Raw genomic sequence first — 144,179 nt, forward strand, 5'->3', positions numbered from 1 at the left:
GCGAAGCTTTAAGAGGTCGATTGCTCGGTACATAATCATCTTCGCAGAGTGTTTGCGACATAGTGTACCTGGAAGGAAGAGAAGTTCTGAAAGCTACGACTGTCACAGGCAACTTTCAACTCGAAGAATTCTGTATTTCGCTGAGTTTACCGACCACAAACAAGGAACTGCTCTGTCATCTTCCTAATTCGTCTAGTTTTCGCTAAAACCGATACGCCACCTGTCAAACTCCACCAACCGGGCTGGAACGTCATGCGATTATCGCAGTCTGCCTATAGGAGCACTTATTCCCATACAACGCTAGCGTCGGGGGCGAAAGACCCTGTATTTGAACACTGATTTGTGTCTCACTGACAGCTTTAATAGGCGCCCAACATTTCTGAGGATTTTGGGAGGGGCCCTGCGATGATACAGGGTTCACAAGTACGAGGGCTATTCGGAAAGCACCCGGGGACTGGGTGTTTGTGTTGTACTCATCATTCATCATCATTTGGGAAAATACCGAGACTGGATAGTTAAAAGATTGGGGATTAGCACGGGAGCCGATAACCACACCGTTGAGGGTCCCACAAACCAAAAAGCATCAACATCATCATCTTCGGAAAGTAAGGTCCGATACAGTGCAAGATGGAAACGGCAGTTAAAAACTGGTGTAACTTTGCACAGATGTGTTGGGCAATGTCTCTAGTCTACCTGTCGATAGCGTTACTTCCCTGTTTTCAGTTCTGAGCACACAACAACGATAATGTCTCCCGCGAAGTGTGGGTGCCGGCTGAGAGGTTTCGACTGCTGTCATGCAGCCTCACCTCTCGTGTACCTCATTCTTCATGACAATTCTCTGCCGCACACTGCAGGGGCAGTGAGGACGCTCCTGCAGCTTTTCCGATGGGAAATCTGGTACCGACCTCCTCGGGTTTCGAATCCGCGCCAGACGGTATGGACCCTGATTACCACTAGAGGTATCTCTAGCTGTCTACATCTACATCTTCATCTACATCTACATCCATACTACGCAAGCCACCTGACGGTGTGTGGCGAAGGGTACCCTGAATACCTCTATCGGTTCTCCCTTCTATTCCAGTCTCGTATTGTTCGTAGAAAGAAGGATTGTCGGTATGCCTCTGTGTGGGCTCTAATCTCTCTGATTTCATCCTCACGGTCTCTTCGCGAGATATACGTATGAGGGAGAAATATACTGCTTGACTCCTCGGTGAAGGTATGATCTCGAAACTTCAACAAAAGCCCGTACCGAGCTACTGAGCGTCTCTCCTGCAGAGTCTTCCACTGGAGTTTATCTATCATCTCCGTAACGCTTTCGCGATTACTAAATGATCCTGTAACGAAGCGCGCTGCTCTCCGTTGGATCTCCTCTATCTCTTCTGTCAACTCTATCTGGTAAGGATCACACACTGCTGAGCAGTATTCAAGCAGTGGGCGAACAATCGTACTGTAACCTACTTCCTTTGTTTTCGGATTCCATTTTCTTAGGATTCTTCCAGTGAATGTCAGTCTGGCATCTGCTTTACCGACGACCAACTTTATATGATCATTCCATTTTAATTCACTCCTAATGCGTACTCCCAGATAATTTATGGAATTAACTGCTTCCAGCTGCTGACCTGCTATATTGTAGCTAAAAGGTAAGAGATCTATCTTTCTATGTATTCACAGCACATTACACTTGTCTACATTGAGATTCAATTGCCATTCCGTGCACCATGCGTCAATTCGCTGCAGATCCTCCTGCATTTCAGTACAAAATTTCCATTGTTACAACCTCTCGATATACCACAGCATCATCCGCAAAAAGCCTCAGTGAACTTCCGATGGCATCCACAAGGTCATTTATGTATATTGTGTATAGCAACGGTCCTACGACACTCCCCTGCGGCACACCTGAAATCACTTCGGAAGACTTCTCTCCATTGAGAATGACATGCTGCCTTCTGTTATCTCTTCAGTCCAATCACACAATTGGTCTGATAGACCATATCATCTTACTTTGTTCATTAAACGACTGTGGGGAACTGTATCGAACGTCTTGCGGAAGTCAAGAAACACGGCATCTACCTGGGAACCCGTGTCTATGGCCCTCTGAGTCTCGTGGACGAATAGCGCGAGCTGGGTTTCACGCGATCGTCTTTTTCGAAATCTATGCTGATGCCTAAAGAGTAGATTTCTAGTCTCCAGAAAAGTCATTATACTCGAACATAATACGTGTTCCAAAATTCTACAACTGATCGACGTTAGGATATAGGTCTATAGTTCTGCACATCTGTTCGACGTCCCTTCTTGAAAACTGGGATGACCTGTGCCCTTTTCCAATCCTTTGGAATGCTACGCTCTTTTAGAGACCTACGGTACACCGCTGCAAGAAGGGGGGCAAGTTCCTTCGCGTACTCTGTGTAAAATCGAACTGGTATCCCATCAGGTCCAGCGATCTTTCCTCTTTTGAGCGATTTTAATTGTTTCTCTGTCCCTCTGTCGTCTATTTCGATATCTACCATTTTGTCATCTGTGCGACAATCTAGAGAAGGAAATACAGTGCAGTCTTCCTCTGTGAAACAGCTTTGGAAAAAGACATTTAATATTTCGGCCATTAGTCTGTCATCCTCTGTCTCAGTACCATTTTGGTCACAGAGTGTCTGGACATTTTGTTTTGATCCACCTACAGCTTTGACATAAGACCAGAATTTGTTAGGATTTTCTGCCAAGTCAGTACATAGAACTTTACTTTCGAATTCACTGAACGCCTCTCGCATAGCCCTCCTCACACTACATTTCGCTTCCCGTAATTTTTGTTTGTCTGCAAGGCTTTGGCTATGTTTATGTTTGCTGTGAAGTTCCCTTTGCTTCCGCAGCAGTTTTCTAACTCGGTTGTTGTACTACGGTGGCTCTTTTCCATCTCTTACGATCTTGCTTGCCACATACTCATCTAATGCATATTGTACGACGGTTTTGAAGTTTTTCCAAATGGCAGCATAGTCCCTTCAAAAGGGCATGACCGCTTTCCTCCTCCATCCTTCCCCAGTCCGAGCTTGTGCTCCGTCTCTAATGATGTCGTTGTCGACGCGATGTTCAACGTTAATCTCCTCCTTCTTGAACTGCTGAGTACGAAGACAACATTTACGCACAGACAACGAACTGCAGGCCAGCGTAGAGAAGTGGCGTAAAGCATAGGCAGCTGCCTTCTATGACGAGGGTATTGGAAAGTTGATGCAACACTATAACAAATGCCCTGGTCGGGGGGGAGGGGGGAAGGGACTTTGTAGAAGAGCTGCTGGAAGGTGTAACAAAATGTAGCGAATAAAACATTTTTTAATTTCATTACTTTCCGAATATTTCTCTTATCTACATGGTTTTGCAGTATGACTGTGCAAAAACTACAAGACATACAGAAAATAGATTCATATCAGTTGGTAGAGCATCTCTCCAAGTTCGTAACTCACAACACAGGTATGAGAACCTATGTAAGGTGGAAAACCTCAGTAGGTGTGAGGATTTTGTCGAAGTCGCTGACACTGATTTCCTGGCAGGGCGGGACGGAAGCCCTCTTTCGAAATCTGTTCCTTGGGGTTCTCTATCTGCAGGCGAGAACTAATTTAGTTCTGTTTGACATTATGGATCTGATGATTTGCCTACATGTTCTGACACGCCTGTTCCCTGGTGCACTACACCATGGCACGTATTACGAATGTAATCGTGTAGATCTGCTCTATCCACTGTTTTGTGTCACTTTTCTGTATGCCTTTTATTTCACGCAGTCGTCTACTGAAATCCCAAAGATGCACTGCCGAAAAAAAAAAAACAATAGTTCACCTGGAAAGACGACTCCGATTTTTATCCGATGACGAAGTACGCCACCTGGGCATACTAGACGTACTGATTATAGTTTCAACGTCGTCCGCCAACAGATGTGTAGTGGCATAGCTACGGGAGCACCATCTGCGTCAACTCTTTAACTGAGAATGTTCACAGCCAGAATGATCAGAGTGGTGCAAATGAGTGAAGCAAGCAGACAACCATACCACGGAGATGCCCAGATGCTTCCTACAGCCAGCTGAAAGGGGTCAAGTTGTGGCCTTCCGAGTGGAGCGACGGTCCCTTCGGGGAACTGTCACACAAGTTGGACGTGCTCCATCAGTCGTGGTATCAGTGCCCCTGGAGGTCGGCACAGCACAGCAGGATCGTCGTATTGTAATGGCAGCAGTGACAGTTTCTACAGCTACCACAGCACAGCTAAGAGTGCTTGTGAATCCTGAAGTGTCAACACAAATTCTTGCTAACGGGTTATTAGCGGTGGGACTATGGGCACGCACACCTCTGCCCTGTGTCCCACTCACGCTACAGCATCGACACGGACGGTTCGTCTAGTGCCATCAGAGCATCACTTGGAATATGAAATGGTTTGCAACGATGAAATCGGGTTCTGCCTGCACGCCTAGACCTGGTGAACACTGTCTCGTAGGGTGCAGTCGTCCAAGACACACAGGCCTTACGGTTTGGAGAGCGATATGGTAGAACTCTCGTTCACCTTCTGTGTTTCTGGAGGAGACGTGCAGAATGTTGTTAGACCCCTTCTTTCAACGTTATTGCAATAGGATGGTTATGTGTCGTTCCAACAGGATAATGCTCGCCCACACACTGCGCGTGAAACTCAACATGCTATGCAAGATGAGCAGCAATTTCCTTGGACAGCACGGTCGCCAGACGTGTCTCCAATCGAGCATGTGTGGGATATGATGGGACGAGAAGTGACTCGTAAACCGACAACTATGTGAACAAGTCGAGCAGGCGTGGAATAACGCATCTAGGGACAGTGAAATGAAATGATCGTACGGCATTGTTGGCCGGAAGACTCCATGCGGGGTGTTCGGCCGCCGAAATTGGAAGTCCTTTCTAGCTGACGCCACTTCGGCGACTTGCAAGTCAGTGATGAGGAAATGATGATGAAAGACACACAACACCCAGTCATCTCGAGGCAGAGAAAATCCCTGACCCCGCCGGGAATCATTTTTTTTTGTAACCATATATATTTATTTAAATATATTAACAAAGATACATTTAAAAAAGACATTTTATTCTATTAACCTATTATATTCCTAGTGTTGGCTAATATTACTGTCATTTTATATGTCTTCGTTTTTATATTTTCATTTTTCCTTTTTCTCTTATTGTTGTTCCTTAAACCCTTTTACATGGCCATTTGTCGTCTTTCTTTGGGGGTAGACATTGTAGGACAGGCATAACGGTTTATATTTGGCATCGATGCATTGATTTTGAGTTTATGTTTCTGTATGTGATGCACTTGTGATGCCACAGGCACATTGTGTATTCTGGTTTGATCTCTTCCTCTAGTTTACACTGTTAAGTGGGACAGTATGAGGGGAACGTCACCATGATAGATGGAGCAGAAGTGGAAGAAACTTTTTTACATATACTACATAATATACCTAAATTGAAGAAGAGAGAAAATTTTGTCATATCACATAAGAGAAGCAGAAAGGAGAGTGTGAGTAAACAATAGAATTTTATAGGCACAAAGTAAAGGAAATCATTTAAAAAATATAATAATATTAGTGAGTAGTTGGCACTTTCCACTAAGTAATACTTGATTCCTAGTCAGTATAGTACAAATAATGGAAAAAAGTTAATTAAAAAAACTGGTAGTACTACTGGGCATACTTTTGACACTGTCTTGGCTGCGAGCATGACAGATGTTTGGCGAGAAGCACTTTGGATCACTGATTTCACTCATAAGAAACACTTTATACTACTATAATTGACTATTTGATGCGAGAGGAGAAAGCACTTTACCTTTTGTGTTGCACTCGTTCACTATCACTGCACACGTTCTTCTCGTGGTGAGTGGTGCGGCGGCTGGTGGCGGTGCTCAGGGTCACAGGCTGGGGAGGACTCTGGCGATCGCTGTCTGCAGTCGAATCTGCAGGAATTGTTTGAAGTTCCCGTGGTATCGCCTGTGCTGCTGGGCCGTCTTGTTCTCCTCCCAGGAAGGCCAGCTGGTCGGTCTGGAAGGACAAAAAGGTTCAAATGGCTCTGATCACTATGGGACTTAACATCTGCGGTCATCAGTCCCGTAGAACTTAGGACTAATTAAACCTAACTAGCCTAAGGACATCACACACATCCATGCCCGAGGCAGGATTCGAACCTGCGACCGTAGCAGTCGCGCGGTTCGGGAGGTCGGTCTGCCTTCGCGCTACGATGGCGTGTGCCGTCATGGCGAGGATCCAGAGAGTCACCAGTCGCTTGGGTCGTGGAAATGGGTTGCAGTCTGGGGCGGTGATTGCTTCCACTGTGATGCTTCCCGGCGCCGTTCTGTTGATGCGGGCCACCATCTGCTGGCACGCTTCCCAGATGTTGATGGCTTTCCCGCAGGTGAATCGGTGCTCGAGGGTGTCGGTCATGCCATACACGTCACACTTGTCACTTGCGACGTGTTTTATCTCCGCCAGTCTTTGGTTGGTTGGTACCGTTCCGTTAAATATTTTCTACCATGTCTCCTTCGCATGTTTAGGCAACACGTTTTCCGAGACGTTTCCCCATATTTGTTTCTAATTGTATTGCGGGAGTTTGTGTTTAACTTTGTTTTTTGCCGGCCTGCCCCTGAGGGCCCAGTATATTCTCTTGGCTGTTCTGTGGCTGGGGTTCGCCACGGTGTCCAGAACGTAACTTTTGTTGGCGTAGTGCAGCCTGACGTGTCGCATTCTGAAGGGAATGTACCTCGTGTCGACCGGCGCTTCTTGTGATGGGGACTTGTATCTTCCAATTATCTCGGCTGTGGCGCTGTCAGGGTTTTTGTCCTGGTTGGCGAGCGGTAGTTTCAGTAGAAGGTCTGCACATTTGGTCTTTATATCAACTAGACCTAGTCCCCCTTCTTTCGTTGGCAGCGAGCACGTCGCTTGGGCCACTTTGAATATATTTCGACGCCACAACAGGTAGTGCTAATTCTGTCGGGATGCTTAAGATTTGCGCCAGGTACCATGCTTTCGATAGGATCGTCGTGTTTATCAGTTCTGTTTTCTGGTGGATTATTACCTTCCGGTTCGCGTGCTGTCTTAAGAGACTTCTTATGGTGTGTAGCATGTCCCTCCAGTTGTATGCGGCCATTCTAAGTGGACAAGACTGTATATATATTCCAAGAACTTGATGGCTTTCTGCTATTTTGTACCACTGGCTGTCTGGTTTGAGTAGTTGATTCCCTATCAGCAGTAGCACTGTTTTTCTGGGGTTGGTTTGGGCGCCTGACGCTTTTTGGAGTGTGTTCGTGATGGTTTCTATTCTCCCAATATCTTCCTGGTCTTCAATAAAGATGCCTAGGTCGTCAGCGTAGGCAATACATGCTACTGCTTTGTCTCCTACGGGGAATCCTCTGATGTCATTTGTGAGTTTCCGCAGCAGCGGGTCCAGTGCTATTTCGAATAGAGCCATTGACAAAGGACAGCCTTGCCTCACGGAGGCGGCCGGTGTGGCCGAGCGGTTCTAGCGCTTCAGTCTGGAACCGCGCGACCGTTACGGTCGCAGGTTCGAATCCTGCCTCGGGCATGGATGTGTGTTATGTCCTTAGGTTAGTTAGGTTTAAGTAGTTCTAAGTTATAGGGGACAGATGACCTCAGATGTTAAGTCCCATAGTGCTCAGAGCCATTTTCCTCACTGATCTGTCCAGTTTTATCAGTTTTGTTTTCCAACTATTCACTATTACTGTCGATCTCGCAGTACTTAGTATCTTCTGGATGGGCGAACCCGGGACCCCGTGCGTGGGAAGCGAGAACGCTACCGCAAGACCACTAGCTGCGAACTCCAGGGACAGTATTTGCCGTCTTTAGGATGACAGAATTAGTGCCTGAATTGCCGCCCGTGGAAGTTACAACACATACTGATGTGGGTGGTTCAGCATGGGGTGATACCTTGTACCTCAGAACTGCGTGTGTTATTGATCTATAAATTACTTTTTTCGGTAGTGTATTTATGAACAACCCTGTTCTTCGCTACATTATTTATTCATGGCTTCATGGATTGCCTTGTAGTATGATAATGAAATTTAATTAATAGATGGAAGTCTGCAAATTAATGCATTGCTTCTACCTTTGCATAATAGGTGCTGTTTCGCAAAAAATTCTTCATATTGACGAAATATAAGGGGCAGTTAATTGAAAATGAGACAGATGAAAAACCTGAGTAAACTTTATTATTTCAAAAGTAAGCGCCATAACTGTTAATACATTTATCTCACTGTGACACAGGACGGTCAATGCCGTCATGAAAAAATGTTTCCGGGCTGCCTATGGAATTATGATTGTTCCCAGGCTAGCATCTTTTCATCCTCAGTAAATCGATATCTACGAATGTCTTTCTTTAGGCCTCCAAAAATATGGAAATTACGCGGGGAGAAACCGAGACAGTAATGAGGACGTGTAAGGGGTTCCCAGTGAAACTTGTACAGTGTAGTCGCAAGAACAGGCACAGGAAAGTCACGATGATCTTTTTCTTTGTCTTGCCGTTCATTGGCTTTCTGGAACACTGCTCCACAATTAACATACAGCAGTACATGGACACTTTGCAAAAACTGAAGCGCACCAATCGCCCAGGAATGTTGTCGGATGGCAGAATAATGCCCGCCAAAATGCTACACTGCAGAAGTTTAGGTGGTAAGCCCTGACACATCCACCATACAGTCCCGATCTCTTCTCATGCGGTTTCCTTACGTTTGGAACCCTGAAGAAATACACTCGTGGCCGTCGATTTGTCTCGGATGAAGAGGTGCATGCCTGGCTGCAATCATGGTTTCATAGAGTATTGAAAGCCATTTATCCATGAAGGCGTTTACCGTCTTGTCTGACAGTAGGATTTGTTACACGCTGTTATGGAAAACCAAGTACTTTTTATTGAATGCTGCACTACACTTCAAAGTGACATAGGTACATGACACTATTTTTTAACATATTCACTAAGTCTCTATAAAGAACGGTCAGAATGTTCTGCCAGTCGTTCAATTCCTCGACGCAAGAGGTTGGTTGGGTTGTTTGGGGGAAGAGACCAAACAGCGAGATCATCATTCTCATCAGATTAGGAAAGGATGGGCAAGGAAGTCGGCCGTTCAAAGGAACCAATCCAGCATTTGCCTGGAGCGATTTAGGGAAGTCACGGAAAACCTAAATGAGGATGGACGGACGCGGGATTGAACCGTTGTCCTCCCGACGACAGAAATCCACTCATTAGTCAAGGAGCCATTCCAGAACTGCTTTTGTGAACGTTATCATAATTGAAAAATCTCTTCCCCCAGGTGTTCTCTCGTGTTGCCGGAAAGAAAGAAATCGCATGGTGCAAGAGCTGGACTTCCCGATCAGCATTACCCACGTCTGTTCACTTCGTCAGGTTTCTGGTAACATTTCACTATGGCCAGACGCGAAACAATGTTTAGTCCACAGATCGTTAGAACTTTACGATGAATCTTTGTGCAGTTTAGACGTTTTGCCAACAGGCATTGTACCGTCTCGCGTACTTCAGCTCCGGAGCACGTTTCCAGTTGCCGCTCCAGTTCACTCGTATACTGTGATGCATCTGTTACCGTTACTCCAGTAGAACTGTGTATGCAGGATACGCGAACAATGTAATTTTATCGGTACGCATGCGACAGCACGAGCTATCTGTATGTTCCAAAACGACATGCATAAAAGTGGAATTTTTCTGGGGATCACACCTCGCGTTGTATTGGCGGTAGACAGTTAACAGTGTATTCGTTAGGTATTTATGTCGAAGTACAGTCTTCCCGTTTTCTAAAATATGTATCCGTTGTCGAGAAACTCCCCAAAAGAGTTGTTTTTGAGTACGAAGACCGAACTTTGGATTGCAAGACGCCTATGAACAGCAAATGGCTAAAATTCTGCCCATATATTCCTAAGATCCAGATTTCAAACAGTCTTCGAAAATTTCTTGACATCTTTGTTCGTTTGCGAGATACAGGGATTCAAAGTTACCCTACTTGTACGCGTGTAATACATACGTAAAATCCGGCGTGAGGCGAAAGCGTAGTTTATAAAAATGATGTGTTACGAAGAAATAAGCTGTAAAATGTCTCCATTATCATCAGAGCGGTTCTGGGAACCCATGTCATAGTAATGAAGCACATGCAAAATTTTAGTGCACGTGAAATCAGATCTGAGGTGTAAAATTAGTTCCACGTTATTTCACTTTCACGTAAGTAAACTACCAAAATTTTACCGACCTCTAAAGTTGTTTTTTTTTTAATGTGTGAGGTATGTCCTGCTACAACAGGGAAAAGAAGGGAACCAGTGGAAAAATGATCCTCTCAGCGCAAAAAAAGAAAAAAAAGAAAGGCGAATATGCTCCTATTTAAAATACTGTGATTGAAAAATGTTATACCAGCTACCTGATTCTACCTTTCTCAGCACCTTTAAAGATGTTCCTACGATCCTGACATGGAACATACTCGAGCTTTTTTATGCTGAGAGACAGGAGACAGTGGCAATTGGAGGGACACAAAGAGATAATGACAATAAGTAGGGCTGGATGAGTGAGTGAGAAGTGGATGGATATGAGTGACTTACAGCGATGGACTAGTGGGTGTGAGCGAGTTACGTTTAGGAGAGCTTGTGTGAGTGAGTTGCTTTTTCAAAAGAGCGCGACTATGTTCGCATGCCAGAACTTTTGGGGAAACGAAATTTTTAAGGTGCTGAGGAAGGTAGAATGAGCCTTCTAGTACCCCACTTTCATTTAGTGCCTTTTATACAGGAGCATATTCGCCTTTTTCGTGCTTCGATATGAGCACTTTTCCTCTTGTCCTTTGGTCTGACAATGGGTAACTCTTGGTGGGGCAATGGTCTTTTTAATGCAGTAGGACATGTGTAACTTACTTTCGGTAATCCCTATTTCAGAGCGGGTTTTAAATCAGACTTTCTTCAAAGGAAATCCATCGACCCTATTCTCCTTATCTACTCCTATCAATGTTTTAGTTTCTCTTGAAATGCATGAGACAGAACTGTATTAATACACTCCTGGAAATGGAAAAAAAAAACACATTGACACCGGTGTGTCAGACCCACCATATTTGCTCCAGACACTGCGAGAGGGCTGTACAAGCAATGATCACACGCGCGGCACAGCGGACACACCAGGAACCGCGGTGTTGGCCGTCGAATGGCGCTAGCTGCGCAGCGTTTGTGCACCGCCGCCGTCAGTGTCAGCCAGTTTGCCGTGGCATACGGAGCTCCATCGCAGTCTTTAACACTGGTAGCATGCCGCGACAGCGTGGACGTGAACCGTATGTGCAGTTGACGGACTTTGAGCGAGGGCGTATAGTGGGCATGCGGGAGGCCGGGTGGGGCGTGAGGTCTCCACAGTACATCGATGTTGTCGCCAGTGGTCGACGGAAGGTGCACGTGCCCGTCGACCTGGGACCGGACCGCAGCGACGCACGGATGCACGCCAAGACCGTAGGATCCTACGCAGTGCCGTAGGGGACCGCACCGCCACTTCCCAGCAAATTAGGGACACTGTTGCTCCTGGGGTATCGGCGAGGACCATTCGCAACAGTCTCCATGAAGCTGGGCTACGGTCCCGCACACCGTTAGGCCGTCTTCCGCTCACGCCCCAACATCGTGCAGCCCGCCTCCAGTGGTGTCGCGACAGGCGTGAATGGAGGGACGAATGGAGACGTGTCGTCTTCAGCGATGAGAGTCGCTTCTGCCTTGGTGCCAATGATGGTCGTATGCGTGTTTGGCGCCGTGCAGGTGAGCGCCACAATCAGGACCGCATACCACTGAGGCACACAGGGCCAACACCCGGCATCATGGTGTGGGGAGCGATCTCCTACACTGGCCGTACACCTCTGGTGATCGTCGAGGGGACACTGAATAGTGCACGGTACATCCAAACCGTCATCGAACCCATCGTTCTACCATTCCTAGACCGGCAAGGGAACTTGCTGTTCCAACAGGATAATGCACGTCTGCATGTATCCCGTGCCACCCAACGTGCTCTAGAAGGTGTAAGTCAACTACCCTGGCCAGTAAGATCTCCGGATCTGTCCCCCATTGAGCATCTTCTTAATAGCCGATTATGGTCCAAAACACTCTTCAAACAGCTTAACAGGGAGATGATGACAAATGCGCTCGCGCGTTCCCATTTGGCACACACACACATACACACACACACACACACACACACACACACACACACACTCAGTACTCTCAGCTTTCTACTTCTACATTATTTACAACTATACCCCCGCAAATCAGCTTAAGGCGTGTGAAGGATGGTACCTCTTGCACAGCCATCACGTTAGACTTTCTCTATTCCCGTTGGAATGGTGCGGGGGAAGAAAAACTGTTCGAAAGACTCGTTGTGAAGTCAAATGTTTCTTATTTCTCGAGACATACACTTATTAGTCAAAATATTACCACGGCGAGATAGCATGCCGCCTGGTGGCGTTACGAGTTTGCGATGCGGTAAAGAAAGATATGATTTAAGTGAAGCCACTCACGAAGGTCCATTGTGAGCTGCAGTTTGGTGTGGCAATGAAACTTGTTAGATGTGTTAATGCATCAATTTGGGAACCGATTTTCGCTGGAAAAAATTAGTTCCAATTTTGGTCATCGGGTGCACATCTGGCGTTATACATCATCTCGTCGACGTCTCCGGTGTTCATCTTGAACAAATTGTGTAAGTGGTGGTTAAAAATAAGATCAACATTATGCCTTTCTCACTTGTTTGACCTTTATGCCCACGCGCCGTTCCTAATTCATTACATGTGGAAAATATTTCTATACGTCCTTTTTGCATTCACAGCGCCAGATTTGCACCTGGTGACCAATAAGGGAACTAATTTTTGTTCCCAGCATGAACTGGTTGCCCATTAACGCCCTAGGATGTCTACCAACTTTCGCTGCCATATCATGATTACAGCCTACACTGGACCTCTGTGAGTAGCTGCACTTCAATTACAGCCACCCAGTATACAGGCCGAGCAGAGACGAATGGCGAATCATTTTAATGACGACATGCGCAGCAAATGGGAAAAACCGCTAACATAAGTGACTTTGACAAAGAGAATGTCGTGTAGCAAAGATCATCTCAGAAACGGCGAGCTTGGTTGGCGTGCTACTGTCTTGAGCCTCTATGGAAACTTGTTGAAAGACGGTGAAACCACAATTTGGCCGAAAGGTCTTGGATATCCACATGTCATCACACAACGTGGAAACCGGAGCCTACCCGCTTTGCAAAGCATGGTGGGTGGCTATCTGTGGCGGATAGCTGACAAGAGTAGAATTTTTTATCTGGTGTAGGAGTAAATGTTTCGTTGCACAGTGGGCTGCGCAAATTGTTCAACATAGTGCTCCGCCAAAAACAACCCTTACGTGTTCCCATGTTAACCTAACGACATCGCCAATTACGACTACAGTGGGCTCGGAGTCATCGAAATTGGACCGTAGATAATGAGAAATAGGTCTCCTGGTCGGATGGATCACATTTTGCTATACCAGGCGGATAATCGTCTCTGGGTACGCCATCATTCAGGCCAATGGCTGCCGAAATATGCACAGCGCCAATGGCGCAAGCCGGTGGAGGCAGTATTATGCTATTGGAGATTTCACCTGGGTTTCCTTGGGACCTGTGATAGGAAGTCTCAGTTACGGTGATAGCTGTGGACTACCTGCAATCCTTCGTGTTTGTTGTCTTCCCCAACTGCAGAAGGATAACTGGTGGTGTCACAAGGTCACAATCGAGCTGAAATGGTTGGAGGAACCTTGTAATAAAGCACACACTGACGTCCTGTCCACCAGTTTCGCCTTATCTAAATACAATGGAGCATATCTGGGACGCTATAGAGTATTATCTGTGTGCCCAAAACGTACTGTCCCACAGTTTACTAGAGATTCGTGATCTATGTTTAGACATCATATGCTACATACCTCCATAAGCTTACCAAGGACTTGTAGAATCTATGCCACGCAGAATCACTGTTATATTTGTTTTCCAAGGATAGACCAAAACTCTGTTAAGTAAGTGGTTATAATGTTTTGATTCACCACTGTATGTGACAGGAAGTTTAGAGTTGAGCAACGTACGCTCTATAAATTTGAACGGTTAAAAACAATGAAGGCCACTGAAGTTGGATGAGCATCTCCGTGACACATTTTGCCCCCACGCAACCAACTCGTGACGAAACGTGCTGTTCAGCTCTATCGGTTCCATCAATGGTACCTTGTAAGGGAGTCAGACCGAACTGCAATACTCAACGGGCGCACGAAAGTTTCGCAGGCTACAGATGCACTGCACTTCCTGAAATATTTTCCATCGAGTCTTCGTCTGACATATGGCTTTTCAACAATTATTTCTATGTCGTCTTTTCACTTTGTATCCCGCCGTACATGCCTCGCAAGATATTTAATGACTGTGACTGTTTCCAGCTATTTGCCAATTCGTATGCCATAAATTAGATTTGCTTATCTTGAGGGTCAATTGTTAATCTCTGCACGAACCATCGATGCTTTGCAGGTCGTTGTACATTTCAATAGAATTTTCCTGCATTGTGAAGTCTCGATATACAACTGCATCATCCACTAACAACCTCATTGACCTTCCGACGTTATTCTCTAGGTTATGAGGAAGCCCAAAGTTATTTTTACGTCTCCAGAACTCTCTCTTGTACGTATGGATTTCTGCTGTTCCATTTGTTTTGCCTTTCTGACACCATTTACTAGCTGTAGTAAATACATGTTTTAGAAATGTGAACTATACATATTTTCATCACCTGCAGTTCTAAAAGGGCTTCGTTAATGGAAGAGTGGAAGTCTCTAACAGAATAATACAAAAATGAACGAAGTTGGTAACATCCGGTTACCACTCATTTCAGCTCTCCTTATTGTTATTTTGTTTGTCTTCTATGCATGAATTTGAAAGTGTTGTACCATTGTACCATGGAACGATGGCTGAAATCATTAAAATCACGAAGCACCGCAATGACTCATGCAAGGAACCGTCTAGGCCTTGAATAACTAATCTTGATTCCGTAATCCATTAAACGAATCGGCATTATCTGACAGTAAATCCATCCCGTGATCGATGAAGCTATTACAAAAGTCAGTATCGAGAATTTAATGTATAGTTTCACGGACAAGTGGCGGATGTAGCGAGTTCTTGACCATGTCACCTTTGAGAGAGGTTAAAACAAGGACAATTATAATCACATCTAGCACGTAATCTCACCTGAAACGTGTTATGGGAAACATTTCCGTAAGTAAGAGACTAGTTAGGATAATCAACGTAATTTGTTCCACTGCATTTCCTTATAGCTGTTGAGTCTGAGGAGGAATCATGTCGTCAGAAATTGGAAGCGTAGCGCAGCGTACAACTGCGTAGCGAGCTGATTTCGCAAGAATGAAATTGAAAGTTTGAAATTGAATTGTCAAGGAAAGCAAAATAAAATTTTCCCGTGGTTATCTTCGCCTGAAGTCTAATTTGCTCCGTTTTTTGTTTGGTGCACTTCTACAATGAGATATTAAGCTGTGGAACAGATAGCTCAACAGATTTAAATGAAAGAGCCACTCAACATAGCAAAATAATAATAATAATAATAATAATAATAATAATGTCATGCCCAACTAAAATAGAGAGTAGACCGTAATTTGAATATACAGCTGCCATTGATCTGGAAACAAAATACTCTCTGTTAAGAACTGTTTCTGCCAAAGTGGAAGCTGCTCATGTTACAGCACGTATCCAGTGGGGAGTGTCCTAGAGGATGTACGAAAGAGCCAAAAAATTGTTTTCACTACCCACAACTCAACAATCTTTGGTGAAAGGCATTTGTCATCTTTACTATAGTCTACAGAAAAATTTGCATATTGGACTTCACAGACTAATATTTTTTTATTTTGATGAGGGCTTGGAGTTTTTGTTGCTCAACGTAACAGTGATTCACTAGAGAGTTGCAGATATATTCTAAAATTATTTGTCTGACTTAGAAGAACAGTTCATGAATAGACAACATGCTCGGTGATATTAAAGATTAAGCGATCATAGTCTTAGGTTGTTTAGAGGGAGAATTCGACATCAAAAAAACTGGAAAGGAAATCAAGAATAACGAACTACTTATGAAGGAATATGATCAGAATTTTAACTTAAGTTCAACGCATGGTTAACATCATTAATTGGAAATACACTCCTGGAAATGGAAAAAAGAACACATTGACACCGGTGTGTCTGACCCACCATACTTGCTCCGGACACTGCGAGAGGGCTGTACAAGCAATGATCACACGCACGGCACAGCGGACACACCAGGAACCGCGGTGTTGGCCGTCGAATGGCGCTAGCTGCGCAGCATTTGTGCACCGCCGCCGTCAGTGTCAGCCAGTTTGCCGTGGCATACGGAGCTCCATCGCAGTCTTTAACACTGGTAGCATGCCGCGACAGCGTGGACGTGAACCGTATGTGCAGTTGACGGACTTTGAGCGAGGGCGTATAGTGGGCATGCGGGAGGCTGGGTGGAGGTACCGCCGAATTGCTCAACACGTGGGGCGTGAGGTCTCCACAGTACATCGAAGTTGTCGCCAGTGGTCGGCGGAAGGTGCACGTGCCCGTCGACCTGGGACCGGACCGCAGCGACGCATGGATGCACGCCAAGACCGTAGGATCCTACGCAGTGCCGTAGGGGACCGCACCGCCACTTCCCAGCAAATTAGGGACACTGTTGCTCCTGGGATATCGGCGAGGACCATTCGCAACAGTCTCCATGAAGCTGGGCTACGGTCCCGCACACCGTTAGGCCGTCTTCCGCTCACGCCCCAACATCGTGCATCCCGCCTCCAGTGGTGTCGCGACAGGCGTGAATGGAGGGACGAATGGAGACGTGTCGTCTTCAGCGATGAGAGTCGCTTCTGCCTTGGTGCCAATGATGGTCGTATGTGTGTTTGGCGCCTTGCAGGTGAGCGCCACAATCGGGACTACATACGACAAAGGCATACAGGGCTGACACCTGGCATCATAGTGTGGGGAGCGATCTCCTACACTGGCCGTACACCTCTGGTGATCGTCGAGGGGACACTGAATAGTGCACGGTACGTCCAAACCGTCATCGAACCCATCGTTCTACCATTCCTAGACCGGCAAGGGAACTTGCTGTTCCAACAGGACAATGCACGTCCGCATGTATCCCGTGCCACCCAACGTGCTCTAGAAGGTGTAAGTCAACTACCCTGGCCAGCAAGATCTCCGGATCTGTCCCCCATTGAGCATGTTTGGGACTGGATGAAGCGTCGTCTCACGCGGTCTGCACGTCCAGCACGAACGCTGGTCCAACTGAGGCGCCAGGTGGAAATGGCATGGCAAGCAGTTCCACAGGACTATATCCAGCATCTCTACGATCGTCTCCATGGGAGAATAGCAGCCTGCATTGCTGCGAAAGGTGGATATACACTGTACTAGTGCCGACATTGTGCATGCTCTGTTGCCTGTGTCTATGTGCCTGTGTTTCTGTCAGTGTGATCATGTGATGTATCTGACCCCAGGAATGTGTCAATAAAGTTTCCCCTTTCCTGGGACAATGAATTCACGGTGTTCTTATTTCAATTTCCTGGAGTGTAGTTCTGGCATGAAATCACAAAGATGCGTATCTGCTGCTTTTCCTGCTGCAACTTTCAGTGAATAATAAGCGGCCATCCTCCATTAAATCATTAATACATTCTCAAAAGTATGTATGTGTATGTGGAGGCTGTAATAAAAATAAAAATTTAGGTCAGTTCTAATAAACATCGGTCTTTTGGACTCACAGAAGGGCAAATTTCGACTGCAGATTTTTGTGGGAAATCGGATACTTTTGATCAGGAAATATAGATACCAAACATGAAACTAGGGTGTGGTATTCCGAGCCCTTAGAGAAACCAGTCTTAAGCCGTTGGCACACGGACCGAGCTGTCGAACGTTAACGTTGAGCGTGCCAAGTTCAACGTGCTGCTTAACGCTCAGGAATGATGCTACCTGTGCGTACGGCACGTGGGCCCCAACGTGGTATGCGCGATCGCAATGCAATCCAGCGGCAGTTGTCGGATGCTTCTAGTTCATAAATATCAATGTTTACTCAACAGGCGCGCGTAAAATTCCCACGTTACCTCTATTAAAACGCACATTTCCTCCACTGTTCATATCCTAGTCACGTAGTTCTATATGTAACATACACAAATAAAAACGTCAGTATCGATGAACATGTTTCAAGACAAAAAGGAAAGTACCATGTCCATCAATAAGGATACAGTCTTATAAAAGTTCCATTACAAACAGTGCGACACAAATTTTCGATAGTTCTCAACATAAGATAAACAGTATTTTATCTTTCCCATATTTTAGTAAAATCCCAAGGTCATTCTTACTCGATCACTGTTCCTACCCAATTGCCGAATCTTTACAACTCAAAAGAAAAATGAACACAGTAGCTTTATACACGTTGCGCAAGCTGTCCTGTAGATTAAGCCAATCCAACAAACTCACTCCTCAAAAAAAGGTGAACTTATATTTACATAACATCAAATATTGTAGTATATACTTACATTAAACTAATAATAAAGCATCAGAACCTATTATATACGCGAATGCTAGGACAAAAATATTTAGATTTGGCGGAAAGCGAACCATCTTCAGATCACATATCTAGCCGTGAATTATTAATGCTACGCACTACGCTAAAGTGACAAAAATTTTAGTTATTGCCAATTCTAAGATGTCGCCACATGCTAAATGCTTTAATCGTAGCTATGTTACTAACTGAAAATCAATTACAACAAATTGTACCAAGAACAATGTATTTTTGATGGTTCCTTAGTGTGTGGCTACCTTCAAATGACATACTCTCATAATACGCAAATTAACAATAATTCCTTTGCCACGAATATGATGTCCCTCATTATTTTGTTGCAACGAATCACGCAGTAAACAAAGGGTTTTCGAGTGATTCTCAATTTTCTGGTGCTCAGAAACGACATATATCCGTATAGGCTTGAACTCAATGCCAATATGGCGCCTCACAGCTCAATGCTTAACGGAGATGGCGTGCATGTGACATGCGTGGCGTTGTGCCATCTGATTAGTCAACGGTCAGACGCACGCTCAGAATATCTGACATGCTAGATATTGTTCTGCGCGTTCGGAAAGACTCCCAAACGTGCTAATACATGCTATGACGTCAGAAACTCGGCACGCTCGGATGCACGGTCCTTGCGCCGACGGCTTTACGCACTAGCTGATGAAGAGGTTTTTGGTGATGTACACTCCTGGAAATTGAAATAAGAACACCGTGAATTCATTGTCCCAGGAAGGGGAAACTTTATTGACACATTCCTGGGGTCAGATACATCACATTATCACACTGACAGAACCACAGGCACATAGACACAGGCAACAGAGCATGCACAATGTCGGCACTAGTACAGTGTATATCCACCTTTCGCAGCAATGCAGGCTGCTATTCTCCCATGGAGACGATCGTAGAGATGCTGGATATAGTCCTGTGGAACGGCTTGCCATGCCATTTCCACCTGGCGCCTCAGTTGGACCAGCGTTCGTGCTGGACGTGCAGACCGTGTGAGACGACACTTCATCCAGTCCCAAACATGCTCAATGGGGGACAGATCCGGAGATCTTGCTGGCCAGGGTAGTTGACTTACACCTTCTAGAGCACGTTGGGTGGCACGGGATACATGCGGACGTGCATTGTCCTGTTGGAACAGCAAGTTCCCTTGCCGGTCTAGGAATGGTAGAACGATGGGTTCGATGACGGTTTGGATGTACCGTGCACTATTCAGTGTTCCCTCGACAATCACCAGTGGTGTACGGCCAGTGTAGGAGATCGCTCCCCACACCATGATGCCGGGTGTTGGCCCTGTGTGCCTCGGTCGTACGCAGTCCTGATTGTGGCGCTTACCTGCACGGCGCCAAACACACATACGACCATCATTGGCACCAAGGCAGAAGCGACTCTCATCGCTGAAGACGACACGTCTCCATTCGTCCCTCCATTCACGCCTGTCGCGACACCACTGGAGGCAGGCTGCACGATGTTGGGGCGTGAGCGGAAGACGGCCTAACGGTGTGCGGGACCGTAGCCCAGCTTCATGGAGACGGTTGCGAATGGTCCTCGCCGATACCCCAGGAGCAACAGTGTCCCTAATTTGCTGGGAAGTGGCGGTGCGGTCCCCTACGGCACTGCGTGGGATCCTGCGGTCTTGGCGTGCATCCGTGCGTCGCCTTGGCCTGGTCCCCGGTCGACGGGCACGTGCACCTTCCGTCGACCACTGGCGACAACATCGATGTACTGTGGAGACTTCACGCCCCACGTGTTGAGCAATTCGGCGGTACGTCCACCCGGCCTCCCGCATGCCTACTATACGCCCTCGCTCAAAGTCCGTCAACTGCACATACAGTTAACGTCCACGCTGTAGCGGCATGCTACCAGTGTTAAAGACTGCGATGGAGCTCCGTATGCCACGGCAAACTGGCTGACACTGACGGCGGCGGTGCACAAATGCTGCGCAGCTAGCGCCATTCGACGGCCAACACCGCTGTTCCTGGTGTGTCCGCTGTGCCGTGCGTGTGATAATTGCTTTTACAGCCCTCTCGCAGTGTCCGAAGCAAGTATGGTGGGTCTGACACACCGGTGTCAATGTGTTCTTTTTTCCATTTCCAGGAGTGTATATCTTAAGTGGAGGTTAAATACGTTAAATTTCGTTTTAGTAGAAATGTAAAAAGATTTTTCATAAGGGCTTAATGACAGGAGGGAGTTCTATACTAATGACCCAAAACATTATGGCCGGCCGGTTTGACGGGCAGTTCTAGGCGCTTCAGTCTGGAACCGTGCGCCCGCAACGGTCGCGGGTTCGACTCCTGTCTCGAGCAAGGATGTATGTGATGTCCTTAGGTTAGTTAGGTTTAAGTAGTTCTAAGTATAGGGGACTGATGACCTCAGATGTTAAGTCCCATAGTGCTCAGAGCCATTTGAGCCAAAACATTATGACCACTGTCCACCGCGAGGTCAAATGCCTCCTAGTAGGGTTGCGGGCACGTGACGCAGTAAGGAAAGAATGTAAGCGGGAGGGGGCGAATGGGCGAAGATACGGGCCGCAGATACGGAAATGCACTAATGTAAGCAGTTTTGATAAAGGGCACAATATTGTGACGCTGCGGCTGGAAACGAGAATCTCTTAAACGGTCGCACTGTCGTGAGCAGTGGTTGAAGGATGGTGGAATAATGCGTAAGCCGTAGTGGACGTCCACGTCTCATCACCAAACTAGACGTCGGAGCATCCCCCATTGCGTAATCCACGATAGGCAGCGATCTGTGACAGCTCTGACGATACAGTGCAATGCTGCCATAGGCACAAGCGTTTCGGAGCACACCGTTCAAGGCCATTGATCCCTAAATGTTCCTGTGTGGACCCAGCGACATCGTTAGTTACGATTGCAATGGGCACAGCGTTACTGGGGTTTCACCGTGGATCAATGGAAACGTGTCGCCTGTAGAATGAATCCAAGTTCTTGTCACACCACGTCGATTATTGTGTCCTTACAAGCCGTCATCAAGATGAATGGCTGCTGGAAACGTGCACCTCGTCACAGATTAAAGGCCGGTGAGAACAGAATTGTGCTATGGGGTACATTTAGTTATTGCTGACCACTTTCATCCCGTCGTGGTTGAAGTCTACTCTGATGGAAATGGTTCAAATGGCTCTGAGCACTATGGGACTTAACTTCTGAGGTCATTAGTTCCCTAGACTTAGAACTACTTAAACCTAACTAACCTAAGGACATCACACACATCCATGCCCGAGGCAGGATTCAAACCTGCGACTGTAGCGGTCGCGCGGTTTCAGACTAGCGCCTAGAACCGGTCGGCCACCCTGGCTGGCTTACTCTGATGACAATGACATCTTCTAACAGGATAACTCTCCGTGACACAAAGCCAGAAACATGCTGTAGTGGTTTGAGGAACATAATAGTGAACTCAAATTGATATCTTAGCCAGCAAATGCCCCCCGGTCTATACCCACTGGCACACATATCGGGTGCCAACTGCGTGCCCACAAACCACCGTCCAGTTATTTGAGGGAATTTAGTGATCTGTGAGTCCACATTTGGTGCCACATACTTCTGGAATCATATCAATGGCTAATAGAATCCATGCCAAGCAGCATCGCTGCTGTATTGTGAAAAATGGACCAACATGCTATTACACAGGTGGCCATAATGTCTTAGCTCATCGCTGTATAACAATGCTAACAATGGCTGATAACGGATTGTCGGACTTCAGTCGTTCAAATGATTGCTTTAACAATCACTTTCGTGTGACTTTCTTCCGCAGTAAAAATACTTTCGAGCACTGCCTTTAGAAAGGTAGCCGCTTTTTTCGTTTTGGGATGGGAAGCGACAGCATACCGTCCTTAGCCTATAGCTAAGCCAGCGCGTGCTTTGTATGCAAAACAGCGGAAAACTTATATCAGAATATCCGCCCCGGTGATGGACTGCAAGATTAGCCGCATAACGGCCCGGACTCTCGCTTTGGGAAACACACATAGTGAGAGCTGCCGCCTCGTACCAACTTCTGGAGATACTCGGTGAAACACAGACACGGGGCTCAACGCTGACATTAGTATTCCACCAAATGTTAACGATATGTGACAGATACCTGATTTAGGCCTTTCGGTACAAAGAATGAGAAAAAGATTGCTATCAAGTACTGTTACTCTACCAAAATTAATTCGTTATAAAACCACCCAGTACAGATTACATAGCCACAAATATTAAGTGCACGAGAATGAACATTAGTGCAAGAATTGTACGAGGTTTCTACAGGCGTCCAGCGAACTCATAATGACTGCATTTAATTTACAATTTACCCTCCTCTCACATAACGACATTGCGAGGACGTGTGTTGCTGTGGCCTTCAGTCTGAAGACTGATTTGATGAAGCTCTCCACGGAAGCTTCTTCAGCTCCAATAACTACTGAAACCTGCACACGTTTGAACTTCTTTGCTGAAAAAAATGGTTCAAATGGCTCTGAGCACTATGGGACTCAACTTCTGTGGTCATTAGTCCCCTAGAACTTAGAACTACTTAAACCTAACTAACCTAAGGACATCACACACATCCATGCCCGAGGCAGGATACGAACCTGCGACCGTAGCAGTCGCACGGTTCCGGACTGCGCGCCTAGAACCGCGAGACCACCGCGGCCGGCTCTTTGCTGAAGTCAAGCCATATCTCCCCCTACAATTTTTATTCTATACGCTTCCTTGCCGGCCGGAGTGGCCGAGCGGTTCTAGGCGCTTCAGTCTGGAACCGCGCGACCGCTATGTTCGCGGGTTCGAATCCTGCCTCGGGCATGAATGTGTGTGATGTCCTTAGGTTAGTTAGGTTTAAGTAGTTCTAAGTTCTAGGGGACTGATGACCTCAGATGTTAAGTCCCATAGTGCTCAGAAGCATTTGAACCATTTTTACACGCTTCCTTCAATTACTACGTTGACGAGTCTTTGTTGACTAAGGAAATGTCCTATCAAACAATCCCTTCTTTTAATCAACTTACGCAATAAATTTATTTTTCTCCACTTCTGTTTAGTACCTCCTCATAAGTTATGGGCTCTGCCATCTAATCTTCAACATACTTCTTTAACACCACATTCCAAAAAAATCTATTTTCTACTTGTCTGAACTGTTTATCGTCCACATTTCACATCCTCAAATGGTTACATTTCAGACATCTACTTTCAGAAAACACTTCCTAATACTTAAATTTATTTTTGATGTTAACACATAAATGTCTCTTTTGAAGAAATGCTATTGTTTTATACTCTCTGTATTCCTACCGCCATCAGTTACTTTGCTGCTCAAATAACAGAACTCTTCTACTACACTTATTGTCTCATTTCTCAACCTAGTTCTCCCAGCACCACCTGATTTAATTCCACGTCATTACGTTACCCTTGTTCTACTTTTGTTGATATTTATCTTATATCTTCTTTTCCAGTCACTATCCATTCCTCTAAACTGCAATTCCAAGTTCTTTCCCGCCTATGACATAATTATAATGTAGTCTCTAAACCTAAAAATTTCTGTTTCTTTCTTTGAACTTTAGGTCCCTTATCAAATATATCTCCTTGATTTCCTTTATGGGTTGCTCAGCCCTCCCTGCTGAACTACTGCTTCCCTTTCATGTTCGTCGACTAATAAATGCAGTCTGGTCTTGGTAAAAGTTGTGGTAACCAGTCGCAAATTGTACTTTATCCCTACTACCTTTAGAGTTTCGAAGAATGTATTCCAGTCAACGTGTCAAAAGCTTATCTAAATCTACTAATACAATAAACGTAAATTGGCCTTTCTTCAGTCTGTGTCGGAAGATAAATAGGAAGATCAATCAATATACGCTTGTATATCCACAGATGACTTTAAAACAGAAGAGGGAATGTAGTACCCCTTTTCCAGCCCTCTACCGGCATCTGTTAAATGATCGCACTTCCACCTGAAACTTCTGTCTATGCACCGAAGCCGTCAGCTATAAGATGGCCGTTCATTATGGGATACAGACATTTAAGCTCTTACTGAGATTCCTAATATCGTATAGGACCTCCTTTTGCGAGGTGTAGTGCAACAAATGGACGTGGCATTGACTCAACAAGTCGTTGGAAGTTCCCTGCAGGAACATTGAGCCGTGCTGCCGCTGTAGCCAACCACAAGTCCGAAAGTGTTACCACTGCAGGATTTTGAGCACAAACTCACCTCTCGATTATGTCCCATAAATGTTCTATGGGATTCATATTGCGTGATCTGGGTGGGGAAATCATTCGCTAGAACTGTCCAGAATGTCCTTCAATCTAATCGCGAACAGTTGTGATCTGGTGATTCGTTTGGAAACACAAAGTGCGTGAATGGGTGCAGATGGTCTTCAAGTATCTGAACATTAGCATTTTCAAGTCAGTAACCGGTTCAGTTGGGCCAGAAGATCCAGTCCATTCCATGTAAACACAGCGCACATCATGATGGAGGCACCACCAGCTTGCACAATGCCTCGTTGACAACTTGCATCCCTGGCTTCGTGGGGTCTGTGCCACACTACAAGTCTAGCATCAGCTCTTACCAACTGATATCGGAACTCATCTGACCAGGCCACGGTATTCCAGTCGTCGGTGGTCCAGCCGACATGATGGCGAGCCCAGTAGAGGCGCTGCAGGCAATGTCGTGCTGTTAGCAAAGGCACTCGCTTCGCTCGCCTGCTGCCATAGCCTATTAACGGCAAATTCCACCGCACTGTCCTAAGGACACGATCATCGTACGTCCCACATTGGTTTCTGCTGTTGTTTCATGCGGTGTTGGTCTGTTAGCACTGACAACTCTACCAAAACACCGCTGCTCTCTGTCGTTAATGGAAGCCTGTCGGCCACTGCATTGTCCGTGCTGAGAGGTAATGCCTGGAGTGGGGTATTCTCGGCACACTATAGACAATGTGGATCTTGGAATATTGAATTTCCTAACAGTTTCTAGCTCCAACTACCATCCGCGTTAGAAGTCTGTTAATTCCCGTCACGCGACCGTAATCACGTCGGAAACCTTTTCATATGAATCACCTGAGTGTAAATGATAGCTCTGCCAATGCGTTTCGCTTTTATACTTTATGTAAGTGCTACTACCGCCATCTGTATATGTGCATATTGCTATACCATGACTTTTGTCACTTTAGTGTATTTTATATTGACCGTTGTTCCCTATCTGTACTGTAGATGAGTTCTGGAGGAAGCTCCTGAGCGATCTGGTGCTGAAGTTAGCATAGCACACGCAAACTGGGAAGGAGCGGGGGTGAGTGGCGTTCACTAGGTTTCAGCGATATGTCTGTGGCATTAATGATACCATTAGAGGGCACTAAGAAGCTCCGTCTCACATCGGTACACGCAACTCCCCAACCACACTGATCTGTATTGTTGACATACAATTGCCAATATCATACGATATTCCTATGCTCTGGCAATGCGGGAAAGCGGCCGGTAGCTCGAGTGAGACGAATACAGATCACTAGAGCCTTGGGTATCCTTCTAGGCTTCGATGTCTCGTAATTGATGAGGTCCCAGCTGGGACAACTAAGAACCAAGTGGCCGAGAAGTCCATCGCAGCATTGCTCCCCGGGGCACGCGGCTATTGCAGTTTTGACCACGTCTATATTTCTACCTTTACCCCACATTCCACCTTACCGTGAGTAGCAGACGGTACTTCAGGCAACCTCTGTGATGCCCTCTTCCTTGTTCCAGTAGTGAATGGCACAAGGGAAGAATGATTGTCTGCAAACCTCCGCATAAGCTGTAATTCTAGGCATTTGTCGTTGTGGTCATTTCGCGAGACGTACGTGGGAGGAAGTAATACACTGATGGAAAAAAAATCGCAACGCCAAAAACTAAGTAATGTAGAGTAGTGAAATTTCGGGAATACATTTGTCTAGGTAACATAATTAATTGATTAACACTGCAAGATCACAGGTTAATGTAAGCGCGAAATAAGCCATTGCAAAAAATGTGAAATCCCAGCACATCAATAACCGGTGTAACCGCCAAAATATTGAAGGAAAACACGCAGACGTACATGCATTGTGTTGTATAGCTGCCAGATGTCTATTTGTGGGATGGAATTCCATGCCTGTTGCACTTCGTCGGTCAGTCCAGGGACGGTTAATGCAGTTTGTGGATGGCACTGGGATTGTCGTCAGATGATGGGCTTTTGTGTGACGTCACGTGTGCTGGACTGCTGCTGAAATTGTTCGTCCATATTTTATAAAGTTTTAGTCTTCAGTTACTTATTCTAGTATTTATTTGTGTTAATATTTGCTGTAAAAGTAACTTATTAGTGGATTTTCATTAATCTCAGGCTTTCTTCCTGAGTTATTGACTCGAGTGGTCTATTATTCGTGAGTGTGCTTATGTCGTTCGTCTAACCCTCACGCCTCAGTAGTGTGTTATGTTTTGCGGCGTGCACTGCAGCTGTAGCGATTCTAAAGCTAAGTGTCTAGCAGAATATTAAAGTACTATGCTGCACATGTTAGCCCTGTATTTAGCTATATGTGTAATTTTTCCTTTAGGAATGGTGGGTTTCATGAACGATTAAAGTTATCGAAAAGGCTGTGTTTGTAAGGATAATTGATAATTTTAAATCACACGATTTGCTATCACATGTACAGTTAGGCTTTAGAAGCCGTTTAACAACTGAAAATGCTATATTTTGTTTTCACTGTGAGGTACTGGATGGGTTAAACGAAAGGTTTCGAACGCATAGCATATATTTTGATTCAGTTAAGGCATTTGATTGTGTTGATCACAAAATATTGCTCCAGAAGTTGGACCATTACAGAAAATGGGGAGTAGCTCACAATTGGTTCACCTCTTACTTTAGCAACAAACAGCAAAATGTCATTATTCACAATGTTGATAATGGCTGTGATGTGGGGTCTGAGTGGGGTATGGTGAGGTGGGGGGGGGGGGGGGGTTGCCCCAGGGATCAGTGTTTTGGCCATCCCTGTTCCTTATTTATATAAATAATATGCCCTCTAGTATTACAGATAACTCTAAAATATTTTTGTTTGCTGATGACACAAGCTTGGTAGTAAAGGATCTTGTTTGTAATTGTGTGCAACATTGGCTCGGTTTCAAATATAGCAGTATGTGACCTAAGTTCATGGCTTGTAGAAAATAAACTAACGCTAAATCACAGTAAGACTCTGTTTTTACAGTTTCTAACACACAATTCACCAAAAACTGAGCCCGCATCTCGTGGTCGTGCGGTAGCGTTCTCGCTTCCCACGCCCGGGTTCCCGGGTTCGATTCCCGGCGGAGTCATGGATTTTCTCTGCCTCATGATGGCTTGGTGTTGAGTGATGTCCTTAGGTTAGTTAGCTTTAGGTAGTTCTAAGTTCTAGGGGACTGATGACCATAGATGTTAAGTCCCATAGTGCTCAGAGCCATTTGAACCATTTGAACAAAAACTGACGTTTTAATTTCACAGAATGGGCATATGATTAGTGAAACTGAACAGTTCAGATTTCTCAGTGTTTAGATAGATAGTAAGCTGTCGTGGAAAGCCCACGTTCAAGGATCTTGTTCAAAGACTTAATGCTGCAACTTTCACTATTCGAACGGTATCAGAAGTGATTGATCGTTCGACACGAAAATTAGTCTACTTTCCTTGTTTTCATTCGCTTATGTCATGTGGTATTATACACTCATGCTCATAAATTAAGGATAATTGCAGAATGTTGTGCCACACAACATGGCACTACACAGATCTGGAGCTAATAGCAGAGGCACATAGGAAACACACATGACATAGATCTTTAAGTCCATGGTATTGGTGATAAGTTGAGAAAACTGTCCCGAAACACGTGTTACAAGGGGGACACCACAGATGTCAATAATTATCGGCCAGTATCCTTGCTTACTACATTCTCAAAACTCTACGAGAAAGTAATGTATTCAAGAGTGGTCAGCCATCTCAGCAGTAATGGGATACTTAGTAAATCTCAGTTCGGAGTTCAAAAATGCTCTTCCACTGAGACAGCAATATATAATTTCACTGTCCACATAATAGAGCCTTTAAATATTAAAATGTCATCAACAGGAATTTCCGGTGACTTATGTTACAGATATTACAATTCTATGGTATAAATGTAGTAGAATATGAGTGGTTTAAGTCCTACCTAGAGAACAGGAAGCAAAAAGTTTCCTTATATGGGTCAAGTGATTTAAATAAGTTTGCCACTTCATCTAACAGGGGTGAAATTACATTAGGTGTTCCACAGGGTTCAATCATGGGTCCCCTTCTGTTTTTGATATACATGAACGACCTCCCTTTCTATCTGAAACAGGAAGCTGAACTGACACTGTTTGCTGATGATACAAGCATAATTATTAATCCAGTAAAGGAATGTCCATTTGAAAAGATAAAAATAACGTCTTTGGAAAAGTCATTAATTCATTTTCTGCAAATGGGCTTCCTCTAAACTTTGAAAAAACGCAGTACATCCAATTTTCTGCTCGAAAAGGTACAGTTCCTTCAATGAATATAACACATCAACAGAAGTCAGTAGACAGGGTAGAGCATACTAAATTTTTGGGTGTACATATAAATAAGAATCTTAATTGGAAAATTCATATTTTGGATCTCCTAAAGTGACTAGGTTCAGCAACTTTTGCGATAAGAATAAGTGCCAAGTTTGAGGATACAGAAATTAGGAAGCTAACATACTTTGCATACCTTCACTCTCTGATGTCATACGGAATAATATTTTGGGGTAACTCAACATTTACACAAAAAGTATTCACTGCTCAAAAGAAAGTGGTTGGAATACTGTTTGGGGTTCACAGTTGCACATCTTGTAGGCATCTTTTTAAAAGATTGGCCTCACAATACATCTACTCACTAATGAAATTTGTTCTCAACAACATGGACCAATTAAAAAACAACAGTGACATTCATTGATTATAATACCAGAAAAAAGAGAGACTTACACTATTCTTTGCTCAACCTATCTTTGGCACAAAAAGTGGTAAAATATGCTCCTATAAAAATTTTCGACAAATTACCAGATGAAGTAAGTTGTCTGACAGACAGCACTAATAGCTTTAAAAATAAATTGAGATCATATCTCCTTCTATTGCTATAGATGAATTCTTGAATACAAATATATAAATCTATAAATATAGTATATCCATTTTGTGCCATTTAAAGGAATGGGGTAAATAATAGACATATTAATCTTTAATTCTGTATTGTTTATATATATATATATATATATATATATATATATATATATATATTTTCTTGCATATGTGCATTTCTTGTGCACTTGGCACGTTCCACGTCGTAATGGCTACTGTATGGTGGGATTGATCAATGGAAGACGCAACCAACTAACTAACAAACTAACTAAATAAACGCCACTGTTTCCAGTGCATGTACCTCGTCATCAATACGGGATATGATCACCATGCACACTTACACAGGCCGCACAACGGGTTGGCATACTCTGGATTAGGTGGTCGAGCAGCTACTGGGGTATAGCCTCCAATTCTTGCACCAGTGCCTGTTGGAGCCCATGAGGTGTCCTAGCGGTTTGAAGACGTGCAGCGATACGTCGACCGACAGCTTCCCAGACGTGCTCGATGAGGTTTGGGTCTGGAGAACACGGAGGCCACTCCATTCGCCTGATATCTTCTGCTTAAAGGTACTCCTCCACGATAGCAGCTTGGTGGGGCTGTGCGTTATCATCCATCAGGAGGAAGGTGGGACCCACTACACCCCTGAAAAGGCGGACATACTGGTGCAAAATGACGTCCCAATGACACTTCCTCTGTCAAAGACATGCAGGGGTGTACGTGCACCAGTCATAATCCTACCCCACACCATCAGACCACGACCTCCATACATGTCTCTTTCAAGGACATTAAGGGGTTGGTATCTGGTTACTGGTTACTGGTTCACGTCAGCTGAAAACTCGGCGAGAATCACTGTTCAGACTATACCTGGACTTGTCCGTGAATATAACCTGGGGTCACTGTTCCAATGACCATGTACTGTGTTCTAGAGACGAGGACTTACGGGATCTCCTGTGAGCAGGTGTCAGTGGAATGCACCTTGCAGGTCTCCGAGCGAATAAACCATGTCTGTTCAGTCGTCAGCAGACTGTGTGTCTGGAGACAACTGTTCCAGTGGCTGCGGTAAGGTCCGGAGCAAGGCTACCTGCAGTACTCTGTGGCTGTCTGCGGGCACTGATGGTTAGATATCGGTCTTCTTGTGGTGTTGTACACTGTGGACGTCCCGTACTGTAGCGCCTGAACACGTTTCCCGTATGTTGGAATCGTTGCTGTAATCTTGAGATCACACTTTGCAGCACACTGAGGGCCAATGCTACGACCTACTATGCTTGACCAGCCTCCAGTCGCCCTAGTGTTCTACCCCTCATAACGTCATCAATATGTGTTCTTTGAGCCATTTTCAACACAGTCACCATCAGCACGTCTGAAAAGTCTGCACACTTCTCGCTACACCGTACTCTGACGTGCACCAACACACCTCTGCGTATGTCGACTGCTACCAGCGCCACCGTGCGACGACCGCAGGTCAAATGCACCGCATGGTCATACCCCGAGGTGATTTAAGCCCACAAACCGCCCACCAGAGCGTTGTTTCACCATTTATCAGCATTATTCTTAATTTATGAGCATGAGTGTAGTTTGGGCTAACTCTTCCCATTCTAAAAGGATATTTTTGGCTCAGAAATGGGGGGTTCGGGCAATAAGTGGTGTCAGTTCACGAACCTCTTGTCGACCCCTGTTCACGAGTCTGGGTATTTTGACATTGGCCTCTCAATATATATATATTCCTTACTGTCATTTCTTGTTATCAATATTAGCCTATTCCCAAGAGTAAGCAGCTTTCACTCGGTTAATACTTGGCAAAAATCAAACCTGCATTTGGATAGGACTTCCTTAACTCTTGTGCAGAAAGATGTGCACTACTCTGCTGCATCAATTTTCCATAAGCTACCACTCGAATTCAAAAATCAACGCGCTTTCAAATCGAAACTCGAGTTTCCTCATGGGTCACTCCTTCTATTCTGTCGAAGAGTTCCTTGAAAAATTAAGCTGTTTCTTGATGTATTGTTGATTGCGTTTACTTAAAATTATGGACTGATTTTTTCAGGTTCATAAACATTTATTTTTATCTGTTATTACTTTTATGTTGTACTGTTATGTCATGTACTGACATATTCCATGACCTTGGGAGATTTGCTCCTCACTTTAGTCCTACGGAAAAATAAAATGATGTCCCATACGTGCTTGCTCGACTGTAGAAACATCTGGTGATCGAACGAACGACGGCAACATGTCGACATTCTGGAGAGCATGTTGCGTTACAACAGCGGTGTGTGGGCGAGCGTTATATTTTGGTAAAAGGAAGGAAGGAAGATTGGGTTTAAAGTTCCGACGACATCGAGGTCATTAGAGACAAAAGACAAGCTCGGGTTGTGTCACGAATGGGAAAGGAAATCGTGCCCTTTCAGAGGGGCCATCCCAGGAATTTGTCTGGAGTGATTTAGGGAAAGCACAGAAAACCCCAACCTGGATGGCCGGACGTGGGCTCCGCCAGTCGAATCTCAAGACTGACATAATTTTGCAGTCAGAGTGAGTGGGATAACCACGAGAATGCTCCTGCTGTCATACGAAATCGCACCACAGGATATAATTAGAGGTGCAAGTCCAATACGTCCAGCACGCATACGCGTTGCTCTCAACTGCCCTCCTCCTAACTAACGCATGACCATCACTGGCACCGATGCAGAACCAGCTCTCATTAGAAAACACAACGGACTTCCGTCCTGCCCTCTAATGAGCTCTCGCTTGACGCCACTGAAGTCGCAAGTGACGATTGTTTGGGGCCAGTGGAATTCACGGTATAAGGGGTCTGGCTCGGAGCTGTCCTTGAAGCAACCGTTTTGTAACAGTTCTTTTGTCACTGTAGTGTCAACGGCTGCTGCAGATGCGGAATGATGTGACAGAGCCATACGCCGAACAGGATTATCTCCCACCTAGCGCCACATGGCAGTCCAGTGCCACGCCTTCTTGCGACCGTACATTCTCGTCATCTCCGCTGCTAGCAGTCATTTACAGGGAGTACATTCCTGCAATGTCCTTCTGCAGTATCGCAGAAGTAACATCCAGCTTCTTGTAGCCCTATTACACGACCTCGTTAACTCAGTGAGGACTTGATTATGTCATTTTTGTCACATTAAAGGCATTCCTAACATCTGCTCACCTCCGTATGCACAGAATTTATTTACGAACAAAGTCAACTGCTAGTCCGTGCATCATTCATCAGTTCGCTGCAGGTCTTCCTGTAGTTCGCTACGATCTTCTGATGTTACTGCCTCCTTACAGACCACCGCATTATCTGTAAACAGCCTCGTGGAGCTTCTGAAATTATTCACTAGATTATTTGTGTACACGGTGTCCCACAAATATTGCTACAATCTTTGAGAGTTAAAGGTATCTTGAGGAGAGAATCGTGGATAGGAACCTGTGTCCGGAAACGTCAACAGAGCGTCAGTGTTGTAGGCGCCGACGCCTGCCGTTAGGCCACCCCTTCGGCAGCCGCTGATGGCCAGAGGTGGAACGTCTCTCAGTGTTAATTGTTAACTCAATCACTATCGCCAGTGGAGAAGGTGGAGCCAGCTGCTGCGTAGAAAGTTGTCTGGTGTGGTTGCCCTGTTACCGTGGCGGTTGACGGTGTAAGGTGTCAGGCAAATCCAACACCTTCCACGAAAACCCTGACATAGTAAGCAAATTTACTAGTATGTCACATAGCTCCGAATAAATCGTGACATGAAATTAACCAAAGCAATACAAGTAACGAGTTAGCAAATGGAATGCCACAGACTAACACAAGAATGGCTAAATACATGTCGTACCTTCCCACCGTGAGACAGACGCAGTTCCGCGGGGAGAAACGAGGACAGAAGCCGAGAGCAGAACCGTGTTAAGCTAGAAGGCCCTACGATAACGGAGGGAGGGACGGACACCCACGTCTCCAGCTAACCACTAGGGCTCACCACCCGCACGTTTTAGCGTGAGACTTTTTCGCGTCTCAGGTATGTCAAGGACAACCCCCAGCCCATGTTAAAAGCTAGAGCCCTCCAGAAAAGCAGTATAGATCTTACAATAACACAAAAAGGGCCACTACCACCCGCAAGTTTTAGCGTGAGACTTTTTCGCGTGTCTGTTACATTAGGATCACTCCCCAGCCCATGTTAAAAGATAGAGCCCTCCAGAAGAGCAGTATAGATCTTACGATAACGCTAAAAGGACCACACTAGCTGCAGGTCTTAGCGTGAGACTTTTTAGCGTCTCTGTTACGTTGCAAACTTTAAAAACATTGCCCCACCACGAAAAGTATAACGTTTCTCATTGGATAGACAGAATTTTTGTAGGCGGAGCTTAAGGTTAACATTGAGACCCTGATTGGTCAGATTAAAACACAGCCAAATAGTTTTTTAAATTAACTTCAGTAAATTGTAGTAAGGAGAAGTTAAGAGAGAGTTGCTTCCGAGATGGCGATGTGAGCGGAGCTGTGCCGCTGGCCGCTGCCGCCCTGACGCTGCTTAAACACCGACAAGGTAATGAACGCACGCGATGCCGCATTTTTGAGCGCATAAGGCTTCGCTCAGAACTGCAGAAGTCTCATCTGTTACACCCCCTTTTTGCTTAATACTAGTGCCGATCGTTAATTAAAACTCATGGTGTTCACATTTGCCACTTGAGGAAAAGATCTGAAACGCGATGATTTTTCTTTTATATAGTTATTGAGAAGCCACATCAGCCACTGTAATTTACGACAAGTTAAATAAGTAATTAAAGATAATTGAGGGTCACTGTAGACCATTTTTATAGTTTTCTCTTTTGTGAAATTTAAATTAAACCTAGATTATAGATGTGATATGGCATAGGTCATCCTTCGATCGATTGTAGAACTTGGAAACCCATTCAGGGAATATTCGTTCACATTTTTGTTGAACGCAGTTGGTTTTTACCATCCTGTATTAAAACATTTCCTTTTATCAATAGTGCAATTTATAAATGATGTTTTGTGAGTAGAATAAAGTTACCAATGGTAAACTTAACTGCTGTTTCGACGTTATTTTACCAGCTAACTAAAAATAGGAAAGCCTTGAACCCTTTCCACTAAATTTAGTTAGTATTAAGATTTTTTTACAGGGAGTGCAGTGGAGCTGACGCTGAGATCATTTAGTACTTGGTTATATCATCGCTAGTCTCACTGAACTCTTCTGAATTCTACATGTCATGTGTGGTCTGGCGTCTCCTTACCAACAACAGGTCCCAGGTTCAAACTAGTTAATTCCCTAAAAAACAAGCTCAGAGCGTCGTTGCGCGAAAGTGGTAGGGAGACACGATATAGTACAAACAGACACCACCATGAATGTTTAGAACGGTCTCCAAAACGGTTTTCCATCTGCAGTTCGCAAAACGAAAAAACTGGAGATTTGATACGGTTCCAGGAGAAAAATAAACTGCAGACGGAAACCCGCGTCCGAAACGGTTATCCGTGGAGAAAACAGAACATCGCATTCATAAGAGACAAAGCCTTTGTACACAGCAGCTAGTTCAATCTTCTCCACTGCCTATTGTTGCAGTCAGTCGCGATCACTGAATGACAAACATTGCTAGACGTTCCGCCTACGGACCGTCACGTTTGCCGCGGTAGGGTAGGCCTAGTGACACACGCCGGTGCCTATAGTTTCGATGGCTTGTAGCGTCGTTGTAAGACGTTTCCGGACACTTGTTCCTAGTCTAGATTTGTTCCTCAAGACACCCTCAAGGTCCTGTGACACTTTCTCGGTTTTGTCCTGGAATTAGCTCTACATCTGTCGATTTTGTTCCGTTAGAAAGGGTGAGTTGAATTCAATATGCAAAGAAGTCTTGCGCTCAGTCACAAATCTCGTCCCATACTCAGTAAGCTCGTTATTACTTTTCATCAGATTAAGGTGCGGAACGGTATCAAATACCTGCCCGAAGTCGAGGAACGCGGAATGACCCTGAGCACCGATGACTACGGCGCGGCGGCCTGAATATCGTGAACGAACAGAGCAATTTGAATTTGCGTAATCCGTGTTGATTTTATAGAGATCTTCGTTCTGCAAACGTAAATAATACATTATTAAAAAAATTTCCTTAATTCTGTAGACTGACGTGAACAGTATAGCCTTGTAATTATGTGAGTCTTCCTACAACCCTTTTTGAAAACGGGAATGACCTGTGCAGGCGTGGTGCCCTTCGTTGCGAGGACGTAAATACTCGGTTCAGTAACATTGTGATTAACTATGTTCGACGTAAAAGTGCAATAACCACTGACAGACGCAGGCGGCAGCACCAGCAACGGAGGGAATACAAAAAGTTTTCGGGTGACGCGAATAGCAGTACAGTCGTTGCCGTGATGTGGAAAGCCCAAAAGGGCACGATCACCACCCAACGAGGTGGGTCAGTGGTTACCACATTGGAATCGTATTCTGGAGAACGGCGGTTCAAACCCGCATTCTGCCATCCTCATCTAGGTTTTCAGTGATTTTCCAAAATCGCTTCAGGCAAATGGCGGGATGGTTTCTTTGAAAGTGCACGGCCGATTTCCTTCCACATTTTTCCATAATCCGAGCCTCTAATGACCTCGTTGTCGACGGGAAGTTAAGCACTAATTGCCTCCTCCTCCTCCTCCTTCTCTGCACGATCATTTGATTTCTGCAACGTTTTTAAACTCTTCGAGTGCCGCTGTTGTTATAGTGTAGATCGCAACGCAAAATGGCGCTATCCAAAACTGGCGCCGAGGCAACTGTGGTTCACCACGGGCCATAGATGACACGAGTCAACGGCGGTTGCGGAGACGTGGACGGGCGAACAGACGTGCAGTTGTTGAGCTACTGACTGCCTGTATGAAACGAAGGCTGCTGTTTCCTCAGTGACGTTGCGTATGAGCAGGCGCCTCGTCATGCACCCAAGCTAACTTCTGTTCATCGGCGTTGAAGGCTACAATTTGCACGCCAATACGGCAACTGGAAGCCCAGAGAACGGCGAAAGGTGGTGTTTCCAGATGGATGTTTTATATTCCATCGGACAGATGGTCGTTGGCGTGTATGGCAAGAAACATCTGAAAGCAAACACCTTTCAGCAGCCGTCGGAATGGTCCGAACCGGAGGATGGAGTGTTTGGTATGGGGAATGTTTTCGTGATATTCCGTGGGTGATCTCATCATTCTTAAAGGGACAATGCATTAACACAAGTATGTATCAGTCCATATCCACCCCTACGTGCTGTCTGTTTTTCCTCTGAACGATGCGTCTACCAACAGTGTACGTGCGGGTTTCGTAGGGCACCCGGATGAGTTTACTCTACTCCCCTGGCCACCCAACTTTCCCGATTTAAACCCAGCCGAGAATCTGAGACCACTTCTATCGGGTTGTACGCGTCGTGGATCCTCGACCGAGAAACTTATCGGTAATAGCTACTGGAGTAGGCGTGGCTCTACGTCACTGAGTGTCACAGCGGGCCGCGCTGCAGAAGGTGCCTATCCAGGCTTCTTACATTAATGTGGATGGACAGATGCCTGTGAGAGACTCAGTTTTCGTTCCGGTGCGTTTAATCAAATAACAACTCGACCTTCGGCTTCATTTAAAATTATATAAAATATCATTGGAAGTATAAGGCGTTTCTCAATGTTTTGACTATTTCAGAGTTTAATAACAATCTAAACACAAGATACAGTGACGGTGGTGGCATCTATGAGTAGTGCAAAGTTTCATGTTTCATCCCATATACAAGTCAGTAATGATATCATACTGGCCGAAGCAACATCAAATCCATTGGCGCTGAAGTGCTATTTTCGCTACGGCGAATCTGTCGTGCGCCTGGAACGTGCCCTTTTTAAGAATTTCGAGGTTCATTCGCGATATCCTACTCCTGCTTGTGGAACAATATTGAAGTGTGTAAGAAACTTCCGAGCAACTGCTACTGCATCGAATCGGAAAACCATTCGAGCTCCCGAGAACATCGGAAAGAGTGCGTTGCAGTTTACAGGCGAGCCCTCGTCGTTCTGTGCGGAAACTTGGTTCCAAATAGACGGCGCAACATGCCACACATCCAACAATACTTTGCAACTTCTCCCTGAATTGTTTGGTTACCGCATAATTTCCAAGCTCGCTTGTGTCGAATGGTCGCCTCGCTTGCCTGATTTAACCGTGCCGTACTTTTACCTATGGGGTTATTTGAAGGAGGGAGTGTACTCCGCCTGCTCCCCTGAAGGTTGCAACAGTTAAAAGATCAAATTTGCGTTGAAGTTTCATGAACTCCTGCAGCTTTTATGTTAAAAAACTGAGTGAAACACCGCAAGTGTTCGTCATTTGTCCGATGTAGTATTTCATAGGTAAACTTGAGTAAATGTTCTTCCTTCGTGTAAAATTTTCAACTTTCTTCAGTTTATGTATTATTAAAATTTTAAATCGTCAAAACATTGTGAATCACCCTATATTAAACATGTCGTCTTTGTGACGTAGGGCTCTCTAGACGCAATAATTACAGCGTCACAAACCACCATTTCAAAAGAAATTGCCTCAGCTGAAGGTCGACAGTGGGTAGCGTCTCGGGGAAGACGACGCACTATGTGTGGTCGAGCTGGAACCGTATTACTGTTTGAAATAATTGTGTTTTGGCAACACTGACGTAAGCCATCTTAGAAATCGAACCAATGTGTAGGTTTCATTCATATGCAGTACCTCGAGCTGCAAGTCGAAAAATAAACAAATGTAACAAAGTTCCTTCCGTCATTATTTGGTAACGCAACACTAATGGCTCTGAGCACTATGGGACGTAACACCTGAGGTCATCACTCCCCTATAACTTAGAACTACTTAAACCTACTTAACCTAAGGACATCACACACTTCCATGCCCGAGAAAGGATTCGAACCTGCGACCGTAGCAGTCACGCGTTTCCAGACTAAAGACCCTAGAACCGCTCGGCCACCTTGGCCGGCAACAGTAATATAACCTCAGAAATCAAAATAAGATGTCGACAAAAACGATGACTTGAAATAGATAAGCATATCCACGGTAGTTGTGATATTTGGAGTTTGTAAGTATAGGTACGTTCACGGAGGCCCGTAAGATTGCCACAGTTAATCGTTAGGTAGATCTTAGCACTGTCACATGAAAGCAGTACTTCTCTCAACATTCTACAGATACTATTCAGTACATCTGCCGAATTTTCTGAACACAACCACATCTATTGCCTGGTATTTCTATGACCGTTTCACTTCTGTCCCATACAGGTAACTTTTATTAATGACAGGTTCTGATTGGGATGTAATTTATGCTATTGAATTTGGATGTTTAGAGAATATTAGACACATCAGTGAAAGATCTAGCCCTGTCAGTGAGATATATATTTGTTTCCAGCCAGAAAAGTTTTAGCACCTTACAAAAAGAAAATACTCAGCTCGTTTACGAAGAAACTTTTACGCCTTCAGAAAACAATTATATTCCCAGCAAAAGATGTGTTACACATGTCGAAATGTGAAACCTCTGTAATACAGTGTCTACCTTTTGTAGGTAATTGTTAAGCTGTTACCAGAGAAATCTTGCTACACTCGCCCAGATAGCTGCGCGCGTTAGCAAGCCGCTTCCGGGATTCAGGAGAAGCCCTAGACCCAAACAAAATTCGCCCAGTGCATTAACAATAAAGGTTCAGCGGGTCGGCCTGAATGATTGTGATTTTTTGGCGTGAACACCGGAGCAGTGTTCACGTCGAGCCTCAGTTACACGAAATGAGACATTTCGCATACGTTCGAAAAATTTCACATAAGATAACACTACACGCAAACATTTGGGGTACACACATTCCTCCTCGGGGTGGAGAAGAGCGAGGTGGCGAAAGGAAGGACATCAGAACACACTCTACCACTGACATTACCAACTCCGAAAATTAACCTACCGAAAGAGTGCTAATGACCACGAAAAAGAAGATAGCAAAGAAGATCAAATAGGTCGGATTAAGCCTCACTCTCTATTCTACATTGATTAAATCAACGGTATCTAAGATCCCTAACAACCATTCAGGGTTTTCATTAAGGAGATCAATTAGAATAACGCCAAATTCTACCGCACTGTTTATTTCACCAAGGTGACAAACGACATCGAACAGCGATATGTACTTATAAAATGGCGGTAGTACATAAAGAGGGTCTATACAGGGGCATTGTTCTCGAGGACAATATTATGTAGATGGAAGAGGATGTAGATGAAGATGAAATGGGAGATATGATACTGCGTGAAGAGTTTGACAGAGCACTGAAAGACCTAAGTCGAAACAAGGCCCCCGGAGTACACAACATTCCATTAGTACTACGGACAGCCTTGGGAGAGCCACTCCTGACAAAACTCTACCATCTGGTGAGCAAGATGTATGAGACAGGCGAAATACCCTCAGACTTCAAGAAGAATATAATAATTGCAATCCCAAAGCAATCAGGTGTTGACAGATGTGAAAGTTACCGAAATATCAGTTTAATAAGTAACAGCTGCAAAAAAGTAACGCTAATTCTTTACAGACAAATGGAAAAACTAGTAGAAGCCGACCTTGGGGAAGATCAGTTTGGATTCCGTAGAAATACTGGAACACGTGAGGCAATACTGACCTTACGACTTATCTTAGAAGAAAGATTAAGGAAAGGCAAACCTACATTTCTTGCATTTGTAGACTTAGAGAAAGCTTTTGACAATGTTGACTGGAATACTCTCTTTCAAATTCTAAAGGTGGCAGGGGTAAAATACAGGGAGAGAAAGGCTATTTACAATTTGTACAGAAACCAGATGGCAGTTATAAGAGTAGAGGGACATGAAAGGGAAGAAGTTGTTGGGAAGGGAGTGAGAAAGGGTTGTAGCCTCTCCCTGATGCTATTCAATCTGTATATTGAGCAAGCAGTGAAGGAAACAAAAAAAATTCGGAGTAGGTATTAAAATCCATGGAGAAGAAATAATAACTTTGAAGTTCGCCGATCACATTGTAATTCTGTCAGAGACAGCAAAGGACGCGGAAGAACAGTTGAGCGGAATGGACAGTGTCTTGAAACGAGGGTATAAGATGAACATCAACAAAAGCAAAACGAGGATAATAGAATGTAGTCTAATTAAGTCGGATGATGCTGAGGGAATTAGATTCTGAAATGAGACACTCAAAGTAGTAAAGGAGTTTTGCTATTTGGGGAGCAAAATAACTGATGATGGTCGAAGTAGAGAGGATATACAATGTAGGCTGGCAATGCCAAGGAATGCGTTTCTGAAGAAGAAAAATTTGTTAACCTCGAGTATTGATTTAAGTGTTAGGAAGTCGTTTCTGAAAGCAGTTGTATTGAGTGTAGCCATGTATGGAAGTGAAACATGGACGATAAACAGTTTAGACAAGAAGTGAATAGAAGCTTTCGAAATGTGGTGCTACAGAAGAATGCTGAAGATTAGATGGGTAGATCACATAACTAATGAGGAGGTGTTGAACAGGATTGGGGAGAAGAGACGTTTGTGGCACAACTTGACTTGAAGAAGTCCCCTTCCAACCTGCTAGGTCACCAGCACGTGTAGCCAGCACGTGTGTGCTGGGGGCTGTTATGTACCCACATAGCTGAGCCCCTGACAACACAGGGATCACACTACTGTTCCCTCCCTGTGTATGCCAAGGAGTGGGTGCTAGCCTTCTTGGAGCATCGGAGCTCCCGTCAACGGCCCCTCTGCCAGATTGCTCTTGCTGTGGCTGGGTGACGCCATGGGGAGAGCCCCTGGGCAGAGTGGGTGGTATCAGGGCGGGTGCTTAGCGCATAAAGCGTATCAAGCTGCAAAAATCTGGCCGTTCTCACACGGCCATATCTTTGAATGCTGAAGGATCCTAAAATGCAGCCTCGTATGACGTGGGCTCGTTCCCTTCGCCGGCCTCATTATGGGAGGAGGGCCAGGCTCGCCGTCTTGGGCTCAAACCCTTTCCCCGTCACCTCGTCAGTACTAGGACGGATGAGGACACTTTCACTGCCACAAAACCAATGTTTTTGTGGAAAATATCGAGGACAAGTTTGGTGAAGTGGAGTCACTTAATAAGATATGATTAGGTCCCCTGGTGATCAAAGCTTCTTCTGCCACCCAATCCGCAGCTCATCGTGCCATGACGTCTTGGCAACGTCACAGTGTCTGTCACTCCTCACTAATCTCTGAATATGGTCCAGGGAGTCATTTTTCATAGGGACCTCATCCTGGGAACTGATGAGGAACTCCAGGCTAATCTGGAGTGGCATTGCATTCATTTTGTTCAGCATGTACAGAAGGGTGGCAAAGACAACCACACCAATACTGGCGCTTTCATTCTGGCTTTCGACGGGGATAACCTCCCAGAGAAGGTCAAGGATATGTGCTACAGATGTGACGTGAAGCCGTACATCGCTTCACCTATGCAGTGCTTTTGGTGCTTGCGTTTTGGGCATATATCTTCCCGCTGTACGGTGGACCCTTTATGTGGTGGCTGTGACCACCCAATCCATGAGGAACCTTGTGTTCCGCCACTTGCATGTGTCAATTCGGCTGACCGCCACTACCCTGGCTCGTGGGATTGTCCGACTTACAAGAGAGGAAAGAAGATACAAGAATACAAGTCCCTGGATCGCCTGTCTTAAGCTGAGGCTCGCCAAAAGTATGACAGACTCCATCCAGTGTCACTATTTTCAACTTCTGCCACGGTTACTTCCTTTCCTCCTCCTCCTCCTCCTCCTCCTCCTCCTCCCCCCTCATCGTTACCCCAGCCCCACCCCACTCTCCCCTCCACTTCCCCTGCAGTTCCCACGACCTCCTATCATGGAGTCGCTACTCCTCCCCAGCTGAAGAAGTGACCACCTTCTACAGCATCTGCCGGTGATCAGGCTCCCTCCCATGAATGCTCTCCCAGCGTCTCTCAGGCCCAAAGACTCTCACCACCACTCGGCCATGAGGGCACTATCTGTGTACCCCAAGGTCGCCCACTCTCTTTCGGTTCTGGATCTTGCAGACACCTGTGCTCCCCCTGTGTCCTGCCCTCCTCCACCTCAGAAAGAGAAGAAGAAGAAACATAAATCCCAAGACAAGGTGCCCCTAGTGGTGCCAACTCTTCCCTCGCAATCTGAGTCTGACATCTTATTTATGGATGTTACCCCATCCTTGTCGGTGACAATTGCTGCCAAAGTGACCTGATCTTCTCCTCAGCTCCTTCATGCCTACCTTGGACTCACACCACATGATCATCCAGTGAACTTGCAACTGATACTATCGTCACCTACCGGAAATGCAATGTGTTGTCTCCTCTTTTTCTGCATTCTGTTTCATTCTTCCAGCAACACATTTCCATGATGACCACTCTCCAACTTTTCGTGGTTATCACGCATTCTGTCGGAACCATGCTGGCCCTAGGAAAGCATCTGGTGGGGTCTGCAATTTGGTTCACCTCAATGTCGTTATTGACTGGATCCCACTATGTACCACCCCTGAAGTGACAGTGGTTAGAGTGCAAACGACTCTGGCAATCACCATTAGCAAAGTCTACCTCCCTCCACGTAGGCCACTTGCTTATTTAGCACTATCTACCTTAATCCAGCAACTCCCGCCCCCATTCTTCCTCCTTGGGGATTTCAATGTCCACCACCCACTTCGGGGGAGTTTCACTTCAACAGGTCAGGGTATCCTAATAGACCAACTTATCATGGACTTCGATTTGTGTCTCCTCAGCGTTGGTTCCCCTACCCACTTCAGTGTCACTCATGACACCATCTCTGCTCTCGATTTCACAATCTCCTCCCCTGCCCTCGTGGCTTCCCTACATCAGTCATCCCATGATGACCTTTGTGACAGTGACCAGTTTCCAGTGACATTATCGTTCGTCTGCTGCCGCCAGGCAGAGAGACCCCATGTTGGGCATTCCACAGGGCCCTGTCTGCTTTTACACCTCCTTCTCGAATTCCGTTCATGTAGTCGTCCAAGGCATCTCTGCCACTCTTCTTCATGCTGCTGGCACTGCTGTCCCCCTATCCACAGAGCCCCCTCGTCATCGACCAGTTCCTCCTGCAGGTCTGCAGGTTAGGATAGGCCAGAGGTATTCATGCCTGTCGTAAGAGGCGCCTAAAAGGAGTCTCACACGTTTTGGCCTTTATGTGATAATCCTCTGTAAGGTTTGATCTCCATTTTTGAAAATTTTCCTGAAGAACAAGCGAATTGGGGAAGCGCGCCTTACATGGTGCACCTTAATGATGATCCACTCACCGCATTGTAGACATACCGAGTCTCAGGACTGGTTTTCGACGCCTGATTGACTTGGCTTCCTCACCTTCGTCAGCTTAAGCGGAAGCACCTCAATGCCCTCTGTTGCCTGAGGAACACCAACTGGGGTGCAGATCGCTCTACGCTGCTACAGCTCCACGGAGCCCTTGTTCAATCCCACCTTGGCTATGGGAGCGTGGTTTATGAAAGGGCGGCACCCTCAGCATTGCGTTTACTCGACCCAGTGCACTACTGTGGTGTTCGCCTAGCGATTTGAGCTTTTACTATGAGTCCAGTGACCAGCGTCCTGGTGGAGTCCAGAATCCCTCCATTGCAGATTAGGAGTGATCAATTGCTCTCCAGTTACCTTGCACGTGTTTGTAGTTCTCCTGTGCATCTGAATTACTGTCTCCTTTTCCCGCCTATTGCTGTCATCTCCCTCATCGGCGGCCCAGGTCCGGGCTTACAATTGCAATTTGTGTGTGATTCCTTCTCTCTGAACTGGAGTCCTTGCCTCTACCACCTTTACTTGAGCTTCATTCGTGGACACCTCCATGGTGTACACCTAGCGCACGGCTTCCCCTGGACCTTTCACATGGCCCTAAGGATTCAGTTAACCCTGGAACTCTCTGCTGTCACTTCCTCTCGATTCTCAACATGGACCGGGGCCATGAAGTTGTTTACACCGATGGCTCGATGGCTGATGGTCACGTTGGCTTTGCCCATGTTCATAGATGACGTGTAGAACAGCACACCTTACCAGATGGGTGCAGTGTTTTCACTGCAGAGCTGGCAGCCGTATCTCGTTTTCTTGAACACATGCGCTCATGTCCAGGCGAGTCATTTCTCCTGTGTACTGACTACTTGAGCAGCCTACAAGCTACTGAAAAGTGCTACCCTCGTCATCCTTTGCTAGCGACCATCCAGGAGTCCATCTATGCCCTGGAACAGTCCAGTCGTTCAGCGGTGTTTGTCTGGACCGCCAGGTCACTTCGGGATCCCAGGCAACAAACTTGCCAACAGGATGGCCAAGCAGTCTACCCGGAAACCACTTATGGAGATCGGCTTCACTGAAACTGACGTGCGTTCATTATTATGCTGTAAGGTTTTGTGGCTTTGGGAGATGGAATGGCATAACATCAATATGCACAACAAGCTTCATGCCGTTATGGAAGCTACGAATGTGTGGAAGACCGAATGTGCGCCTCCCACAGGGACTCTGCTGTTCTCTGTCGGCTCCAAATTGCCCATACGTGGCTGATGCATGGTTACTTTCTCCATCACAAGGACCCACCTCAGTGTTGCTGAGGCACACGAATGACGGTCGTGCATCTCTTGCTGGACTGCCCACTTGTGGTCGCTTTCTGGCGGACTTTTAACTTTCCCATCACCCTACCTTCGGGGGTATCTCACGATATTAGGCAGGTGTACCAGTTTCTTTCGTTCTTCATCATATTTCAGATGATATTCTTAGAGTATCATAAGCATGTGAAATTCCTCTTCTTTCGAATGGACCACTACTAAACGAGTAATGTAAACAAACTAAAAACCATAACAGCGACTTTTGATAAAATTCTGCAGAAGCCTCTTGTTAGGTGTGAGTAATGGCACAAGCACAGAAGAAAAGCTAGATACACTATGTAGCATCAACAGTAACCAACTGCTTTGGTTTATTTGAATGGCATGGCGTGGCCCCTTGCCAGGTAGAGTTTTTTGATTATATCATGAAACAGCGTTGTATGAAAAAATAACTTTCGATAGCTCTTGTCAACTGCAGTAATTATTGACGTGAACCTATTTTAAATTATGTATCTGAGTCTGTTTCCTTGATTTTACAGCTATTTCGAAGAAGTATGTGGTCCAACACTCTAATCTTCTTTATCGGACTGCCTAAAACGCGTATTACTCGAAAAAGGTCTGAAAAACCATTTTTCAAGAAAGAGTTCAGAAGCCTACCACACTGTTAGTATGTCAATTTTTCACATTTGTTTATTGCATGTCCACATAAATGTGAAGTGAAATATGATGGAAGAAAGTGCTAAAACATACTGTTAAATGTGGGACGAAGTAATAACTGTGTAAGGCGTCCAGATTTTATTCACCTTACATGAGCTTGATCCATAACGACAGCATGATACAGTACGAAATCATCTGCAAACACTAATTATATTATATAAACAATTGCAGTAATCTCATGTACAGAAAACTAACAAAAAATATCTGCCAACATAAGGGCAGGGGCATGCACAAATAAGTTAAAGCGAAACGCATTTTGGAGATGAACCGAGCAGGTGGTTAATTGCATTGGAAAACCCCATTTAACAAGAGAACGGCGAGATCCAGCGCAGAAGGCGATAACGCCAGAACAATACATTATCCCTTTTAACGTAAATACGGGACCGAGGGTAAGTGGCTGGATGGCTTTAACAGGGCTAGGCGGCGACCCGTCAAGAAAAATAAAATTCACCTTTAACTAGACGGCAATTGCCTGAAGCCATACTGGGCGACGCAGAAACGACACAGTGGGGAGATCCCCATTATATAAAAGCATTTTGAGGACTAAAATTTCAAAGAAAATCTCTCTTGTCTCACAGCGGACCACGAAAGTGTGTGGAAAATAGCGAGGGCGTTGAGAGCTCTTACGGGAGTCGTCAACTTAAGTGGACGCAAGTAACGAATAGATAAGCACAGCATCTATTAGGAACATGACATATGTAAATTCTGGACAGTTGGGAATGTGGGTCTCCTAGGAAGCATGCAAGGGATAAGTATCTGTAGTCGCGCTATTCATCTACCTCCTCAGTGGCTCAGGTGGATAGAGTTTCTTCCATGTAAACAGGAGATCCCGGTTTCGAGTCCCGGTCGATGCACACATTTTCAGCTGTCTCCATCAAGGCATGTCAACAATACCTGTCGGCAGCTGAGGGTTTCAATTAATTATCATTTGGAATGAACCTTTCACTTATATTAATTTATGCATTCTAGTTACGTGACAGCAGCATTTCTAATTGCACCTAATATTTGCTGCATTACTGGGCAAATTTCATATTTATCTAGAATGTCTGACACCCTGGGCCTGAGAAGACAGTTCAGATGTTTTGTCGATTCGCGTGCTTCACAAATGGCGACCCTGCCACGATTCGAAATAACAGCAACCTGATAGATTGAGGGTTTGATTTTGGTAGGTACAAAACACACAATACTCCCTTACAATAATCTGATGCAAAGCAGAAAAAAATGTAAATGTGACTCAACTGCGAAGTAAGTGTAGATAGAATTGTATTCATGTATTTCTTACTTTCAGGCGCAACACATTGTTGAATTTGGTTGTGTTGAGTTCTGACCTAACTCCAGTAAGCAAAGACCATATAAAAGACGAGGTTTCAGATATTGAATATAGGACCAATTTCAACGACTGAAATCGGAAATTTTACTTTCAATCGAAAGTCGAGGTGACGCAGAAAGCGTTAGTGAGGAGTCGCAAACGACAGAATCCACTTTAGTGTCGGTATATACTACTGTGAAAACTGCAGAATCAAGAGTTGCCGATAATACGACAGAAAGGCTACACGAAATTACATGTGACGTAAGATGGAGAGGCACATGTGGATGCCATTCCGAAACCACAAACCGCGAACGGGAAGTTAGTCCAAACCAGCGTATGTCAGAACATCACGTTAACCGTAAGGAACAGTGTGGGTTGCGACCCCTTGTTCAAGAATGAATAACAGGTCAATCGGGAAATCTCGATGAGTTTTTGGACCACCTCAAAGGCATCAACATTAACATCCAGTTCACCATGGAGGTGAAAAAAGATAATGCATTGCACTTTCTCGACGTCCTGGTCCACCTTAAACGAAATGGGTGCCTCGGCCACAGCGTCCACACACACAGGCCTGTACCTGCACGCCCCCAGCCATCATCATCCAGCACAGAAGTGCACAGTATTACAAACATTGGTGCATCGTGCAAGAGTAATATCAGACGACGATTACCTGCCCCATGAACTGAGCCACCTACGCAAGGTTTTCAGGAATAACTGCTACAGTGCCCATCAAGTGAAAGAAGTGATTTCTGGGAAATATCAGCAGAAGACTACCGACGAAGAGCAGGAAAAGAACTTGCTTTGCTGCCATTCTGTGGCTCTGTGTCGGGCAAGATAAGTCGCCTGTTGAAAAGACACAAGATAAAATCAATATTCAGTCCTCCAACGAAAATCTGTCAATTACTGAGACCAATTAAAGACGCAGTAGGTCTCAGAACACCTGGAGTCTGCCAAATATCTTGTGAGTGTGGCCAGAAGTACATCGGACAAACAAGCGTACTGTGGAACAACGCAGGAAAGAACATGAGAGGTATTATCGCCTACGCTATCCAGAGAAATCTGCGTTAGATGAGTATGCGTTAGAAAACGGTCACCACATAAAATTTGACGATACCTCTGTCGTGGCTCGAACTAACGGCTTCCGGGACAGTTTAATGAAGGAAACTATAGAAATAAAAATTACCGCAAACACCCTGAATTGAGACGGTGGCTTGCAGTTCAGCGCTGCGTGGGATCAGCGATCGCGCGGTTGAAGAGGGCACATTGAACGCCGACTCAAAACATACCCATACATGGCAACGTCACGGGCATCAGTGACGTCACAGCCGGCAGATAGCGTATATGAGAGCGCACCAACAGCCCACTGGCAGTCATAACACTTGACAATGGCCAAGCAGTGCTTGGCCGAAAGCTCGTGTAGTTTAAACCAACTGACGCGCTTGGAAAGCGGAGAACATTTTATTCAATGTTTTCGCCGCGAGACTGCATTCATACATATGAGGACATAGTACGGCAGTATTAACGAGACTATGTAATCATAACAGTAGAGAAAGGAGACAGCGTCGTAATAAATGACGACATAGCTGAAAATTTGAATCTGCAACTCTCAGTGGCAGATAACAAATATGACAACAAGTTGAATCAGGGTGCGAGTACAGACAATTAATGTAGAATCTGACGAATCCCCAGAAGTTAAGTGTGAAATACTGTCACACTTAAAGGATACTTGCCCGTCTCGCAAATCCAAATTAAACACGATTACCCGGAAGTGTGACGAGGAGACAAACTTGAAGGAAGTAGTAAGGTGTGAAAATGAGGATTTAAAATCTAGATTTGTTACTGTAGAAGCTGATCTAGAAGCAGAGAGAATAGAATTGGACAATTTAGAAAGGGGAAATACTTCTCCCCAAACTCTCGATGAAGGCCACCAGATGTTGATGGAAGATGAAGTAACTATGGATGCCCGTAAACATCCAGTTGTCACAGAACAAACACACATACATCGGTTAAATTACGAAATAATTGAGGACATATTAATGGAGAAAGTCGAAGACGAGAGTACTTCGGAGATAAGTTCGTTACTGCGTGTAACAGTCAAGGGTATTGTCGTTAACGCAATAGTGAATAGTGGGAGTGAGTTAACAGCGATATCAGAGCTGTTATTCAATCGTTGCAATAGTGACAATGATTTATTAGTGTTAAAAGCACGAAAGGTCAAAGTAAACGGAACAATTATGGGACGTTCGTCGAACTTCACAAGGCGGACAAGACTTGCATTTGACTGCCAGGGTCATGTAACAGAAACGAATTTCGTCATACCACCAAAGATGTTCAAAAATGGCTCTGAGCACTATGGAACTTAACGTCTGAGGTAATCAATCCCCTAGAACTTAGAACTACTTAAACCTAACTAACCTAAGGATATCACACACATCCATGCCTGAGGCAGGATTCGAACCTGCAACAGTAGCGGTCGCGCGGTTCCAGACTGTAGCCCCTAGAACCGCGGCCGGCCCACCAAAGATGTCAGTCGATATGATTATCGCAGCTGACTTTCTTAACCAACATAAAGCTGTGTTGGATATGGGCAGAGGAAGTGTCACTTGAGGCGAAATCAACTTAATCAACTTAAAATTTGAGGAAAACCTGAGACATGAAGAAATGTGTGGAATTTGTACACAGTTACAAATGCAATTATATGGAGATATTGCTTGTCAGGATAATCCGCGGTATCTAAGCATGAACGAATTAGTGCCTATGGATTTGGGAATAATAGAAGACATTTACCCAGAGATCGAAAAAATAATGAAGTATAGAGGGGTTAACAGATCAGCAAAGGTTGGAATTAGATAGAATATTACTGAAGCATGCGATTGTATTTGAACCGAAACCTGGAGCAATTAAAGATCTACAATACTGATTCGAGATTAAGGACCATAAGCCTTTTAGAACAGCTCCATATAACATCCCATTGAGTTAGCGACATGCTGTATTCTTGGAGTTAAATCAGATGGAACAAGATGGTGTTATTGAACAGATACCGTCAACTTATTACAGCCCATCACGTGTTGTGGAAAAGGATGATGAAATGACACGTTTGGTGTTAGATTCCAGGCAAATTAACACAATCATAGTTCCAGAAACAAATCGACCCGAGCGACTAGATGATTTGCTACAAAAATTTCATAATGTAAAAGTTTTATCATCAATCGATTTACGAGGTAGCTTTTGGCAAACTGAATTAGCTCCAGTATGCAGGAAATTTACTGCTTTTGGAAGGTGTTATAGGTTTAAAAGACACTCTTCCGAATTGAACATTTTGTGCGCAGCTTTTGTTCGCCGTCTAGGAAGTATTTTAACTAAGGAGTTACATGACTGATTCACATTTTATGTGGATGACATCCTCATAGCAGAGTCATCGTGGGAGAAACATAATGAAATTTTTGATACCTTGCTGAAAACACTTAAAGAACATGGGGTAACGGTAAACTTGGAAAAATGCAAATTTGGAACAGAACACATAGACTTCACATGTCATATCTGCACAAGGAATAAAACCGAACCCAGAAAAACTAGAGGCAATAAGACATTTTATAACACCATATAATAGGAAGACGCTCAGAGGCTTTCTGGGACTGGTAACCTTTTTTAAAAGGTTCATCTGTATAGACACTCTAGCTACACCCCGATTATGCAGTTTAACTGGTAAAAACACTCCATGGATATGGGATGATACTGCAGAACAAGAATTTCAGAAGTTGAAAAAGACGTTAGCGGATGCACCGATACTGTCACATCCAGATCTCATCCCAGATTTTTGTATGACAACAGACAGCGCCAAGACTGGGTTAGGCGTAGTATTATTTCAACACTACGAACAAGACGGAAAGATAACGCATAAAACCATTGTATTTGCGAGTTGTGTCTTATCAAAAAGCGAGAGGAATCATTCCATTACAGAGTTGGAAGCTTCAGCGGTAGTCTGGGGTTTCCAAAAGTTTAGATGTTTTCTATTCTGGAGGAAAATTATTGTATACACAGATCATGAAGCTCGTGAGTTTTTATTCACAGCGGAGTTGACACATGGTAGACTAGCAAGGTGGATTTTAATCTTGCAAGAGTATGATTTCTGTGTAAAACATATCCCAGGACTGGCAAATACCTTAGCAGATTGTCTTTCCAGGTGTCAACATCGTACAATCCCAAGTAACACGAAGTTCGGTGCAGATGAAGACCAAATTGGTATATATTATATAAGTGGAGTTCATTTTGAAAGCTACATAAAAGCCTTCTCAAACATTTCAAACGAATAGATCAAAGATCCAGAGGTGTTAAGGGTCAAACATAAGTGGAAAGACAAGAACTCGGTTGACATTCGTCAGCATTATTTGCTGAAGGATGACGTGCTGTTCTACAGACGAGACCCAAGTACAAATTTATGGACAGTATGTGTTTCTGTTGAACTCGTAAACAAGCATGTATGGTACACTCACTCAAGTAATGGGCACTTTGGAGCGAAAAAGTGTTTTATGAAAATTAGAGACACCGCACAGTTCCCCAACATGGAAAGACGTATTCGGCAAGTACTCAAAAAACATGAGGATTGCCAACGAGCCAAACACGTTACTTTTCAGACTAGACCACCATTATCACCCATAATACTGAAAAAGTTAGCAGCAACAGATTTGATGGGACCGTTACCAAGGACAAGGAGTGGGAACATGTTTAGCTTTGTAGTGTTAGAGTTAACATCAAAGTCTGTCACTCTGATCCCCTTGAAACTTGCAACGGGTGTTACAATCAGTAAGACACTACAACGTGATTTTCTCAAGCAGGTAGGGCATGTAGAAAGGTTGATTTCAGACAATGAGCCCCAATGTAGGTCTACACCTTGGTTGGCAACTTTAAGAAGACATAAAATTAAACCGATCTTCATATCCAGTTACAAACCAAGCGCCAGCTGTGCGGAACGAACGATTAAGGATATTGGGACATGGTGTCATATGTACTGTAGATTACGACATACCACATGGGATGCCAATTTACATCATTTACAGACTATTATTAACGAAATGCCGCACAGTACTACACGTTTATCACCAGTTACAGCGCTCAAAAATAAAAGACCAGTGGATAGGGTAAGAGAAGTTGTATAGTTCCCCCATCCAAAAGTCCATCACACCAGCAGATAATAAAATTAGCACTCGAAAACATTAAACGATCAATTGCCAAAAGGATGCTCAGAGCATAGAGGGTGCGTCCTCAAGGGAATCCACTGTTGGACAGTTGGTTCTTGTTAGAACTCACTTATTATCTAATAAAGGAAAACAGGTTAGTCATAAATGCTATCCTGTTTATAAGGGATCCTTGTTAATTAGTAAAGTGGTTCATGCAAATGCGGCAGAATTGGTGAATCCAAGAACAGGAAAAAATATAGGTCTACATCACGTCAGCCACACTAAGGCTTATAATGATTTATAATTCTTGCTGTGGTCATACAGCAAGTAGCCATGAAAACTAAAATATAAGTGGATCACAGATGATACAGCAAACGAATGTAGATATGTTTAAAAAAAATGGTTCAAATGGCTCTGAGCACTATTGGACTCAACTGCTTTGGTCATCAGTCCCCTAGACCTTAGAACTACTTAAACCTAACTAACGTAAGGACTTCACACACATCCATGCCCGAGGCAGGATTCGAACCTGCGACCGTAGCAGTCGCTCGGTTCTGGACTGCGCGCCTAGAACCGCGAGACCACCGCGGCCGGCATATGTTAATCAGTGAAAGTTATTCAGAAGGATTAACAGTAATGTTATGAGATATGGTCCAGTTTGAATAGATAATTTCGGAAGTGATATTTCCTTTCAGTTATTAGCCTCTCCATTTGATACTGAGAGTAATATTCCGAGTTTATTCTTCCAGGCGATTGTACTATGGAGCTGTTACCGACAGTTTGCTATTGTTAGTCGTATCTATTAGATATAGATACGACTAACAATAGCAAACTGTCGGTAACAGGTCCATAATACAATCGCCTGGAAGAATAAACTCGGAATATTACTCTCAGTATCAAATGGAGAGGCTAATAACTGAAAGGAAATATCACTTCCGAAATTATCTATTCAAACTGGACCATATCTCATAACATTACTGGTAATCCTTCTGAATAATTCACTGATTAACATATGCCGGCCGCGGTGGTCTCGCGGTTCTAGGCGCGTCAGTCCGGGACCGAGCGACAGCTACGGTCGCAGGTTCGAATCCTGCCTCGGGCATGGATGTGTGTGATGTCCTTAGGTTAGTTAGGTTTATGTAGTTCTAAGTTCTAGGGGACAGATGACGTCAGATGTTAAGTCCCATAGTGCTCAAAGCCATTTTTTGAATGCAACAGCATTCGTGATCAAACACTTAGAACTATGTATGTCGATAATCTTTATCAACATCGCGTAGAGTCTACAACTGACTAGCAGCATCAACCACCACTGATCGACAGCAGCATCGGGAAGCAAACCCAGCCCAAAGTTTAAAGTTTAAAGTGCGTGAAGAAAGAAAGTGATACGTGTGACAGTCATTGTAATATTTTAAAAGGCACAAAAGATAGCCACATCAGCAAGGAGCTGAGATGCCTATAAATATTCAGTTGCACATGTACCACTGAGAATTTGTACTTTGTGTTTCATCTGTATTTCATATTTCAGTTTGTAAATTGTTAAAGTATGTTAATAAATGTACCATGATTTATATTTTGTATTTCATGTGTAAATTTGTAAATGTCCATTCAATATAAATATGTTAATAAGAATTTGTATATTGTAGATATATTGGAAACATTTATTTTTAATGAGAAATAATGTAATGAATAAAGTTTGTGTAATGCAAAAATATTGACTATTTTAAATATGACAATTCAATATTGACATAGTTTTTACGTGTGGAAAATACACTCCTGGAAATGGAAAAAAGGACACATTGACACCGGTGTGTCAGACCCACCATACTTGCTCCGGACACTGCGAGAGGGCTGTACAAGCAATGATCACACGCACGGCACAGCGGACACACCAGGAACCGCGGTGTTGGCCGTGAATGGCGCTAGCTGCGCAGCATTTGTGCACCGCCGCCGTCAGTGTCAGCCAGTTTGCCGTGGCATACGGAGCTCCACCGCAGTCTTTAACACTGGTAGCATGCCGCGACAGCGTGGACGTTAACCGTATGTGCAGTTGGCGGACTTTGAGCGAGGGCGTATAGTGGGCATGCGGGAGGCCGGGTGGACGTACCGCCGAATTGGTCAACACGTGGGGCGTGAGGTCTCCACAGTACATCGATGTTGTCGCCAGTGGTCGGCGGAAGGTGCACGTGCCCGTCGACCTTGGACCGGACCGCAGCGACGCACGGATGCACGCCAAGACCGTAGGATACTACGCAGTGCAGTAGGGGACCGCACCGCCACTTCCCAGCAAATTAGGGACACTGTTGCTCCTGGGGTATCGGCGAGGACCATTCGCAACCGTCTCCATGAAGCTGGGCTACGGTCCTGCACACCGTTAGGCCGTCTTCCACTCACGCCCCAACATCGTGCAGCCCGCCTCCAGTGGTGTCGCGACAGGCGTGAATGGAGGGACGAATGGAGACGTGTCGTCTTCAGCGATGAGAGTCGCTTCTGCCTTGGTGCCAAAGATGGTCGTATGCGTGTTTGGCGCCGTGCAGGTGAGCGCCACAATCAGGACCGCATACGACCGAGGCACACAGGGCCAACACCCGGCATCATGGTGTGGGGAGCGATCTCCTACACTGGCCATACACCTCTGGTGATCGTCGAGGGGACACTGAATAGTGCACGGTACATCCAAACCGTCATTGAACCCATCGTTCTACCATTCCTAGACCGGCAAGGGAACTTGCTGTTCCAACAGGACAGTGCACGTCCGCATGTATCCCGTGCCACCCAACGTGCTCTAGAAGTTGTAAGTCAACTACCCTGGCCAGCAAGATCTCCGGATCTGTCCCCCATTGAGCATGTTTGGGACTGGATGAAGCGTCGTCTCACGCGGTCTGCACGTCCAGCACGAACGCTGGTCCAACTGAGGCGCCAGGTGGAAATGGCATGGCAAGCCGTTCCACAGGACTACATCCAGCATCTCTACGATCGTCTCCATGGGAGAATAGCAGCCTGCATTGCAGCGAAAGGTGGATATACACTGTACTAGTGCCGACATTGTGTATGCTCTGTTGCCTGTGTCTATGTGCCTGTGGATCTGTCAGTGTGATCATGTGATGTATCTGACCCTAGAAATGTGTCAATAAAGTTTCCCCTTCCTGGGACAATGAATTCACGGTGTTCTTATTTCAATTTCCAGGAGTGTAGATATAAAAAACAAACGCTTCCTTCACTCATCTTTCATAATCATCAATATCATGAACGATTCAGAATTGCGGAAAGCCTGAAGTGATTGTAAAGAGAGAATTTAAAGGGAGAATGAACCATTTTAGTAGAAGTTAACCACAAGTACTTGAGAGAAAAATGTTGTAAGATTAGTCAAATAACTGCTACAAAGGACGGTAAAGCCATATAATAATCATCTAAAGAAAATGCCATGTAAAGCAATACATTTCAAATCAGAATAGGATAAAAACATCTAGCATAAGTTATACCAGGAGCTGGACAATGATTAAAATTAACTGAATTTAATATTCTGCAGTGCAATGAGCAATGCGTCAACCATTGAATACAGCAACACAAAATTAATTGAGAAGGGACGGCATGTGTAAGGCGTCCAGATTTTACGGACCTTACATCAGTTTGATCCGTAATGACAGTACGATACAGTACATCCTCAGGAAACAATAATTATATTACATAAATAAAAATCAATTACAATAATCTCATGTACAGAAAACTAACAAAACAATATCTGCCAGCATAAGGACAGGGGCATGCATAAGTAAGTTAAAGTGAAATACATTTTGGACACGAACCGAGCAGTTGGTTAATGGCATTGGATAACCCCACTTAACAAGAGAATGGCGAGCTTCAGCACAGAAAGGAATAAGGCCAGAACAGTACACTATTACTTTTAACCTAAATACGACCGCCACCAAGGGTAAGTGGCTGGACGGCTTTAACAGGGCTAGGTGGTGACGGCAAGAAATATAAAGTTCACCTCTAACTAGACGGCGATTGGCCGAAGCCATACCTGGCGACGCAAATGTGGCACGATGAGGAGATCCCACTACATAAAAGCATTTTGTGAACTAAGATTTCAAAAAGAGTTCTCTCTCGTCTTTTGGCGGACCGCGGAAATATGTGGAAAATAGCGAGGGTGTTGAGAGCTTTGCTTCTACGAAGTGTGGACGACATGCTTCATGTATTGTGGCGACCTTTAGGAGCTGTGCGATTGCCATTATTTAGACTAGGGAAGAATTAACGTTCTTCGGAACACAGGAAAGCTGAGACTAAGTAAATTCAGTCGAGCCCAGAGTAGGGAATTAGCATTGCAGATTTAGCACAGAGACAACGCCATTGCGGATCTCGCAGGGTAATGTAACATCACGCATCAGGCCACAGTAAATGTTGAGTAGAGATTTTGCTCACTCCAAATTGCGTATGCTTTGACCATTGAATATCAAAAGCTAGGATACTAACATACCCTCACATTGAGTACATACGTTTTTCATTGGTTTAAAAAGTATAATTATGCGCCACCAACTCAGTGCATTGACCAGCTACACTAGCGTAGATATAAGTTAGCGGATGAAGATTTTTAATCATTATTGCCTGTGATAAAAATGTTCATATGTAGAGATAACGAATTTAATAATCGGCCATTCAATATGTCAAAGAGTTAAATATTTTGTTATTGAGTGTTGGAAGCAATTGAACACGTTTGTTGTATATCACTTGACCTGTGAAAGCACAGTGATAAATTATATGTAGAATGAAAAGGGGTATAGCTGTTTTGTCTTTCTAGAATAGATCCGAACATTTCACTGTTATTACAGGGTGTTTCAAAAATGACCGGTATATTTGAAACGGCAATACAAACTAAACGAGCAGCGATAGAAATACACCGTTTGTTGCAATATGCTTGGGACAACAGCACTTTTTCAGGCAGACAAACATTCGAAATTACAGTAGTTACAATTGTCAACAACAGATGTCGCTGCGGTCTGGGAAACTCTATAGTACGATATTTTCCACATATCCACCATGCGTAGCAATAATATGGCGTAGCCTCTGAATGAAATTACCCGAAACCTTTGACAACGTGTCTGGCGGAATGGCTTCACATGCAGATGAGATGTACTACTTCCTCTGTTCAATTGTTTCTGGATTCTGGCGGTACACCTGGTCTTTCAAGTGTCCCCACAGAAAGAAGTCACAGGGGTTCATGTCTGGCGAATAGGGAGGCCAATCCACGCCGCCTCCTGTATGTTTCGGATAGCCCAAAGCAATCACACGATCATCGAAATATTCATTCAGAAAATTAAAGACGTCGGCCGTGCGATGTGGCCGGGCACCATCTTGCATAAACCACGAGGTGTTCGAGGTGTCGTCTAAGGCAGATTGTACCGCCACAAATTCACGAAGAATGTCCAGATAGAGTGATGCAGTAATCGCTTCGGATCTGAAAAATGGGCCAATGATCCCTTTGGAAGAAATGGCGGCCCAGACCCAGTACTTTTTGAGGATGCAGGGACGATGGGACTGCAACATGGGGCTTTTCGGTTCCCCATGTGCGCCAGTTCTGTTTATTGACGAAGCCGTCCAGGTAAAAATAAGCTTCGTCAGTAAACCATATCGCCGTCATCAATCCTGTGCACTATATCGTTAGCGAATGTCTCTCGTGCAGCAATGGTAGCGGCACTGAGGGGTTGCCGCGTTTGAATTTTGTATGGATAGAGGTGTAAACTCTGGCGCATGAGACGATACGTGGACGTTGGCGTCATTTGGACCGCAGCTGCAACACGGAGAACGGAAATCCGAGGCCGCTGTTGGATCACCTGCTGCACTAGCTGCGCGTTGCCCTCTGTGGTTGCCGTACGCGGTCGTCCTACCTTTCCAGCACGTTCATCCGTCACGTTCCCAGTCCGTTGAAATTTTTCAAACAGATCCTTTATTGTATCGCTTTTCGGTCCTTTGGTTACATTAAACCTCCATTGAAAACTTCGTCTTGTTGCAACAACACTGTGTTCTAGGCGGTGGAATTCCAACACCAGAAAAATCCTCTGTTCTAAGGAATAAACCATGTTGTCCACAGCACACTTGCACGTTGTGAACAGCACACGCTTACAGCAGAAAGACGACGTACAGAATGGCGCACCCACAGACTGCGTTGTCTTCTGTATCTTAAGTGTACGTGTTGAGTGTAGGCGATTGTAATGAATGTGTGTGTAGTGTGAAGTCATGCTTGTGTCTTATGATCGTAAAAGAAGGGTGATTACGGATTCCAATGCTGACACACAGTCTTCTCTACTCAAATAGCACGAATGTGGCTGCCGAACTTAACGTCCCCATGCGACAGACAGATCACCATCAACAGTTTCACGAGCCCTTAGCTTATGAGACACTACGGAGGAATTTGAAAGGTAACCCAGGATATTGTCACAAAGTCTGATGATCAGGAAAATCACGCCAACACCTCTCCTGCCCTCGCCTGTCAATTACTAGCACTGATAATTTCTCCGAATTAGAATCGGCCACCTCCGTACCGAGTGCGATTGCACAGGCATGCGCTTAAGCGACATCCACTCCGTCATCGTGAAACGTACTGAAGTTCATAACAGAATGGACATATAGTTCTCCTATGCTTGTCTGTCCAACAGCATGTCTATGACTGGAATCGATGGTTTGCAGATTTTATAAGGTTCGCGGTCGACGTTTCATGTCCTGAACACGCAAATCGCGCTATGACAGCAGGAAACACTGTAGTAGTTGGAGCCGTCGTAATGGAACACTTTGAGTGACGCTGTATGATACTGCTTCACCACGCCGCGCCATCTGAAAATTTATTGGAAATTTGTGGTGAGGTCTTATGGGACCAAACTGCAGAGGTCACCGCTCCCTAAGCTTACACACTACTTCATCTAACTTAAACTAACTTACTCTACGGACAACATACACTCATGCGCGAGGGAGGACACGAAACTCCGACGGGGCGAGCCGTGCGGACCGTGACGAAGCGCCCTAGGCCGCGATTCTACCCCGCGCGGCGCCGCACCGTCTGTTTCCATTTTAGAAAGTATCTATGCCCTACAGAAGAATATTACTCTTGAGGAGAAACAGCAACGTGTTAATGAGCGTGTCTAACGTCTGCGGTATGGTGAAAATGGAAGTGTTGCTTTCTTATCAGGAATAGTTACCGGGGACAATTGTTAGCAAGAATTAGCCTGCATCCGCTACCACCAACAAGTAATGAACTCGGAGAGTAAGGATTGGCTCTAGTCTTCGTCACCTAAGAAAAGGTGTTTCTCACAGGTTGTGTTAACGCTCTTTTAGGTCGATAAAGGCGTCAACATGGACTACTATACACTCTAACGGACTACAATCGCTAGTGCTTCATACTCAGATCTCTTAACAATTCATCTTCCGAGACTGCTTTCCGATCAAAACGAAGTTGATTGATGACTCCATGTGTTCAGTTTCACGAAAATTCAAGCCTTTATACAACGCGCGAAACAATTAGATAATTTACAGTCCTGGAGATTTAATGTCTTCCATCATATTCACTTAATCTTTTACGGAATGATTTGCATATGTTTGATCCTCTCAAAGAAATATTAGACGGCAAGAAGTTCCTTTCAGAGGAACAGATACATCACACGGCACATGAATGGTTTCTCAGGTAGTCAATCGGATTCAGCAATGTGATGCAATTCGCGCCAGTTGTATACAGTAAGGTATTTAAAAGTATTTACGGTTTTACATACATACTCCGCAAGTGAACATACGATACATGGGTGTGGGTACCATGTACCAGCACTAACCATTGCCCTTCCTGTTCCAATCGCAAATAGAGCGAGGGAAAAGAGACTGTCCAAAAGCTCCCATACGTGCCCTAATTTCTAGGATCTTATCTTCGTGGTCCTTACGCGAAATGTATAACATCGTCTTCCCTCAAGGAAATCCCATTTAAGTTCAGGAAGCATATTTGTAATACCTGCGTGCTGTTGGAACCTACGTCTAACAGCATTACTCGAAATGGGTTTGATGTATTTCTTTAATCCGATGTTGTGGGGCACGTCGTCAACTTTAAGGACGAGCTACACTTTCAAAAATTCTCCTAAGAAAACCAAGTCGAGCATAGACCTTCTCCACTGCCAATCTGACGTGCTCATTCGACTTTATTTCGCTTTGCAGCCTTACGATTACATAATGCCACCCCAAAACAGCAGGAAACGTCCACCTTGCTGCACTCGCTGGACAGTGTGTCTAAGGCGTTCAGCCTGACCGGGTGCCTCCAAACACGACTCCGACGATTGTCTGGTTGAAGGCATATGCGACACTCGTCGGTGAACAGAACGTGATACCAATCCTGAGCGGTACATTCGGCATGTTGTTGGGCCCATCTGTACCGCGCTGCATGGTGTGGTTGCAAAGATGGACCTCGTCACTGACGTCGGGAGTGAAGCTGCGCATCATGCAGCCTATTGCGCACAGTTTGAGTCGTAACACGATGTCTTGTGGCTCCACGAGAAACGTTATTCAACATGGTGGCGTTGTTATCAGGGTTCCTCCGAGCCATAATCCGTAGGCAGCTGTAGTATACTGCAATAGTAGCACTTGGGCGGCCTGAGGGAGGCATGTCATCGACAGTTCCTGTCTCTCTGCATCTCCTCCATGTCCGAACAACATCGCTTTGGTTCACTCCGAGACGCGTGGACACTTCCCTTGTTGAGAGCTCTTCCAGGCACAAAGTAACAATGTGGACGCGATCAGACAGAGGTATAGACCGTATAGGCATGGTTGAACTACAGACAACACGAGCCGTGTACCTCCTTCCTGGTGGAATGACTGGAACTGATCGGCTGTCGGACCCCCTCCGTCTAATAGGCGCTACTCGTGCATGGTTGTTTACATCTTTGGGTAAGTTTAGTGACATATCTGAACAGTCAAAGGGACTGTATATGTGATACAATATCCAAAGTCAACGTCTGTCTTCAGGAGTTCTGGGAACTGGGGTGATACAAAACTTGGTTTGATGAGTATATTATAAGCACTGCCCACCGAAATATTATGAATACTACCCACAGGGAGATTGAACCTTCTCTGGTGGCGTTACGGAAAAGTGACGCTGATAGGAAGCGGATACGAATGAGAAATCGTTTTAGCGACTATATGGGCAGCAAATGGGGAAATCCACGGACATGAGTGACTTTCTAAATGAGTAGATTTTTCTGTTCCAGTACCTGGGAACGAGCATGTTGGAAAAGGTGAAAGTGGTCAGCTATTCGCTTGCAGTTGTTGCAAGCATCTGTGGAAAGTGATTGAAGGTCGATAAAACCACAAAATGGACAACAATGTGATGTACGTCCTCGCCTCATAAGAGAACGTGGAGGTTGGAGACATGCACTCTCTGTAAATCACGAGAGGTGGCGATGTGTGATCGACCTGACGGGAGAGTACAAACCTGGGACATATACAAACGTTTCAGACCACATTATCGAAAATTGTCCTCTGCAGCAGATGACATCTGCTAGTTCCCATACTGGCACATCGTCAGTTAAGAGTTCAATAGGCACGAAGTTATCGAGACTGGGTCACAGATCAGTGGAACATATTTCCTGGTCAGATGAATCATCCTTCTTGTTATAGACTGAGGAGACAAAAGTCGTGGGATACCTCACAATATCGTGTTGGGCTTCCTTTTGCCCGGTGTAGTGCAGCGGCGTGACGTGGCATAGACTGAACAAGTCGCTGGAAGCGTCCTGCAGAATACAGAGCCATGCTATAGCCGCCCATAACTGCGAAAGTGTTTCCCGTGCAGGATTTTGTGCACAAGCTGATCTCTCGTTCACGTCCCACAAATGTTCAATGGGATTCATGTCGGGCGATCTGGGAGACCAAATCATTCGCACGATCCATCCAAAATGTTCTTCAAACCAATCGCGAACAACAGAGGTCCTGTGACATAGCGCATTTTTATCCATAAAAATTCCATAGTTTTTTTGGGAACATGAAGACCACGAATGGCAGCAAATGGTTTCCAAGTAGCCGAACATAACCATTTGCAGTCGTTGATCGGTTCAGTTAGACTAGCAGAAACAGTCTTATTTCATGTGTACACAGCCTACACCACTATGAAGCCACCACCAGCTGGCATAGTGCGTTGTTAAATTAGGTACGCGGCTTCGTGGGGCCTGCGCCACACTGGTACCCACCATCGGCTCGTATCAACTGGAAATAGGACTCATTTGACCAGGCCACAGTATGGTCACCAGTCCAGAAGAGGAGCTGCAGGCGATGTCGTGATGTTAGCAAAGGTGCTCGCGTCGGTCGTCTGCTGCCATAGCCCGTTAAAGCCCAAGTTCCCAGCACTGTCCTAACCGATAAGTTCGTCGTACGTCCCTCACTGATTTCTGCGTTTATTTCGCGCAGTGTGGCTTGTCTGTTGATACTGAAAACACCACGAAAATGCCGCTGGTCTCGGTCGTTAAGAGAAGGCCACTGAGCTGTCCACGGTGAGAGATAATGCCTGGAATTTGGTATTATCGGCACGTTCTCGGCACTGTGAATCTCGGAATATTGAATCCCCAAACGATTTCCGAAACGGAATGTCCTAAGCGTCTAGTTACAACTACCATTTCGCGTTAGAAGTCCGTCAATTTCCGTCGTGTCGCCATAATCAGATTGGAAACTTTTTCACATCAATCACCTAAGTACATTTAAATTATTCGTTTGTGTGGTCATACTGTCTGTATTTCGGTTACAGTTCCTGAGGTTATATTCGTTCCGTCGTTACAACTACAAGGAAATGCGTGTTTTTCTCACCAGACGTATTTCGCTTTATTGAGGTAAGTCATCGTCAGTAGTCTGTAATTAAAGAAATATACAATTTGATTTGTTTTTAACATCGAGAAACAGTTTGTTAACAATTTTTTCGTTTTTACGTACGGTGATTTCTACGTCTTTTCTCGCCTACATCAGGAAATGCCTTCTGCTTCTTTGGTGTCTTTGTTAGTTAGTCACTGATACTTGCAGTATGATTTTTCACTTATCTGCAGAACTACGCATTTCTTACGTTTGACACAACACTTTTTAGTACACCACTGTTTACTATTTATTTTTATACTTCTAAGCGTCTACAGAGTTTTGTTCTGTTGCCAGCTTAACATTGCCACAAGTTTGTCTGTGACGTATATTTCTTTTAGTTAATTTTATGTGTAGTGATCTAAGGAATAGTCACGGAGTGTTTTTTTATAAGTGGACATAAGTTCATAGTAGTGTGAGGGAGAGTGAGCTGGAGGAAAAAGAGAGGAACGGGAAGTGGAATGAAAAAGGGAGGAGGAAGGGGGGTGGCAACAAATGACAGATCCACTTTTTTTCACTTTATTGTGATTTTGATCACCTTATACAAGGCGGGCTGTCAGCAGCAGAGCACGCCACTCTTCAGTCTTGAGTTTGACAATAAGTATTACGTATAGAGAGAATACTATCATAACGGCGGGCAAAAATGTAGACACTAAAAAACAAAAAACATGGAGCCGTTCACGCTGGACGAGAAACATCATGAACACTAGTTGACATGGTGCACATAACATGGATGACGGCGACGGTACACGTGTACAGTGGTGGTGTGACGGCGATAGAACACTAAACATATCGAAGGCACACTCAAGAGACACTTATGGCGATGATCTCCGGCGCGCGAATATTCACTGAGTCCTGGGACCCGCCAAGAGAGGAGGAGGAGGAAGGGGAGTGGGAAAGGGAGAGGGAAGGGCAGATGCCATGGGCAAGGGAGATAGGGGGAGGGGAGGAAAAAGGGGGGTGAGCCCGGGGGAAGAGGGATGGAGGAAGGGGACGGGGGAAAAGGAAAGAGAAGGGAAGGAGGGTGCCTAGAGGAGAGGACACAGGAAGTGGGGGCGGGGAGGATCAACGTTGATAGGAGGGGTAAATGGAGGGGAGGAGGTCATCATCACAGAGGGGGAGCTGGCGGAAGCCACCTTGGGAGAGGGTAAGGAGGGTGGATAGATGGAGACCGGGTGGGATGTGGGAATACAGGCGCGGCAGCGGGCGCGGGGGGAGAGGATGGGCAAGACAAGTGGGTGAGGAGGGTCGAGTTTGCGGGATGTGTACAGGATCTGTAGCCTTTCACGGAAAAGGAGGAGGTGGGGGAACAGCATGAGATCGTACAGGATCCGCATGGGGGAGGAGAGACGGATGAGATAGGCGAGGTGGAGAGCATGGTGTTCAAGGATTTGAAGGGATTTATAAAAGGTAGGGGGGTGGGGTGGAGGTCCAGGCCGGATGGGCGCAACAAAGGATAGGGCGAATGAGGGATTTATAGGTGTGGAGAATGGTGGAGGGAACCAGACCCCACGTACGGGGGCTTGAGGAAACGGAGTCGGGAATGTGCCTTGGCTTGTATTGTCCGGAGATGGGGGGTCCAGGAAAGGCGACGATCGAGGGTGACACCAAGGTACTTGAGGGTGGGGGTGAGGGCGATAGGACGGCCACAGACGGTGAGACAGAAATCAACGAGGAGGAAGGAAGGGGTGGTTTTGCCTTCAGTGATCGCCTGGGTTTTGGAGGGATTGGCCTTGAGCAACCACTGGTTGCACCAAGTGGTGAACCGGTCAAGGTGGGATTAGAGAAGGTGTTGGGAGTGCTGCAGGGTGGGGGCAAGGGCAAGGAAGGCGGTGTCATCGGCAAACTGGAGAAGGTGCACGGGGGGCGACGGCGGCGGCATGTCCGCCGTATACAAACGGTACAGAAGGGGGAAATGATGGAGCCTTGGGGTACACTGGCGGAGGGAAAAAAGGTGTAGGAATCCGAGTTATGGATGGTGACATAGGAAGGTCGGTGGGAGAGAAAGGAGCCGATCAGACAGACGTAGTTAATAGGAAGGGTGAAGGTTTGAAGCTTGAAGAGGAGACCGGAATGCCATACGTGGTCATAAGCTCGTTCGAGGTTCAGGGAGAGGCGGTGCTGGCGGAGATGCTGGTGGATGCGTCGGGTGAGGATAGATTCCAAGACCTTGCTGAAGACCGAGATAAGGCTGATGGGACGGTAGGAAGAGACAGCGGATGGCGGTTTGCCAGGTTTAAGGAACATCAGGATACGGGAGGTTTTACACAGGTCGGGGTAGTAACCGGTGGACAGGACTACCATGTAGAGCCTCGCAAAGGTGGAGAGGAAAGAGACAGGAGCTTCACGAAGGTGACGTTAGGTGACAGGATCGTGACCAGGAGTGGTGTTGCGTTTTGTGTGGAGTGTAGCAATGAGATCCTGTGTAAGGATAGGGGCATTGAGGTCCGTGTGTGCAATGTTGTCCAAGTACTGGAAATCAGGTGCGAGGGGGGGATAGAGGTGTCAGTTCGATCGCAGACATCTGAGAAGAGGGAGTAATCGAACTGGGGATCATCGGGGATGGAAAAGACATCCGACAGGTAGGAGGCAAAGTGATTGGCCTTACTAAGGGTGTCGGGGAAGGGGTGATCATCATGGAGAAGAGGATAGTAGGGGGAGGGTTTAGTTCCAGTAAGGCGACGGAAGGCTGACCCGAGCTTGGACGAGTTGATAGGTAGGGTAGCAGTTAAATGGGTGCATGTCTGTCGCCAGTCCCGGTGTTTCCTGGTCGCGAGCAAATTACTAATGTGTCGCTGGAGTTGCCGGTGGCGTCGTAATGTGTCTGGGTCACGCATGTGGAGGAAGGCATGGTAGAGAAGGATGGATTCACAGAGGAGGAGGATGGCCTGTGGGGGTAAGGTAAGACGGTGGGGGTGGACGGCGACAGTAAGGTGGCGGTAGGTGAAGGGGTGGCTATCTACCTGGGTGGAGAGGGTATCCCGGTAGGCATTCCAGTTAGCACGGGAATTGTCATGGATATACTTAGGGGGAGGGTCATTACGAGGGTCGGGGTGGGGGCGACGACTGTCTGAAACGGTGAGGAGGACAGGGAGATGGTCGCTACCAATAGGCACCAGGACATCCACCGTTATGCGGCCAAGGAGGTTGGGGGAGGAAAGGATAACATCAGGAGTGGAGTTGGATTCGGGACGGGTGTGTTGGGGGATGCGGATGAGGTCACCTTGAAGGGAGGAGAGGAACCGATGCCACCGCCGTAACTGGGCAGTGGAACGACTGTGGATGTTGAGGTCTGCGGCGATCACGTAGGAGGAGAAGGTACGGTCAACATAGGAGAGGAAGTCGAAGGGAATAGGGGCGTTAGGGCGGACATAGATGGTGACGCAGGTAACGGTAAGGCCGGGGAAGAAGAGACTAAGGATCAGGTGTTCGGTGGGGTCGGGAAGGAGAGGTTGGAGCCGAACAGGGATCTTGCAGTGGTGACCAATGGCAACTCCGCCACACGCAATTGGGAGGGGATTATCGGAACGGTGAAGCAGGTAGGGCGAAGTGTGGACGGTGTGGTGGGGTTGAAGGAAGGTTTCATTGAGGAGGAATGCATCCACGTGGTGGGTGGCAAGGGTGTGCAGGAAAAGGTTCTTGTTGGCAGGAAGGAAGCGGATGTTGTTGAAAAGGATACGGTGCTGTCGCGCCATGACCGGGACTTAGAAAAGGGTGTCAAGGTGGGAGAAGATGAAATGGCCTGGTTGTTGGAGTAGGTGGCGTACATTTTTAGGTGGAAAACGGAACGGGCGGCGAAGGATATCTATTGGAGGGTGTGGGGGCACTGAAAAGGATGAACATTCTGAAAGACGATGGTGAGGAATCTGATGATGTCCTCAGAGGTAGGGTGTGGATGAAGGGAATTGCTGGTAGGGGTGGGGGCGTCCAGAGGGCGGACAGGAACGGTGAGCTCAGAATTGGTAGGTGGGGGTCAGGCCTTATATTTCTGGGAGTAGGTAGGATGAGGGATGTTACAGGTATTACAGGAGGGGGGACTGGAGATTGGGGCACTGCCTTAGAATGTGGGCTTGCCTACAGTGCGGGCAGGTGGGAGCCTCGCGGCACTCCGATGTCGGGTGTGTATTATACCACAAGCACCTTTGGCAGCAGAGGGATTGAGGAGGGGAACGGAAAGGGTCAACTTGGTAGTGGCGGTGAAAGAGAAGGGCACCCTCCTTCAGGAGACTGTCGATGGAAGGGGCGTGTTCGGAAAAGACCCGCATAAGGGGGGTGGGGCAGGTGGAGTTATGGATGCGGCGAAACGCACGCACCTCTAGATGGGGATGCGCCTTGAGCTCTGGCAACACCTCCTCCTCTGTGATCGCCAGACTAACCCGAGTGATAACGGCGGTGAGAGTCGCCGGGCGACGCGGGGGTTGGGGTTGGCGGGAGGGAGACGGGGAAGGAGCAGGGGTGAGGGAGGCATTAGGGCCAAAGCAGGTGACAGGGATGCGGGAAAGGAGGTCCGTGTGGAGGGTAGGGCTGGGGGAGGAGATGAGCACCGAATCACGGCGAGGAGTGAGGAGGGAGATGGGGCCACCAGGAAAATTCTGGCGAAGGAAGAGGGTGAGATTCCCCATTACGGAACCAAAAGCTAAGGACACTCGCTGCCAGACTCAGACACGAATGAGAGACGGTGAATACGCGCCCTAGAGAGGAAGCCTACTTACGTCAGGGAGTAGGGCCGCTAGTCACAGTCTGAGACAGCCAACTACGATAGCAGCAGCATCGTAGCTTAGAGCCGACAGCGAGCTAGTGTTGTAAGTCACAACAGAGTGCCAAAGTTATAAATAAACCTACATTGATCTGTGACTGTTATTAAATAGTATTCAAACTGATGAAGAGTTACTGTGTTATATTACAGTACCTTATATGCACTTATCAACAGTCCGACCCTGGTAGCTGAGTGGATTGCCGGCACGGTAGCTCAGCGTGTTCGGTCAGAGGGTTAGCTGCCCTCTGTAATAAAAAAAACTGAGTTAATCGATCAACAACGAACTTAAAAAAACTGATGTCTTACGACGTCCGTCCCGAGCAGATGCAACCGACAAAAGCGAAAAAAATGGTCAGTGTGACAGAATGTCAATCCTAAGAGCCGGGTTCGATTCCCGGCTGGGTCGGAGATTTTCTCCGCTCAAGGACTGGGTGCTGTGTTGTCCTAATCATCATCATTTCATCCCCATCGACAAGAGAATCGCCGAAATGGTGTCAAGTCGAAAGACTTGCACCCGGCGAACTGTCTACCCGACGGCAGGCCCCAGTCACACAACATTTACTATTACATTTACTTATCTACCAGAACATTATGATCACTGCGTAATATACGGTGTGTCCAGCTTTGGCATGGATAACAGCGGCAACGCCTTGTGGAAGCAATGAGGAAGGCAACTGGAGGGTGTTAGCAACACATCTCCACAAAGAAGTCACCTAATTCCTGTAAATTTCAGGGAGGGCGCGATGAGCTCTGACGCCACGTTCATTCGCATCCCAGATATATTCGATCGGGCTCAGATCTCGCAAGTTAGTGGTCCAGCATGTCGTCTGAAACTCACCACTGTGTTCCTCGAACCACATCACAATCTTGGCCTTGTGACATGGGGCGGATGACCTACGACATACAGAAAAATGAAGAGGCTGATGTTTGGCTTTGTAAAGCAGCTCTCATCCATCATCCGCCATGCACAAAATAGTGACGATGATGTTCGCTCCAAAAGGAGGGATCAGGACGAGAGAGGAGGTAGCGGTAGGAGGAGGGGGTGGAGGAGGAGTAGGAGGAGGAGGAGGAGACATCCATGGCATCATGGGTTGGGGAAGGGGGAAGAGGCGGTGCCTTTTTGGGAGTAGAGGAGGCAGGGCAGCCACTGGGGCGCCTGATGGTGGCGGAAGAGGTGTGGGGGATGGGTGCGACTAGAATGTGGCGGGGATTGACAGGTCCCGGTGCTGGAGTCGGCCCCGGAGATGGTGAGAGCGATGGCGAAGGCGACGGTGAAGATGACGACGATGATTGTGAAGAGGAGAGTTGAGCGTGAGCCGTAGCTCTCCGGGCAACAACCCTAAGGGGAGGTGTATATGATGGCAGGGGTGGTGGCTGTAGAAAAGGTGGTGGGGTTTGACATTATGATGAGAGGAAAAACACAGGACAAAACAAGGAAGCAAACAAGAAACAGGCAGGGTGATGAGAGACTCAGAGTAGAAGGTGACGGAAAATGATGAAGGACAAAGGAGACTGGGGTCGAAGCCCCACTCTGCTGTCACTGGTTGTGGAGGCGACCCGGCTGGCTGGCCGGTGGGGACGCCTCCGCTGCTGCTGCTGCTGTAGGCAGCTAGGACCACTGTTGGCTGCTGGCTGCTTGCTGCTGGCAGGGACCGGCGGTATCAGGGACCGTCGCTGCTGTGGGCTGCGGGCACCAGGCGAGGACCGCTGCTGGCTGTAGGCTGCAGGCTGCGGGCGAGGACCGCTGCTGCCTGCGGGCGAGGACTGCTGCTGGCTGTGGGCTGCGGGCGAGGACCACTGCTGGCGGCAGGCTGCAGGCTGCGGGCGAGGACCGCTGCTGGCTCCGGGCGAGGACTGCTGCTGGCTGCAGGCGAGGACCGCTGCAGGCTGCAGGCTGCAGGCTGCAGGCGAGGACCGCTGCTGGCTGTGGGCTGCGGGAGAGGACCACTGCTGGCTGCAGGCTGCAGGCTGCAGCCGAGGACCACTGCTGGCTGTGGGCTGCGGGAGAGGACCACTGCTAGCAGCAGGCTGCAGGCTGCAGGCGAGGTCAGCTGCTGGGTGCAGGCGAGGACTGCTGTTGGCTGCGGGCGAAGACCACTGCTAGCTGCAGGCTGCAGGCTGCAGGCGAGGTCAGCTGCTGGGTGCAGGCGAGGACTGCTATTGGCTGCGGGCGAGAACTGCTGCTGGCTCCAGGTGAGGACCGTTGCTGGCTGCAGGCGAGGACCACTGCTGGCTGCTGGCTGCAGGCTGCAGGCTGCAGGTCGCAGACGAGGATCGCTGCTGGGTGCAGGCGAGGACTGCTACTGGCTGTGGGCGAGGACCGCTGCTGGCTGCGGGCGAGGACTGCTGCTGGCTGCAGGCGAGGACCGCTGCAGGCTGCAGGCTGCAGGCGAGGACCACTGCTGGCTGTGGGCTGCGGGAGAGGACCACTGCTGGCTGCAGGCTGCAGGCTGCAGCCGAGGACCACTGCTGGCTGTGGGCGAGGACTGCTGCTGGCTGTAGGTGAGGACCGCTGCTGGCTGCGAGTGAGGACCGTTGCTGGCTGCAAGCTGTGGGCGAAGACCACTGCTAGCTGCAGGCTGCAGGCTGCAGGCGAGGTCAGCTGCTGGGTGCAGGCGAGGACTGCTGTTGGCTGCGGGCGAAGACCACTGCTAGCTGCAGGCTGCAGGCTGCAGGCGAGGTCAGCTGCTGGGTGCAGACGAGGACTGCTGTTGGCTGCGGGCGAGAACTGCTGCTGGCTCCAGGTGAGGACCGTTGCTGGCTGCAGGCGAGGACCACTGCTGGCTGCTGGCTGCAGGCTGCAGGCTGCAGGCCGCAGACGAGGATCGCTGCTGGGTGCAGGCGAGGGCTGCTACTGGCTGTGGGCGAGGACCGCTGCTGGCTGCGGGCGAGGACCGCTGCTGACTGCGGTCGAGGATGACTGCTGGCTGTGTGTGAGGACCGCTGCTGAGTGCGGGTGAGGACTGCTGCTGAGTGCGGGCGAGGACTGCTGCTGAGTGCCAGCGAGGACAGCTGCTGAGTGCTGGCGAGGACCGCTTTTGGCTGCAGGCTGCAGGCTGCGGGCGAGGACCGCTGCTGGCTGTGGGTGAGGACTGCTGCTGAGTGGGGGCGAGGACCCTTGCAGGCCTCAGGCTGCGGGCGAGGACTGCTGCTGGCTGCGGGCTGCGAGTGAGGACCACTGCTGGCTGCGGGCTGTGAGTGAGGACCACTGCTGGCTGCAGACTGCAGGCTGCAGGCGAGGCCCGCTGCAGGGTGTGGCGAGGACTGCTGCTGGCTCCAGGTGAGGACCGCTGCTGGCTGCGGCGAGGACCGCTGCTGGCTGCGGGCGAGGACCATTGCTGGATGCAGGCTGCAGGCTGCAATCGAGAACAGCTGCTGGCTGCAGGCTGTAGGCTATGGGAGAGGACCACTCCTGGCTGCGGGCGAGGACCAGTGCTGGCTGCGGGCTGTGGGCGAGGACCGCTGCTCGCTGCAGGATGCAGGCTGCAGGCAAGGAGTGCTGCTGGCTGCAGAAGAGGTCCGCTGCAGGCTGCGGGCTGCGGGTGAGGAACGCTGCTGGCTGCGGGCTGTTTGCGATGACCGCTGCTGGCTGCAGGGTGCAGACTGCAGGCGAGGACTAGTGCAGGCAGCAGGCGAGGACCGCTGCTGGTTGCGGGCTGTGGGCGAGGACCGCTGCTGGCTGTAGGCTGCTGGCTACAGGCGAAGACTGCTGCTGCCTGCGGGTGAGGACCGCTGTTGGCTGTGGGAGAGGACCGCTGCTGAGTGCGGGTGACGACCGCTGCTGAGTGTGGGCGAGGACCGCTGCTGAGTGTGGGCGAGGACTGCTGCTGAGTGCCGGCGAGGACAGCTGCTGAGTGTGGGCGAAGACCACTGTTGGCTGCAGGTTACAGGCTGCGGGCGAGGACCACTGCTGGCTGCGGATGAGGTATGCAGCTGAGTGGAGGCGAGGACCGCTGCAGGCTGCGCTCTGCGGGCGAGGACTGCTGCTCGGTCGGGCTGCGGGCAAGGACCACTGCTGGCTGTGGGCGAGGACCACTGCTGAGTGTGGCAATGACCGCTGATGAGTGCGGGTGAGGACCGCTGCTGGATGCAGGCTACAGGCTGCGGGCGGGGACCGCTGCTGGCTGCATGCGAGGACCGCTGCTGAGTGCAGGCGTGGAAGTCTGCTGGCTGCAGGCTGCAGGCTGCAATCGAGGACAGCTGCTGGCTGCAGGTTGCAGGCTATGGGAGAGGACGGCTGCTGGCTGCGGGTGAGGAATGCAGCTGAGTGGGGGCAAGGACCGCTGCAGGCTGCGGGGTGCGGGTGAGAACTGCTGCTCGCTGCAGTCTGCGGGCAAGGACCACTGCTGGCTGTGGGCGAGGACCACTGCTGAGTGTGGGCGAGGACCGCTGATGAGTGCGGGTGAGGACCGCTGCTGGATGCAGGCTACAGGCTGCGGGCGAGGACCGCTGCTGGCTCCATGCGAGGACCGATGCTGAGTGCAGGCGTGGAACTCTGCTGGCTGCAGGCTGCAGGCTGCGATCGAGGACAGCTGCTGGCTGCAGGTTGCAGGCTATGGGAGAGGACAGCTGCTGGCTGCGGGTGAGGAATGCAGCTGAGTGGGGGCGAGGACCAATGCAGGCTGCAGGTGAGGAATGCAGCTGAGTGGGGGTGAGGACCGCTGCAGGCTTCGGGCTGCGGGCGACGACCGCTGCTGGCTGCGGGCTGTGGGCGAGGACCGATGCTGACTGCGGACGAGGAGTGCTGCTAAGTGCGGGTGAGGACTGCTGCTGGCTGCTGGCTGCAGACTGCGGGCGAGGCTGCTAAGTGCTGCCAAGGACTGCTGCTGGCTGCTGGCTGCAGGCTGCGGGCGAGGACTGCTGCTGGCTGCGGGCAAGGACTGCTGCTGCCTGTGGGTGAGGACCGCTGCTGGCTGCATGCTGTTTGTGAATACCGCTGCAGGCTGCAGGCTACGGGCGAGGACCGCTGCTGGTTGCGGGTGAGGACTGCTGCTGCCTGTGGGTGAGGACCGCTGCTGGCTGCGTGCTGTTTGTGAATACCGCTGCAGGCTGCCGGCTATGGGCGATGACTGCTGCTGGTTGCGGGTGAGGACCGCTGCTTTCTTCGGGCGAGGACCACTGCTCGCTGCCGGCTGTTGGCGAGGACAGCTGCTGGCTGCGGCTGCAGGATACTGGCGAGGACTGCTGCGGGCACCGGGCGAGGATCGCTGCTGGCTGTAGGCTGCAGGCTGTGGGCGAGGACCGCTGCTCGCTGCAGGCGAGGACTGCTGCTGGCTGCAGGCGAGAACCGCTGCTGGCTGCGGGCTGCGGGCGAGGACCACCGCTGGCTGCAGGCTGCAGGCTGCGAGCGATTACCGCTGCTGGCTGTGGGCGAGGACTGCTGCTGGCTGCAGGCGAGGACCGCTGCAGGCTGCGGGCTGCAGTCAAGGACTGCTGCTGGCTGCGGGGTACGGGAGAGGACCACTGCTGGCTGCAGGCTGCAGGCTGCAGCCGAGGACCACTACTGGCTGTGGGCGAGGACTGCTGCTGGCTGCAGGCGAGGACCGCTGCTGGCTGCGGGTGAGGACCGTTGCTGGCTGCAAGCTGCGGGCGAAGACCACTGCTAGCTGCAGGCTGCAGGCTGCAGGCGAGGTCAGCTGCTTGGTGCAGGCGAGGACTGCTGTTGGCTGCGGACGAGGACTGCTGCAGGCTGCAGGCTGCGGGCGAGGACCACTGCTGGCTCCAGGGTGCAGGCTGCGGGCGAGGACCGCTGCTCGCTGCGGGCGAGAACTGCTGCTGGCTCCAGGTGAGGACCGTTCCTGGCTGCGGGCGAGGACCGCTGCTGGTAGCAGGCTGCGGGCGAGGACCACTGCTGGCTGCTGGCTGCAGGCTGCAGGCCACAGGCGAGGCCCGCTGCTGGGTGCGAGCGAGGACTGCTGCTGGATGCGGGCGAGGACTGCTGCTGGCTGCGGGCGAGGACCGCTGCTGGCTGCGGGCGAGGGCTTCTGCTGGCTCCAGGTGAGGACCGCTTTTGGCAGCGGGCGAGGACCGCTGCTGGCTGCGGGCGACGACCACTGCTGGCTGCAGTCTGCAGGCTGCAGATGAGGCCCGCTGCTGGCTGCGGGCAAGGACTGCTGCTGGCTGCAGGTGACGACCGATGCAGGCTGTGGGCTGTGGGAGAGGGCTGCTGCTGGCTGCGGGCGAGGACCGCTGCTGGCTGTGGGCGAGGACCGGTGCTGAGTTTGGGCGACGACCGCTGCAGGCAGGGGGCTGCGGGCGAGGACCGCTGCTGGCTGCATACTGCAGGCTGCAGGCGAGGCCCGCTGCTGGGTGCAGGTGAGGACTGCTGCTGGCTCCAGGTGAGGATTGCTGCTGGCTGCGGCGAGGACCGCTTCTGGCTGCGGGCGAGGACCATTGCTGGCTGCAGGCTGCAGGCTGCGATCGAGAACAGCTGCTGGCTGCAGGCTGTAGGCTATGGGAGAGGACCACTCCTGGCTGCGGCGAGGACCGCTGCTGGCTACGAGCTGTGGGCGAGGACCGGTGCTCGCTGCAGGATGCAGGCTGCAGGCAAGGAGTGCTGCTGGCTGCAGAAGAGGACCGCTGCAGGCTGCGGGCTGCGGGTGAGGAACGCTGCTTGCTGTGGGCAGTTTGCGAGAACCGCTGCTGCCTGCATGGTGCAGAATGCGGGCGAGGACTACTGCAGGCTGCAGGCGAGGACCGTTGCTTGTTGCGGGCTGTGGGCGAGGACCGCTGCTGGCTGCAGTCTGCTGGCTACAGGCGAAGACTGCTGCTGCCTGCGGGCGAGGACCGCTGTTGGCTGTGGGAGAGGACTGCTGCTGAGTGCGGGCGACGACCGCTTCTGGCTGCTGGCTGCAGGCTGCGGTCGAGAACCAGTGCTGGCTGCGAGCGAGGACTGCTGCTGCCTGCGGGCGAGGATCGCTGTTGGCTGTGGGAGAGGACCGCTGCTGAGCGCGGGCGACGACCGCTGCTGGCTGCTGGCTGCTGGCTGCAGGCTGCGGTCGAGAACCGGTGCTGGCTACGAGTGAGGACTGCTGCTCGCTGCGGGCTGCGGGCAAGGACCACTGCTGGCTGTGGGCGAGGACCACTGCTGAGTGTGGGCGAGGACCGCTGATGAATGTGGGTGAGGACCGATGCTGGATGCAGGCTGCAGGCTGCGATCGAGGACAGCTGCTGGCTGCAGGTTGCAGGCTATGGGAGAGGACGGCTGCTGGCTGCGGGTGAGGAATGCAGCTGAGTGGGGGCGAGGACTGCTGCAGGCTGCGGGGTGCGGGCGAGGACTGCTGCTGGCTGCTGGCTGCGGGCGAGGACCGCTGCTGAGTGCAGGTGAGGACAGCTGCTGAGTGCGGGTGAGGACTGCTGCTGAGTGACGGGGAGGACAGCTGCTGAGTGTGGGCGAGGACCGCTGTTGGCTGCTGGCTGCAGGCTGCAGTCGAGGACCGCTGCTGACTGCGAGCGAGGACTGTTGCTGGCTTTGGGCAAGGACCGCTGCTCGCTGCGGGCTGTGGGCGAGGACCGCTGCTGGATGCAGGATGCAGGCTCCTGGCGAGAACTGCTGCTGGCTGCGGTCAAGGACCGGTGCAGGGTGCGCTCTGCGGGCGAGGACCACTGCTGGCTGCAGGCTGCGGGCTGCAGGCGAGGACCGCTGCTGCCTGCGGGCGAGGACCGCTGCTGGCTGCGGGCTGCGCGCGAGGACCACTGCTGGCTGCAGGCTGTAGGCTGCGGGCGAGGCCCGCTACTGGCTGCGGGCAAGGACTGCTGCTGGCTGCAGGCAAGGACCGCTGCAGGCTGCGGTCTGCAGGCGAGGACCGTGGCTGGCTGCGGGCTGCGGGAGAGGACCACTGCTGGCTGCAGGCTGCAGGCTGCAGGCGAGGACCACTGCTGGCTGTGGGCGAGGACTGCTGCTGGCTGCAGGCGAGGACCGCTGCTGGCTCCAGGTGAGGACCGTTGCTGGCTGCGGGCGAGGGCCGCTGCTGGCTGCGGGCTGCGGGCGAGGACCACTGCTGGCTGCTGGCTGCAGGCTGCAGGCCGCAGGCGAGACCCGCTGCTGGCTGCAGGCGAGGACTGCTGCTGGCTGCAGGTGACGACCGCTGCAGGCTGCGGGCTGCGGGAGAGGACTGCTGCTGGCTGCGGGCGAGGACCGCTGCCGGCTGCGGGCTGCGGGCGAGGACTGCTGCTGGCTCCAGGTGAGGACCGCTGCTGGCTGCGGCGAGGACCGCTGCTCGCTGCAGGATGCAGGCTGCAGGCAAGGAGTGCTGCTGGCTGCAGAAGAGGTCCGCTGCAGGCTGCGGGCTGCGGGTGAGGAACGCTGCTGGCTGCGGGCTGTTTACAAGGACCTTTGCTGGCTGCAGGCTGCAGGCTGCGAGCGAGGACCGGTGCTGGTTGCGGGCGATGACTGCTGCTGGCTGCCAGCTGTGGGCGAGGACCTCTGCTGGCTGCAGGGTGCACGCTGCGGGCGAGGACTACTGCTGGCCGCAGGCGAGGACCGCTGCTGGTTGCGGGCTGTGGGCGAGGACTGCTGCTGCCTGCGGGCGAGGACCGCTGTTGGCTGTGGGAGAGGGCGACGACCGCTGCTGGCTGCTGGCTGCAGGGTGCGGTCGAGAACCGGTGCTGGCTGCGAGCGAGGACTGCTGCTGGCTGCGTGCGAGGACCGCTGCTGGCTGCGGGCTGTAGGTGAGGACCGCTGCTGCCTGCAGGATGCAGGCTGCAGGCGAGGACTGCTGCTGGCTGTGGGCGAGGACCACTGCTGAGTGTGGGCGAGGACCGCTGCTGAGTGCGGGCGAGTTCTGCTGCGGAGTGCCGGCGAGAACAGCTGCTGAGTGTGGGCGAGGACCGCTGCTGGCTGCAGGTTGCAGGCTGTGGGCGAGGACCGCTGCTGGCTGCGGGTGAGTAATGCAGCTGTGTGGAGGCGAGGACCGCTGCAGGCTGCGAGCTGCGGGCGAGGACTGCTGCTCGCTGCGGGCTGCGGGCAAGGACAACTGCTGGCTGTGGGCGAGGACCACTGCTGAGAGTGGTTGAGGACCGCTGATGAGTGCGGGTGAGGACCGCTGCTGGGTGCAGGCGAGGACTGCTGCTGAGTGCCGGTGAGGACACCTGCTGAGTGTGTGTGAGGACTGCTGCTGGCTGCAGGTTGCAGGCTGCGGGCGAGGACCGCTGATGGCTGCGGATGAGGAATGCAGCTGAGTGGGGGCGAGGGCCGCTGCAGACTGCGGGCTCTGGGCGAGGACTGCTGCTGGCTGCGAGTGAGGACCGCTGCTGAGTGCAAGTGACGATCGCTGCTGGCTGCAGCCTGCAGGCTGCGGGCGAGGACCGCTACTGGCTGCGGGCGAGGAGTGCTGCTGAATGCAGGCGAGGACACCTACTGGCTGCAGGCTGCAGGCTGCGGACGAAGACGACTGTTGGCTGTGTGCGAGGACCGCTCTGAATGCGGGCGAGGACCGCTGCAGGCTGCTTTCAGCTGGCTAGGACCGCTGCAGGCTGCGGGTTGCGGGCGAGGACCGCTGCTGGCTGAGGTCTAGGAATGCTGCTGAGTGCGGGTGAGGATCGCTGCTCACTGGAGGCTGCAGGCTGCGGGCGAAGACCACTTTTGGGTGCGGGTGATGAAAGCTGCTGAGTGCGGGTGAGGACTGCTGCTGGCTGCAGGCTACAGGCTGCAGGTGAGGACTGCTGCTGCCTGTGGACGAGGACCGCTGCTGAGTGCAGGCGAGGACCGCTGCTGGCTTAAGGCTGTGGGTGAGGACCGCTGCTGTCAGCGGCTAGGAGTGCTACTGAGTGCTGGCGAGGATCGTTGCTGACTGCAGGCTGCAGGCTGCGGGCGAAGACCACTGTTGGCTGTGGGTGAGGACCGCTGCTGAGTGCGGGCGAGGACCGCTGCTGGGTGCAGGCTGCAGGCTGCGGTTGTTGACATCTGCTGGCTCCGAGCGAGGACTGCTGCTGCCTGAGGGCATGGACCGCTGCTGGGTGTTGGCTGTGGGTGTGGACAGCTGCTGGCTGTGGGCTGTGGGTGAGGACCACTGCTGGCTGCTGGCTGCAGGCTGCGGTTGTTGACCACGCCTGGCTGCGAGCGAGGACTGCTGCTGCCTGAGGGCATGGACCGCTGCTGGGTGTAGGCTGTGGGTGTGGACTGCTGCTGGCTGTGGGCTATGGGCGAGGACCGCTGCTGGCTGCAGGATGAAGGATGCAGGCGAGGACTGCTGCCGGCTGCGGGCGAGGACCGCTACTGGCTGCGTGCAAGGAGTGCTGCTGAGTGCGGGCGAAGACCGCTGCTGGCTGCAGGCAGCAGGCTGTAGGCGAAGACCACTGGTGACTGCGGGTGAGGACCGCTGCTGAGTGTGGGCGAGGACCGCTGATGGCTGCAGGCTGCAGGCTGCAGGCTGCAGGCTGCGGGCGAGGACCGCTGCCGGCTGCGGGCGAGGAGTGCTGCTGATGCGGGCGAGGACCCCTGCTGGCTGCAGGCTGATGGCTGTGGGCGAGAAACGCTGCTGGCTGCAGGCGAGGACCGCTGCTCTCTGTGGGCGAGAACTGCTGCTGGCTGCGGGCGGTGGGAAACGACCGCTGCTGTCTGCCGCTGTGGATGATGATCGCTGCTGGCTTAAGGATGCAGGCTGCAGGCAGCGACTACTGCTGGCTGCGGGCTAGGAACGCTGCCGGCTGCGGTTTGCGGGCGGTCGCTGCTGGCTGGGGCCGAAGACCGCTGCTGGCGAAGGGCGAGAATATCTGCTGGCTGTGGGCGAGGACTGCTGCTGGCTGTGTGCGTGGACCGCTGCTGGCTGAAGGCGAGGTCTGCTGCTGGCTGCGGGCGAGGAGTCCTGCTGAGTGTAGGCGAGGACCAGTGCTGGCTGCAGGCAGAAGACTGCAGGCCAAGACCACTGTTGGTTGCGGGCGAGGACCATTGCTGAGTGCGGGCGAGGACCACTGCTGGCTGCAGTCAGCAGGCTGCGGGTGAAGACCACTGTTCGGTGCGGTTGAGGACCGCTGCTGAGTGCAGTTGAGGACTGCTGCAGGCTGCAGGCTGCGGGCGACGACCGCTGCTGGCAGCGGGCGAGCACCGCTGCTGAGTGCAGGCGAGGACCGCTGCAGGCTGCATTCTGCAGGCTGCGGGCAAAGACTGCTGCTGGCTATGGGCGAGGACCGCTGCTGAGTGCACGCGAGGACCGCTGCTGGCTGCAGGCTGCGGGTGAGGACCGCTGCTGGTTGTGGGCGAAGTCCGCTGCTGGCTACGGGCGAGGACTGCTGCTGGCTGTGGGCGAGGATCGCTGCTGGCTGCGGGCAGCAGGCTGCAGGCGAAAACCACTGTTGGTAGTGGGCGAGGACCGCTGCTGAGTGCGGGCGATGACTGCTGCTGGCTGCAGGCTTCAGGCTGCAGGCTTCGGGCGAGGACCGCTGCTGGCTGCGGGCGAGGACCACTGCTGAGTGCGGCGACGACCGCTGCTGGCCTCGGGCAAGAACGCCTGCTGGCTTCGGGCTGTGGGCGAAGACCACTGCTATCTGCGCGCTGTGGTTGAGGACCGCAGCTGGCTTCAAGATGCAGGCTGCAGGCGAGAACTGCTGCTGGTTGCGGGCGAGGACCGCTGCAGGCTGCGGGTTGCGGGCGAGGACCGCTGGTGGCTGCGGGCGAGGTCCGTTGTTGGCTGCGGGCGAGGAGTGCTGCTGGCTGCGGGCGAGGTCCGCTGCTGGCTGTGGGCAAAGACCGCTGCAGGCTGCGGGCAAAGACTGCTGCTGGCTATGGGCGAGGACCGCTGCTGAGTGCAGGCTGCGGGTGAGGACCGCTGCTGGTTGTGGGCGAAGTCCGCTGCTGGCTACGGGCGAGGACTGCTGCTGGCTGCTGGCGAGGACCGCTGCTGGCTGCAGGCAGCAGGCTGCAGGCGAAGACCACTGTTGGTTGCATGCAAGGACCGCTGCTGAGTGCAGGTGAGGGCGTCTGCTGGCTGCAGGCTGCACACTGCGAGCGAAGACTACTGTTGGGTGCGGGTGAGGACTGCTGCTGAATGTGGGTTAGGACCGCTGCTGGCTGCAGGCTGCGGGCGAGGACCACTGCTGGCTGTGGGCAAAGACCGCTGCTGGCTACGGGCAAGGACCGCTGCTGGCTGCGGGCTAGGACTGCTGCTGGCTGTGGGCGAGGACCGCTGCTAGCTGCAGGCAGCAGGCTGCAGGCTGCAGGCGAAGACCACTGTTGTCTGCGGGCGAGGAGTGCTGCTGAGTGCGGGCGAGGACCGCTGCTGGCTGCAGGCTCCAGGCTGCGGGCGAGGACCGCTGCTGGCTGCGGGCTGTGGGCGAGGACTGCTGCTGGCTGCGCGCTGTGGTTGAGGACCGCTGCTGGCTTCAGGATGCAGGCTGCAGGCGAGGACCGCTGCAGGCTGCGGGTGGCAGGCGAGGACCGCTGCTGGCTCTGGGCTGCGGGCTGCGGTCGAGGACCGCTGCTGGCTGGGGCCGAAGACCGCTGCTGGCTAAGGGCGAGGATTTCTACTGGCTGCGGGCGATGACTGGTGCTGGCTGTGGGCGAGGACCGCTGCTGGCTGCGGGCGTGGTCCACTGCTGGCTACGGGCGATGAGTGCTGCTGAGTGCGGGTGAGGACAGCTGCTGGCTTCATGCAGCAGGCTGCAGGCGAAGACGATTGTTGGTTGCGGGCGAGGACCACTGCTGAGTGTGGGCGAGGACCGCTTCTGGCTGCAGGCTGCAGGCTGCGGGCGAGGACCGCTGCTGGCTGTGGGCGAGGACCTCTCATGGCTGTCGGCGAGGATCGTTGCTGGCTGTGGTCGAGGACCCCTGCTGGCTGTGGGCGAGTACTGCTGCTGGCTTCAGGCTGCAGGCTGCGGGCGAGGACAGCTGCTGGCTGCAGGCGTGGACTGCTCCTGGCTGCAGGCGAGGACCGCTGCTGGCTGCGGGCTGTGGGCGAGGACCACTGCTGGCTGCAGGCTGTAGGCTGCGGGCGAGGACTGCTGTTGGCTGCGGGCGAGGAGTGCTGCTGAGTGTGGACGAGGATCACTGCAGGCTGCGGGGGTGGACCGCTGCTGGCTGCGAATGAGGAGTGCTGCTGAGTGCGTGCAAGGACCGCTGCTGGCAGCAGGCTGCAGGATGTGGGCGAGGAGCGCTGCTGGCTACGGGCTGGAGGCTGCGGGTGAGGACTGCTGCTGGCTGTGGATGAGGACCGCTGTGGGCTGCGGGCAATGACCGCTGCAGGCTGTGGTATGCGGCGAGGTCCACTGCTGGCTGCGTGCTGCGGCCGTGGACCGCTGCTGGCTTTGGGTGAGGACCACTGCTGTCTGCCAGTGGGGACTGCTGCTGGCTGCTGGCTGCTCACTGCTGGCAGGGACCGGCGCTGATGGGGACTGGCGCTGGCAGGGAGTGGCGCTGGCTGTGGGCTGTGGGCTGTGGGCCAGGACCGCTGCTGGCTACAGGCTGGAGGCTGCAGGTGAGGACTGCTGCTGGCTGTGGATAAGGACCGCTGTTGGCTGCGGGCTGCGGGCGAGGACCGCTGCTGGCTGTGGGTGAGGACTGCTGCTGGCTGCCAGTGGGGACTGCTGCTGGCTGTTCACTGCTGGCAGTGACCAGCGCTGATTGGGACCCGCGCTGGCTGTGGGCTGCAGGTTGCGGGCCTAGACCGCTGCTGGGTGCAGGCTTCGGGCTGTGGACGAGGACCGCTGCTGTCTGTGGGCGAGGACCGCTGCGGGCTGCGGGCGAGGATTGCTGCTGGCTGCCAGTGGGGACTGCTGCTTGCAGCTGGCTGCTCGCTGCGGGCCAGGACCGCTGCCAGCTGCCAATGGGGACAGCTGCTTGTAGCTGGCTGCTCGCTGTGGGCGATGACCGCTGCTGGCTGCCAGCGGGGACCGCTGCTTGCAGCTGGCTGTTCGCTGCTGGCGGGGACCTCTGCTGGCTGGTCTGCTGCATGTCGACGGGCTGGCTGGCTGGCTGGCACTTGCAACACCTATCGATTCGATTGGTACCGTAACAGCACAATAGAAGGGTGGTATTCAAACGAATGACCGCCGGAGATGACGTCTCCACCACTGCACTGTCCTTTTAAACCTTGTGAACATGTGCATGTCGCTATTCTTTGATGTTTGGCACTTGAGTGTACAATGCGGATGGTATTCTCCGTATTCGCCGTCGTCTAGATGAACAGCTTTCGGACTCCCAAGTAAAGTGGTAAGTCATACTCAATCCTTCATCGCGTAATTCCACTCGTGACTTCCGAACGGTCCATTGGGCTACATAAACTTTTAAATTCATCTTGTTTCTTTCCGCGATTCAGTTTTTGTGCTCGTGCTCACAACTTTAGCGAATATTCTGTACATTACTGATGTGGTGATAATGGTTTTACCATGTGGTATTTCATGTCTTGTATGCCCTTTTCTTGTAAAGTATAATAATTAAAGTAGTTCCATTTTGTGGGGAACAGCCTTCTTTCGAAAATATCCTGTAAATAATTGTACTTGTCCCTCTTGCATAGCTTTACCTTGTGACTGAATCATTTTTATTAAACATTCATTATTTACAAGCGTCTTCCCTTTCTTCATGTTTCAATAGTTTTATACATCACAATTGGCGTCACCGTCGGAACCTCATGGTATTAATTTTTGTCTCTCTGTGTTTTTGATTGATATCTCTAATCACACAAACATTTAAAGTAAGTTTGTAATGGTTGTAGAATTTTTTCTCTATTACAGGTTACTGTACCACCTGTGCTCAGCCCTAATTTCAGTCTTGTTTTCCTCTTACTCTTATTCTTTCCTGTTCTTTCTCTTGCCAAATTTTCATCCTATCTTCTAACATCCTCTCGCAGGCATTTACAAATAGTTTTGTGTGATTTAGCAAATTCTATAGTATTCTTATTATTGTTTGTTTCAAACTGTCACATTCTCTCTTAAAGCTGCTTAGTTCAACTTGAGATTATCTTCTCCTTTGCTTTCTTCGTATCTTAAACGTTTTTTGCAACAAAAGATGTTTCATGTGCAAATAAAATATTGTTAAAGTACGTAACGGGAGTAAGCCCGTGTTCTTGGTCTCATCCTCTAATCGCTCTTGATGAATCGCGTGATTGATTCTTATACAGATCATGGCTTCTTCATCGTCCTTGTAGAATCCGATTTTGTGTTTCATCTCTGATGAACTCTTCGGTTGTGGTTTGTGGATAGTGAAACCTTCGTCGTCCTTGTCTACATTAGGAATGAGGATAGTAAAATCGAATCTGATCTCTGACGGTAGTAGTAGAAAGGGGAGAGGGGGGGGGGGTGATTGCCAGTATTACTTATTCTCGTTGGAAGGTGTGAAGCTCTGGACACAGGTGGTACTCATTTCCACGATGTGCTCTAGTGTTATCTTTCTCAGTTGCTCAGTGATTTTCGCGGAAGCGAAGTACGTGAGGGTATCCGGCACGCGCGCTGAGGACATCCTGCAACGCGTAGTCCGATTTTGTAATGTCAAGGCTGGCTCGCGAGTCGTACTCAAGGGGGTCATTATTCCGAAACCGTAAGGATGCGTTCTGTTTCGACGGCCTTCCCGTGGATATCTGCACATCTCGCATCCTCGCTCGTTTTACGAGGATCCGATTCACGCTTTTCTCGAGGCGACCGCTGTGTGGCGGCGCGGGGAAGAACAGATTGTTGGCAGTTTCTCCCTAGTGATGCAATGTCTGTCTCGGGTTACCACCAATTCGCCTGTACAGCAGCGCTCAGGCTCATATGTCAGGCTACGTGCATAACTTCACAGAGCCTATCTTCGCCTGCTCCTCAGCCACCAATCGCAACTACTGGCGGGGCGTCACAGAGAACGTGACATCACTACAGGATGAACGAAAATTTCACTAATCTAGACGACTGCCTAAATTCTTTATTGTCAAGAAGTCGGAAAACTAGGAACCAAAGGGAAAGGCACGCAAGGGGGTTGGATTGTAACAAGGGAACTGGAGTGTCTAAATCGCCTGATTCATTTCCTGCGGTCTGAATTCGATAACTGAAATGTTAGTCAGTTGCAAGAGACATCACGTCAATACTGTGTAACACTGCCTTTAGTTCTGATAAAAATAGAGCTGTCATTAGTCCGAAGATTGGTTTGAACACCACTGTCAGGGTGTATACGACCCGGGACAACCGGGAGATCCGGGAAAGACCCGAAAATTTTTTCATCCGGGAGAAAACCGGGAAAAACCCGGGCATTTTTTAGAATTCCGGGAATTTTTCATTGCTTTAGTTTTCAGTTAATTTTTTGTAATTTTGACTGGTAAGAAGCGATACTCTAACAAAGGATATAACTGTATCCCGCCACTGCAGAATAATACTGCAACAACATTACATGAACGAGAGAATAAAACTAAAATTGCGAAGGAAATGCGCCATATAAAAAAAACACAGAGTTCATACAAGTGTCTGCCAACAGCAAAATGTGTGAAAGACTATGTAATCCATCGTAACACAAAATTACCTCCGATGTTCGTGACGTCACAACTGTTTACATTAGATCCATTGAAGCAGTTACGGGCGGGCTCATGTGCATGAGCAGTTGAGTCGCTTATGATTCGTACCTTCTCTCGCTTTTGTCTACAGAAATGTCGCTGCTGGCTGTGTAAGCAGCAAACCGTGGTGTATGAACCGGCCAGAAATTTCGAGGGGGCGGGGGCAAACTCATATTCTTCAGGAAGAAAACCTTGTCACAAAGCGCCTAGCATCGAGCGCACGTTGGTCTATCGATTGTTCAAATGATTTTGAACCGCATCCCTGTTGGTTTTTGAGAATTTTTGAACAGATTCTAAGTTGATTTCTGAATGAATCATAAGTTGATTTCTGAATGCGTGCATAGTGTACGTGATCTCTGCCAGGGGAATCCTCGTCGCATCTAGAAATAAGCTTTCCAGCAGACAAAAGGGGGCGGGGCTATACGAGTTCAGTGGGATAAAGCCGAACGGGTGAATGCCAACTGCTGTTCGTTTATGTGATTGATTGGGTATTCGAATGATCAGGGTTGTTTAAATTACAAGCGAAGTCCATAGATTCAGACTACGAGAGTGGAAATAAGTGACGAACAGGAATAACTGGTAAGAAAGATTACGTATTATCTTCTCGATGTATCCACGAAAATGAAATTTTGAAAGAAAATTTTGGTCAGATCGCTAACCTAGAAAGGGCAAGTTGTATAGTCCCCGACTAGCAGCTGATAGGTTATATTGTGGGAGTAGCGCGGAAAACGTGTTGTTCGAACGTCTAACCAGAGAATAATCGCTGGATAACTAAACGGGTCTACTATTGCCTCGGTTTGAAATATCGTAGATCAGGGGCTGATACGAGAGGAGTCTGAGAGTCGTAAGTTGTAGTGCGGGGGGCTAGTCTCCACGTGATCCTTGTTTACATTTAGTTATTTTGCTGTTTGCTCTTCGTTTACTGCTCTCACATCAAATGAAAACGAAGTGATTTCTGTGGCTGGGAGCTATCAAGTGAATTAAAATACATTCACGTAATTACGGGGTCAGGGATTTTCTCTGCCTCGTGATTGCCTGGGTGTTGTGTGATGTCCTTAGGTTAGTTAGGTTTAAGTAGTTCTAAGTTCTAGGGGACTGATGAACATAGATGTTAAGTCCCATAGTGCTCAGAGCCATTTGAACCATTTGAATGTAATTACGGAAGGCTAAAATGTGTTATTAGTTTCAGATTTTAGTTCCACCTTTCTGACAGTCAAGCATTAATCGCCCTGCAAAATAATGGAGTTACTTTTGCCGATTTGCTGCACAAATCTGGCTTTTGATCTATTTTTCCGCTGAGACAGCCAGTTTATTTGAAACGAAGTGTTTACCATACTATTGGCTAGTTTCAACTGTTCGCTGAATTTCAAATGCACGTTTTCATCTTCTAACATGTATAGCATTGTGCCATAATAAAGAACTCAACATGAGATAATACAGTACTCGTACTCCAAGAAAGCTGACATCCCGAACACCACACTGAAGAGCTTAATATTAAGGCGAGGCCTACTTCGTTGGCAGTCTGGACGTACGAATGCACACTGCAAGGCGAATTATTGGTTGCAGTATGGTTCACGAAATTCCGACGCTCTTGTACCGCCTGGCTCCCCTGGTAACCACAAAATCACTGTCTCTTCAAATGCGCAACATTTGACCTGTCGATTGCCACTAGAGGGGGAGCGCAAGAGAGTGCTGGCTTCCTGTATCTCTGGGCGGAATGCGAATGTAGGAACAGACCGGCCTTACGACTTAGCAACAAGTATGAGGTGCTACCCAGTGTTGACAACACATCGGAGCCACTACGGGATACCTCGTCTTTTTGGCCAGGGGGCCGATTTTCCTGCTAAATCACGTCAATCGCAGAGAGTGTATTGTTGGCCACTGCAAGCTTCAGCGTCAGGTAGGTAATGGAGCCCCTCGGAGAAGCAGTAGACAGTTCGTAAAGAATCCCGGTGAGCACTGGATATGTTTGCTGGGAGGCCTGGCCGGATGCTCTGCTGGCGGTTATGGTAGGCAGTGGCAGGAACCGGCTGCAAACAGTAGTTATCAACACAAATAATGCTTACCATTTAATGGACAACTACGATTGAAGTTATACTTTCCAGCTTGCCAAATTTAAGGCTTGGAAACATAAAAGGCCATGTTGTTGTCTGGAAGTACAGAAATGTATAACCTAATACAAAAAAATTGAGAGTCTAACGAATCCGAAAGAAATGAGTTTTTTTAGAATAATTTCTTTACTATAGTAACAATAATTGACAAAAATGGTATTAGTGGAAACAAAAAAGGCCCACTCGATCACATGCGGACTGGGCCGCCGCCTACGTAAGCAGTCTTGTGAACAAGTATTGAAGACGTTTTCCGAAAACTGTCTTGAGCAACTAGTTCGATAGCCTAAAAGCAAAGGAAATTTTTAGACCTTCTAACTACAAACAGACGTGAACTTATCGACTGAGTCTGTACAGAGATAGGGATTGGTGATCGAGTTGTTTGCGTCACACTTAGACAACGAATGGGTGTAATTCTGTTCCAAAATTATGAATTATGGGGAAAGTGTAAACTGCTTACCCAACGTCGGTTAATAGCACAATTCGAAAAAATATCCAGGAAGTGGCATTGTTGCACTAAAGGGGCAAAGATGAACATGGAAACGTCGGCAGGCAAAAGTTCGTAGAAATTTGTGCGTCTACAAAACGGACGATGTGTGAAGGATACAATAACTTTCACGGCCACGCCTTGGCGAAGAATCTTGTCGAGAAACCGAGAAAATTCTGGTCATACTCAAAATCACTAAGCGGGTTAAAGACTTCTATCCAGTCACTCGTCGAGAAGTCTGGTGTGTGAATAGAATACAGCAAAAGAGTTTTTAATCTCTCGTTTAAGATATCGTGCCGTTTTATGGCACGATATCTTGAGAACCATGGATGAAGTGCAACAGGCAGATTCCATATTCTCACTATTGTGTTGGCAGAAGAGCCAACACCGTGTTACTAGTGGAGGCCGAAATGCACGGTTTTAGCTCACGCAGGCTGGCGTGAGGTCTGGAACATGACAAAAAATTAGAATCAGAAAGAGGACGTGATTAGTTTGATACTTAACTTTAATCCGTTAATGATGAATGTCGCTCGTGACAGTACATGAGTCACAATATTATCTGTTCAGAATACATTCATAGTAACTGAATATGGCGCCTTGCTAGGTCGTAGCAAATGACGTAGTTGAAGGCTATGCTAAACTGTCGTCTCTGCAAATGAGAACGTATATAGAAAGTGAACCATCGCTAGCAAAGTCGGCTGTCCAACTGGGCGAGTGCTATGGAGTTTCTCTATACTAGACCTGCCGTGTGGCGGCGCTCGGCCTGCAATCACTGATAAGTGGCGACACGCGGTCCCGACGTATACTGACGGACCGCGGCCGATTTAAAGGCTACCACGTACCACACCCACTTTTCAGAGAGCGTTTGATACGGATCCCCACCGCAGAGTGTTAAGGAAGGTCCGAGTGGAGGGAATAGGTAGGGCAAGAAAAATAGTTTGTTATATTTTGCCAAATTCAATGTTATACTATACCATTTTCGATTTTATTTTAACAAATTCCGATTGTATGTTTGCCAGTATCGCTGCTAATCTCTGCAAATATTGGTGCTACGTTTGTCAATTTGAGTGACATTTCTTGCCCGTATCGCTGTGTTAGTACGGCTACCACCGGCCGTCGCAGCCTGCCTCCTTACTGTTACTGTCGGTGCCGACTCCCACAGCAGTCGATACAATGTCTGGCGACGAGGATTCCACAACCAACGCTGCCTTCGCTCTACGCACCTCCGTCCCAGCGCCTCACTAACATTTCTCTCTTTTCTTTCAGAGGAGCATTGCAACTATTTGTGCTGCTTGTAATTTGCAATGGCGCTCCCCTCAGTAAAATGGCCTCCAAACCGCCTCCTACACCACCTGTGCATACGCCTACGCCTCCGGTTGCTGCTGGCTTTGATCTAATGCAGTTTATTCACTTTCATAACCACCAAATGTCACAGTTATTGACGGCTGCCCAGCAGCTCATTTGTGCACGAGCCGCTGCTCCATCAACACCACAACCGCCAGTCACATCTACGACGCCGCCTCCGTGCATTCCACCGTTTCGAGCTTTCAATGATCAATGGAACGAATACTACGCTCAGTTCAACGCTCGTTGTGCTACACAAGTGCGAGGTACAGTGAAACTTTATTTCCTGTCAGCGGCCGGCACAGGAGTTTTCTGCCTCGCTCAGAAGTTATGGCCGACTAGTAGGCCGGAGTTCCTAGTTTCTGAAGATTTCATTTCCGCCCTCATCAAGTATTACGAAGAAAAAATGGTTCAAGTGGCTCTGAGCACTATGGGACTTAACATCTGAGGTCATCAGTTCCCTAGATCTTAGAACTACTTAAACCTAACTAACCTAGAGACATCACACACATCCATGCCCGAGCCAGAATTCGAACCTGTGACCGTAGCGATGGCGCGGTTCCAGACTGAAGCGCCTAGAATCGCTCGGCCACACTGGCCTGCTATTACGAAGATTAGGTACAGATTGCTGTAGCTCGTTACAGATTCTTTCGACTGCGGAAAAAGAACAGACACACTGTCAGTGGGTCACTGAACTCCAGGGTTTAATACGAGAGCGTCGTTTTCAGTGTAGCTGTAGTAAATACTACAGTGACGTAATGATTCGTAATGTCATTTCGTACGTTGTGCCAGACAGTAGAATTCGTGAACAAATTCTCAAACATTCTGATCCTACTTTGACACAAGTGTTACATCAGGACTCGTGTGATAGTACCGTGGAAAACATTAATGCAGCTCCCTCCTGCAATGTTACGCAAAGTGGCAAACAGTTACGGCATTGCGACCACTACGCACGAACAGGCCACAAATCCGTGGGCAAAGTAAACAAGTAACAATGTGTGTGTGTGTGTGTGTTGCGAAATCGTGTCCTCGCTGCTTTTCCACGCATGAAAGACAAAATTGCCCTTCACGGTACGCAACTTGCTTTGCTTGTGGGAAGCCAGGTCATGCACAGGTTGTGTGCTTCCAACAGAAAACGAACTCTACCCGATTTCGCTCTCGTAAGCTCGGAGCACCTTCTCGCTCAGCGAATACAGTTTTTCCAAACCTGGCTACCGGTACCAGTAACGACCAAATTCAGGATGTGCCTTCACCCCGCCCAAGTGCTGCGCAATGACAGTCAAACAAACTGTTTGTGAACTTGGTCATTGCTGGACGCTGTGTGCGCTTTCAGTTACACTAGCGCTTCCGTTACATTGCTTAATCTTGCCACTTACGAACAGTTGGGCTCACCACAGTCGACAACATCTTGCACATAACTTACTGCGAGTAATGGACAGAACATTCCAGACCTTCGTAGATGTAGGCTGCCTGCTACGTTCCAATCTCACACCAGGTCAGTGACATTTACAATCTTGCGTTCAAGAGACTGTGAAAATATTTTTGAGTTAGTCATTTGATTTGTTTGGTCTTCGTATTCAGGACAATGTACTTTCTGTTTCTGCTTTCAAACAAAACGACGGTGTTATTCAAATGATTGAGGAGTTTCTGAAGGACTTGGCAGAGCACATTGTTTTGGTCACCCGGGACATCTCTGCCCCGTGGAATGTTACGGAATTGCAGTTACTTCTCGGTAAGTTGAGTTGTTATATCCCGTTTATACCCAACGCTGCCCAGATTGCGACTCTGTTGCATCGTTTGCACTGGAAGAATGTACCTTTTGTTTGGACCAAGATCAGGATGCATTCAAGAAACATAAAATCCCTTGTTGAGTGACAGATGCCTTGTTAATTTTTATCCGGCTAAGCCTGTGGTTTCGGCAGTGAACGCTTCTTCATACGGAATCGGAGCTGTGCTCTGTCACAGATTTTGTTCACAGGACAGGATGATTACTCTCCCTTCCAAGTTATTGACCAAGACTATTTCCAAATCGAGAAGGAAGCACTCACTATTATCTATAGCGTGACAAAGTTTGGTCAAAAGTTTTATCCAGTGAAGCACGATAAGCCACTTCAGTCTCTGTTTCGCCACGCAAGGCTCAGAAGCTGCAACATTGCGCTTTGTTACTGTCACAGTGTCACTGCAAAATAATACCGGCCCACTTCGAAGCATGTAATTGCTGACGCCCTTTCTCGCCTTCCTGTTCGCCCTGGTTCTGAATTTGACGCTACTGCTGCATCTTGTTGTCAGATCGATGTGCGGGACACTGAACTCCTACGGACTTTTCCACTGAACTGCGAGAAAAGTGCGCAGGCCACGGAAGCAGACCCTGACTTCAACCTTTTGTTGCACTACACCTGTACTGCTTGGCGTCGTTCCGTGAAAAACATTCAAAATTCTTTTGTGCACCGATATGTTGCTCGTCGGCATAGCCTTTCCATACAGCACGGTGTGATTTTATTGCAAAGTGACTCTAGACAATCGCGTGTTCTTATTCCTAAAGTGTCCGTGACTGGCAGTACCCAAGATCGATTGACAACGACAAGGGATCGGACTGTACCAACGTCCCTGTGCCGTTACTGCAGAGTACCCTGTTGCGCAAAGTACTTAGGCCACCAGTCGACCGACACACCATTAATTAGGTACAGTTTCTTATTTTTAACTACATGTTAAGACTGCAGAACGCTATCTAATTGCACAAGATTCCAGTTGGAGAGGAGCCTCTGATGACGTCAAGAATCTAGCCCGCGCCGCAATCACATTGGCAATGAACCAATCGGACACGAAATCAGCCTCAGTACAATTAATATTGCAGCCACCTCAACCGCTGACCATGAAAACAGCCTGTCTATCACATACGGGGGAACAACGCCCTGCCTAGACACGACGCCGAAATCGTACCGAGCCACGACAGAACTGCGAATAATCACTTAACAATATTCACACGCCAATGATTACTGAAATTAAGCGGTAGTGAATAAATGGGCCTATTTAGTGAACCACTCTCGTTGTCTACGATACTGATCTCGTCAGAGCAACAAATTACTTTAATTTCAGTACCTGATTATCTTGCGTGATGATAAATGCGACATCCAACTAGCAATTGTTATCTTTCGCAACAAGCTCACAACGCAGTACGTACTCTCTGACATAAACTCGGAACTATATTATTACTTGTACTAAAATACCAATGTGTCTACCGTCTTGTAATGATTATTCTGTTTATGGACACTTCCATCACTACTATTAGGAATTAAAACATTTTTAATTCTCCCTTAAATATTTTTCCAAGTCGACGCAGCGATAATATGTAAGTGATGAGACTTCGCATGCGTCACAGAATAACGAATCTTTGTTAGTAGCAAAATCTTTGGCCTTTCCGTAAATAATTTAATTACTTTAATTAAACTTATTCATCATTTAGAAAACTTTTTCCCTTAATTGAAATCTTTTCTTTAATATTGAGAAGATCTACTTTCAGTAGCTTATTTATAATTTCATTCGTCCAAGAACCTTTCAGCAAACACATTTAAAAACACCACATTATACGTGATATCGACTCGACTGTATCAATATCTCTGAATTACACTCTTCTATACTTCCGAAAATGATACACATATATTCACACTAGATAACAATTAAATAGACTGGGAAGTTTCCTTTAAAAATTGGATTTATTTTCCTTCTAGGTATCTCAATACACGTTGGTTATCAGCAGTGAACGAGTGCCAGCAAATATATTATCAGTCCCCACAATACGGAAAAGAGTAATAAAAAAAATCAAACAAAAATCCTGTGTGTTACCGCCACTTTTCAACTAACCTTAAGTTACAATTTAAAAGCAAATCTTGACCTCTTCAGGCGTTGACCACACGCGACCCGCTAAGTTCCCTAACATTTAAATCGGCCACTCGTCACCTTGATGAATCAAGTTTTGGTTTAGCTACGTGTAGCTCGTTAAATGGTTCCTTCAATTTACTATCGCTTGTCTACTCAGTGATACGTGCACACCATCACCGTACAGTGAAGCAGTTCGTCGTTCTATGAGCCAATTCGCTGTCTGCTGCAAGCTAGTGGTCTTGAAAATACAACTACCAACACGTGCTCGAGGTTTCCCCTTCTCGATACACACACGCACAATACCCAAACCACATGAATAAAAACGACAAGCAACCCAATTACCTATGGGCGCGTCGCGACCACTCAACATACAATGCAACTCAACATACAATGCAGATGGGATATCGGTCACACTGATTCCACAAAACTCACCACCTAACAAAGCAATCTCTCAATTAAATCAGGCTCACCCGGGACTCGCCCCCGCAAATTTTACGAACGAAAATGTTCCCACGACTATAATCGACAAAATTCCGTGCACTCTCCCAAGACTTAGGTGTCAACTGAGTAGCCTCACTACACCATGCAGTGAAACGCTTTAAGATCAGACCTGATATTCACCACTACCGCCACTTGGTCGGTGAGAGGTCTATCCGGGAACTAACTAACCCTTTTCGTTGTACAATAGGAACCATTTAAAACGAACAAACACGCAACGCCACGCCAACTTTTAACAATTAATGTAATAATCATCGATGCTGCCGATTCTTCGCAATACCGGTCGGCTGCTGCGCGTCGCTCAGGCAGCATCTCTGGACGCAGGGAGGGCGATACGGTATATCGCTGCAGTTGCGCATGCTCGCCACCTGCTATTCCGTAGACGCTCTCATATCATCTAGAACACAATTTGATTTTGGTTTTACCACATCATACACGTATATCAGGTGTTATCATTGATTTATCACGCAGGATGCTCAGCACCAGTAAGGGCGAACGTAACCCGTGCGTTTTGACACATTCACAAGCTGAATGGTCCTAAGGGACCCGGGTTCGATTGCCTGCTGGGTCGAGGATTTTCTCCGCTCAGGGACTAGGTGTTGTGTTGTCTTCATCATCATTACATCCACATCCGGCGCGCAGGTCGCCCAATGTGGCGTCGAATGTAATAAGACCTGCACCGAGACCGCCGGACCTGCCCAGTAAGGAGCCTCCTGGCCAATGACACCATCCGCTCATTTCCATTTTCATTCCTAAAGTGGTTCAAAAAGATGTGTTACAATGGCTCCGTCAAGGACATTGAGGAATTGTACGCACAAAACAGTCAACACGTAGGCGCTGCACTTGGCCAGACATGGGCGCGCACATTGAACAAATGACGTCACAGTGTTGCACTTCTGCTGAAAATCTACCCCACCACAAACGTTTTCAGCTCGGCCAGAGTCTCAATCGCCGTGATAACGAGTGCATATTAACTCTGCTAGCCCCTTTTGGAACAGTCGTTTGCTTGTTGCTGTGGACTCTTTCAACAAATATCCCTTTGCTGTGCCTACGAACTCGACTACGTCGCGTACCATTCAGGCTTCTTCATCTATTTTTTTGCGCGGAATGTTTGGTTACAGTCAGAGGATCATAGTTTACGGCTCAAGACTTTGAACAGTTTTGTCACAGCCAACGGTATCACTCACCTTACCAGTGCTGCGATCCATCCTCAATCGAACAGAAAAGCTGAATGATTTGCGTGTACGTTCAAGCAACAGATAAACAAAGTACGTGCCTCCCACACACGGGAGCAAGCGTTGATGTTCTTCCTCTCAACTTCCTGCTGCCAGCCTCACGACGGCGAAGCTTCTACACGGCCGGCGCCAGCTCCCGCTGCACCCACCACAGCGCACGGCACATTCCACGCTCCACAAGTATCGCTTTTATTATTTTCATTGTGTTTGGTCGCATCAGGCGTTGGGAGAGAGGAACGATTCTTCGAAATTTGGGCGCTTATATGTATTTAATTCGAGGTCCTGTTGGGTTACTGCGCCGCCGCTGGAACCAGATTCGGGTTTGTCCGCAGATTCGGGTCTTGCGCCCGTCGCAGCCGCCCCCTGGTACCTCTTCACCACCACCTGCGGAACCGATGGAGCCGGACACGTCCCTATCGCCAACTCAGCAGCTCAACTTCCCGGCGCCCGCCATCGTCACGGTCGCCGCCGCCGTCCTATCCTTTTGTCTCAGGAAGAGAGTGGGAGCGCTTTCGGGAGTTTTCCAACCGACGTTCCCCTAGGAGCGCAGGACGGATGTCGCGGCGGTGCCGGGGTTCGACGAATATAAAGCATCGACTACACACCGACCGGAGGAGCACCGTGAAACAGCATCGAGAAGGCGCTGCCCCGATGACCCGACCAGCCACGGAAAAAGCGGGCAGCGCCTCGTCTTCAGGAAGACAGAGTTCAACACGGCCTGTCGACGTTGATTTAACCAGCCACCCATCGCTGGTCGCAGACTTCGAAAGCATGAGTACTCAGTAATAGGAAGACATTACTTAACCTACATTCTGCGAGTAGTAATAGTGAAAAGTACTTGCACTTAGCCGGCCGCGGTGGTCTCGCGGTTCTAGGCGCGCAGTCCGGAATCGTGCGACTGCTACGGTCGCAGGTTCGAATCCTGCCTCGGGCATGGATGTGTGTGATGTCCTTAGGTTAGTTAGGTTTAAGTAGTTCTAAGTTCTAGGGGACTAATGACCACAGCAGTTGAGTCCCATACTGCTCAGAGCCATTTTTTGAACTTGCACTTAGGAGGCACAACAAGTTCTCTTCCTTGGAGAAATAAAGTGTCACGTTTATCAGCCTGTGATATGCACAGATCATTTTGAATTCGTGCCACCGGCCATTGCAACTTCTCTCTTCCTTCTTAGCGTCCGTAATGATGATGATGAGTGGTTTGTGGGGCGCCCAACTGCGCGGTCATCAGCGCCCATACAAAGTCCCATTTATTACACATTCCAATTATTTACACAGTCCAATCGAGCCACTGTCACGAATAATGAAGATGATGAAATGATGAGGACAAAGCAAACTCCCTGTCCCCGGGCAAAGAAAATCCCCAACCCTATTTGTATCGGCGCTGACTCCCACAGTAGCCCATACAACATAACTTATTACTTAGTTTATAGCTTAACTTCTGTGCTTTTATGCAATCAAAGCAATTGCTTTTGATGCAAGTACAGTTTACATGCACAAACAAAAAGAAGTATGTGTGACTACTGTTATTTTGTATTCAGTAAAACGTTTTTTATTATGATCAAAGGCAAGAGATTCCTGTAATTGTTGATAAATGCAAAAGTTGTTTATGAATAACAAAAACATGTTTCGTAAAAGCTCTACCAAGTGTTGAAGCGATATATCGCGGTTTGTATGTTTTACCTTTTTGCTGAAGAAATCGCGTTTCCTAGCGCGAAACGGTAAATCTGAATTGTGTTCCACATGTTTACTACAAAATAGCTCTGTTTAACGTTACAAACCAACAATTTTCGAATAAAACCTAAATTAAACTTTGATAATTTCAGTTTTTCTATAAATACTTTTTATTTTTTAAATAACAGACAGGAGGATAAGTACAACAAAAACGTTCTGTAGGTTACCCAACCCTTTATACAGGGTGGTCGGAAATTCCCGTTACAAACTTATAGGACATGTAGAAGGTAGTGAGTACATAACATTTTGCATAGGAACCCATGCCTGGAAACGTATCGTTTCCATTCTACGACAGTTTCAATGCAGAAGATTATCTCATCCACACCCACTGGAGGAATGTACTTAGGCCTAACCCAGTGCAATTGTTGTAATCCATTTGAAAAGAATACTGAATCGTTCCGTTATTGCTTACGCATTTGCATTCCAGCGTACACCTTGTGGTTTACGTTAGTCGACAAAAACAAGATCCCAGCATCTACGGCACCAGCCGCAACGTGCCGATGCATTACAACAGCGGCTCGATGTGGCGACCACCAACGTTGTTACACACGTTGTACCTCCGAAGCATGTTCTGGTACACTCTCCCCATCCCACCTGGTGTCTCTTCAGCGTCTTGTGCAGCGGCCAGAACTCGTACCAGCAGATCTTCCTCTGTCCCTACAGGTGTCTCATAAATTAGGCTCTTCATACGACCCCACAAGAAATAGTGCATAGGGTTTAAATACGGCGATCGTGGCGGCCACACGATTGGACCACCACGGCCTATACATATTTCACCACACCGTCTGTTAAGATGTCTCCGGACAGCCAGTGAAACTTTAGGTGGTGCTCCATCATGCTGAAACCACATTTGCTGACGGACAATCAATGATGAGTATGTGCCAAGCAAGATCGTAAGAGATGGGAAAGAGCCACCGTGGTACAACAACCGAGTTAGAAAACTGCTGCGGAAGCAAAGGGAACTTCACAGCAAACATAAACATAGCCAAAGCCTTGCAGACAAACAAAAATTACGCGAAGCGAAATGCAGTGTGAGGAGGGCTATGCGAGAGGCTTTCAATGAATTCGAAAGTAAAGTTCTATGTACTGACTTGGCAGAAAATCCTAACAAATTTTGGTCCTATGTCAAAGCGGTAGGTGGATCAAAACAAAATGTCCAGACACTCTGTGACCAAAATGGTACTGAAACAGAGGATGACAGACTAAAGGACGAAATACTAAATGTCTTCTTCCAAAGCTGTTTCACAGAGGAAGACTGCACTGTGCTTCCTTCTCTAGATTGTCGCACAGTTGACAAAATGGTAGATATCGAAGTAGACGACAGAGGGATAGAGAAACAATTAAAATCGCTCAAAAGAGGAAAGGCCGCTGGTCCTGATGGGATACCAGTTCGATTTTACACAGACTACGCGAAGGAACTTGCCCCCCTTCTTGCAGCGGTGTACCGTAGGTCTCTAGAATAGCGAAGCGTTCCAAAGGATTGGAAAAGGGCACAGGTCATCCCCGTTTTCAAGAAGGGACGTCGAACAGATGTGCACAACTATAGACCTATATCTCTGACGTCGATCAGTTGTAGAATTTTGGAACATGTATTATGTTCGAGTATAATGTCTTTTCTGGAGACTAGAAATCTACTCTGGAGGAATCAGCATGGGTTTCGAAATAGACGGTCGTGTGAAACCCAGCTCGCGCTATTCGTCCACGAGACTCAGAGGGCCTTAGACACGGGTTCACAGGTAGATGCCGTGTTTCTTGACTTCCGCAAGGCGTTTGACACAGTTCCCCACAGTCGTTTAATGGACAAAGTAAGAGCATACGGACTATCAGATCAATTGTGTGATTGGATTGAGGAGTTCCTAGATAACAGAACGCAGCATGTCATTCTAAATGGAGAGAAGTCTTCCGAAGTAAGAGTGATTTCAGGTGTGCTGCAGGGGAGTGTCACAGGACCGTTGCTATTCACAATATACATAAATGACCTGGTGGATGACATCGGAAGTTCACTGAGGCTTTTTCCGGATGATGCTGTGGTGTATCGAGAGGTTGCAACAATGGAAAATTGTACTGAAATGCAGGAGGATCTGCAGCGAATTGACGCATGGTGCACGGAATGGCAATTGAATCTCAATGTAGACAAGTGTAATGTGATGCGAATACATAGAAAGATAGGTCCCTTATCATTTAGCTACAAAATATCAGGTCAGAAACTGGAAGCAGTTAATTCCATAAATTATCTGGGAGTACTCATTAGGAGTGATTTAAAATGGAATGATCATATAAAGTTGGTCGTCGGTAAAGCAGATGCCAGACTGAGATTCAAGAATCCTAAGGAAATGCAATCCAACAACAAAGGAAGTAGGTTACAGTACGCTTGTTCGCCCAATGCTTGAATACTGCTCAGCAGTGTGGGATCCGCACCAGGTAGGGTTGATAGAAGAGATAGAGAAGATCCAACGGAGAGCAGCGCGCTTCGTTACAGGATCATTTAGTAATTGGGAAAGCGTTACGGAGATGACAGATAAACTCCAGTGGAAGACTGTGCAGGAGAGACGCTCAGTAGCTCGGTACGGGCTTTTGTTAAAGTTTCGAGAACATACCTTCACCGAAGAGTCAAGCAGTATATTGCTCCCTCCTACGCATATCTCGCGAAGAGACCATGAGGATAAAATCAGAGAGATTAGAGCCCACACAGAAGCATACCGACAATCCTTCTTTCCACGTACAATACGAGACTGGAATAGAAGGGAGAACCGATAGAGGTACTCAGGGTACCCTCCGCCACACACCGTCAGGTGGCTTGCGGAGTATGGATGTAGATGTAGATGTAGATGTAGATGCCACAGCTTCCAAGAACGGGCCCATTACGTGTTTTAGAAAGACTAAGTATGCGTGACCCGTAAGCTTGGGTGGAAGGAGGTATGGTCCAATCACATGACCGTCCAGAATATCTGCCCAAATGTTAATTCCAAACCTGTCTCGAAATCCCTGAACATGCTTGGCATCAGTATTTTCGTCCGCCCAGACATGACTATTTCGAGCATTCAGAACACAATCCCTTGTAAACCTACATTCATCTGTGAAGAGAACTTGGCGTAGATGCAACGGTGCAGGAACCGTGTGCAGAACGTGTGGTACGGATGTAATTGTTGCTTGTGCGGGACTTTCAAGACGATACTGTGAGTAACAGCCATTGCGCGCGCAATTGTTCGCGACGGACTACCTGCAGTGCGACGCCGTACACCTTCTTCAAATTCGAGAGTGCGGCGTCGCCGCGGAGCACCACAGTCCAGCCTCCTCACGGTGAAGGTACCGGTTTCGTAGCCGTTCTGTAACTTGGGCAAACAGTTTGTGCGATGGAGTGTGACGGTTTGAAAAACGTTCGTGATACAGCCGATTAGCAGCTCTTCCGTTACCTCCAGCTTCGCCATACTCGAGGAGCATGTCTGTGTATTCCGCAAACGTGTACTGCACCGTGATTCCTCTGTCGGTGATGCACACGTATTGACTCGGTCTCACAGCAAAGCAAACAGTAAGTGACATCTGGGGATCGTTTGACGTAATACACGTCATCGTGTCTACCCTGTTGCATACTAGGACAGGGATCTCTGAGACGTTTCTCTTACCCTAAGCAGACGTTGACGAGGTATACATGTGAACTGAAACGGTCGTAGAATGGAAACAATACGATTCCGGACACTGGTTCCTATTCAAAATGTTATGTACTCACTACCTACTACATGTCCTAGAAGTTTGTAACGGGAATTTCCGACCACCCTGTATATCCTCGCTCAGTATCTATAAGATTCACAGCTTCGGGTTTTTATAGGAATCTAGTGAGACACTGATCGCAAACGTAAATAAAGTAATTGTTACGAGCTAACGTCCGACAGGTATACTCCACACACTTAAGGTACAGGTAACTCCGGTATGACCTACACTGAGCAACGCTACTAGGAAAACTACCGTAGCCTACGCTCGCTTACGGTTGCTTACGGTAGCCTGCGGTAGTTGCGTAGTGTCTCTATTACACCCGTTTTTCGCGTCACGTCGCACCTCTCAGTTCTAAGCCCACGGTGAGGACGTAAAGATGTCCCTCTAAGTGTGAAGTGCTCCTGGGGGATTTCGGCTGATTTTATGCAACTACATAACGTAACTGGCAGGTGTTTCCTCGTTTGTGACATTTCTCGGCCGTACACTGCAAATGCAACGTAGGACCTCCTGCAGCCTTTTCGATGGGAAGTGTTCGATTACCCACCGAACAGCCCGGACTTGGTTCCCTCTTATTTTCACCTCTTGTCTCGCACGAGCCGCTGACTGTGACCGAGCGGTTACTATCTAGAAAAATGTGGGAGATGTAGCTAAACGTTGCAAATAATTTTTGGTTTTCGCTGTCGCTTCCACTCCGCGACCGATCGGGGGGCTGAAAAAAAGGCCCTCGTATACTAGCGGCAACGTGCCAGGTAAGCTGACTAATATAACTGGAAATAGTAAAATTCCGTGTACGGTTCGAGCCAATGCGCTTAGCACTATTCCTCGAATCGTTACTACGGCTGTGCAGGTTATCGTTTCGTGGTGGACAGGTAGCGCAGTAGAGACATGCGCAGCGTCGCCCGGGAGCAGATATTGATTTCTTCGCTATGCTCGTAACGCGTGACCCCATCAGCGCGCAACACGCCAGGAGTGCGGAAGAGGCACGCTTTATCAGTTCCGCTGCAAATACGCTCCAACATGTGGAAGTGAATCAGCTGAAAGAGCGATCTACATAAGTGCAAACTCCGCCCAGAAAATGTGCTTTGATGCATTCGTTGACAAGCACGTTGTGCGCTTAATCATGTTCGCGATTGCTTTGAAGAACGTTCTGGACAGTCCAAGCGAAAGTAATCTTGTTCTCGATTGCTTTGAAGAACGTTCTGGACAATTCGAGCTAAAGATTTGGCCACCAATCAAGCATTTATTAGACGTAACAGAGAGGTCTGTTCGTGCACAAAATCCTGCACCGATTGCACTTTCACAGTTGTGGACGGCTATATAGGCAGTATGGCTTAGTACCTCTGCATGTTACTTCTAACGACTTGAGTCCATGCCACACTGAGTTTCTGCACTACGCCGAGCAAAAGGAGGTCCGAAACGGTACTGAGAGGCATCCCACGATTTTTGTCATCTCACTGTATTCTTTCGTTCATAATTTCTCGCTAGCTACACACACACACACACACACACACACACACACACACACACACACACACACACACCACATGCACACACTTTCGTCTGAAATCAGTACCTTCAGCCATGCTAATTCTTCGTGTTGTCCCCTTCGACCACGTGGAAACGTTGAGTCAGCACTTCACCACAACGAGTAAGATGTTGAGCTCAAGACATTGGAAAGATGTTACAAGTATCCAACGCAGTTCTGCAGCCGGCCGCTGTGGCCGTGAAGTTCTAGGCGCTTCAGTCCAGAACCGCGTGACTGCTACGGTGGCAGGTTCGAGTCTTGCCTCGGGCATGGATGTGTGTGATGTCTGTAGGTTAGTTAGGTTTAAGTAGTTCTAAGTTCTAGGGGACTGATGACCTCAGATGTGTTAAGTCCCATAGTGCTGAGAGCCATTTGAACCATTTTTGACCAGTTCTGGGCCTGAAATCTTAGAGTAAGAGTCAATCGTCCATGAAAGTTCGTTGCAGAGTGACAGTTTTTTATTCCCAAATAACTAGCCGTCAGTTTGAATTATTTAAGAAGTATGGCTTAACTGACTTTTTAAATGTTTGGATATTAGTTACCTCTTTAATATCTTTGGGCATCTATTGTCATCTTGGAAGATGGGATCGTCCACAACATACACATCATGACAATGTTGAGGAAAAAGTAATACTTGCCACCGAGAGTGTTAAAAAAAAGACATTCTACTTAATGTTAGAGGTAACCTGAATGAATGGCCCCAAGTCACGGAAAACACCCTCAAAACACCAGAGAAGCAGCTCTGGGCTGAACTACACCCTCCACAGTCTGTAGGTTAAACGCCTAATTGGACAGTTGCACTTGATGCTTCGCATCATTTGAAAGGCAACATCGTGACTCTTTCAACCACGTTACGCGCCTCCAACCAGCTACTGTCCAATCCAGAGGGTGCGGACTTGGTTAGAGGATGCTCCCGTGACGGACGCCAGTGCGCAAGCACCTACAGGCCAATTTTTACTATAAAGCTGACACCATGAACTAGGAGTCTCTACCCTTCAAATCCACCTCGACCAATTTACCTCCTGATGCAACCAGTGACTCCTTTGCATCAACCCTTCCGAGACCCAGGTAATCGGCATAGGTCGTACCACCCGCTTCTTCCGGCTCCACGATTTTTATCTTACGATTTATGGTCGTCCTATCCACCTTGTTCGTACCCTGGAATACCTTGGCCTCACCCTCAACTGTCACCTCACCTGGACTCCCCATTGCCTTACTATTCAACACAAAGCCCACAATAGACTCCGCCTCCTGAAACTCCTGTCCTGCCAGACATGGAAACTGCATCTTTCCGCTATCCTTCACACCAAAAATCCTTGCTCCGCCCCATCCTTGGTAATGCCAACGTCACCTGGATTTCTGCCCCTCCCAGATTCTATAAAGTCCTCCAAATCCTCGAAAGCTATGCATTCTGCCTCGTCTTCGGTATCTGCATCCCATCCACCATGTGAATCATCTACAACCTCATTCTCTTCCCACATCTTCTCCTGTTTCTAGAACACATCAGCACCATGTACATCGTCCACATACTTGATCCCCTCCACCCCTTTGTGTCTTCTATCCTCTCTACCCAAAGACCATTGGCACATCTTTACTTTTGTGTCCTGTCCTCTCCCCATCTCCTCACTCTCCACCTCCTTCCCCAACACAACTTCCAGCACCTACTCCTCCTGGGTGATGAGCTTTGCCCTGATCTCCACCCTTTCTACTAACTCTAACCGCACCTTTCCCCCCCCCCCCCCCCTCCTCCTCAGGGCTCCCTCTCCCCTCCTTACTCTTACCCTGAGCTGTTTCCCTCCATCCTCCACCCCCTCTCTCTTTCCCATGCACCACCTCTGGGTCTCTGCGCTCCCTGCTGACTTGCCTTCCCTCTCCATCTCCCACCCAGCCCGTCTCCTGCGCCTTCGTGCGCCCCCTGATCCCCTTTTTCTTTTCATCCCTCCTCTGCTGCACCTTCGTCTCCCCTCTTTTTCCCTCCTCTCAGGGCTCCTTTCTCTCGGCAGGTCCCTCTCAGCAGATTTTATTCTTTGTTGTGTGTGCTCCCTCCCTTACAGTGGTTCTTTAAGTGTCTTCATTCTCGAGTGTTTTTATACTGTGGGCAACTTTTAACTTGTGAGTGTGACTTCAGTGCATTGTACGTGCTGCACGAATCGCCAACTGTGTTTTTTTTTAAACTTTATATGGACTTCACTTAAGTGTTCCACAGGAAAGTTTCTGTGTATGTGTATATTTCAATCCCCAATGCCTCCCCTTAGTATGTTCTTATGTCCCCCTTCTTATCGCCTTTTTATGTATCGTTTTCATTTCTTTTATTAAATGTGTCACTTGGCTGAAGAGTGGCAGACTGTGCTGCTGCGAGCACTCCTGTGCCCATATGAGACAGGGGAATGAAATCACAATAAAGGGAAAAAAACTAACAGCCTCTAGTGGCGGACACCAGAAGATGGCTGAGCGGCTTCCAGCTGAAATATTGTGGCAAGAAGTCAATATAATCCGGCTGCAATCCCGAAACCTCATAGAAGCTAGTGTCCGCTTCGTGTGTTGCATAGCTCCTAGAAGACATGCAGCTGTATTTGGTTCTATTAGCAATGGTCTTTAGCGAGACACCCTACCCCAAGTGTCCATTTCATGCAGTTCCCAGCGCATTGTTTTCTCGGAAACTGGTTGAGATCGGTTTTTATTCACTGACAGCACCAGTTCATGTCGGGTTTGAAACCGATTGTCATTGACAAGGCGTGAAACTCGTCTCTGGAGCCTTTCTGATAGGATACTTTTACGACATCTGTTCTTACGCCTTGTTATACGGATGCGAGTGGGAAACCGTTATTTGTAGATACAGTGGACAGTCACCATTAATAAAGTAACAAATTAGACAGCCTCATTCACAGTGTGGCCATCGGCGTTTCAAAACACGATAGATTTTTTTCTGTAAATTTTTCTCATCTCGGTGTCGACCTGTGTTAAATTACTTCCAATTCACTTACGTCATCATTGGAAGATCTGATGATCACCTGGTACCAGTTGTACACTATCTACGGTGCACCAAAGAGACCAATGTGCTCTTATAAATGGGTAACTATTCCTTGTACTTCGTCGCACGTATAATGAAATACCATGACTTGTGTGATTCCCCTGCAGCAACATCTAGAAACTCCACTTAAGCTGTCCAACGACTCCGGTCGAAGTGGCCGTGCGGTTCTAGGCGCTACAGTCTGGAGCCAGGCGACCGCTCCGGTCGCAGGTTCGAATCCTGCCTCGGGCATGGATGTGTGTGATGTCCTTAGGTTAGTTAGGTTTAATTAGTTCTAAGTTCTCGGCGACTGATGATCTCAAAAGTTAAGTCGCATACTCCTCAGAGACATTTTTTTTTTTTTTTTGTCCAACGACAGCAGCCTTTTCGGCGAATGGGTTTTGCCAGTCTGCTGCTGTAAACGGAAAACGCATTCGCCTCTCTCGTCTCACTTGCTGCCCCTATCGTCGAAGCTGTGGAAATCTGAGCACAACAGGGTTGTTTAATCGCAACCAAAAGACGTTCCGTTCAAATCAAGGTTATTTTCACAGAATTTTTATTTTTTTTTTCAAAACCGTCACATGATATTGAACTTTTAACATGTTTTACCGTCGCGTTGGGTGCCACCGTTAATGGTAGGGTACATGAAGGGATGTCACGAGCACTTGGATACTCGACATAGCAGTTTACACTCAATATTAACAAACACTTCAAACTAGCCTTGATCACACGGTTCAGACTGTTCAAAATAGAACTCCACGATTTTGTACCACGCCTTAATGACAAATGAGGTCTGTATTTGTACTCCAGATACCCCCTTTTAGTGTTGGGCAGAAGTCATGTGTCACCCTTTCGGTCACTCTGTGCGAATATTCCCTGATATTATACCTTTGTTGTTGTTTGCAGTGATTCATGGTCATAAGTCTAATCGAACCATAACAGGCCATCACATCAATTTTGGAGTCGGACGTTACATTTGATTATGTTGAGCTGGACCTGCCACTCCCTGCACCAAACCTTGATCCTCTACAAATCTTTCAACATTTTACTGAATTATTCTTGTACTGCGACTTCCCTATTTGCTACAGCACTATCCACAGTCAGTCTAAGCGGACGTCGGCTGATGTCTCTCCATTAAGAACGATATGCTGTGGTCCATCTCCTAGTAATCTCTCGATCCCAAAGATGGGCCAGAGTTCCGAAATTTTGTATTTTGGTCACTAGGCACCAGAGCGAATATATTCGGAACATCTTCAGGATCGAGGGTCCATATACCTGCCACAATCTATATCTACTGTGAACTTGTGTGGACGATATCCTGATTCATTGCAATAAACTCAATTTCTCTTTCACTTGATCACCAATTAATAGTAGGGGGCAAGGGAGGTGCCACCCCACATCCCATTGTGGCCAGATGTATCCAAATGGCGGCGTGTGGAATCAGCAACAGCACAGGAGGTAGCCCAAGTGGCCTATCTTCCCGCAATTTTCTTAGGTTAGTAGAGATAACTGTGGTGTGATGTTTTATCCTGTTGGATTTTTAACTTCCCACCATTTTTCTGGGTGAGGGGGGTTACGTTAGAGATGGTAGCCCAGTTGACCTTCTTCCTGCCAAAATTCAAACTTCCCGACAAAATCAGCCATCTTGAATGAGGTCATGGCCACTAGCTGCGGACTTGGTGTGTGTCTTTCCGTACTTAAGTATGGCACTTTTCGAGATTTAGTTGTTGGTTCAATATGGCAATTAGTGTAAAACAGTTTACTGCCGCTGAATGTCACGTCTGTAGAAAGAGAGAAAAGGTGGACGGTGCTTCCCTAGGACTGAGAAGCATCATTACATGAAGTCGGAGTGAGTGTAGGCATACGATAATGTTTTCGGGTGCTGCACAGATATAAAAGATAACTGCACTGTTTGTGTAAAATGTGTGTATATTGCATTGTAAAGTTCACGTGGCTTATGTTGTGTAAAATATGTATATATTGCATTGTGAAGTTACTGTGGTTTATGTTATGACTGTGTGTCCTATCGTGAGGGTCCGTATCTATTCAGCACATCGGTAACTGCGCGAGATTTTTTTAAGTGGAAAATTATGTGTACTAGAGATACTGAGATTAATTCCAGAAGCACAGCCGTCAAGAGGAGACATTACCTGTACATCGATCGGTGTGAGGTTGTAGCAGCAATTGTAATATTTAATTGTAGTTACACTATTAAATATGTTCCTGGCTTCCAGTATCCTTGTGAGTCTCTTATGTATTTGATGATGTATAGGTAACTTTATGGGTTTAACTGTCAATGCGATCTGTGAGAAATAGTTTTACTGCTGAAAGTCTCGTCTGCAGAAAGAAAGAAAAGGTGGATGGTGCTTCGATACCGGCGGCATCAGTAATTCGGCGGGTAAACTCGATAAGAGTCAATCATAATGCTCGATTCATTCACATCCTTTGTGCTGGGATATAGGAGCCTCTACATAGCGGTGAGAAGATTTGCGTATGTTGATAGCAGGAAGGCTATCATGTTAGGAGTGCTGAGAAGAGTGCATTCGATGTTATTTTCGTAAACACTCTGTTAGGGCAAGGATTTCCATGGATAGAAGTTGAGACATCAAGAATGCAAGCATTAACTATTTCTGGAACACTAAACAATTTCCGATAGGTCGACTGATTTCTTGTTTTTTATATAGTCAGGTGTCATTAGTATAAGATTGAGAACATTTTAGATGGCGAGTCACCACGTGGACATTTCGTGTCAGTCACTCAGTCACACTGGGCTGTTAAGCAGGGTTAAACAGGTGTGCCATGTCATGCTAGGAGCAATGCGCCCTGTGCTAGTTGTCATTAACGCTAAAGACAAGTGCTGTCCGGTGATGTCTTGCATATGTTGCCAGCGCTTTGGACTTCTGTGATGTCAGTATAACAGTGGCTGTATACTTGAAACTAGATGCAACTTTCACATGCGTCTGGCGGTGCGTGCGTCCCTGGCCGGTAGCTCCAGCACCTGTGGCTAGGTGAACACATGTTTGGATAGGAATTTCTCTGGTGTCAAGTATGAGAGGGGCACCACCATTTCATGTGGGCGGGATCTTAAGAGGCATCTATGTGTGGTTTGAAAGCTGATGGCTGTGTCACTTGGCTGTGGTTGCCACTAAGCTCCTGTACGCCCTAGTGGACAGGGGGTGGCGGAGGGTGCTTCTGCTTGTTGATTGCATTATTTTGCAAGCAGGTCTGTAGACTGTGCTATGCGTTATTTGGACAGCTTACGAGTAATGTGCGTGTCTACACATCACTGTGCTGAATAATCTCGGAGGAGTCTGCACGTCTGTGTTGAAATTATTTCGGTAAGTTAGGAGTTGTTTGTGTGTCTGCAGACTGTGTATTGTGATCCCAAGCACATTAAGGCGAGTGTTTTGTGTCAGTGTGATAAATATACTCCATCCCTACATGAAACATTCGAAAATAAATAGAGTGCACTCCTTCCTTACTCTCCCCAGCAGCCCAGCGCAGCCTGAGTCATTATCGTGCCATTTTCCCCCCACAGACCACCATCTGGGATTAGGTCACAGGAGGGATGACAGTACCCTCTGGGGGCAGTAATTTAGACTAGGTCAGTTTTAGTCTCGATCTCGTGGTGGAGTCATTGCTTGCAAAATAAAACTTATGTCCATCATAGGCAGAGTCGTTTTCCTGCCATTTCCCCCCACCATCTTAGATTATGTCACACACTGTGCGTGTTAGTACACATTAACACACGTTAGTGCACGTTAGCCAGACAACATGGGCTGGTAACGCGACGTGGTGGTCGGTTGAGGATCATTGTGGAGACTAACTATTTCCTTCGAAGTCCAGGGGGGGTGGCTTTCGCTAAAATTCATACCATGTCCACGGTAGTGCCCTCTGGTGGTGTCAATATCTAGTAGACCTCGTGGTGAACACAATGTATGCTGCCATTTTGGATAATGGTAGTGGTGTCATCAGATGATGTCACGGGCGACATCGTCCTCTGGTGCCAGTACTGTGTACTAAGTTAGTTGGAGTCTGGAGCTCTTGGTGTGCACAATGCATGCCACCATCTTGGATTACATCACAGATGAGAGCGCCCTCTGGTGGTGGCATTGTGTACTATGTCAGTTGGAGTCTGGAGCTCTTGATGAACACATTGTATGCCACCATCTTGGATAACAGTACTTGCGTCATCACAAGACATCACGACACCGCCCTCTGGTGCCGGTACTGGGTACTAGGTCCAGACCTCATGGTGAACGCAATGTTTGCCGCCATCTTGGATTATGTCACAGATGAGAGCGCCCTCTGGTGGTGGCGATGTGTGCTAAGTCAGTTGGAGTCCGGAAGTCATGGTGAACACAGTGGATGGCCATACTGGAGGAAAACGATTAAAGAAAAGCTTATGTCCAAGTCCTTTTCCCACGAATCCTTAGGAGGAGGTGGTGGTCAGGTGACCGAGGTTAGTACAAGTGTCCTTACTTTCACGCCATTTTCTTAGCTTAGTAGAGATATGTGAGTTGACGTTTGTTTACCACCTAAATTCAAACCTGGCGCCAGTTCATAGGAAGAAGTGGCGGTCGGGTGACTTAGGTTAATGGAGATAGCCCAAGTGGCCTATCTTCCTGTGATTTTATTAGGTTATTAGAGATAACCGTGGTGTTATCCTGTTGGTATTTCAACTTCCCGCCATTTTTCTGTGTGAGGGGGGTTAGGTTAGTGGAGGTAGCCCAGTTAACCTTCTTCCTGCCAAAATTCAAACTTCCTGACAAAGTCAGCCATCTTGAATGACATCATGGCCACCATCTTGGATGACGTCATCGCCGCAATCTTGGATGCCGTCATTGCCGCCATCTTGGATACGTCTGGCAACAATGGAATGTGGGGTGTTCCCCCCCTTGCCTCCGACTATTAATATGTTCATCTACTCTACACAGCAGGTGGTACTATAGTGTGCTGTTCTTATGGACACCCTCGTTGCTCTTCTCATCAGATTCGCTCGCAGTGGTCTCATTGATATGCCTAACACCCCTCATTACACTGGTAAATTGCTGTAACGCCAATTATTTGTTAGAAGACAAAAATATGCTCAGGCGGTGATGATCACGATTTTTAGTTCATGTAGCTCGTGAGGCCATTATGGCAGCCACTGCTAAAAAAGTGAACTCGCGGTAGGTTATTCCCACTCTGAATCTAGAAATTTCCGAACAGGCCCCAAATCAGAGTATGCCTGACAGGAGAAACTGCACAGAAGATGTTGTAAACAGCCTTCGTTGACGTCGATATAGCTCTGTACGTCATTTATCACAAAATAGTATACGAGTTCCTCTTGAGTGATGGTACGAAACAGTTTTCAGTGTTCTGCTGTAGCCCTTCCAATGTTTAGGGGTTATATGAGTCCTCCTGACCCTTAAACCTGTCCACCTTTACTAATCACTGGAAGAGAGACCAGGGTGTATTGGAGACAATAAAGTTTTATTTTTTCCGCTTGGCGACTTTCCTCTTCTCACCGGGCAGTTCATTAATTTGTATTTGCGGCACGTTCTGTTGCTCTATCTTGCTCAAACCCGATTGCCTCTGTTACAGTTCGTAATGAACTATTTCATGTTTATATTATGTTATTATGAATTACCGAAAAAATTTTCCGATCACCTTTATTTTGACCGTCCTACACAACGATCTGACGCAGTACATGTTCGCTCTCTCACTAAAAATTCTTTCGTAAGTGTGACTCACCGAGTAGAGATGTTTCGACTGAAGCTATTTGCCCTAACGAAAATATTACGGTCAGAACAGAAAACTTAAGGTAAATGTTATTCTCTGACATTATTTTCCACATAGGTTTTGTCGATACGGGCGCCTGGCAGACTGAAATGAGAGCTCCAATTTGCCCCCATCATTTTCCAAAACATTCTGAAAGGGTATGATATTGTTTTACCTGAACTGATAGTTACGGAGGTGGCGAAAATATGGAAAAACCACAAACACAGCACAATTTTAAGCCTAATACGATTTTGGAAAGCCTTAGACATTCAAAAGAGTTTCCAGTCGTCTGAGAGTGAAATAATACATGCGCTATATGGTTTTAAAGGGAATGTTATACGATTCTTCTGCAAAACAGAGGCAGTTTGAGGTATCGATGATGGAGGTGGGTAGCGATAACGCACCCTTCTCGTCAAAGTAGACCACAGAGGATCAATAATATTGAGTTCTGGTGACTGCTGGCCAGAGTAGATGCGACTGTTCATCCTCGTTCCCACAAAACCAATCCTGGAAGATTTGAACAGGGGCCCTGTCGTCTTGGAACACAGCATCACCATTAGTGAACAAACACTGTACGATGGGATGGACCTAATCAGCCAAACTGGTTATAAAATCCATGCCAGTAGCGCGACCTTCAGAGTGCCCATGAAATACCAGGGTAAAGCTGTCCAAATCGTCACCCAACCCCCGCCATATTTCACTCTTGGGATGTAAGCTCAGTCAGAAGCTGGAGACAGGATAAAACAAGACTCATCCGACCAGATGACCTCCTTCCACTGCTCCACAGTCGAGGTTTACGGCCTCGGTACCTCGTTTTCCTGTTATGGACGTTTTCATCACATATGTGTGATTTTGGAATTTCAGCTCCCCATGCAATTGCGTGCTTATGGATCTCCCTTCGTGTTGTTTAGCTGCTAACAGTGTTCGAGAGTGCTGCCATCCTCTTATTTTTGTCACAATCGTCTTCACTGACCGTCTCTCACCATCACTCAGAACACACTTTCATCCACGTTGTGATTTAGCAAATGATTTTTTACTGCTTTCCTGTGTGCGGTATAAATGTTGGATAGGAGCATCTTGAAAAAGCAAACACTTTCGCTGTTTTAGTCACAGAAGTAGCCACCATACGAGCACCAACAATTCGCCCACACTGCTCAGACCAAATCTAACACCTGCAAAGTATTGAGAACAATGTGCAGTTGTCATTCGTGATCATATACAACAGCGCAACTCGCAGGCTTCGTTAGCACTTGCAGTTATGTTGAAGCCTTATGTTCGCATAATTTGTGCAACACCCATATTATGATATGACTACCTTCAGATCGGCATATGTATGAACGTCCCAGACATCTCCCCGTCGCGAATGTATTTCAGGGAGTAGCACAGTGAACCAAAGGTGCTGTCCTTTCTTTAGTTGGATGGATACCAATACATCATTCAATATTTCGATTTGATGCTGTGTTCATGATCACTAAAAGTCAAGAGACCTTTTAACGATGAGTGTCTGAAAGCATCTACTGATTTAAGAAGCGATAAGTGTATGAAGATTTTTTTTTATATGCACTGAGGCAGAATAGCAAGTGAAAGAAATTACATTGTTTAATGCGGCAGAGAACATCATTATATGATGGGTCTGTACATTTTGTAGTAAAGAAGAATATTTTCAGCATATTAAAAACAAGTGATAACATAGAACACATAAGTAGCAGCTACACATCTATGAAAGAAAAGGGAACTAAAAGGATGTTACATTTAGGGACATTCCATCTTTCAGTATCAGCTTGCAAAGTAGTGCACCATTTTCGCTCGCAGTATAGTCCGTACTGGATTATTGTTAGTGTATAATTGAAGTTAATTAATACAGTATGTTCCAGGAGGAATGTTTAATATTCAGTGTTTGACAGGAACGATCATTTGAAGCAAAAAAAAAAAAAACAGTAAACATGGACTATAAAATGTACACTTTAAGAGCTATGAGCAATTTTTCATCTTCGATACCGTGAGATTCATCACTTCCTCTGCAAGCCCCTTGCTTGCAATATTTTGAGAGATGGTATTTTGGACGAAAACAAGAAAAAACCCAGTAAACCCCATCTCCGAAGTGCTCACCTTAAGAGCTGTGAGCAGCTGTTCATCGTCGCTACTGTGAAGCACACCTCTGCTACTGAACAATGCTCCTAGCTCTTACTGGCTATTCCTCCTGGGACATACTGTATAAGATCAGCTGCAAATATAAAATGTAAATACTGCGAACAAAATACTTTCCGTGAAACAGACGAGTCACTTGAAAACACCAGCGCGAAACAAGAGGTGGCATTGAGTCGGCGTCTTCCCAGAATGAAAGGTCAGGAGTCCCCTACACACAGAAAGCGGCTGCACGGGTATCGGTGGCTGTGTGGAAGTGATTGGGCGGTTTTTTAGGTTAGAGGATCTCAGGAAACCACAGAAAGGGCGTCCGTCTAAAAGGGGCAGGTAAAACACAGTAAGGTAGTTGTAGAAACCATAGGTATTGTACTTGTGAATTGTCGAAGCTGTGTTGGGAAAGAACCAGAGCTCCAAGCCCCAATAAAAAGCACTGAAGCTCAAATATTTATAGGTACAGAAAGCTGGCTAAAGCCGTAAATAAGTTCAGCCGAAATTTTTTCAAACGAACTAACAGTGTTCAGAAAGGATAGATAAAATACAGTTGGTGGTGGAGTATTTATTGCTGTCAGACGTAGCTTGCCTTGTAGCGAAATTGAAGTAGATAGTTCCTGCAAATTAGTATGGGTAGACGTTATACTTGACAAACGGACTAAACTATTAATTGGATGTTTTACCGAATCCCCACCCCTCAGAAGATATAGTTGATGAACAATTCAATGAAAACTTGATTCCCATTTCTAATAGGTACCCTACTCATACTGTTATAGTCGGTGGTGACTACATTCTACCTTCTATACGCTGGAAAAATTATACGTTTGAGGCCAACGGCAGGCATATAACGTCATCCGAAATTGTACTGAATGCTTTCCCAGAAAATTATTTTGAACAATTAGTTCAGGAGCCCACTCGAAGCGTAAATGGTTGCGAAATCATACTGGACCTATTAGCAATAAATAATCCTGGGCAAATAGGAAGTATCATGACGAATACAGGAATTATCGACCACAAGGCAGTTGCCGCTAGGCTGAATGCCGAGACACCCACAATCATCAAAAATAAACGTAAAATACATCTATTTAAAAAATCTGATAAAAATGCTCTTAACGCCTTTTTAAGAGACAGTCTCCACTCCTTCCGATCTGATCACGTAAGCGTTGAAAATATGTGGAATGATTTCAAAGAGATAGTATCGATGGCAATGGAGAGGTATGTACCACATAAGTTAATAAGTGATGGTACTGATCCCCCATGATACACAAAACGGGTGAAGTCGCTGTTGCAGAAGCAACGAAACAAACGTTCAAAATTTAAAAGAACGCAAAATCCCGAAGATTGACATAGTTTTGCAGAAGTTCGAAATATAGCGCGTGCTCAAACGCGAGATGCTTTCAATAATTTCCACATCGAAACTCTTTTACGGAATCTGGCAGAAAACCCAAAGAGATTCTGGTCATATATAATGCACACCAGTGGCAAGACGCAATCAATACTTTAACTGCACAATAACAATGGTGAAATCATTGATGACAGTGCCTTCAGAGTAGAGTTATTAAACATGGTTACCAGAAACTCCTTCACCAAAGAAGACGTAGTAAATATCCCCGAAATCCAATCAAGAATAACTGGGAAGATGGGAAACATACAAGTAGATATCCTCGGTGTGGCCAAGCAGCTTAAATCACTTTATAAAGGCAAGTTTTCCGGTCCATTTGGTGTACCAGTCAAGTTCCTTTCAGAGTATGCAGATGCAATAGCTCCATATTCAGGAATTATGTACAACCGTTCGCTCACAGAAATTTCCGTACCGAAGGACTGGAAAGTTGCTCAAGTCACGCCAATACCCAAAAATGGGAAATAGGAGTAATCCGCTGAAATACAGTCCCACATCAGTAACGTCGATTTGCAGTAGGGTTATGGAGTATATACTGTATTCGAACATTATTAAGTACCTCGAAGAAAACGATTCACTGACACATAGTCAGCACGGATTCAGAAAATATCGTTCTTCCGTAACACAACTAGCTCTTTACACTCATGAAGTGATGAGTGCTATCGACAGGGGATGTAAAATTGACTCCATATTTTTAGATTTTCAGAAGGCTTTCGACACCATTTCTTACAAACGTCTTCTAACCAAACCGTGTGCCTATGGAATATCGCCTCAGTTGTGCGACTGGATTCGTGATTCCCTGTCAGAAAGGTCACAGTTCGTGGTAATGGACGGAAAGTCATCGAGTAAAAAAGAAGTAATATCCGGCGTTCCCCAAGGAAGTGTTATAGGCGCAAGGTTGCTGATGTTCCACTTGTCGCAGCAATCGTTGATTTTCCGTTGCCCACTAGTGCATATTATGTCGGTTTACGTTACCGCTGTTGGTGAATGACGCTTCCTCGCTAAATAGAACGCGTGCAAACATCTATCACCGACCCTTAATTTCTCTTGTGCCCCGTGGTAGAACTGTCGTCGCTATTTAAGTCCTGGTGCACAGAAATGCGGTACGGGTGCAATCGATGTTGATGGAGTATTCTCAACACCGACGTTTTTGAGATTCACGATTCTCGCGCAATTTGTCTGCTACTGATGTGCGGATTAGCCGCGACAGCAGCTAAAACACCTACTTGGGCATCATCATTTGTTGCAGGTCGTGGTTGACGTTTCACATGTGGCTGAACACTTCCTGTTTCCTTAAATAACGTAACTATCCGGCGAACGGTCCGGACACTTGGATGATGTCGTCGTCCAGGATACCGAGCTGCAAACATAGCACACGCCCGTTGGGCATTTTGATCACAATACCCATACATCAACACGATATCGACCTTTTCCGCAGTTGGTAAACGGTCCATTTTAACACGGGTTATGTATCACGAAGCAAATATCGTCCGCAGTGGCGGAATGTTACGTGATACCGCGGAATTATAAGTTTGTGACTATTACAGTGCCATCTATCACAAAGCGAATAATGTGGTCCAACTAAAACATTCATATTTCTTCAGAGAAGAGCAGCATAATTACATGCAGCTCACCCCCACCGGCCGGCCGCGGTGGTCTTGCGGTTAAGGCGCTCAGTCCGGAACCGCGTGACTGCTACGGTCGCAGGTTCGAATCCTGCCTCGGGCATGGATGTGTGTGATGTCCTTAGGTTAGTTAGGTTTAAGTAGTTCTAAGTTCTAGGGGACTGATAACCACTGATGTTAAGTTCCATAGTGCTCAGAGCCATTTTTTGAACCCCCACCGGAAAATTCTGAGAAATGGAGGAGGCTGACGACAATGTGCTTCTCTTTCTCATCTGACTTGCTTTTCATCTCCAGGTCGTAAACATGAACCGATATGCTGGTATTCTCCGCCTCAAATTTAGGTATGTCCTGGATCTTGATGAGGAGTTCTATACCATCAAAGTTATAACACCTATGAATATTATCACCTACATCTTATGTACTCGGACACTCAGGATGATCTTTATAATTGTACTCTCTTCGCAAGTCAGGACTGACCATGCAAAACAAGTCTGATCTTTTCTATTTTCGACATTAATACATGCCCTGTTTTTAGCTATGTATTTAGGGAGCTTGATATAGCTTGACCTTTCATTTACCGGATCGTAGACATGTTTATGGATGTCCAGGTGTAGTATTCAGCTGAGTGCTATAGCTGATCCTCTGACTTATATCTCGGAAAACCGGGCCAGTATCGCACTCAAAATGGATTTAAGAAACCACTCGGCGATTGATGTACTCTACTTCATCATGCTGTTCCCTTTCCCCTCCCCCCCCCCTACAAAGATAATGAAGTGTTGTCTCTTCAACACCATACCCCACTTTGGGTGGGGGGGGGGAAGGGGTGCGATATTTCCATGAATTTAATGGCGGGGTACTGCGGATTATTGACTGCCTTGAAGAGGTCCGTTTCCATGACAGGAGGGCACGCCCTTAGAAAACCAGCAGGGCTGTGGTACCCCTTCCTGGATTCTCGTTCCTGGTGAACGAGATTCACTCCTCAGAAACGTCTGTAATCACTGAGTACTCTAACTGCAGTTTGGTATCACTGACCTGAAGTCCTCCACTAAAAGGCAGGAGAGGGAACTGCCACTAGCCATGGGTTAAATATCATTACTACTACTACTGTAAGATGGCCAGAACTATGCCCCTTACATGTAGTCATTAAAGATCACCTAACTCACGTTGTGCGAACAGTAGGGCTGAACAAAAAATGACTGACAAGGCACAATGCATCTTGTAGGGGGTATAGTATGGACGTATTGGAATAATTAATGTTGAGTGATGGTTTTGAAGTAATTCACACGACATGAAAACTTCGTGGAAACGAGTCGATTTACTGGACTCTAGTTTACCCCAGGGAAGCATTTAGAGTCGACCGTGGCCGGCTGGGGAATGGCAAAGGGAAGCGACAATAGGCAGCTTAGGGCGGCTCAAGCTCTGAGAAAGCGGTAACGCGGCGCGGCCTCCAGCTCCCTGAAGATGAGTGACAGTGAGTGGGTGGTTGACCCCGACTCCATGCTGGTGTACTGGGAAACAGACGGAGAACTATTACGCCTGTTGATAAATGTCCGTCGTCCCGTTTTCTGTGAAACATGCGACAAAGCCGCTGAAAGCTACAGTGGAGCGGTCAACAGAGGTCAAAATGGGCTTGTTCGTGACTGTAGTAACTTCACTCTGAATTCACGGTCCGCAGAGCCTGAAGTAAATCAGGTGAAGAGAGACAGCACGAAATACACTGGCCTCCGATGGGCACATAGGACCAAGGAATTTGAAGTACTCTCCTGGGAATCAGAATTCCAGAAAACTTGAGGGGTGGCCTGAGAGTAGCTAAATAGCAGAAGCTGAGAGGAAGGGAAATTTTGTGGGAAGTTGTTCACTTCCCAGAACAGGCATTGGTCGGCGCTGGGAAGCGACGCATAATTAACGCGACTTGCGCTGCAATTGGCGTAAGTGATTTTGCTGGAGGGGAAACCGAGGTGAAGAGTGGACTGGCAGAAGTCTCAGTAGAGGTCTTCCATTCCCAGCTTGCCTAGACTGCAGGCGTGGCGTTCTTTACTCAGCTTGCCTCAGAAACAGTGAGCATCTCTGCAGTTTAGGACTTAGCAAATGGAACGATTGAACTTGGAGATACAAAGTTTTGGTTCAGCTCTGTACTGAGCAAGATAGCTAGGAGTGAATAGATGAGCGCCGCCTTGCAGCACCACAAGGACGGCCGACGTCCACACAACAATGCCACTCCGCCACACTGTATTTGGTGATATTGCACCCGCTCCGGCCACTGATTAATTTGTTGGATCACGTCGGCAAAGTTTCCACGAGGGCTTCATGGGCCGTGTACTGTAGAATTCTTTCCCCACTTCGCATTACACCTGGGTTAGTCGATAGGAATTACTTTTCAGTTATCGAGCTTTACTCGATGCAAACGCAATTTATTACCACTGCCTGGTAGGAGAGTCATGTAATGTGATGATTGAAGGTCAAGAGTTAAAATAAATTTGTGATAATCGACTGCATCTGTTTTCAGTTAAGTAGTTGAAATCCCAAGTCACTTTCTTAATTAATTTTATGTTCAACATTTGCATCTGGTGTTAAATAGCTGCATATAACATTAATGTGCAGCCCTTTTAATTAAAAGTGATCAATTCTGAATCAATTAATGTCAACACTGCCACCGCAGTTCAATCAGAAGTCACAGAGCCTTATTACTTTCTTTGCGTTACCAGATATTGCGGCAGTTTTGCACTCTCTGTTGATCTGTTAGTCAATTAGCTGGGGTGAACACACGCCAAAACCAGATAAGTGACGGGTGGGTTGTTACACTACTACTACTACTACTACTACTACTACTACTTCTTCTACTAATAATAATAATAATAATAATAGTACTCAGTTGAGCTGGTGATGCAGTCTTCTGTGTCATATGCCTTAAGTTGTACAGTACCTGCTGGTGTTGGTGGTGGTGGTGGGTGGGTGGGTGGGTGGGTGTAGCCTGGGGTGAGGCGCCGGTGTCTGGGCCTAGCTGCAAATGGGGCATAACGGATAACACTGGGCCAAGACTGTGGGCTCATCTCCAGATTGGCCAGTCCACCACCAATTGCTGAGGCGTCAGCAGTAGTCTGTTGCCGCTGCCCACCCCCACAGACGACCAAGGGCAGAACGGAAGGGGGCTGGGGACCTAGTGAGGGCTGCCTCTGTGAATCAAAGGTCCGGGCGGCTTGAACCTTGGCCGATAACTTCGCGGTGATCGACGTGACGCACAGCTTCACTCATTGTACTGGGGCTCTAATGACAGTGCGCCACACCCGCACACCTGCCACATGCGCTACAGCCATCTAAGGTTTCACCTCTGTGAAAAAATTATAATAAGCATCGCATTGTAGAGCGTGTTTAAATAATCATAAATGGACTGACATGGAAGTATGAATGACTATAAGAATATGAAAGCTGTAATAATAGTCACCTAGTTCGTTCTGTATCGGAATAAAGGGGAACACAATGATGCTGGGGTTTAAATATGATAATGCTGTAGGTAGCTAATAAATTTAAACAAATTTCAACAAATTTTAAGAAATTATATTGGAATTTATCTGCATCATGAGCAATCTCTAGTGGTGACAATACTATACTAACTCCCCTCATCTGCAGGAGTAAGCTCTTAGAGCAAAATTTCCACCAAAATTCCCACCAATTTTCCAAGCGGATGATGCACCATCATGCAAAAAAGTAGGAAAAGTTATGCCTCTGCGACGTGCATGGCTTCGTCGCTGGCGGAGCAGTGTACCTGTCTATCGCAGTTTGAAAGCTATTGATATTGACCTTGCTGGTCAATTTAATAAACAGCAATTGATTGGAGGTCCAAATGTTTTTCGTGGACTTCATCTCAACTTTACCTGTGATGTACAAGCAGTGTTTGGAGGTAGTACTTGGCTGACACTTGCTGTTGTATGGGGCAATCAAGCAAATTATGGTGTGCAGAAGCACATAATTCAATTTCCCACCTAATTCAAACTTTCTGCCAAGGGGGCGTGGCACTTTCCCGCCTAAAGACGCCATCCTGTATAAGGGTACTCGCGTCAACAGCTGACGTCACGGCCGCCATCTTGAATAATGGTACTCGCATCATCACCTGATGTCACAGCCGCATCATGGATGAAGTCAGAGTGGGGTGACTCTAGCCTTATTACACTACTAACACGGAGAGTCTTCAGACATGTGTTTGCTCATCATCAGTGCTTAATCGAATTGGGGCTCATCACTGAAACAATTCTACTCCAGTCAATGAGATTCCAGGACAGGCCAGAGGTGAACCAAATTATTATCGACTTGCTCAATTTGAGAAGCTCTTTCTCTTGAATAAATCATCCAATTTTTCTAAATTTGTAATCATTTGCTTGTCCACATATGTGCGTAATATCTATTGACCTCCGTCCCATCCAGATAATTCCTTCATGGAGCGTTGTTTTCTTCTTTTCCTCCTTAAGGTGTGTATACATTGTAGTGACACTGTAAGAGAGATTTCAATTTAAGTAGAGCCAAGTGCGACTGTCTAATAGTAAATAATCCCCAGTGGGCCGTAAATATATGGTGTGTAATAGTGCATTATTATTCTATGAGATCTCATAGGACAGGTTGTAATTGATGGATCACTAAATATCAAAAAATATGTGAACATACTTTATTTCTCTGTATTATACCACATGGTGTTTCTAACAAATTCATCTAGCTTCACAAGACTATATCTTCTACATGACTGAAGACAGAAGCTTGTGGTAGATTTTAATGTTCATACCGAATCTAAAAGTTTACCTTGACCCCAGTTGTAAGTAGCCAGTTCTTGTGGTTTTCACGATGCCGCTGGGTCGCTCGGCCGCTCGTTATCTGTTTTTTTTTTTTACAATTTCGAGAATGTGCCGAAACTTTCAATTTTTAACAGGATGGAGCAACATAATAATGATTCACGCATGCAAGAACATTTATTAACAATGAGCTGTCTCACAGAATGGTTCAAATGGCTCTGAGCACTATGGGACTTAACATCTATGGTCATCAGTCCCCTAGAACTTAGAACTGCTTAAACCTAACTAACCTAAGGACAACACACAACACCCAGCCATAACGAAGCAGAGAAAATCCCTGACTCCGCCGGGAATCCAACCCGGGAACCCGGGCGCGGGAAGCGAGAACGCTACCGCACGACCACGAGATGCGGGCTGTCTCAAAGATATTTCGACCGTAGGGGCGTACGGATGGCCTCTAAGTCTGCCTGATCTCATGGTATACAAATTTTCTTGTAGGGGCTCATAAAAGACAGCTTCCCCTTGCGACCACTTCGGCTGAACAGCGACACAGCAGTATATGCAGTACCTACCACATGCTCCATAGCCAACATCCCTTTTTTTTCCCATTACTGGGATTTATAATATGAAGCTAACCGTTATAGTCTATGTTTATTCATACTGTTGTTCTCAGTGTTATCTCCATTCAGTAGTTTTGAGTTATCTATTTGAAAGGTATGTTTCGTTTTTTTTCAGTACGTACCGCGTGTTCTGCAATCAGGTGATAAAAATTAAATAAATAAGTAAAATACCTGCACAGCAGCACGGATACGCGACGTTTTCTATTCTCAGCGTAGGAACAGAATCGACCAGACGAAGAAATTGAGCACTGCTGTCAACATTAACATTTAGCATCTAGGGATGTGGCTGTTATAGACAGCAGCTAATTCGTGATGGTTCGTCTGCAGATAATATAGAGAGATGCACATTGCCCCCTCGTAACAAGTAGCTGAAGTATGAAATATTGCTACTACTCTCATTAACATAAAAAAGATATGCTATAGCGCAAATATCAGCGTCTCTGTCTCATTTCCATGTGAATAGTATAGTCTTACTGTACAAAACAGTCTTTTGCTCCCTGCCATTGGCTCCGCCCTCCTTTCGTCACATAAATGTAGTACGAATAGTACATTGGGAAACTAAGTGTTGACGCTGGCTAAAATGACAGATGTGTGCAGAGAAGATAGCAATAAAAGTGCTGCAACGTCGCCTCTTGTGTAGTTTTTTAGAGCATTAAAATGCGGAGATGAGCCGTCTGCGCGGCTTAGTCTGAGGAATACCGAGGCATGCATTAACCTTTCTCAGCAGCAAGGCCGCGGGCGGCGTTTCGCAAAGACGAGCCGGAGGGTAACGCTTCTGACGTCACCGAGTACGCACCAACACGGACGTACTACTTAGGGGGCTATTTCTGACGTTGAGGGCTTCCATAATGCATGCTGCTCTTTTCTAGGCTTTCGATAAGGCGTTACTCGATTATAATTGCTTCATTCTGCAACTAGCTGCTTCCGTTCGTTAGTACTAAACCGGGAGAGCTTACTGCACTAATTAGCTTAGCTCACCCACGTAATTTTGAAACATATTACCTGCTTCCATAGCCACTACCGTTTGGTGGTTTTAATGTCTATCATTGTTTAAAAATAAATCGAATATTTGTGTTCAGCAAGACCAAGAGCTAAACTGAGGCCTCGGTTTCTGGGAGAACGCCTTTTCATTAAAGACAGTATAAAAATGTCATAGAACTTTTCTTAGTCGGAGGGCGGTGACAAATCTGAGCTACCCAAGCACGGGGCGTGAGTCGTGCTTGCGTAGCTCAGTTGGTAAAGCACTTACCTGCGGAAAGCAAAGGCCCTGAGTTCGAGTCTTGGTCCGGCACACAGTTTTAATCTGCCAGGAAGTTTCATATCAGCGCACACTCCACTGGAGAGTGAAAATCTCATTCTGGAGTATTAATAGTGGCTGGTTGCTGTCTTCTTTGTAAGAATTGACCTACATTAACAACAATTTCAAATGAGCCTTACTAAAGGTTGAACTTGCGACTTCGAACTCAAGTGGTTCCTTGTTAGCTATTAGTCCCAAGTTAGTTTAAGCATGATTTCTGGTTACGCTGTTGTGATCAGAGTCAGTTGAGTTCTAATTTGCATGATATAGAGCCAATTAAATTGCATTTTCCGTATCTGTGTCTGAGTGGTACTATTGCGATTTGAGTTCATTAAATTTTCCGCCGCATCCAGCAGAAAAATAGTAAATATTCAGAATGTTTTAGTTGTTGATTACCAAACTTATGTCACCTACGTATGCGTGAAACACTGTTTTGATACTCAAGACCTGCATCCCTTTTAAGACAACATCGGCCATCCATATTTAGCTTGCCATGGTTGCTCATGCTGCGTCTGTAATGACCTCGCCGACGACGGAATGTGAACTCTAGATAAAAAAAAACCTTGTAAAATTTACGATTGCAGTAGTGTGTGAAACAGGACATTTTGTGCTTAAATGGTACGTAACGTTCCATTATAGATTTAGTAACTACAATTAACTAATGCATAACCTATAAATTATGACTACCTTTGAATAAAATGTGAAATAGTAAACATTATGATGGTTTGGTAGCAACGTAAAACGTTTTCCCACCATTAGTGTTCTAATGGTAAATGGATTTCCGCTTCTACCAGGGTAGTATGATGACACCACAGAGCAATTCGCGGTATACAGCCGTGTCAGCTGTAGCGATGCTAAGCTCATTTGACCGCGTGGGATGCTATTATTAGAGGCGATGAGCATCTAACTTGGACCTCTACCAAGGACGCAGAGACCGATGTAAATGTGGTAACAAGCCTTTCGCTCCCCGAATGATCGTGCGGATCTAAAATTCCTAACACGCTCACGGCGAAACGGGACAGCATACCGGGTGTCCAGAAACTTTATTGACCTCGTCAATAACAGATATGTGGTTTACGAATGCTCAAATGTGTGTGAATTCCTAAGGGACCAAACTGCTGAGGTCCTCGGTCCCTAGACTTACACACTACTTAGACTAACTTATGCTAAGAACAACACACACACACCAATGCCCGAGGGAGGACTCGAACCTCAGGTGGCAGGGGCGGTGTGCTTTACAGTTTTTGATCACAATAAAACACGTTGTAAGGTCAAGTCCGATAAGTAACAGGATGAAAGTACATTTCCATCCACATACATATTCTTCACATGGTGCATGGCCGAGGATACCTTGTGCTACTAAGTCATTCCCTTTCCTCTTCCACTCGCAAATGGAGAGGAGGAAAACGACTGTCTATATGCCTCCGTACGAGTTATTATGTTATCGTCGTGGTGATTACGCTTAATTTCCGTTGACGACACTAGAATCGTTCTACAATTAGCTTCAAATAGCGATCCACTCAATTTTCTCAATAGTGCTTTCGGAAAGACCATCGTCTTCCCTCTTGGCGTTCCCGTTTCAGTTATCGCTATTTCGTATCTGCTTCCGCAAATATCAGTGGAAGTGCAGCGCTAATGCTGGAGTGAGAGAGATGGAAGACGAGAGGGCCGTGATCTGAGGTAATAATCGCTAACTTTCTGAGATGGTTCAAATGGCTCGGAGCACTATGGGACTTAACTTCTAAGGTCATCAGTCCCCTAGAACTTAGAACTACTTAAACCTAACTAACCTAAGGACATCACACACATCGATGCCCGAGGCAGGATTCGAACCTGCGACCGTAGCAGTCGCGCGGTTCCGGACTGAGCGCCTAGAACCGCGAGACCACTGCGGCCTGCTAACTTTCTGAGATTCTTCAATATCTTAAATAACATCGTTTCGTAGTACCTTGCGTAGCATTTATCCAGGTGTAACATTTACGTTTCGAAGCATATGGTAGGTTGTATTTTATAGGCGACTCCCGCGATGGAACGACAGTTTCGGTACTTACGTCATTCGAATCATAAAGCACGTCTAACAGGTACCTGAAAATGAGACAGTATTGTTTGAAATCGATTGTACGTACATGAGATACTCATCACAATAAAATAAAACATAGAGCAGTAAGAAGTTTGACTTTCAGTGGCAGTAAATAAGTAACAGTTGAGAGTCCTATCGATATTCCACAAGTTGCCGGCTTCACGAAAAATTAACCGTAATTGGAAAAGTCGACATTTCATCGTAAATAAAGTATAAAACACACAAAATTAAACATGAATAATTGTCTGTAGATGCACCTGTTCGTTCAAATGTGGTAAAGCATTAGTGTGAATAAATAGCGTAATTAACAGTGCACAGCTACTGTTCTTAATTTGATTCAGAAATCACACAGAGCACCAAATAATGACTACGTACCCACACAGAATCTGAGCTTTGACCTAACTAATGCGACTTCAATTATTGAGGCATTATGACCTTAGGCTCCGTAATATGTCTGCCATAATTCAGAAAATACTCACCGTACCGTAGCGAATAATGCGTGTTTTCACACATACTAATCTTACAAAAACTTGCTTCAGTGGCTGCCACTAAATCAAGAGATTGATTTTTGAAACATTCACTTTTCCAGCTGCGCTTAGCATTGGCAATTTTGTTAGCATGTTGCCATCCTGATGAGCCCAAATAAATATGATATATTGAATGAAATGTTGACAGAGGTAACAGCCTCGTTTTTAATTGTGATGAGCTATCTAGGTACAGTATCACACCTCACCAAAAGAAACATATATAAATTAACATACCGAACTTCAGCTTCGCTAACAGCTGATATTAATCAAAATCTTTTACTTACAAGTTGTTGGAGTAAATAAATCTGTTGTGGCACCTGGAGAACAAATGAAGCACTTGTCAACTCGAAATTTCACAACCGTTTTGACTCGAGCGGCTAGGATTGGCTAAATATGCTCAAATACTTTTGATACTTTTGAACTTTGTACAAGCACGGAGTTGTACACGTTAATGCACTTTCCAGTGCTAGTTACATAAAGCGATATTTCGTATTTACTTGATATAAATTGGGATCGACTGCAATTTCTTTTTAAAAATAGTACTTTCACATTCAGTTTCATTAGTCAGAAGAAATGTGTAGTGCACATAAATTTACATCTCTTCATAACAGTCTATTTTCTTTTTTATTGGCGAAGTGTGAAAAGTAAATTTAATATGAACAGCTGTAGATGATTTGGGATAATCATTTATAAGTGAATTATTATATTCCAAGTATATCTTGTGATATTCTCTTCTTGTGTGACCTATGAGAAAAGTTTTATCTACACCACAGAAAGTTTAGTACGTACTAGAGTATGCATAGTTATCTGTCTCTATGTTTATGTTAAGAACTCATCTTTTTTGTGGTTTTTTCCGAACTAAATGTTTATGCTGTGCGGTCTAATTACGTTAGAATGCTTTAGAAAATTCTCCCTACACATAGTGTACACGCTGTGTGCTTCATGTTTGACATTGATTAATTAGTGGGTTCCTGTTATTTCCATTTTCTTTCATTAAGTCTGTTAACGAGTATGTATTTTATTTTGTCGGCTTCACTTATATGACTAAAAACTGCAAGCTCTCAGGTGATCTCCCTCACTTACAGGGAAATTAATGACTTTATTGATAAATGGTGCATGCGTATGGGTTGCTGTGTAGCAGAAGAAGTTTTATTGCTGATGACTTTGTTATTGTTTTGTGAATTCTGAATACGAGTTTTAACTATATTTCGTAAATTACATCCTAAATTTTCTGTTTGCGTATTATTTTTTCACTTCATAGACTATACTGTTGCTGACATATGCATCACTAGCTACCGGATATAGAGTATCACCAATATACTGATTGTAATAATTTATTTTAGTCATAGATACAAGAAAGAAAGATTAAAGTATAACATTCAATCGACGACAATGTCAAACATGTGTGGAGCCATATTTCATATTGTGCAAGCTTGGTGAAAAAATCTGCTGCGCCGTTTTCAAAGAAACAACCCCGCAATCCCATCTGTCACCTTAAACGGTTTAGAAACAATAAGAAACCTAAATCAGACTCACCCCTGGGTATGTGAAACGTGCTTTTGTCGAGTGCCAGTCGTGTCTTAACCACTGCGACACGATACCTGAATTGTTGACAATGATGTCGACTTTCTGAAGTGCCTCTATCTGCCTCCCCCGGTCCTCTATCTCATTTGCATGTGTGTGTGTGTGTGTGTGCATGTATTTTTTATTTACTTACAAATGCTTTTCACTATTGCAGTTTCTTATCTTGGTAAATAAAATACCCCTATAATCCCATGCACAGTGCTACGAATTTTTTATATTATAATTATTACTGGTTGTTACATATCACTATAACAAAATTATTCGTTTCTACAACAAAACATACGCGTTACACAATTAATAATATTGATAGCAATACTTCCGCTGCTGTACTACTATCATTACACCTGTTCGGTTATTAGTTCGCGCCATAAGATTACCATTTATGTGTAGTACTAACGTATTTAAAGTATTAAGGATTGGTTTTTGCGCCACAGGGCCCTTCCTGAAACTAATCCGGTTAGCAGTCATTGCCTGCAAGATTCCTTGGGAACGTGATGGTACGTCAGCTGCATTTACAGTGTAGCAGTTGGAATAATGATTCACTTCACTACCAGAAAAATCACGTTTCAGAAATTACTACCATTACGTGATAGTTATGTACACTGGCCACCCTGTGACTGTGGACCTCAATGTCATTCTCTGCAAAGTATGTAACGCTGAATGACAGAGATGGTTATATACAGCCAGACGGCTGAATGTCTTAGAAGTGTCCCTGACATTCCTGGAAAATGCGGCCGAAGTACCATCCAAGATGCGCTAGGTCAACTCGTCTGTCAGTGCTACTTTGGAACACTGCTTTCTCAGTGCCTGTCGACCATGACCCTCTGCATCTGCGTAGAGCACACAATTCCATAACAGTAGCTACATTGTCACAACGATTAGTACAATTTACATGTCTTTTGATTTTACACGGATCTGTACATGAAGGCCATAAGCAATCAGTTCGTGAATCTCGCTCTTCATCTCTCTCTGATGTTAGGAAGAGATTAATATGTTCCTCCGCCTGAGTCGGATGTGTGCTATTCGTTTTAGCACAATTGTAAAATAATACACAGTACGTTTTTATTTTCATAACAGCGTTAGTTTCTCATACACTTCCGTTTGATCGTCTCTTCACTAACCAATTCCTGTTTTTCAAGCTCAACGGATATTTTCCAAGTATAGGTAGGAATGCACTGGTTCATGTACGACAGGCATGTGTTAATATAAAGGGTGGTCCATTGATAGTGACCGGGCCAAATATCTCACGAAATAAGCATCAAACGAAAAAACTACAAAGAACGAAACTTGTCTAGCTTGAAGGAGAAAAGAAGATGGCGCTATGGTTGGACCGTTAGATGGCGCTGCCGTAGATCAAACGGATATCAACTGCGTTGCTTAAAATAGGAACCCCCATTTTTATCACATATTCGTGTAGTACGTAAACATATATGAATGTTTTAGTTGGACCACTTTTTTCGCTTTGTGATAGATGGCGCAGTAATAGTCACAAACATATGGCTCACAACTTTAGACGAACAGTTGGTAACAGGTAGCTTTTTTAAATTAAAATACAGAACGTAGGTGCGTTTGAACATTTTATTTCGGTTGTTCCAATGTGATACATGTACCTTCGTGAATTTCTCATTTCTGAGAACGCATGCAGTTACAGCGTGATTACCTGTAAATACCAAATTAATCCAATAAATGGTCAAAATTATGTCCGTCAACCTCAATGCATTTGGCAATACGTGTAACGACAATCCTCTCCACAGCGAGTAGTTCGCCTTCCGTAATGTTCGCACATGCATTGACAAAGCGCTGACGCATGTTGTCAGGAGTTGTCGGTGGACTACGATAGCAAATATCCTTCAACTTTCCCCACAGAAAGAAATACGGGGACGTCAGATCCGGTGAACGTGCGGGCCATGGTGTGGTGCTCCGACGACCAATCCACCTGTCATGAAATATGCTATTCAATACCGCATCAACCGCACGCGAGCTATGTGCCAGACATCCATCATGTTGCAAGTACATCGCCGTTCTGTCATGTAGTGAAACATCTTGTAGTAACATCGGTAGAACATTACGTAGGAAATGAGCATACATTGCACCATTTAGATTGCCATCGATAAAATGGGGGCCAATTATCCTTCGTCCCATAACGCCGCACCATACATTAACCCTCCATGGTCGCTGATGTTCCACTTGTCGCAGCTATCGTGGATTTTCCGTTGCCCAATAGCGCATATTATGCCGGTTTACGTTACCGCTGTTGGTGAATGACGCTTCGTCGCTAAATAGAACGCGTGCAAAAAATCTGTCATCATCTCGTAATTTGTCTTGTGTCCAGTGGCAGGACTTTACACGACGTTCAAAGTCGTCGTCATGCAATTCCTGGTGCATAGAAATTTGGTATGGATGCAATCGATGTTGATGTAGCAGTCTAAACACCGAAGTTTTTGAGATTCCCGATTCTCGCGCAATTTGTCTGCTACTGATGAGCGGATTTGCCGCGACAGCAACTAGAACACCTACTTGGGCATCATCATTTGTTGCACCTCGTGGTTGACGTTTCACATGTGGCTGAACACTTCCTGTTTCCTTAAATAACGTACCTATCCGGCGAACGGTCCGGACACTTGGATGATGCCGTCCAGGATACCGAGCAGCATACATACCCCGGCCGGCTGTCAACAGGGCATCTGATGGTTCCCAGCTTTCTGTTACTATGTTTGGGTGTGCACAGAAGTATTGCTGATCGCATCCTTTTGCTGTATATTTTACATGGTATTACCAGGGATCCTTTTCTAGGATACTATCTACGAGTACGGCCAGCTTAAGGTCGCAAAGGAGCCCTTACCACTAATTAACTGCGTTTCACCAGTGTAACAATAAAGAGTAATCTTTTTGATGGCAACAAGGTGGTGCCGTAGGTAATCTAGATTACTAAAAATCCAGAAAACGTGAAATGACTGAAAATTAGAATAACACGGGTTCAGTGTCATAAATAAACACGTTAAATTTATTTTCACATAAACAAACAAATTAGGTATTATTTTCATATAAATTATGAGGAGATAATATAGGAAGAAATGCTGTTTTATACACTGAAAAATACTGTTTATTTTGAGCTAATTAGTATGTCGTTTACTCGTATGTGTAACACGGTTTACAGCAGCAGTTTGTCCGAAGTTTGGCGTTCCGAATAAATCATTACTTAGTCCAGCTGCGTTGTTGCCTCTGTATGTAATATAATGTCTTCATAATGGGCGCTACCTTCGTCAGATTATCCAGCACCACTATCGTCTTTGTCTGCAGATAAACACTAAGCTATAATTTTGCCATCAGGAAGCATCATTTTCAAAAAGATTTCAATGTCCTTTCCGTTATTCCGCATATAGCAAATTCACTTCTTTTTCTTTCAACAACAGCTACGAGCTTGACCTAACTTCTTGGCCATGGGCACTACCAGCCTCTTTCTATTTGTTGTCATTTTACAATCATATCATACGAGACAATACAGAACTGTACAATTAGTTAAATGACACTGCGTCTGCAACCAAGTGCGACAGTTGGCTGAATTTAAAGGTTTAAGGTCCTTTTTTGCCGCTATTACTTCCTGTCCTGATTATCAACTATTACACAGCTGCTATACTTCCAAAAACTGTCCGAATGAGCCAGAGATCCGGATTAATGACGGCCGGATTAACGAGGTTGTACGGTACTTTTTCAGATTTTTGATAATATTATTACACATAATATGTGACGGTAACGTTTAACAAAATTTTATGTTACTGCTTTGAGTACTTACATTTTGTACGCAGTTCGATTTTTCGAAAAATTATCATACCAATACGTTTTACACCGGACTCGGGTATCACGGGGATGTCAACCTCGTCCCGTCTGTCCCCAGATCGGTCCGCCGCTGTGGTTGCCCCGGTTGCTGCCCGCAGTGGGGCTGAGCCCTCGCCTGTGGTTGATTGGGAGGTCGTTCCAAGGCGTGGCAGGCAGCGAAAGGCGTCCCCGGAGGCTGATCAGAAAGCCTCCCCGGTGCGTCTGACAAACCGGTTTCAGGCACTGTCTCTGGCTGAGCCAGATGCAGCCGCCTGCCCTGTTTCAGAGGATCATTCTCAGCCTTCAAGGTCCGGGCAAGCGCAGAGGGTGGGCTTACTGGTAGTTGGGAGCTCCAATGTTAGGCGCGTAATGAGGCCCCTTAGGGATACGGCGGCTAAGGAGGGGAAGAAATCCAGTGTGCACACCGTGTGCATTCCGGGAGGAGTCATTCCTGATGTGGAAAGGGTCCTTCCGGATGCCATGAAGAGCACAGGGTGCAACCAGCTGCAGGTGGTGGCACATGTCGGCACTAATGACGTGTGTCGCTTTGGATCTGAGGAAATTCTCTCTGGATTCCAGCGGCTATCTGATTTGGTGAAGGCTGCCGGTCTTGCTTACGAGATGAAGGCAGAGCTCACCATCTGCAGCATCGTTGACAGAACCGACTGCGGACCTCTGGTGCAGAGCCGGGTGGAGGGTCTGAATCAGAGGCTCAGACGGTTTTGCGACCGTATTGGCTGCAGATTCCTAGACTTGCGCCATAGGGTGGTGGGGTTTCGGGTTCCGCTGAATAGGTCAGGAGTTCACTACACTCAGCTGGCGGTTACACGGGTAGCGGAGGCTGTGTGGCGTGGACTGGGTGGTTTTTTTAGGTTAGAAGGCCTCGGGAAAGTGCGGGATGGGCTGCAATGTCAAAGGGTGCTTGGCAATTACAGGACGTGCTTGGATCAAGGAACAGTCGGAATTTTAGTTGTAAATTGTTGTAGTTGCGCTGGAAAAGTCCCTGAGCTTCAAGCGCTAATAGAAAGCACAGAAGCTGATATCGTTATAGGTACAGAAAGCTGGCTAAAGCCTGAAATAAGTTCTGCAGAAATTTTTACGAAGTCTCAGACGGTGTTCAGGAAAGATAGATTAGGCAGAATTGGTGGTGGAGTGTTTGTGTCTGTCAGTAGTGGTTTATCTTGTAGTGAAGTCGAAGTAGATACTCCGTGCGAATTGGTGTGGGTGGAGGTTATACTTAACAGCCGAATTAAGTTAATAATTGGCTCCTTCTACCGACCCCCAGACTCCGATGATACAGTTGCGGAACAGTTCAGAGAAAGTTTGGGTCTCGTAACAAATAAATACCCCACTCATACGGTTATAGTTGGTGGGGACTTCAACCTACCCTCGGTATGTTGGCAAAAATACTTGTTCAAAACCGGTGGTAGGCAGAAAATATCTTCCGAGATTGTCCTAAATGCTTTCTCCGAAAATTATTTCGAGCAGTTAGTCCACGAACCCACGCGAATTGTAAATGGTTGCGAAAACACACTTGACCTCTTGGCCACAAACAATCCAGAGCTGATAGAGAGCATCATGACTGATACAGGGATTAGTGATCACAAGGTCATTGTAGCTAGGCTCAATACCATTTCTTCCAAATCCATCAGAAACAAACGCTAAATAATTTTATTTAAAAAAGCGGATAAAGTGCCACTAGAAGCCTTCCTAAAAGACAATTTCCATTCCTTCCGAACTGACTATGCGAATGTAGACGAGATGTGGCTCAAATTCAAAGATATAGTAGCAACAGCAGTTGAGATATTCATACCTCATAAATTGGTAAGAGATGGAACGGATCCCCCGTGGTACACAAAAAAGGTCCGAACGCTGTTGCAGAGGCAACGGAAAAAGCATGCGAAGTTCAGAAGAGCGCGAAATCCTGAAGATGGGCTAAAATTTACAGACGCGCGAAATTTGGCACGTACTTCGATGCGAGATGCCTTTAATAGGTTCCACAACGAAACATTGTCTCGAAATCTGGTAGAAAATCCGAAGAAATTCTGGTCGTATGTAAAGTACACAAGCGGCAAGACGCAGTCAATACCTTCGCTGCGCAGTGCCGATGGTACTGTTATCGACGACTGTGCCGCTAAAGCGGAGTTATTGAACGCAGTTTTCCGAAATTCCTTCACCAGGGAAGACGAACGGAATATTCCAGAATTTGAAACACGAACATCTGCTAGCATGAGTTTCTTAGAAGTAGATACCGTAGGGGTTGCGAAGCAACTCAAATCGCTTGATACGGGCAAGTCTTCAGGTCCAGATTGTATACCGATTAGGTTCCTTTCAGATTACGCTGATACTATAGCTCCCTACTTAGCACTCATATACAACCGCTCGCTCACCGATAGATCTGTACCTACAGATTGGAAAATTGCGCAGGTCGCACCAGTGTTCAAGAAGGGTAGTAGGAGTAATCCATTTAACTACAGACCTATATCATTGACGTCGGTTTGCAGTAGGGTTTTGGAGCATATACTGTATTCAAACATTATGAATCACCTCGAAGGGAACGATCTATTGACACGTAATCAGCATGGCTTCAGAAAACATCGCTCTTGTGCAACGCAGCTAGCTCTATATTCGCACGAAGTAATGGCCGCCATCGACAGGGGATCTCAAGTTGATTCCGTATTTCTAGATTTCCGGAAAGCTTTTGACACCGTTCCTCACAAGAGACTTCTAATCAAGCTGCGGAGCTATGGGGTATCGTCTCAGTTGTGCGACTGGATTCGTGATTTCCTGTCAGGAAGGTCGCAGTTCGTAGTAATAGACGGCAAATCATCGAGTAAAACTGAAGTGATATCAGGTGTTCCCCAGGGAAGCGTCCTGGGACCTCTACTGTTCCTGATCTATATAAATGACCTGGGTGACAATCTGAGCAGTTCTCTTAGACTGTTCGCAGATGATGCTGTAATTTGCCGTCTAGTAAGGTCATCCGAAGACCAGTATCAGCTGCAAAGCGATTTAGAAAAGATTGCTGTATGGTGTGTCAGGTGGCAGTTGATGCTAAATAACGAAAAGTGTGAGATGATCCACATGAGTTCCAAAAGAAATCCGTTGGAATTCGATTACTCGATAAATAGTACAATTCTCAAGGCTGTCAATTCAACTAAGTACCTGGGTGTTAAAATTACTAACAACTTCAGTTGGAAGGACCACATAGATAATATTGTCGGGAAGGCGAGCCAAAGGTTGCGTTTCATTGGCAGGACACTTAGAAGATGCAACAAGTCCACTAAAGAGACAGCTTACACTACACTCGTTCGTCCTCTGTTAGAATATTGCTGCGCGGTGTGGGATCCTTACCAGGTGGGATTGACGGAGGACATCGAGAGGGTGCAAAGAAGGGCAGCTCGTTTTGTATTATCGCGTTATAGGGGAGAGAGTGTGGCAGATATGATACACGAGTTGGGATGGAAGTCATTACAGCATAGACGTTTTTCGTCGCGGCGAGACCTTTTTACGAAATTTCAGTCACCAACTTTCTCTTCCGAATGCGAAAATATTTTGTTGAGCCTAACCTACATAGGTAGGAATGATCATCAAAATAAAATAAGAGAAATCAGAGCTCGAACAGAAAGGTTTAGGTGTTCGTTTTTCCCGCTCGCTGTTCGGGAGTGGAATAGTAGAGAGATAGTATGATTGTGGTTCGATGAACCCTCTGCCAAACACTTAAATGTGAATTGCAGAGTAGTCATGTAGACGTAGAAGAAACTGAAACTACTCGGCTCGGTTCACTTACTTGCTTCAGTCTTATAGCAAGGAGAACTTCTGGTTCAAATGGCTCTGAGCACTATGGGACTTAACATCTGTGGTCATCAGTCCCCTAGAACCTAGAACTACGTAAACCTAACTAACCTAAGAACATCACACACATCCAGGCCCGCGGCAGGATTCGAACCTGCGACCGTAGCAGTCGCGCGGTTCCTGACTGAGCGCCTAGAACCGCGAGACCACCGCTGCCGGCGAGAACTTCTGTTTAGACATAAATGGTTCAAATGGCTCTAAGCACTATGGGTCTTACCATCTGAGGTCATCAGTCCCCTAGACGTAGAACTACTGAAACCTAATTAATCTAAGCACATCACACACAACTATGCCTGAGGCAGGATTCGAACCTGAGACTCTGCGACTGCAGCAGCAACGCCGTTTCGGACTGAAGCGCCTAGAACCTATCGGCCACAACGGCCGGCACTGTTTAGACGAGTAAGTCGATAAATATAACTCCGTGTTTTCTGTACCTTCCCCGTAAGGAAACCATTAATAAGTTGAGATGGTGAGATGGCTATGCAGAATCGTGTTAACACTTTTCAGATAGTGGATGCGCGTGCTGTCTCCATTCGACCTAAGGTTTTTCTGATACTGTTATCCGCACTTGAAAAGCAATTCCGCCTCTGTTATGCTTTAGAAAAAATGGAAGAATGTAAACAAACGTTTTATTAAAGCATCAATACACAGATACACAATGGCATGAGAAAAATCGTGGGACACCTCCAAACATCGTTCCCGACCTCCTTTTGTCCGGCATAGTGCAGCAGCTCAACGTGGAATGGACTCAACAAGTCGCTAGAAGTCCACTGCAGAAATGTCGAGCCATGCTGCCTCTATAACTGTCCATAATTGCGAAAGTGCACGAACTGGTCTCTCGAAAATACACTCCTGGAAATTGAAATAAGAACACCGTGAATTCATTGTCCCAGGAAGGGGAAACTTTATTGACACATTCCTGGGGTCAGATACATCACATGATCACACTGACAGAACCACAGGCACATAGACACAGGCAACAGAGCATGCACAATGTCGGCACTAGTACAGTGTATATCCACCTTTCGCAGCAATGCAGGCTGCTATTCTCCCATGGAGACGATCGTAGAGATGCTGGATGTAGTCCTGTGGAACGGCTTGCCATGCCATTTCCACCTGGCGCCTCAGTTGGACCAGCGTTCGTGCTGGACGTGCAGACCGCGTGAGACGACGCTTCATCCAGTCCCAAACATGCTCAATGGGGGACAGATCCGGATATCTTGCTGGCCAGGGTAGTTGACTTACACCTTGTAGAGCACGTTGGGTGGCACGGGATACATGCGGACGTGCATTGTCCTGTTGGAACAGCAAGTTCCCTTGCCGGTCTAGGAATGGTAGAACGATGGGTTCGATGACGGTTTGGATGTATCGTGCACTATTCAGTGTCCCCTCGACGATCACCAGAGGTGTACGGCCAGTGTAGGAGATCGCTCCCCACACCGTGACGCCGGGTGTTGGCCCTGTGTGCCTCGGTCGTATGCAGTCCTGATTGTGGCGCTCACCTGCACGGCGCCAAACACGCATACGACCCTCATTGGCACCAAGGCAGAAGCGACTCTCATCGCTGAAGACGACACGTCTCCATTCGTCCCTCCATTCACGCCTGTCGCGACACCACTGGAGGCGGGCTGCACGATGTTGGGGCGTGAGTGGAAGACGGCCTAACGGTGTGCGGGACCGTAGCCCAGCTTCGTGGAGACGGTTGCGAATGGTCCTCGCCGATACCCCAGGAGCAACAGTGTCCCTAATTTGCTGGGAAGTGGCGGTGCGGTCCCCTACGGCACTGCGTAGGATCCTACGATCTTGGCGTGCATCCGTGCGTCGCTGCGGTCCGGTCGCAGGTCGACGGGCACGTGCACCTTCCGCCGACCACTGGCGACAACATCGATGTACTGTGGAGACCTCACGCCCCACGTGTTGAGCAATTCGGCAGTACGTCCACCCGGCCTCCCGCATGCCCACTATACGCCCTCGCTCAAAGTCCGTCAACTGCACATGCGGTTCACGTCCACGCTGTCGCGGCATGCTACCAGTGTTAAAGACTGCGATGGAGCTCCGTATGCCACGGCAAACTGGCTGACACTGACGGCGGCGGTGCACAAATGCTGCGCAGCTAGCGCCATTCGACGGCCAACACCGCGGTTCCTGGTGTGTCCGCTGTGCCGTGCGTGTGATCATTGCTTGTACAGCCCTCTCGCAGTGTCCGGAGCAAGTATGGTGGGTCTGACACACCGGTGTCAATGTGTTCTTTGTTCTATTTCCAGGAGTGTATCACATAAATGTTAGATAGTATTTATGACACGCGATATAGGTGGCTACGTCATTCCCTCTCACTGTCCAGAACATTCCTCAAACCCATCGCGAGTGACAATTCCAACCTTGTTTGAGAACGTGAAGTCTACGAATGGCTGCAAATGGTCTCCAAGTAGCCGACATGACCATTTGCATTCAGTGACTAGTTCAGCTATACGACAGGACCCAGTCCATTCCATGCAAACACAGCCCATACCATTATAGAATCACCATCAGCTTGCAAAGTGCCTGATTAACAACTTTTGTCGATTATTAAGTGGGTCTGAGCCACACTCGAACCGTACCGTCAGCCCTTACCGAGTGATATCGTGACTCATGTGATCAGGCCACGGTTTTCCCGTCTTCTGGGGTGCAATCGATGTGATGACGAGCCCAGGAGAGGCGCTGCATGCGAAGTGTTGTTAGCAAAGGCACTCGCGTTGATCGTATGCTGCCGTGACCGATTAACGCCAAATTTCGCCTCACTGTCCTATCGGATACGTTTTCGTACATCCCACATTAATTTCTACGGTCACTTCACGCAGTGTTACTTGTCTCTTAGCACTGACAAGCCACGCAAATGCTGCTACTCTCAGTCGTTAAGCGACGGCCGTCGCCCACAGCGTTGTCCCTGGCGAGAAATAATGCTTGAAACCTGGTCCTCTCGGCCCACTCTTCACACTGCTCATCTCGGAATACTGAATTCCCTAACGATATCCGAAATGAAATGTCCCAAGCATCTCCGTCCAACTACCACTCCGCGTTCAAAGTCTGTTAATTCTCGTCGTGCGGTAGTAATCACGTCGGAAACCTTTTCACATGAGTCTCATGAGTACAAATGACAGCTCCGCCGACTGCTCTATTATACTACCGCCACTTGTGTATGTGCATATCGCTGACCCCTGGCTTTTATCACCTAAGTGTATACATAAAAATTTCACAGAATCGCGCTGAAACATGCCAGACAAACAGGATTTTATACCGAAACTTAAAATTAGTGGAAGGGACCTAATACAGAATTACACAAACAACAAAATCGACTCACCTTAACTCAGAGGAATGCCTGTTAGACTCTGGGAGTATACGATTTATGAGACTTTCGCTTAGCAGCCTACGTCGTTTTTTTGTTGTTGTTGTCTTCAGTCCTGAGACGGGTGTGATGCAGCTCTCCAGGCTACTCTATCCTGTACAAGCTTCTTCATCTCCCAGTACCTACTGCAACCTATATCCTTCTGAATCTGCTTGGTGTACTCATTTCTTAGTCTCCCTCTACGATTTATACCATCCACGCTGCCCTCCAATACTCAATTGGTGAGCCTTGACGCCTAAGAACATGTCCTACCAGCCAATCCCTTCTTCTAGTCAAGTTGTGCCACAAACGTCTCTTCTCCCCAATCCTATTCAACACCTCATTAGTTATGTGATCTACCCTTCTAATCTTCAGCATTCTTCTGTAGCACCACATTTCGAAAGCTTCTATTCACTTCTTGTCTAAACTGTTTATCGTCCATGTTTCACTTCCATACATGGCTACACTCCATATAAATACTTTCAGAAACGACTTCCTAACACTGAAGTCCATACTCGAGGTTAACAAATGTTTCTTCTTCAGAAACTCGTTCCTTGGCATTGCCAGCCTATGTTTTACATCCTCTCTACTTCGACCGCCATCAGTTATTTTGCTCCCCAAATAGCCAAACTCCTTTAGTACTTTAAGTGTCTCATTTCCGAATCTATTTCCCGCAGCATCACCCGACTTAATTCGGCTGAATTCCATTATCCTCGTTTTGCTTTTGTTGATGATCATCTTATATCCTCCTTTCAAGGCACTATCCATTCCGTTCAACTGCTCTTCTAAGTCCTTTGCTGTCTCTGACGGAATTACGATGTCATCCGCGAACCTCAACGTTTTTATTTCTTCTCCATGGATTTTAATACCTACTCCGACTTTTTCTTTTGTTTCCTTCACTGCTTGCTCTATATACAGATTGAATAACATCGGGGAGAGGCTACAGCCCTATCTCACTCCCTTCCCAACAACTGCTTCCCTTTCGCCCCTCGACTCTTATAACTGCCATTTGGTTTCTATACAAATTATAAATAGACTTTCGCTCCCTATATTTTACCCCTGCCACCTTCAGAATTTGAAAGAGAGTATTCCAGTCAACATTGTGAAAAGCTTAACTAAGTCTACAAATACTAGAAACGTAGGTTTGCCTTTCCTTAATCTAGCTTCTAAGATAAGCCGTGGGATCGGTATTGCCTCACGTGTTCCAGTATTTCTACGGAATCCAAACTAATCTTCCGCAAGGTCAGCTTCTACTAATTTTTCCATTCGTCTGTAAAGAATTCGCGTTAGTATTTTGCAGCCGTGACTTATTAAACTGATAGTTCGGTAATTTTCACATCTGTCAACACCTGCTTTCTTTGGGATTGGGATTATTATATTCTTCTTGAAGTCTGAGGGTATTTCGCCTGTTTCATACATCTTGCTCACCAGATGGTAGAGTTTTGTCAGGACTGGCTCTCCCAAGGCCGTCAGTGGGAATGTTGTCTACTCCCGGGGCCTTGTTTCGCCTCAGGTCTTTCAGTGCTCTGTCGAACTCTTCACGCAGTATCATATCTCCCATTTCATCTTCATCTACGTCCTCTTCCATTTCCATAATATTGTCCTCAAGTTCATCGTCCTTGTATAGACCCTCTATATGCTCCTTCCACCTTTCTGCTTTCCCTTCTTTGCTTAGAACTGGGTTTCCATCTGAGCTCTTGATATTCATACAAGTGGTTCTCTTTCCTCCAAAGGTGTCTTTAATTTTCCTGTAGGCAGTATCTATCTTACCCCTAGTGATATATGCCTTTACATCCTTACATTTGTCCTCTAGCCATCCCTACTTAGCCATTTTGCACTTCCTGTCGATCTCATTTTTGAGACGTTTGTATTTCTTTTTGCCTTCTTCATTTACTGCATTTTTATGTCTTCTCCTTTCATGAGTTAACTTCAATATTTCTTCTGTTACCCAAGGGTTTCAACTAGCCCTCGTCTTTTTACCTACTTGATCCTCTGCTGCCTTCACCACTTCATCCCTCAAAGCTACCGATTCTCCTTCTACTGTATTTATTTCCCCCATTCCTGCCATTTGTTCCCTTACGCTCTCCCCGAAACTCTGCACAACCTTTGGTTCTTTCAGTTTATCCAGGTTCCATCATCTTAAATTCCCATCTTTTTGCAGTTTCTTCAGTTTTAATCTACAGTTCATAACCAATGGATTGCGGTCAGAGTCCACATCGGCCCCTGGAAATTTCTTACACTTTAAAAGGTGGTTCTTAAATCTCTGTCTTACCATTATATAATCTATCTGATACCTTTTAGTATCTCCAGGGTTCTTCCATGTATACAATCATCTTTCATGATTCTTGAACCAAGTGTTAGCTATGATTAAGTTATGCTCTGCACAAAATTCTACCAGGCGTCTTCCTCTTTCATTTCTTACCCCCAATCCATAATCACCTACTACTCTTCCTTCTCTCCCTTTTCCTGCTACCGAATTCCAGTCACCCATGACTATTAAATTTTCGTCTCCGTTCACTATCTGAATAATTTCTTTTATTTCATCATACATTTCTTCAATTTCTTCGTCATCTGCAAAGCTAGTTGGTATATAAACTTGTATTACTGTAGCAGGCGTGGGCTTCGTGTCTATCTTGACCACAATAATGCGTTCACTATGCTGTTTGTAGTAGCTTACCCGCATTCCTATTTTTTTTATTCATATTAAACCTACTCCTGCATTACCCCTATTTGTCTTTGTATTTATAACCTGTATTCGCCTCACCAAAAGTCTTGTTCCTCCTGCCACCGAACTTCACTAATCCCACTATATCTAACTTTAACCTATCCATATCCCTTTTTAAATTTTCTAACCTACCTGCCCGATTAAGGGATCTGATATTCTACGCTCCGATCCGTAGAACGCCAGTTTTCTTTCTCCTGATAACGACGCCCTCCTGAGTAGTTCCCACCCTGAGATCCGAATGGGAGACTATTTTACCTCCGGAATATTTTACCGAAGAGGACGCCATCATCATTAACCATACAGTAAAGCTGTATGCCCTCGGGAAAAATTACGGCTATAGTTTCCACTTGCTTTCAACCGTTCGCAGTACCAGCACAGTAAGGCCGTTTTGGTTAATGTTGCAACGCCAGATCAGTCAATCATCCAGACTGTTGCCCCTGCAACTATTGAAAAGGCTGCTGCCCCTCTTCAGGAACCACGCGTTTGTCCGGCCTCTCAACAGATACCCCTCCGTTGTGGTTGCACCTACTGTACGGCTATCTGTATCGCTGAGGCACGCAAGCCTCCCCACCAACGGCAAGGTCCATGGTTCATGGCGGCGTTTAGTACGAGAGTATATCAACAAATGATTTTTAGGCGAGCTTTGTTAACAACGTAAATCAAACGTTACTGAGGCGCAAGTTGGTAATAATACACAGCAGACCAGAGTGGAACAGAACATGTAACGTGTATAAAATTGTGCCACTTTGTAATACGTCGAATATGGTTTAATAAAGTAAAATGACCACGAATGTATTCTTCAAACGTTCTAAATAACTCACTGTGGTATAACACTGACCTATTTTTAAAATAATTTAAAAATATTGTACAATTATGCGGACGTAATCTGAAATTCTATCGAGGTTACTTATTTAAATGAAAAAACTATGACTATAGACGGATAAACCCTGGAGACCCACATCTCATTCATAGATGCTGAAAAGGCTTTCGATATAGTGAACAGAATCAAGCTTTGGTACTTCGTGGAAAAGAGAGAGCAACAAAACTTAATGCAAGTAATAAAGAAAGTTCCTGGCAGATTAAAACTGTGTGCCCGACCGAGACTCGAACTAGGGACCTTTGCCTTTCGCGGCAAGTGCTCTACCATCTGAGCTACCGAAGCACGACTGACGCCCGGTCCTCACAGCTTCACTTCTGCCAGTATCCGTCTCCTACCTTCCAAACTTTGCAGAAGCTCTCCTGCGAACCTTGCAGAACTAGCACTCCTGAAAGAAAGGATTCTGCGGAGACATGGCTTAGCCACAGCCTCGTCTCCTACCTTCCAAAATTTCATATCAGCGCACACTCCGCTGCAGAGTGAAAATCTCATTCTGGAAACATCCCCGATGCTGTGGCTTTCAGGAGTGCTACTTCTGCAAGGTTCGCAGGAGAGCTTCTGTAAAGTTTGGAAGGTAGGACACGAGATACTGGCAGAAGTAAAGCTGTGAGGACCGGGCGTGAGTCGTGCTTCGGTAGCTCAGATGGCACAGCCTGCTTTCCGCAGCGCTGCGGCGAGGACGTCTTGTTTACGTCCTGTCCGCGCGGTCGCGAGTGCCCGTAGTTGTTTACTACTGCGTAGTCGCTAGTTTTGAGTCCATCACTAACGACGCAACATGGCACATTCATACAGACAAACCACCATCAAGATCAGTTTTCAACCCGATCATGCACGACCGGCTTTTGAAGTGGAACGTTTTCCACGTGACGACGTTAAAATTGACCCGCGAGACATAATTGGTATCCATCTCTCTATCACGAGCATTGTTGTCTACGTCAAGCTAGTAAGTGACGAGGTGTGCAACAGAATCGTGAGCGCACATGCGAACGATCTTAAATTCAAACATTCTGATGGCCATATTGAGGCGGTCTCTATCGATCACGCGGGGCTTGACCTCCGTACGATACGCGTCTTCGAACTCCCTTTCGAAGTACAACCGGACGTAGTCATCGCGGCTTTCCAGCCCTACGGCAGAGTGATCAGCCATATGGCCGAAAAATGGACCACCTTTACAACGTAACCCGTTCTTAACGGGGTACGGGGTACGACGTCATATCTTGTCATTGGCGGATGTAGGGCGATCATTATGTATGACGGTCAGCCACGCACTTGCTCTGGTTGTGGCCAAGTAGGGCAAGTCCGGTCGGATTGTCTCCGACGACGGCTTACTCAAATCCCGACAGGTGAATCTATGACTTCTTCGACGGTGACGACCCTTTCTCTCAATTACGCCGACGTTACACGGGCAGCAACATTTTCCGATGCTGACGACATTAATCCGATAGCCGCCCCCGATGGCGAGACCATAATGGCTTCTGCAGTACAGGATCCGGCCTCTACAACGGCGCCCCCACCTGAAGATAATCACCGACCGACCTTGGAAGAAGGCGTGGATGCCAGGATGGACATTGACCCACGGGTTGTGCCGACAGCGGCTTTTCTTCCAGACACCGGAGCAGCTGAAGAAATCCACCCACATTCAGATACTGAAACACACGTCCGTAAACAGCGTTCCCCGCGAAAACACAAGAGACGGCGGCGTGCTCCATCGGACGAGTGTTTGCAGCGATCGTCTGACATGGACTGTGGAAATTCCAACGACGGTACCGGGGGTACAGAGGCCGCTGTAACTTCAAACTCAACAGATCACCGTGGTGACGGCTTCAGCCCCACAGAACAGCAGGAGCACAAGCAGACAGCCGCTGCCGATTCCCAGCCAGCAGAGCCGATGGAGTCAGCGCCGAGTGCCGCAGCAGCCACTAACAGCCACCAACAGCCGATGGTATTTCATGGCGACTGGGCGGACGATTGTGAGGAACACTCCTTGCCCATCGTGTCGGACGACACGGGGGGACGTTTACCCCACCAGTGTTGATCCTTTCCCGCCAACAGTTCCAGTGATGAGACAGCCTTACAAGGGTATTGATGGCCAACACGGATGCTGTGGATAGACCTCAAACTTATCGCGTTGCAACTATAAACATCAACACTATAAGGAAACGCGCTAAGTTATCCTTGCTTTAGGATATGTTGAACTCTGCTTCCATCGACATAGCCCTTCTCCAGGAAGTGTAGGTCGACGACTTCCCAGGCATGTACAGTTACGATGCTTGCGTCTCTCCAGCTTCCCCAACAGGCAGCGGTGTCGCTGTACTTCTTCGGGAAGGGATAGTGGCAGACGATATCCTGTTTCTGCCTGGGGCAAGAGGAATGGCACTCACAGTACTGGGTGCCCGCCTTATCAATATCTACTCACCTTCCGGGACGGACAAACGTCGCGAACATTCACGGTTCTTTGCGGAAGACGTCGCCCTGCTCTTCCAAGGCGGCCACGACCATCTGGTGTTTGGAGGTGACTACAATTGCGTACTGGCGCCCAGAGACCAACTCCCACGACATAATCCGTGCCCGGAACTTGAGACGCTAATTCGAGACCTGCAGATGGTGGACACTTGGGAACATCTTTACGGCCACCGACCGGGATTCACGCACTTCACGAGTCACTCTTCCAGTCGTATCGATCGGATTTATGTCTCACGGTCTCTCGCCGCTGGAACACAGGATGCGGACCTGTGGCCTGCAGCATTCTCGGACCACTCAGCTTACATTTGTGCCGCCACCCTTCGGCGGCAACAAGTGTGGAGAATCCGCAGCCCGTGGAAATTAAACATCGCTCACCTGTCGTACCCGAATTGCCTCCAAGCCGTTGAGGATACGTGGCATTCGTGTGAAAGTCGCCTCCGTGCATATCCCACAACGATCCGCTGGTGGTTGGACAAACCGGCACTGAGGCGAACATTGATAACCTACAGTCGCGACCACGCTACTTGGCGAAGACATACACTCGACTTTTACTTCCGGGTCCTGCGCGACTGCGATGCTATGGCGCCGTCTCCGGAACGACAAACGGCGGTCCACCGTGCTAAGGCTCAGATCCTCGCTCATATGCGACGCCACCTAGAGGGGGTAGTCATCCGCTCGAGGACGCAGGATCGGATACCTAGCGAACTCCCGTCAATGTTTCACGTCCTGATACGCTTCATCGACGTAGAGGACGGTCATCGCCTCACCACGCAACAAGACATAAACACAGCGTTCTACAATCATTATTCCCAACTCTATTCCGCTCAGACCCCTGATCCGACAACACTGGAGGACGTCTCTCAGACGATTTACGGCACCGTCACCCCGGCAATGGAAGCGGCCTTGATGGAAGAAATTACAGAAGAAGAAGTGATCGACGCCATTAGACAAGGAGCTGTCAACAAGTCTCCGGGTCCTGATGGCCTCCCCTTGGAATTTTACCGGACTTTTCAATATTTATTAGCCTCCCGATGGATGGACATCTGTCGCGAACTACTATCCCCGGACGTGCCGCTCCCTGCGGCCCTTGTGGAAGGGATGATTATTCCTATTCACAAACCTTCCGGTGGCTCACGACTGCAGGACTACCGCCCGTTGACGCTATTGAACTGCGACTTTAAGATCTTTTCTCGACTGTTGGCAGCGCGGATACGCCAGACCCTACGAAATGTTATTTCACCCGATCAAACG

General features: G+C 47.3%; 1 protein-coding gene across 1 annotated transcript; it reads right to left on the reverse strand.

The window, feature by feature from the left end:
* Positions 1-71,662: 71,662 nt before the first annotated feature.
* LOC126297505 (mucin-19-like) lies at positions 71,663-117,995 on the reverse strand. The gene is made up of 12 exons (XM_049988390.1): positions 117,869-117,995; positions 81,427-81,774; positions 80,510-81,343; positions 79,984-80,466; positions 78,705-79,901; positions 77,812-78,610; positions 77,512-77,769; positions 76,510-77,463; positions 75,633-76,455; positions 73,498-75,545; positions 72,660-73,350; positions 71,663-72,412 (listed from the first exon to the last, which is right to left on the reverse strand). The coding sequence occupies exons 1-12, from the start codon at positions 117,993-117,995 to the stop codon at positions 71,663-71,665; spliced, it is 9,312 nt and encodes a 3,103-aa protein (XP_049844347.1).
* Positions 117,996-144,179: the final 26,184 nt, after the last annotated feature.

The sequence above is a fragment of the Schistocerca gregaria genome, chromosome X (assembly GCF_023897955.1).
Source record: "Schistocerca gregaria isolate iqSchGreg1 chromosome X, iqSchGreg1.2, whole genome shotgun sequence".
NCBI lineage: Eukaryota > Metazoa > Arthropoda > Insecta > Orthoptera > Acrididae > Schistocerca > Schistocerca gregaria.

What these genes read in the sequence shown, in the direction of transcription:
- LOC126297505 (XM_049988390.1), bottom strand. Translation starts at nt 117,995, where the DNA reads ATGAGCCCACAGTCTTGGCCCAGTGTTATCCGTTATGCCCCATTTGCA. An exon ending in ACCACCACCAACACCAGCAG is followed by an intron (nt 81,775 to 117,868) that starts GTACTGTACAAC and finishes CCTGGCCCGCAG; the next exon opens with CGAGCAGCCAGCTGCAAGCA. An exon ending in GCCAGCAGTGGTCCTCTCCC is followed by an intron (nt 73,351 to 73,497) that starts GTACCCCGCAGC and finishes CCTCGCCCGCAG; the next exon opens with CCCGCAGCCAGCAGCGGTTC.